Source organism: Sesamum indicum, linkage group LG13 (genome assembly GCF_026168435.1).
Source record: "Sesamum indicum cultivar Baizhima isolate 11 linkage group LG13, ASM2616843v1, whole genome shotgun sequence".
Lineage (NCBI taxonomy): Eukaryota > Viridiplantae > Streptophyta > Magnoliopsida > Lamiales > Pedaliaceae > Sesamum > Sesamum indicum.
In genome coordinates this window covers 13,336,104-13,441,679 of record NC_142669.1, presented here as the reverse complement: position 1 = coordinate 13,441,679, position 105,576 = coordinate 13,336,104, and the positions used below count along the sequence as shown (strand labels likewise).

The window sequence follows — 105,576 nt, the reverse complement described above, 5'->3', positions numbered from 1 at the left end:
ATATTTAAATTCTAAACCCAAAGCGAACTAGCCCCTTAATCCCGAACTTAGGCACTTAACAAGCATAAAAGAAGCTTAAATAAAACAAGTGTTTATGTTAACAAAGAGTAACATAAATGTAATTATGAAATTTTACCTTTTACATTTGAAGAATTTCTTCAAGTTCTTCTCCTCCAACGGTGTGCTCACACATAGACCAACGAGATCTCCTCAACATCAACCACACACTACACTACAAGGTGGTCTATATTAAACCTTGCTAGAGATAAGGTGTGTACGTATAAAAAACTTGATCATACTATTAACTCAGTATATCAAGCTTAGGAAGATCTTGCTCTGACTTGAAACTAGTCCAAAAAGAGCAAGAAAATAAAGTGAAAAGAAATGGAGAAGAGAGTGGTCGAGATAATAAATGTGAGGGAGGAGTACTGTCTTTCGTATCATATATACAAACTTATACTCTACACACACACAAGAAACATCTCGTGTAAATGCGCAAGCTTGAAAGGAAAGTGGTGATTTCATTGTGTAGAAGAAGAAGATTGTAATCTTGAAATTAGCTTAGTATCGTATGTACAATGTGGGAGCTTAAATAAGCTCACAAAAATTAACTAACTAATCACCTCACTAAACAAACTACTAACCAACTAATAACTGCAGCTTAGTTAAAACTAATTAACTAAAAAGGAAGAGAAAACATGTTTAAGGAAAGAGCAACTCTATTGCACATTACAGTTCAATCAATAGCTATATTGGAGATGGCCAATATCTTTACGGTTAAGTAACAATCACTAGAGATTATTGCACTTGAGTACTTAAACAATTGCCAAAATTTTGGCAAAATATCACTTTTGGTCCTACTAGATAGGACCCTTCTCACTTTTGGTCCCATACTTTACGTGTTCAACACCTTTAGTCCCAAACGGTACCTTGTCATGTGCTGTTTTCGTTAGTTGTTAACGAAACAGGACCATTACTGTTAAAAAAATAAGGTTTTGAAATTAAAGGTGTTGAACACGTAAAACGTGGGACCAAAAGTGAGAAGGACACTATCTAATGGGACCAAAAATGATATTTTATTCAAAATTTTTATATTTAGCTATAATTATAAAAAACCAACACAGAATCATATAAGGATTTGAATAAATATGTTTATATCCATGAAATGCTTCAACAAGAATTTGGATCTATATTTATGTAATAATCTTCAACCCTAAATTATCATGGCACAATGATGGTGGTCCAAACATTGTGCCAAACGTTGTCAAATCAAACAAAGAGCTGAGGACTCGGGGCAATTACGAAATTATTTTTTCAACCTTCCGTGCGGGTGCATTTCAGATTTTGAACGCCAAATTTCGCCTTCGTTTCGCAATTCCGTTTCCTTCTACCTTCTGGCCCTTCTCTCGTTCACCCCTCCGCGAAAATGACAGCGCCAGAATCCAATTCCAATGCCGAATCTTCAGACATCAAACGCCCTAACGAATTCAGCAACTCCAATGTGTCGCCCAACAAAAGGTTGAAAACTGTGGAAGAATTGAAGACACAAAGTACTGCCACCGAAGCTTCGAGAGCAAACAGCTCTTCGCATAAGGGTTTTATTGCAATAGAGGCCGATGCAGCGGAAGATAGAGGGTCGAGGCACACTATGGAGGATGCTTGGGTCGTGCTTTACGATGCCACTTTGGAGTTCCCCGGAAATTTGAGGTTCCTTATCACTCACTTCTATAATCCGTTTATTAGTGATTGATCTGTTTTTAATCGTAACTGGTCGATTTTGGAAAAACAAATATAACTAAGTTTGACGAGTTATAAAACCTTGAAGTTCAATTCATTATTAGTTTTATTTAATTGTTTGCTGAGCTTTAGGCGCAGCTTATCATTTTATGCATCGTTTATATGCATAATAGTCCTGCCTATTTCTCTTTTAATTATTCTTTTACCGATTGAATTTGATTATCTTGGCATTCTTTCCTTCTGTCTCCAAATATTTCAGTTCCTTCCTTCCTTTTTCCTAAAACTATCCAATTGCATTTACATGGAGGTCTGTCTTTTAATGTCTTATTCCTTGTAGATGTGCGCATTTCGCAATTTATGATGGGCATGGGGGCCGGTCAGCTGCAGAGTATGCACAAAAGCATTTGCATGTAAACGTGCTTTCAGCAGGCTTACCACGTGAGTTGGTCTGTTTGTCTAAGCATTTAATGGATTATTAGAGTTTGAATGTTCTGAAAATGCAGAAATTTCTTTTTTACTTTTTGTTTGCGATTTCTCCCATTAATAATATTTTTTATTTGTTCTTCTGTTGAAAATTTCAGATGGATGTTAAGATGGCTAAGAAGGCTATACTTAATGGTATGCTCGTATTCCGACGTCTATTTTTGTTAATATTTTCTATGAATTGTTTAAAGTCAGAGCTTAATTGGCTTTGTTCTTTTCAAAGTTTTCATATAGCTTTATGTGCATCAGGGTCTTGATGTAGACTTTTTTTTTTTCTCCCCGAGTAGGATTCCTGAAAACAGATGAGGCTCTCCTTCAGGAAAGTGCTGCAGGTTCTTTGAAAGTTTCCTTCTTGTGTTATCTTTTCCTCTTTTCTCTCCTGAAGTAAGTTGCATACTTAGGTTACACTTACAGAGAAAACTCAGAGAATATATTATTGATCCATATCGTTAGTATTTGCATCATTTTAATCTTCATATTGGATTTAGTGAAAAATCACAGTTTTTTCAGACCTAGGTGTTCTTTCTCTTTTGCCCTTATGTGGATTAGTTTGATCCTGTTGTATGTTAAGCTTTTAGGGTATGATGTTAACTCTAATGTGGCAACAATATATTTTCGGACCTTGAAAAGGACTCGCATGATACATTTGTTATGTGCATGTGGAATGTAACTTTATTTCTGACATACTATTGATTATTGACCTCAAGAGCAGTGAATTGCATGCTTAAGACTTTAAGCATTTAGTTTTGATTGAAAGTTGCTGATTCTGTATGTTACTATGTTGCATTGCAATATGAAAATGCTCTGATATTTTCACACCTTTTGTGCTTTTAACTACGGCTTTAAAAGGTAAAGGTGGGGATGAGGCATTTCGTATATCTGAGGTGAGGTGAGGGTAATCTGATTATAAAAATAGCTAAAAGATTTGAAACTAGTAGAAGAAGAATTTGGATGGAAGATGTAGATTCATCTGCCATAAAGTAGCAAATATAGAAAAATAGACATCATCAACTATTCGAAATTTTAAATTGGAACACGGGAATTGCTTTCTAATGTCAAAGTCATGAGAAATAATAGATATTTTTGAAAAAATGGCATTTTCTGAAAATTTAAATTTTGAAAAGAGTGATAGAAAGTTTTGGCATCTAGACATTCAAAGCTGAAGACAAAAGCTTTTCGCTCAGATATCTTTTAGCATAAACACAGTGACTTTGGATGCGGAAAACGCATATGTCCCAAATGCCAGAGTATATGATGTGTCCGCCCATCATGCACATGGCAAGCGAAAGTGGAAACTCCACTGCTCTTGAGCATTTTTGCAGTGCCCTTGCCTCTAGGTGAGCAGCCTCGAGGCAAGCCCCAAGTGCCCTTTAAGATCACGGATTAGAATTCATAGAATAAGCTTTTGACGACATGCTTCATTGCACCTTATCGGCGCCAACATATAATAAAAAGCTTTTCAGGCCTATCCTGATGCCATTCAACTGTTTTTCTATTTTCAAGATTTGACCAGCGACCATGGTGATTTCCCTCATCTCCGCAGATGCTCAAATAATTTGATATATAACTGCATTTCTCATGTATTGTTAAGATAAAAATTAATATTCTCCTTTTAACTTTGGTTTCATGTAGGGGGGTGGCAAGATGGTGCCACAGCTGTATGTGTATGGGTACTGGGACAAACAGTAAGTTTGCTATCATTCATATGCCCTGTTATGTATGAGGAAGCTGTTTGCAACAGTTCAAACTTCAAAAAGAAAATCATTTGTGCTACAACTATTGTTAATATAATGAAAAGAATCCTTGAGGATGCATTAGCTGCCTTGCTAGCATTGCTTGATGTGCTCACAATTTCTACATATAGTGTTGCTTTATAGATTACGAACTTATTATTAATTCAAGAAGGAAAGAGTATATTAATTGTAAACAGTGAATTTGAGGAAGTTTTTGTTATTTGAAAATTCACAGAAGTTACCTTAGAATACCTAGTCTAGAAACCATATGTGCGCTGAACAAAAATATTGTAAACGTGAAATTTTATGGATTTTGTGTATAACAAGTTACTAATTTATGCGACTCAGAAATGAATTTATTACCTCATGTTCGTGGACATTAAATCATGTCGAAAATTCCGAGTTACATCCTGTTAGATTTTGTATGCTGCCCAGGAGAAGGAAAGCAGATAAAGATGTACCTGTGGACAACCCAAAGTATTCTAGGAAAAAAATGCTATTGGTACTTTCAGTAAAGCACATAGTACTCGACGAAAGGAAAGTTCTTTCTTCCTTTCATGGGGATGTTTCAAGTTATAGCTCTCCTATTTCGCCCATCTTAAGGGGAAGGTATATTATTGGGAGCTTGGATGATACCTTATATCCAGATGATCCCCTGATATTGAGAAAGATAATACTCACATAGATATTGGGCAGTAGGAAAGGAGCATCTAATGTTGCTTCCTTACAGATAAGAATTTGGTGTCTCTTAAACTGAAGTTGTTTCACTTTTTGGCCACTCATAAGGTTTTGTATAGCACCTAAGAAAGCCAGATCCCTAGAACCACTGGTTTTAACAAATTCCAGTTATTTTTTGACTGCCCTTCTCTCTTGTGTCCCCTTATGCTGATGCGAGCACAGTGAGACCTTCTTGCTATGGTTGGGGGCAATGCTTCATCCTCCCTCATGGCCAATCTTCAAATATCTACTTTAATTCAATTTCTCCACCCTAATGGGATGTTCCATCTTGAATTGGTTGAGTTTATAGTAGAGTTATGCGAAAAGATAGAAGTTCTAAGTATCTTTGCATTCTTACCCTCCAAAGTAGTAGTTGTAGTTAGGGGTTTGCATTCGGGATTATCGAAGTGAAATTTCAGTTAACCGGAACAATTGCAAAACGGAACTCTTTAAGTAAATTACCAACAAAAATTCAGGGTTAGGTAAATTACCCAAAAAACCGAAAATTTTTCAAAAAGATAAAAAATTTATAAAGACAAATGAACCAATTATAATTCCAACACATGAAATCAAAGTATCATTCCAAGAATTGAAATACAAACCCAATTAACCAAACACAAATCATCTACTAAAAAATCTTTTATATCAATAGAATTTATATTCGAAATATCCGAATAAAATCTAACATATTACATGTGATAGTTTGATAAACGAACATCAAATACCCAAATCAAATCCAATACCACAATTTAGTGTTTTCTTTAAAAATAAATCTGCATATATATATTTATTATATATATATATTATATATTTAAAAGAATTGGTATTCAGTTCGATATGCTTAACTGGTACCCAAAACTGAAATCAAACCGAATACCGAAATTGCAAAAGAAAATTATACCTAATACAGAATCGAAGTAGAATAGGTGGGTTTAGACCATTGGTTGGTATACACTAAACCGAACTGTGCACGCCACCCCTAGTTGGAAGTGGTGATGCCACATTATTACTTTTGACAGGGTACCTTTGGATTAAGAGTTGTCATTTCAAGAATGGGGTCCCAAAATGGAGATATGAGTATTCAATTATGGAATAGAGGGAGCATTATTTTTTGTATGCACAAACCTTCATGAACTCTGGTGGTATCTTCATAAATCTAATACATGTGTAATTGAAGCAAGAATTGTGGCGGTGGATTGTGGTAGCAAAGGTGCATGTGAGTGCTTAGCCTTTATTTGCTTAAAATATCAGATAGTGTTTTTTATGTTATTCATGTGAAATTTTCAAAATATTTGCTATATATGTGTGTTGGTGCAATATTTGTGGCAGTTAATGGTTGATTTTGTGGTTTTTCTCAAAATAAATAAATACATGGTTGTTTTTGCGTAAGGGTGTATTTTGTGGTAGTGAGTCTAGTGGCATAGACTTGTTCTAGATGGTTGCAGCAATCATAGTGGTGGTGGAAGTCTGTAACTCGGTTGTCCAAATACCCCTCGCCCCACTGCAAATCCACTGGGGGGAAGTTCTTGAATTCGTTTGCAGGAAATTCAGTTTTTGAGTTAATCAATGTATGCCACAAATTGTGTACAGCCCCCACATGCTGAAGCAAATTGATATTACTCTGAGCTTCTCTCTTGGACAATATTTTGTGGATAGTTTCTTCATGCATGAATAGATGTATCCAGTTTATTTATCCATCATTGACATTCGTTTATCATTGGATTTTTACTGTGGGTTAGTTTTCATGTGAATTTATTTAAATTCAATAGGATGATTCTCAATCTATGACAATTACCGAGCTACTTTAGTTAGTCACTGATTCTGTGGTGATTGTCTACGGTCATGCGTTGCTCCTGGAAATTAAACATTCCAATCCATAAAGGATACCCTTTGATTACTTCTTCTTTTTTTAAGAAAACATTTTACTTTTTCTAACAAAGGAGAAGAGTCAACTTGAGTCACACAGTAAATATCAACTATTAATAGTACAAAGATGAAAATTTTTGAACAAAAGGTTGAAAGTCGGACATCCTTGCTGCAAAGAGGAGTCATTTCTTAGCATAGTGCCTCTAGATTATCTATGGTTCATCGTATTAAATTTCATTTCTTGTGCTACTTAGGTGTTTGTTGCTAATATTGGCGATGCAAAGGCCGTGGTAGCAAGATCATCTGCAACAGATGGTTCCCAGAGTGGTCCAGAAAGATCAAATCCATTGAAGGCCATTGTTTTGACAAGGGAACACAAAGCCATATATCCACAAGAACGAGCACGCATTCAGAAGGTCTGTTTTTCTGCGCTGTGAAGGAATTATCCAACCCTAGTTCTTATCCTTGATTCCTTTCCATTCCAATTAGGATAATTGGGTGCTGATGCCTGATTCTTCGTGGTTATGTTTGAACGCCTGTGTGATGTGGAGAAATTCTTCGTTTTCTTTCAGTACTTCGACTTGTGATTACTTAGAAAGAAAGCTGGCACGACTCATATTTTGCAATGTGGGTCTCACAGTTATCAAGTAATGGTATAAACTACTTTTTCAGATACATGAGATAAAAGACCTAGAAGATTAATTCTTAACTTAGTAGTTCACTGGTAGGGTTTTATTGTGAGATGAGAGGATAGATTTGCCTTAGGTACCTGGTACCTTGCGGAGATTACTTGGGTGATGTTCTTTACATAGATGATATCCGTAATTTGAGCAGTAGAGTGATGGTTCTGCTTCAAGAGAGTGATTTAGTTTAATAAACTTTGTTAACTTGTCAAAACAAGAAAATAAAATCTTTCCATTTTGATTCCCTTTATAATGAAGTGGTCAAAGGATTTCCTGGAAAATGAGTTAACAAGTAGAGTTTTGACTGCATGCATAGATCTATTGAACATATATTGTGGCCTTTTCTTATCTCTGACAAATATGAGCAGTAAGACTGGACAAGGTTATGCAATATGAATTATTCTGTTTCAGTACTCAATAGCATACTGCTGTTTCATTTGAACCTGACTATTCAATTAGTATTTGTTTGATACTCAAAATCCTGGGCCTTGTCACTTAGTGAGTAAATGATGAAAGAAGAGAAGGCCATTCACCATTTCCTACTCTTTCCTTAGGCCATGTTTACTAGCCTTATTGGGATAATGTTGAATTATATTAATTCATGATTATAATGGTGATTGGTTGGGATGTGAACAATGTACAACTTATTTACTAGTAGAATTTGAGATTTTGTTGATGATTAACACAGTATCATGTGTATTAGCTAAAGCATTGTTAGTGATAAAAATGATCTTTTACGATTTCGCCCTCTAATTAAGTCAAAACTAGTTGTGAGTCAGCTGTCAATTCATTTCTTCTTCTCTCCTCTTCTTCTAACCATATCATATGTCTTCATTTGGGCATATGAATACTCTGTTTGGGGAAGCCGCAACAGTGCACAATAGATCCTGACCTCGCTGGAGTTAAGCCTTGAAAAATGGTATAGTAACAAAATTATATAAATCAAATTACTAGCAATAATCATTTTAATAAAAATTAATATTGCAATAAAATATAAGTTTTATGAAACATGCAGTACATAGGTAATTACATTTTCTTGCGCTGATAAATTATAGTAAAATTGGAGAATAGTTCCAAACTTGTCATAGGCAAATTTCCAATTATGGGAAGTAAGCAAATGTTAAATTGGAGGACAACTTTGGGGAAAAAATACAATTCTGGAATTGATTTTTAAAAAAATACAAAATAAAGTCAAAAAAGCATTTGAGGTGCATTGATTGCACCTGATGCATAAGTCAGTAATTTGGTCCAAAATAAGGGCTGAAAGAGACTTTCGGAGGGGCATCCTTTTGGACAAAATTGGAAAGATGAAAAAGGCCAATATCCACAGGCCTTATTGTATTGTAATCAGCCCTCTAATGTGGTGATTAAAAGAACCCCAAATTTATGTCGGGCCAGCCCACATAGTCTTGGGCTGGTCCAAAAGCTAGTAAATGGGTTATTGCTTTGGACTATCCTGTATATCCTGGCTAATACCTTGTGGTAAAAAAGGCCTTATTGTTCACCTATGCTGTTGTCAAGATGAACACTCCATCAATATGATTGATATCAGCCTGTGTATTGAGCAAACAAAATAGGATCCGCTTGTCGAAAGCAATGCCATATAGCTTTTAGACATATCTACCTTTTCATATGAAATATTTTAAATGAGTGCAGTTGACCCTCATAGGTTAACTAATCTATAGGAATAGACCATCCTGTCTACTAGTTGAAAACTCTGAACTATAAATTACTCTATCTGAAGAATTGTGCCATAAATTTTGTATTCCATGTCAGCCAATTTTTTTGTACTTTACTCCTTCAACATAGCTGTATTTGCTTTGCTAAGAAAACGTTTGTCTGAATATATTTCAACCACAGGCTGGTGGATCTGTTGGTTCAAATGGACGATTGCAGGGGCGGCTTGAGGTTTCAAGAGCCTTTGGTGATAGGCAATTCAAGAAGGTCATGCCTTTGGCCCTTGCTCTTTCTAACAACCCTTTATGTCCTTAAATCATGTAACATATTTGTATGTGTCTTACTCTCATATGCTGTTAGTTTCATTTTTCAGCTTTTACTTCTATTGATTTTAAGTGGGGTAGGGTGGGCTGTTCTTTTTTTTTTTTTTTTTTTTGTGGGGGGGGGGGGGGGGTGGAGGAGTCAAGGTACTTCATATATCTCATGGTGATGGTAGGGGGAGTAAATATCTTATGTCTAAATGTTATTGGTTTGGAGTTTCTTGGTGTGAAATATTATGCCTAACTCTAAGGTTTTAAACTTTTATTCAAGCTGAACTGCATTTGGATGTATGAAATAATAAGAACACGATGATGTAGTTTAAGGTTGATTTTTATCTAGGTGAGGTTTTAAAGTCTACCTGGTTGGGGGTGTGGTTCCTGAACATTCTTGGGAGCATTAGATATACTTCTATAGTATCTTATTATATGCTAGCTATTCTTTACTGAAAGTACTATATGAATTTCAGGTGGGCGTTGTTGCAACTCCTGATATTCATTCATTTGACCTTACTGAGAGAGATCAATTTATAATTCTTGGCTGTGATGGCTTGTGGGGGGTATATCTTCATCTCTGAGAACTCTCTTACAATCTTTAAGTTTTTGGAAAGATTCTCAATTGCCTTTTGGTGAAAACTTTTGACCAATATGAATGAACTATTTTCCAACTTTTAGGTGTTTGGACCAAGTGATGCTGTTGAATTTGTTCACAAGCTGTTGAAGGTTTGTATGCATCTGTGGACTCTTTAATTCCTATGTTTTTGCTCAGTATTTGGGTACTTGGAGCCTCAACCTCCAAAGGAAGGTTGCATACCCGATGCTTGGGCTTATTTTTCGAAATAAATGTTTTATATATGTAATAATATATTTATGTTTATTGAAAGGGCAAGAGTCATAATTTATTTGTTTTAAGTTATTGTAACAAATAAATTGAAAGTACTATGAAAAGTTAGGCGAGAAAGTAATTCAAATTTAAAGTGGAGATGTTGTTGGAGAAACTACTCAACACATCATTTTCTCGTAGTTGCCAAAAGAAACCAAGTTGGGTAGGAGTTCACATAGGGTAGGGGTCTCTACACTAACATAATAGCATTGTTATCTGATGCATATCGATTAAAGATATAAACGCAATATTATTGTAATAAAAGGAGTTGGTCATCTGAAAGGTCAGGTCAAGAAAGTGAATTTTCTGCAAAGCATAATTGGGAGCCAAAGTCTGATTATTTCTTGAGTTTTATGTTGTACTGTAATAACGTTTAGGAGCTGAGAAAGTTCAAAAATTTGCGTCTCATGCAATTCTTACAATCTATGGCAGGAGGGTTTACCAGTCACAGCAGTGAGCCGCCGCCTTGTCCGGGAAGCTGTCCGTGAGCGCCGATGCAAGGATAACTGCACTGCAATTGTGATTGTTTTCAGGCAGCAGTAACAGATATCACAAATTGGTCCATGCTTGATTTCACTGTATGGATTTGTTTTCATAATGTGTCTGTTCAATTTTTCTCCCATGTGCCTCCATTTGCCCCGGAAACTGAATGGTCTCGACTTTGTGATTGCAGCTTCGCTTACTGTTTGATGTATGTAAGTTTTGAAATGTTAAGTGTTCTGCATAATCATGTAATGTAACTTGGACTCGGCATTCACTGATGTAAACGTTGATGATATTAATCTGCTAATTGTGTCTAGTTTTCTTACAATCTCCAGTATCATATACCTGCATTTTCATGCAACTTGAAAGAAGTAAAAATTTCCATGGATTTCATTCTTTGAAGAGTTATGGTTTCTAGTTTTCGTATGGACGCGAGGTTTTGTGACCATAGTCATGGTTGTACCATGAGCATTGAGAAGAAAAGTAAGGACTCCTCTTTACCGATGGACTGGGTAGTTACTTTTGCTAGTTTTTGTTAAATTGCTAAAGAGGTGGGAAGAAGACAAATACAGAGACATGGGGAAGTTAGAAATAACTTTTTCATGAATTTAAACGTTACCAACAATACATTGAATTGCTGAAATTGCTTAATCTATATATTATATTTATATCTATAAAAGTATGAATATCTTTAAAATTTTATTTTATTTTTTGATTCGGCTAAATTGCCTCTATAATGTTATCATTTTTAAGGATAAAAATGTAAAAATGATATACTTATTAATTACTTTCACATACTTATTTACTTTTATTAATTACTTTTTACATTAGTTTTCATATTTATTCTTATTAGTTACATCTCACATTATACATATTTACTCTTATCCAATGCCTTTTGAAAATCATATAAACTAATTTTCTTAGAAACAAGAAAATTACTTAATAAGTATTAAACTAAAGCCTCTGCAAAATGACACATGAAATTTCACAAATAGATTTTGAAAAAAAACTAGTGTTGTTAAGAAAACTAAAGTATATTCATTACCATAAACACATGTCATAATTCCTTCATTGAACTTGGAACATTTTCATGATGAGTACACATAAGCTATGACTTAGTATAATTTTTATAATTGAAAGCAACTTCTATTTTTTTAATTCTCATTATTTATAGAAAAATATTTACTTAGTGTATGTTTATTTTAACTAAATATGATAAATTAACTTTGAAATTTCCTTTCAACAATATATTATTTGGTATAGTTGAAAAGGTTAATTAGAAAAAATAATTGTTTACTTAAAAGGATATCAAACTACATTAGAAAAAATACAAGTTTGAATTTTTATGTAATTATAAATGAGTGAAGCAAATACCATAAACTTCAAAAAGTTTTAATTTATTTTACATTTTTAAACAAATCATGCATGAAGAAATAAATGTTAAATTAATATTCAATAGCATCTCATAAATATAGATTCACTTAAACTTAAAAAAATGAAGGTAAATTTGAATTTGAATATTAATATGATGATTGTTCTACACTTTGATATTGGATACCAATTATTCATAATCTGTGGATGATTTTCAGGTGGTGATAGGAAGTGGAAAGTTAAGATGGATGGTCCTAAAGCTGACTAGTGGTAGGGTTGTTGCTGCAAAGGCTAGGGACTAGTTAGGCTTAGCATAGCAGTGATCAGATTACGGTAGAGTTTGATAGAAAATTATGTAACGTAGCATGATCCAAGTATATTTTTCATTTATTGTTGGACAATTTTGAATTACATATATTTGATCAATAAAGTTATTTTATTTGTCAAAGAATGATTAATGTTGTCCGCTAGGCTGGATAAATAATTGTCCTTAACACTATCCCGTAATTAGATTTATGAATACTTAAAATCAAATTATTATAAATATATAATCAAGAGAAACTTAAGAATTTGACATCCGTAAGCTAGGACGGTTTCCTCTTGATAAGAATGAGGAAGTTGGAAGATTTAAAGAATTTAGGGATAGACAATTTGAGTCAACTAGCTTACAAGTCTTTTTTTCTGAGAAGAAAAAATCATAAAACTCTTTGTTAGACAAGTGGGCTTGCGAAATGGTCTATTGGATTAGATACAATTAGACATCTCTAGGTTACTGAATACACAGAATTAGAAAGAGGTTCACAAGTCTAAGGACCTAAGGTAGGTTTGAGAAATCAGACTTGGAATGGTGAATCAAATTGATTGTAAAATTAAACCTTTTGATATGATCGAAGGAGTGTGTATTTAATGGGAGTTCTTGAAAAATCCAGTTGAGAATGGAATTCTCCCTTGGTGGGATTTTTTAGGATCAAGGTTGTTCGGTCTTTGGTAAGAGAGAAATTGAATTTTGTTGGATTTGGTTCGATCGGGGTTTCACCGAGTTACCTTAATCCATCTAGGCATAGACTTGAAAAAATTACCAAAAATGGCATTTTCTGATAGTCATGATCTAGTTGTTGTATACGATATGGTTTGGCAAACATGTGTCTTATAAAGTTCTTGAGCATGTGGGAAGGTCCTGCGTACGTCAAGAGACTAGTGGGAGAATTAGACTCGATGTCTGATTTTTACAGATTTAATACTGAATAATACAAACATCATTTATAATCGACTTATTTCTACTAACTATATTCCAATCCTTCGAGGGACGACCAGAACATCTCGGATACTTGATAGGTATAGGTTTTTTGGTCGATTTGATTAATTGGATTATGATCGAAAAGATACAAGGAGAAGCAATATTGAACATCGGGTTTAGACAAGTGGTTTAGAGGTATAGGATCCTTTCATGGAAATTCAAACTCAGTTTGTAATTTTGTATTACTAGAAATATTCTTTTTGACAAGCTCATATGTAGTGTGACTTGGTCAGTAACGAGCTTTAGGGTCAGTAGGAGTGCAGTTGTGTTCCAAATGTTTAGTGTGTAATGCTTATTCATTTGGAATGAATCTAAAATGTTGGGAAATATTGAAATACGAGCGTGCAATTCTCCAAATGATTTGGATTCATACATAGAGGGTTAAGTTGTTAGAGACTTAGTCACGGTAGACGGGTGAAAAAGCTTAGATTTTGACAACCCCTACGTTTATGTCCTAGGCATCATAGATGTACTGTTTGGTGCATTGGACCTGATATTATATATCCTTTGAGGATAACAAGAAAAATAGGGTGTGTACCGAGGAGGTAGTAGACATCAGTTGGAAACAATCTTTAATACCTAAATAAGGATTAAATAAGTGTTGTTGATGCACAATAAAATTAAAGTGATACTAGCTTCCAGATTCATGTGAATAATATTTTATCTCAATGTATATGTATGATCAGACTTAGCGGTGAATGTGGTGGCTTGGAATGGTTCCAAGAGTGATATCCATGACGCTTCATTATGAAAGTCAAGTACATACCGACTTTGAAAGTCGTTTATGAAAAGTGGTTTGGATTGAAAACCACATCAATTGGATGGATGTGGTGCTTAGTATGGTCGAGCCAGTAGTTCACTTGGAGGCGGACGACTAGGCTATGGAAAAAGCTTTTGGGCTTGAGATTTCGTCACATGTTCATGGAAAGTTTTTAGACAACCACCATCTACAAGTAGCGATTAAATATAAATAAAATTTAAAATATTAAATATAGTTTTTTAATATTATAAAAAATTTATATATAATTACATCAAATTTGAGCCGCGATGGATTTAATTATCCCTAAATTTTTTGGAGTAGTAATATAAATTCGTTTCTAATTCTTTCCTTGTTTCCCAACGTAGGACATAATTATCCATTCTATATTCCCTTCCCACGGACCCTGTGTGAACGTGCTCTTCACCGCCTCACTCTTTTCCGTTAAATAGGGAGACACCTGGCGTCAATCTACAGCACGTCACGATTAGCGCGTGGACTTTCTTGATCGACTCGCTTCGGTGAAATCTTTGCCCTAGTCGCCTGCCAGGGACCTCCTCTCTCTCTCTCTCTCTCAAATCGACCATGAACCACCGCCCGCTACTCCGATCACCTACTGCAAATCTCTGATTCGGTTAATAACGCTCAAATCACTATCGATTTCACAATTTTGTCTGATCTTACAGATATAGCGTGTTTGATTCTCAGGTAACTTGGATTTTATCCTGTTCCTCGTGTTTTACGGTTGTTCTGCCAGAGCTTATGATCCTTATTGATGTATTTGATTTTTATTCGTCTCGGCTTTGAAGATAGAAATGGAACCTATGGACATTGTTGGTAGAACTAAAGAGGACGCTTCGCTTCCTAAAGGTATTTTCCTTCCCTGTTCCTTGTTGACTGTCTTTTTTCGTTGTTCGGGTTTCAATGATCTTTTTCTCAGATACATTGAACATCAACGACGCGTATACCTATATTTGAAGTTTCTATATAAATTTTGCCATGAAAATTTTCTGTGGAGTAAGGCGTTGAGTGACGTATAGCATCTGCAGTAATTGATAATTACTGACTTGGCTAGGGTTAGCGTTCGAAGAGAGTTGTTCATCTGTTAGGTGAGTGTGTTATCTTGAGCTTTACACGTAGGTGTGGCTGTCAGAGACCTTGTTTACGGCATGTTTAAGTAGAGTTCTGTTAGGTTTTCATATAGGGCTCTCTAATTTTTGGGTTTTGTTTTATTTTTCTATAACTAATTAAAATTGCGTTATTGAGTAATTCATGAAGTTGATGTTTCCAGCAGTTTTGGAGACAAGATACCTTAGCACAATCCTTGCATTTCCTAACACACTGAACTTCGAAATTCTACAGATGAGAACCTTAACAGACTTCCTGCATAAAGAATTCAGATCTCAAGTTGTAAGAGAAGAGAAATATTACATGCCCAAAATACCAGTTTTAGAAAGTGTACTGGAAATTTTGTTTACACACATGTACAAGTGGGTTAAGAGGCGCGGACACAATGTTGTCTTTCCTTGTCTGAAATTTTACAAAGGGAAGAACCAACTATCAAACACACATCAGTCGTCGCTCAAATTAACAAGTTTGTGAACTACTTCATGTTGCCTCCACCAGCGTGGCAACTTTTGTGCAATATCTTGTACGATAAAGCTTGATGCGGTCTTGATATATCAGGACTGTTGATCACTGGAAAGGCATGGCTGTGTTGGACTGTTAGAATGTAGGTAATTTAATTTCAGTTCGAAACTCTATGCCTCTTTGTACAAAGTATCACAAGAAACAGAGATGAAATGATGGTTTCTGTTGTTTTGATACTTTAGATTATGGAGTAAGCACAAATTCAGGAGCACAAATAGTGCTGATTCTTGGAGCACTTTGCAACTTTTAGGCATAAAGATTAGAGATTGTTGCTATCTGTATAGGCTTCTTCTAAAGTCTTTAGAATTTCTGCATTGAGTGGATTGTATACCAGTCAACTTAGGAATATATAGTCAATTCAAGCTTGGGTTTTAAGGCTACTAACATCTGTTTCTTCGGTTATTGTAATGTGTTATATCAATTTTGTGCATTGATCGAAATTGAGCCCTGTATGGTGGTTATGAATCTTTCTTTACGTTTTCCTGAATCAAAATTTTCTCGAGATTTTTTTCATTCATGATCAGTCATATGCTTGCTTAATTATCAATATCTGGAACTAGATGCTTTCTCCTGTATGAGCTCATTTTCTTTCTCACATCAAGATATCTATCATCAACTATAATGTCGTACTTTCTTGCATCCTTAACTGAAAAGTAGACTCACTTAAGCTGTGAAAGGTGAGTTAGAGGATGAATCACCATCCTTTTTGGTGTATTGAGAAAAAATTTCGTGTTTGGTCCAAGCTTCTGGCAGCTATTAAAGGTGTTAAAAGGATGGTGTGGAACATGTAATTGAGCATGTTTCTTGTTGAAGCACATATGAGTGCTGATCGTTGCACTCTTGTAAACGAATTATTATACATGGATTTAATTGTTTGTGAGTGACAAAAGTTTTCTGTTTCAGCAACTATGACAAAAATCATCAAGGAGATGCTCCCTCCAGATGTTCGTGTTGCAAGAGATGCTCAAGATCTTTTAATCGAGTGTTGTGTAGGTGTGTACTTTTTTTTGTTTTTACTTTCCATCACCTCTACATTACACACTGAATCCATTAACTCTCTCCCTATCCAATTAGAATAAGAATGTCCGATATTAATAACTTAATACTTTACCAAATCTTTAGTTGATTCCCTGCTTCTTTTTTGTTAAGTTAGTCTGTGCCTTTAATAATGCATGTGATTATCTGTTGGAGTCTTCTGCCGAAAAGTATCATGATGATAGATGAAAGATATGGTTATGGGCCCTTTGGCTGTAAAAGGATTGAACTTCTGCACTAACTTTTGGTGATGAGTAAAAAGTTCTTGTCATTGGAAAATAAATAAAAGCTAAGCAAAAGAGAAATGTTAAGTTGCAACTGGCCTTTCTGGCAGTAGTAATGTCTCAAATTCTAGTTTTCTTCACCTCATATATCCAATATTCAAAACGATCATTGTCATTCTAAATGCTAATGACCAACCATAGAACTACCATTCCAATTCCCAACACTAAGAATTGCATTGACAAAATTAAAGCTACAGGCTTTGTTTTCTTCATGCGAGATGATATTTGCATCTGTTATGAAGATTAACCTGATTAGGATCTTTTTGAAAACATTACATGATCGTGATGGAAGTATCTCTTTTTTTGGGTATTTTGAGGGTGGGTTGGCTGGAATCTTATGGATGGTAAAATTAAGTCCACTGGCGGCTGGAAGATATTTTGGTCGATTATAATTGTTGAAGGGGCAGTTCCATGGTTGCTCTGGCACTTCTTGCTGTTCTGTGCTGGCATTAGATCACAGGAGAAGGCCAGTGGGTGAGAAGTGGAGCTTGAGGTGGTGACAGTAGCTAAAATGGAGGGTAATTGCTACGTATAAATCATAATGGCGAAATTGGAAGAAAGAAAATGCATATTACAATTTACATTTGACAGCTCATTTCTTATGCATGGTATGCATGTAGTATTGGATGCAAATGCATCACCATATGTTCTACAGAAAGCAAACTTATTGATTGACATTTGCACCAAGCACCTGAGCCAAGAAGGTGGGAGAAAACGGAAGAAGCTAGGCACCATAGTTGTTAAAGGCACATAGCGCAAAGGTGCCCTGGAGTCATGGCGCACGGCTCGACGCTCGCCTTTTTACAGCATGGTGGGGGTCATGGAGTCGGGGGGGGGGGGGGATGTTGCAAGACAATTAGTCAAATCTTACGTAATCATTATAAAACTCTACAAGCATAAAATATGTCACTGTGAGTCCATTAATTTTTCGTCATAATCATCATTCTTTTCATTTAGATTTGTAGCAATCAACATCTTTATTTCTAAGCCCAACTTTTACTAACATGAAAAGCCCAGTCTTCAAAATAAATTGCGCTTTCCCAACTTTCTTCAGCCACCTGGTGAGCTATAGTGCGCCAGAGCGGCGTGGCTCGCGCCTGGAGAAAGCCCAGCGCCATCTCTATTGATCCATAGCGCGCCTTTTATAACTATGCTAGGCACATAAAAAACATGCATTCAGTGAGAAGAAATATTTCACTTTAGCATCTCAGGATGGCCTTGACATCATCACATTCACTCATTAGATATAAACATTGGACATCAGTTTATGATCTTGGGAACCCTGCATTGCATGCTGGCTTCTTTTGTTTTTCTAAAAACTGAAAGAGCCAGAAGACAACAGCATGGCATAAATGTTTATGGAATATAGATTGAATAGGCTTTATCTTATCTTCTTGTATCTTGTGAACTCTGGATCAAGTATAGATAACTTTGAATACAAGAGAAATTGAGAGGTATCTGGAAAGTATTGCAAGAGCTTTAAAGACTTCAGTTGGTATATCAGGTGCGGAAATATTTTTCTCAAAGCAATATTATAACAAGGGACAAGGAGGTGTAAAGTTGTCTTTATGTTGAAATACCAGAAGTGCATCTTTTTTAATGCAAAAATTGTCCGTCTAGCAAGATTCATTAGATAGTGGTCAATGCAATCAAACAAATGAAAGTTTTTGATTGAAGAGGACCAGCTAACTACGTCTCTTCTATTAAGTCATTGTGGAATCTTTGCTTCACAATTTTATATGAAGTAATATATTAGAAAATTGGGGGTATCAAAATGATGATGAAAGGTAGAAGTAAGAACAACTTAACAGTGGGTAGTTTGATAGTGATTGTTCTTCCTTAATCAATATTTCCATTTGAGTGACTAAGATTTTGTCCTGTGCTACAGTATCTCGGGTAATGATGTTCTAGTGCAGAGGTTTTTTCACTAAGTTATCTCAACAGAAAAATGACCAGAGTTAAAGACGATCAAAAGAATAGACTCCATTTTGCACCTTTTATCCTGTCTTTGGTTTCTTTGGTTTTGTCTTGGTTAGAAGAGATCTCAATCTAATTATTTTGAAGTCTTTAGTCCGAATCCTCTCTTTTTGTTTTGCAGTCTAAGATCAATGGTGAATTAATTCTCCTCCAGGAACTGATGGATTTAAATCTAGTTGAATGCGCTTGAGGTATATAAATAGAGAAAACTTAGAGGACTACTATATTGTATAGGGTATAATAAACACCATGTAGTATAGTTGATGTCTTAAAAATGGATTTTGAATGTTGAAGAAGCCCTTTCTAGATTGAGGGTTCTGCTGAATGGATTAAAAAATGCCATTTAAGGTCCTTATCATATGAATTCACACCTGCATTCCTGGGATTTGTTCTCTGTCTATTTTTCTCCAGCATGCAAGTCCCACACTCACCCGGTCCTTGTGCATCTGAAGCCACCACCTTCCATGCCCTTCATGGAAGTTTCGAACCATCATACTCTGCCCCTTCCACTTGAGTCTCCAGCTTTTCACTTTTGTTTCACTTCTATAATAAACGAACTAAACCCTTTGTCTTCAGTGTGCAGAAAAATGGTTCTGTTTCGTTTTTTGTTTTGTGATGCATCATGTGATTGTGCTTTGGTGCCATAAGAGTACAGGACATATTAGTTATATTTTTCCTTTTCTCTCTGTTTTTTGTGGATGTTTTTACTTCTGGTCATTGAAATTGGTGGCCTGAGTATTGTTGCTGTTCTAACTTTTGCAATTTACTATTAGATGAAAATTACATACTATCCACTGCTCCTTTAGTAGTTGTCTCATTGCAGCATCTTTGCCAGTTAATATGAAGTTCCATTTCAGTAGTTGATGGCTAGGCGAAATGATTTGCATGTTTGTTTCTATTGCAGAATTTATTAATCTCATTTCGTCAGAATCCAATGAAGTCTGTAACAGAGAAGAGAAAAGAACAATTGCACCAGAACATGTACTCAAAGCCCTAGAGGTTTCTGATCCCAACACAATAATTTCCTTTTTGTTTCCTCTTTCTTGTCCTGTTATCATGAAGAAGCTTCAATGGTTTTTAGGGGGCTTTTGTCGGATTATATTATCATTCTTATTTCGTGCAGTATTCTTTTGAAATGGAATGGTTAGAAATTTGTTTGCATATTTGTTCAACATGTACCAACTTGGTGAAAAAGTGTTGTCAACCCCCACCTTTATCTTTTTCCCTCTGATCCCCGTAAGTCACCTCTTGTAAATGAACAAATATCAAGCTATTTTGTTTCGGCCCTATATTCGGGGTATGCCATGGGGGGATATTGGACTGTACTGTTGGGTGCAGCAAATAACTTAGGCTTGAGAGGATAATATGACATTTCGTGGCGTTATATTTTGATTTGAGATGGGTAAAATATAAGTGGGGACTGATTTAGTTGAGAAAACGTTAATATGACAAGATGGTAGAAGTTGTTTAATCTAAAGAGATAAAATGAAAGTGAAATATAAAGTTGTCTTATTAGGATATGTTTGATGTTTCCTTCATAAAATTCTAAGTCACACTCGATGTATCTTGGGATCTGCCACCAGTAGGCATGTTGTTGAAATCATTAAATTTCAAGTATAGGAGTTTTCTGTATCACCAAAGCTTAATGTGATGTGGGATGCAATACAACCTTTGATGGATGCCTAAAGTGTTTTGGGATTGATTTTGGATTTTCTTTCTTATGTTCTTTTTCTATTTTATTTCCTACATAACTACTATTGCTGCAGCACTGGTTATAGGCTTTCAGATTTCACAACTTCAGGAATCTATATTTCATCCTCGTAACTTCTTTTCCATTTTGACGTTTAGCTAAATGTTTTGCTTTCAAGAACAAGCTATTATAGGTCTTGTATTCTTGGAGGGGAATGGAATTTTTGTGTTCTTTACACCCCAAGCACTTATTTCTACTAATCATATGAAGATACTAAATCCTGGCTTGATAACAATTCCGTCAACTGCAACTTTAGTAATTACTCAAGTCTATTTGTTTCTCGTGTTCGCTTGACTATTTTACAATTTCATCTGAATGTGAACTTTGTTAATCTTTACTATCAAATTGTTTCTGTTTGACCCGGTTTAATTTGTACTTAAAATGATCCCATATCAGAATTATGTTTTATCAATAGTATGGTAAAATAAAGAGACTTCTCAAACTGAGTTTATTGCTTTAATAGTGGAGCAGCATAGACATGCATTTGATTGATTATGCAGCTCGCAGGCTGTGATAAATTTCATGGTATTTGGCCGTTTTTTTTTATTTTAAACATTTCGTTTATCCATAGGTGAATGATTTATTCACTTGTGATTTGTGGTAAAGCATGATATCATGAGAGTGGTTCAAGTTCACTTGATCTTGCGCGGTGTTTGACTTTTTCAGTTTATTCCCAATACTTTCTTTCCACTGCCATACTAATGCTTTTTGGGGCATTAAGCTAATGACAAAGTATGTTTTTCTTATGTCCTGCGGTTTACTATGGTAATTATCAAATATCCAAGTTGTAATAAGCTGTGTTTGGCATCGTTTTGGCTGACATAATTTAAGTGCTATTTTTCCCCTGGAAATTAATTGATTTCATTCTCTTGTTGGTACTGAATGATTAGGATATAGAACTCCTACACGTGTCCACTTTTAGGGTGTAACATGCAAGTTTTAGCTTATAACTATTGCTAGTCTGTGCCTTGTTTCTTTTCATCTCCTCCTTGGTCGTCCTTGACAACTGTGGAACTTATCCATATTGATACATCAGGTTCTTGGATTTGGGGAGTATATTGAGGAAGTTTATGCTGCATACGAGCAGCACAGGCATGAGACTATGGTATGCATCTCTTTCTCTCTCTCTTGTGCATGCTCGATGCAGCACGCTAGTAATATTAGCACATGTATGACACATTTCTAGATCAAGTAACCTGCTGCCCTTTTTATATGGCGTGAATAATCATATCATATGTTTTTACATGCTATAGATCCACAAAAGTTTGAGATACACTGTATCACTATTTTATACATCATAAGATGCGCTATAAAAAATTTGAGTCTGTTCTGCTGTAGTTTTCTCCATTCCTGTCATTTTTATTTCACACGTCATCCAGTGGACATAACCAACTGCTATAAGAATCTCAAGAGCCTCTTAAGGTTCGTTCATAAGATGCATGCTGAGTATTTGAGGCTGAATGTTTTGACACAGGACACCATGAGAAGTGGCAAATGGAGCAATGGAGCTGAAATGACTGAAGAAGAAGCATTGGCAGAGCAGCAGAGGATGTTTGCAGAGGCACGTGCTAGGATGAATGGAGGCGGCTCAGCCCCCAAGCAGTCGGATGCCGAGACCCAGCCAACTTCGAACAGCTAACTCTTCTTATTTAGTTTCTAAAACTCTTTTTAGGCTAGCGCTCTTTACTCCAGTCTCGTTCTTTCTTCTTTGTATTATGTACAAAAATGCACTCGGGTAATGTTGTGGCTTCTATTGAACTTACAGCAAACTTTATTCTGTGTACTATATCTATATATAGAAATATGTGTAATTAAAGTTCTCTCAAGGTCGTCCATCTACGATGGGAAGGACATCTGATCTCAGAAGACAAATTATCATTATTGTTGAAACTCACGTTTCGCACTCTTTTTTAGGTGGTTAGCTATCTGAAAGCCTATCTTATTTGTGCGGAACTTATATGCGTTGCTCAAAACCTGTATGTTTATGTATTCACAGTGCATTGTTTCCTACACCATCTATCACTGCATATTGGTTGGTGCTGTGTTACCCTGTCATTTTTCTTCTCTGGGACTTGACTCGTGGTTACTTTGACATTTTCTTATTGTGCCAAGTTTTGTGATTTCTATTTGGATTACTTATAAGGAATTATCCTACAAGAGTAGGGGAGTTGGTAAAACTGAACCTATCGAAATTCAGTATGTCAAAATATTGGATTAAGTTAATTAATTGGTTTGGTTTAATAATTAGTGAATATATTTTGTATTTTAGTTTTGTCTTTTGGTAAATTGATTTTTTTTTATAAATAAATAAATGGACACTAAAAATTACGATCATATTATTGTTTTTCATTTGGTAAAATATAATGAAAATTGTATAAAAACAATTTATAGATATATAAAGATATATAACGTCAAATAGATGAATAAAAATTAATACATTCGTGTTTAGTATGGTTCACTATACTAAAGCCAAAACAAAATGAAGCAGTACACTGAATCTTTATGACCATGAAAATTGAATATTGAATCAAAATGCATTAGTGGTAGCTTTGCACATGTGGAATATATTGAGGGCAAGATGGCAAGCACAATATGGAGTTCCATCCTATTGTGGTAGCTCGAGTTCGACGTCAACTATGATTGGAAATATGGTTCTTGCCAACTTGGAGGCTGATTGAACAATTGCAGCAAGATTCTGGGGTGCGGGCCAGAATACCTAGGATTGTTCTTAGTAATATGGAGCCTCGATCTCAGTTTGGTGAGGGGGGTGGTGGCAATTCAGCACGTGATCGGTTGCTTTATGTGGGTTCAGTTCCTTTAAACCCCAATTCTAGGGTCTTATGTTGATAACATGGTGGAGGTTATTGCGAATTCAAGTAGGAAGACATTGAGGTTTATTGAACCATAGAGAAACAACATGATAAAATAATTATGAAACCGAAAAGAGCCGTGTTGGAGGAGGGTTTTGTAATGTTGGAAAGCGATGATTGTACGGTGTTTTCTTGACTGCCATACTTTCATCACCTGCAGTTATCTCCTCAGCCAATGAATTTTATATCTTTTATCTTTAACACTGAGGGGCAGCCATGGAGGAGGTCATTGAAGGTGATTGTTGGCTTTTTCAAGGACAACCTATGTTTTTGCAACGATAGGTACCAGGATTACAGCTAGAGAAGCATAAACATGATCTAATGTCGGTTTGGCTTAAATTCAAAAACTTACCACTAGAGTATTGGACTAATGAAGGATTCAGTGTGGTTACTAGTGGAGCAGATAAACCACTTTATCCTAATGTTGTAACTCGTACATGTACTAGAATCGACTATCCTGGGGTTTGTCTTTTGATTGGATTTTCTCCAAAGAGTTGCCAATAGTCCAACCAGATGAAGATGACGTAAAGGCTCTTTGTAAAACTGGAATTGAATAAGAATAGTTGCCTTCTGCGTGTAAGAATTGTTATGTTCTTAGGCACACTAAAGATAAGTGCCTTCTTTCGAAGCAGCCTAATCCATGACCCCCAGCACTTGTTTGAGCTTATTAAGGGCCAGGTGTTGAAAGTAGTCTCAACTAGTGGATCGGGGATATTGCAGCAGTGTCTTCCTAATGATTCAATGCACATTGGTTTGAATATGAACTCTAAAGTATTTGCAGTTGGTTGTGAATGAAGTGTGGGCTTGGCCTGAAGGTATGTCTGAAGAAGGTGAGGAAATCATACTACCACCTCTCTATTGCAATTGTTTCATCCATCCCCACCATCATTAATCTGGAATTCTCTTCTACTTGCTCCTCTTTAAATTCCAAGAAATATGTTTATTATTTGGTTAGCTATACAATGGACAAGCCCTGCTTACAACATTTGGGGGCACAATGTATATTGTATGAAGATCATGCAGCTGAGTCTCATTCTCATCTTTTCCTTGAGTGTAGATATGCTATTCATGTGATTGGACATATTCAAGGATTGGTTAAATGGAATTGGTCTTTTAGACAATGGCAATGGGGATCTTGCGGACAATGGAGCAGCAAGTCGAGTCCTCTTGGCTTTGTTGGTATACCGTGTTGGCAGGAATGGAACAATAAGAGATTTCGAATCACTTTAGGAGAAGCGTTGGTCGTTGCTAAACTTATAGTTGAGCAAGTTAGAAAAAAAACTTCTTATACATTATAATCCTTCATCAAAACAGGTAGTTTCTTCCTTAGGATTTGGATAATAGCTCGGTAGTATAAGCTGAATTGTATAATTGTATGTTCGTTATTAATAAAATTTACCATTCCCCCCAGAAAATACTCTAGTTTGGTTTTGCTATGTACCGAATTTTCAGTTATGATTTAATTCGATCAATATACTGAGTTTTGGAGATATATGTGATGAATTTCTTTAAAAGGGTAGGAGAACCTAAGGCTCGTGTAATATATCACCTCCCCTGAGGAGGTAAATTGCTTTATAATTTAAAAGCTAATGAACAGTAATTTGATATGTTTTTTTTTTCCACAGAAAGATATTTTGCATATATTCCATATCAAATGGAGGTTACTTGTATTTTTTTCTTTATTAAAAGATGAAAGATCAATCATGTCATGTTCACAACACAAATTTGTACACTCATATATCATTGTGATAAAAGGCGTTACATCAACTTCTCTAGAAGAATAGAAGAGCTTCCTTTGCTTGTAACATGTAGGGTATAGTGACTGAGTATTTAGACTTCAAGTCAAAGTTAGAGAATTAGACCTAAGCCAAATTTAATTGATCTGTTAATTAAATTTTCGGCTATTCATTTGATGAATTATCTCACGTATAAATAATCTAATTATTTATATATTCTTCGAAAATTAATTCAATTAAAATTAATTTACTTCTTCCGAACTTAATTTCAAATTTAGTTCATCACTCTTACAATATTTGTGTTAACTCTTTAGATTCACTCTCAACTAAACTTGGTCTTGTATCCAATACAATTGATTAATTTAATTTAATTTAATTAATTAACTTTTATTAACCATTAATCATAAAGATTTGTCACTATGGGTGGTCGTCTAGCAACGGTTAATGAGAATTGAAAAATTTTAAGTGTAACAACATCACCACTAACACCATTAAATTTAAAACTATCACATATCTCAAGAAAATAGCAAGATGTTTATTAGAGTCCTTGTCAGGCAAACTAGAGAACTGCACACTAGATTGAATAATCTGAATGATAGCCGGCTTGATCTCAAAGTTATTGGCTTGGACGGTTGGCTTAGCAATGCTAGAGATCGTCACATCAACTGTTGGGAATGAATACTCTATCATTGGTCTTTCTACGGCTCCCATGTTTTTCATAGTTGTCTCAAGATTGCAAGTTGTTCTTTTGTATCAGAGTTTATCCAATGAATGCAAAATTCACAAATTAATCTAGCAAGCAATGTTTTCATACACTGAGGAATTTTCCCAAGTTAATTCAATATACTCTCGAGCTATATCAAATCTATTATTATTATTAAGGAAATAGCGGATTCCTACAATTTAATACTCGTGACAATAAATACATTAAGATCTGTGAAAACCTGTGTGACCAGATGAATCACGTCTATGTATACATATCGTTCAATTCACACCATGAGTTACCTTTTCCATTATGTCGAATTCTCTTCCAGTTCATCATCATAATTAATTAAATCAAAGAGTTGATCAGACTCTCAAATTATAAAAACAAGCACAATAACACATGAATATATGAAAACAAAGTTGTAGATTAATTTAACAAAATACTTAAAATATTGCCTCTATTAAGTTTTCCAAAAGTCCTAGCAAAAAGTAAATTATTTCATATTAGCTAGATCTAACACAAAGAAAAAAGATTTAGAATAACTTATGGAATAGAAAATCAGGGCTGAACGGTTGTCACTTTGGTGTCGAATCTACTCCACCCATCTCCTTCTCTTCTCTTCGTGCTTTGATGTAAATTTAAGAATTTTTCTCTAGCTAAAAGAACATCTTCATCCTTTTTCTCTTCTTCCTATTTATATTAGTTCCCAAGATTCCTGAATTTAATCTAATTCTCTTTCTTTCTTTCGTGATTCTATTTCTACCAAACTTCTCAACATAATTACAAAGAAATAAGCTGCTCCATATAATATTTTGGCTCAACAATTATATTGGAGACTCTGCAATTTCCGCATAGCGCAAGTCTAATAACCCGTGGGTCACGGGTAAAACTAGATTCGACTCTCCATTTGACAGACTCCTCATAACCTGTGGGTCACAATTAAACTGACTTCGATCTTCTGTTTGCCGACTTTCTGATAACCGGTGAGTCATGGGTTATTCTTAATATGCTTTTTACTACATTTTTGGACTTTTCTCGCACTTGAGATTTTTTCTTGCAACTTACTCTTTTTCTGTGAAAACACCTAAAATGTTGCGAATAAATCCATGAACAAACATTATATCAGAAGAATATACGTATATCAATATATGGAGTTAATTGAAGAATTTTTTAGGGTGATGTAGCCCGTGGCATGTAAAATTTATGTGACTTGTCATCCCTTATCTGGTGTTCGGGCTTATTGATCGGACTTTATATTAGAGACTTTTTTTTAAAATTATAATATAAATATAAATAAGCCCCAAATTACACCGTGCTCGGATTTTTCCTATCACTTGTCTTTTGTCCGAAAAATAGACTAAAATCGGGCGTTTGTATTTCCGAGTAAAATGTCGAAACTTCTTCTTTATAGTCGCCGCTTCAGTTCTCTCTCACATGATCAACTGCTGCTCACTCCCAAGTTTCGGCCCTTCACTCTAAACATCCTCCATTTCCGAACATTTTCAGCCGATGTCAATGGGGAAACCAAAGCGGAGACAGCAAGGAGTATGGGTTATGAAGGCGAGGGGACCGGCTATAATGACAGCAAGTATCCGAGTGGCGAGTTTGTTTTCAAGCAGCGGAGCGCGCGGGAAGAGTTTCTGCTAAAGACTAGGCTGTTCTTTGCTTTGCCTTGGGAACGCTTCGAGAAGGGCAGTGTTTTGAAGATGATACTGCGGGGAGAGGTTGTTAATTATTCCATTTACAGTTTTTGGTTCTACAATTGTTTATGTTGTTCAATTGTTCGTTGTCCTTTCTCCTTTTGGCATGGACTGGACTTAATTATTTTTCAGTGTGGTTTTCCTACAATTTAATGGTAACTTTTAAAAGGCAACAAATGAGGTTTTGCATTCCGAATATTGGTGAGAGGTCTGTTCTGGAAATTTTGGAAGGGACGAAATTGTTTGTGATCATGGGATTTTTTTTCTTAAGATTATGAACTAAGCTTCAAGAAAGAAGAAAAGCAGTAGGAAGAGGGTTTGAACAAGTATTGAAGTTAATTTTTTATGGTATATTGGTTTGGCTGTTGGGAGTGAAGTTAATGCAAGTCATTTATGTCAGATATCCGATCAGCTGAAGAGCTTCTCCAGAGCGTTATCTTTACCTCAAATTTGTCAAAATTTTGAAAAAGCAGCTTATGATCCTCGTGTGGTGGGTATTTACCTCCACATCGATACATTGAATTGTGGGTGGGGAAAGCTAGAAGAGATTCGGAGGCACATTTTGAATTTTAAGAAATCAGGTACCTTCTCTGAAGTTCTCTGTTCGTCTGCTCAATCTTCTTGAATTGTGAATCTGGAAAGGCCCTGTTCGTTTCTTTTTCAAACTTAAAACACTTGCAATGTTTTTAATCTTGACCCCCATGTTTTAGATTCGAGATCCAGTTTTCCAAATAGTCTCCCACATTCTATAACCACAGTTTTTAAACAGGTGAATCAAACACATTTTCTGGCTGTCACATGTCAAATCAAAATTATCAACTTAGTAAATTGAGAATATCAATCCAGTAATTATTCTTTTAAAACTCAACTATGGAAATATATTTCCATTTCTGCACATAACCTCAAGTTTAGAGCATAAAGTATGAAAAATAATGAAACCAAACAGACCCTAAGATCTGTGCCTTTGATCTCCTCTTGGGTTACTGCTAAATCAAATTCATTTGATTGATTTTGATTCTCAAAAAATACTAAAGGTAATCTTTTGTTTTTACTATTGTCCGTTGTTGTATGCTTATTTCAGTTATGTGTACATGTATCTACATATCTGGTTGAGAGTGACAAAGTTTGCCATCTATCTTGGGATCAATGAACTGCCACTGTCAGTGGTGGTTAGGCAGTGGGTGATTTTGGACTATCACACTGTTTGTGGTCTTAAATTTTATGAGAAGTATTTGTTCCACATAGTTTCTGGAATATGTATAAATATATTTGTCTGAGCACTCGTATGGCCTCCATTTGGTTTGTTCTCTGTGCAAACTTTTGACAGACCGATATGTTTTATACTTCTATTGCAAAAATAATTATGTAAATCTGCAAGGCATAGTTTATTGTTTTGCTCTAATATTAGATTATTCCCATACTTCTAAAGTTACCATAAAAACCATGCTCCTATGATATGTTTCGTGTGGGTTTCTTTGTTTCAATATTGTGTTCTCTTTTACTTTGTCGTTAAGTATTTAGTCTGAAAATATACACTGGATAGTTCTTTGTCTTAATGTGCAGGTTGCTATTTGTTGTAGGTAAGTTCATCACAGGCTATGTGCCTGCATGTGGAGTGAAAGAGTATTATATTGGCTGTGCTTGTGACGAGCTTTATGCTCCACCAAGTGCCTATGTTGGATTGTATGGGTTACTTGTTCAGGCATCATTTCTTGGAGGTGAGTTGGTGACAAATGGCTGTGGAAAAATATTTTATTATACTTAAAATTAGCCACAAAAAAAGATCTGATGAACATCAAGTCAAAATCTGGTTAGCCTCGAGTTGGTGACCTTACGAAGGAATACAAATTTGTTTACAATGTTAACTCATACCAGACTTTGCATACTTGTTTTTTGTCAATGATTCTTTCACATGGTGAAACAAGAATGTGTGTAGTTGTTTCAACTGTAACTAGTGAAATATTGTGCCATGAGGTCACCATGGGTTTTGCAGGACTTTGACTGAATTGGTTGCTGACTGAAGCTCTTGTTGCTTTGTAATTTGATTATAATATGTGATTGTAGCTTCAATATGCCCTACTTTTTACCTCCCCGGGTAAATGATAAATTGCCTAAAACCACCAATTACTCACCTAATTCAAGAACAAGCCCTTTTCACTTTCCTCATGGGAAGAGTTCTAGGTTGTGGATGAGTTCTTAGAATGAGACTAAAGCTTCGGTTTTCTATGCAACTAACTGGAATCTGGGATTGTTCATGTTTGAAATTGAAGTTTTGTCCCTCTTAAATGCTGTTTTCAAGTAATGAATTGTTTCCGTTAATTAGAGGGCTAACATTTTCAATGATTTCTATCATCGGAAAATGGAAAATGCTTTCAGGGTATGAAAAATGTCAGGCATACTTTCTAATCATGAGAAACTGAATTCGTCTTAGTGAACTTTCTCAACTAAACCTCTTTATTATTTTGCAGGTGTGCTTGAGAAAGTTGGTATTGAAGCACAAGTCGAGAGGATTGGTAAATACAAGACTCTTGGAGATCAACTTACACGTAAGAGTATGTCTGATGAGAACCGTGAGATGCTGACTGCTCTGCTCGATAACATGTACAGCAATTGGCTTGACAAAATTTCACTTGCAAAAGGTGCTACTGTCCTTGGAATTTAGGTCTTGTCCTTGTTCACACTTTGTTACTCATTTCTTGTCTTGTGCAGGAAAGAAAAAGGAAGACATTGAAAATTTTATCAATGAAGGAGTGTATCAAGTTGAGAGAATGAAAGAGGAAGGCTTAATAACAGATATTAAATATGATGATGAGGTACTTGTTCCATCTTCCTGAGAAGTTGGGTGCATTAGGAATTTTCCACAGTTCTTATGTTTTGCTCAATCTCAAACCATAGCAGATGTGTTAAGTTAGCAGCTTCAATTTAATGCTTCTAGCATTCGTGTTCACCAGGCCTTTTGCTTAGTACAACATATATCATCATTCATGAATATGTTCTACTGAATATGGACCTCATTATGTTTTATGTCCCTATGCTCCACAGTTAAGGACTGCATTCGTACTTTAGATGAGAATTGAAAAAGCATAGGTTGTGTCCTTTTATGCTATTACCTTTACAAATAGTGGTTGAGAGTTAGTGGTATCACATTGTTACTATATATGTGATTTTATCTACTTTCTTGTGTTCAAGTTAGCACTTGAGGAGGGATAGAGCAACTTTCTTTTGTTTTCGTTATTTACTAGCATGTTGAATATACTTAACTGATGTTCTTGTTCAAGTTTTTGTATCCATTGCTCTTCCTCTCAAACTATTGCTTCATGTTCACTGTTCTCTTACGTGCTTTGAGTTTTTTATTATGTTTCTACCTCTCTATGGTATTCAAGTTAGTCAATTGCCATTTCATGATATCCAATCTTCATTGTCTTGATATGTTTGCCTGCATCGCATAAATAATATTAAGTGTACATAAATTTAAATGTTTAAATAAAACTAATTACCAATGCTACATTAACTTTATTTGACTTAGAATTCATCGGAGGTCCGAGGAGCTTGTTGATGCATCACCATCTTAAAATTATTTGTTGAAAATTAGACACGATGAAATTTTTGTAAGTTATAGAAAATTAAATAATTTCAATTGTTCAGAAAAATTGATAGCCAAGTAAAACAAATTGATAAAGAAAAGTTGACAAGCTAAGCATATTTCTGCCTCTGTATAACTGGTAGAAATGGTGATATATGTTAGTGATTCAATGTACTTCATTATTTTAACGTAAAGTTTTGGATGCCTATTATGTTCTTCACTATGCACATGTTTACTTTATCGGTTTCTAAACTCTCATCGAAAGGTCTGTTTAGAATTTTTCACATTGTACCTGTCAATTGACAATTAAGGACTAAATAAGAGACTCACCAAAATAGTTAAAAAAATGTGATTTCTTTTTTATCAGTTTGTCAATGCTGCTGTTATCTAATTCTCTTGTAATTTTCTATTATTATTTGTTTTAATTTTCATTAGAATCCCAACAACACTTAACCTAGTAAGTATTTACAATTCATTTTATTATTAATATTTTATTTGTTCTAGCTCCCTAGAATCGTAACACTCTCATGAAAAAGTTTCTTTGACAATTTTCCGCACTGTACCTACGTGCTGATTGCCAATCAAGGAACGGAAATAGACTTTCTAGAAAATTCAAAATAATATGATTTTTCATTAATCAATTTGTTGATGTTGTTGTGTATCTAATTCCTCTTGAAATTCTTTATATTATTTGTTTCAGTTGACTTCAGAATCCCAGCGCCCAAAACTTATAATTCCTCTTATTATTCTCTTGTTGCTGCTATTTAATTTATTTAAATTTCCATTAGAACCCTACCACCATTTAACTTTACAAGTGATTACCATCTAATAAAAACTTTAGTTTTAAAATTACTTAGAAGTATATGTAAATTCATAATTTATATTCATTAGGAAGATATATTAGGCATTAGAGAAAAGTTGAGAAACACATAATGCTCCAACCTATTCGTACTTTTGTGATATAGATAGTTATTATTGAATTTCAGGTTATGTGCTTGTTGAGAAAACGCCTGGGAATCCCAAACACAAAAAGACTTCCTACCGTTGGCTACAGGTAGCTTTTAGCTTGATTTTTGTACATCAGTTTTGATTAGCAACAGTATATTAGTATACTTGTGTGGAGCTGCTGTTCCTCATGGGTGTTCTGCACTTGAAACAGTTAAAATGATCATCATTGAGGTCTAGACCATCGTTCATTACATAAGCTGCAGACTCCCAGTTCCCTAATAAAGTTGGTTTTGAGAGTTATGGGTTTAGGGTCTTGAATCTGATGAGGTTAGTGCATGAAGATGGTCACTTTGAGATGTTGCTAACTCTGTTCATTTTTGGACCAACATGTGTTTGACTCATCAATTTTTAGGCTGATAAAAATGGTCTCTAAGTTCTGCCTGCCTTCCAAAAGAATCTTTTTGTTTCGACACAACTTCTCATTTTGCTTGCTTCTTTTTTTTTCTTTTTCTCTCTTTATATCTTGCTATAGGTTTGGTTTAACAATTTTGGGGTGTTTCTGAATTCTGGTTGTTAAGTTGCAAGTATTTTGACTCACTTGTTGTTTCCTGGGTGTTAATATACTCATATTCGTCAAAAATTGATGGTGTGATGCATGCAGGAAATACAGTAGTGTCAGGAGATGGACTCTGGGCTTGACTGGCTATGAAGACCAGATAGCTATAATTAGAGCATCAGGGAGCATTAGCAGGACACAAGGCCGATTTAGGACACCCAGCTCAAGGATTATTGCTGAGCAATTCATTGAAAAGATTCGCAGTATAAGAGGTACTGGGGCCTTTGCTAGTGAATAGTTAATATTCTTGTTTTTCCTTACACATAAGGCTCGTAAATGGTGCAGATATGTGATTAAACAAGAGAACTATGCTGAATGTACAAGAGGTAAAGTGCGTAATGGAGGGAGTAATCGAACTGCTTCACATTCCTACCTGACACCTACATATCTAATCTATATTTCTCCACGAACAAGTTGTTCTTCTAGAAAATTGATCCACGTCTAAGTTGAAAAGGGTCTTGGTAGAACTTCTACTGAGTTAGGAGGGATAAAGATTCAATTAATGTATGTCATTGAGCCCCTCTGTGGACTTGCAGAAAGCCAGAGGAAGCCCTAGAGGATGGAATTCACTTTTGCTGGAGTTAGCCCGTGCCAAGTACCAATCTAATGTTTGATGTGAACAATAACCAATTAACTTGTTCTTATATATATCAGCAAAGGATTAGCTGCTTATGTTACAAGAGAGGATAGAAATGCACCAGAGAGATTTTGAAGGGGAAAAAATATAGATCAGCAGATATGATGGTTACCAAAGTTCTCTGAACAATTCTGAAGTGTAGGTTTGATGCCATTTGGGAAGGCATGTAAGCCGGGATTTATCTAGTCTGTCCCTATTAAATTTGGAATAATCATACTTACCTGCCTTAGTGATGAAGGAGGCGTAGGGTTTGTTTCTGTACTTTGGAAGAACCATGTGGGAGAGTTAAGTAATCTATCAATGGTCTTTCTTTTTCAGACTTGCAGCTAATATCGAAGTTTTGCTTCCACTTAATGTCAGCATTTTGGATACATGGGGAAATAATGAAGAATTGCATTGTATTCATAAGCAACAATTTTTCTTTTTCTTTTTTTTTTCCAGAAATAGCATTACGGTGTTTTCATTGGGGGTGGTGGTGGTGGTGGTGGGTGGTGGGGGTTGTTCGGCAGACCATAGAAACTTGAAACTAGTATACAGAAACAAGGGACATATTTTTGAATTTCTATTATAATAAAAATGAAAGAGTTTGTTTCATTTGGAAGGTATGCACTCATTTGCGGCAAAATGGAATAATACAATTTCTGATGGTTTACCTAGTTTTTTTTAGGCTAAATGTATGCGTTATGTATGATTTTGGACAAATTAATTTAATACTTTGGCCAACTTTTATTTTTATTTTGTGCGCTAAACAACTAAGCTTAATCTTCTTGGAAACTGAAACAAGAGCCTCACTATCCATTTCTGGTGGTGTTAGCAATAGAAGTTTCTGTGCCCTTCTGAAAAAAGATAAAGTTACTACATCGTTACATATTGATTTATGAAATCTAGGAAAACATAGGTAGAGTTTTCAGGATTTTCTGTTGGCTGTCAGTGAATATAGTATTTGTTCATTCAAATAGGATTGTAAACATTTTGTATCCTATTCTCTAGATTTTACTCACCAAGGTAGAAAGGATACGAAGCTTTACTAGTCTTTTCCCTAGCATTTATCTCGATTCCTGTTTTATATTTTTATGGTCTTCTCTGATTATTACTGAAAAGTTTTTTGCAGTGTCAAAAAAGTATAAAGCTGTCGTCATTCGAATTGATAGCCCTGGGGGAGATGCCCTTGCTTCTGATTTGTGAGCGCTTTTCTGTAACTGTCTTCTCCTTTTTGTTTTTTGAATGTTGATGTGCCAGAAGTCTAATATATCTCCAATTAGAACATAGCATATAGTGAAAATAACAATCTTGGTTTGTTTTGTATGAGAATACTTATTTATCTTCTGCGTCTGTTCATGAAGAGTAATTCCTTGAAGTTAGTTGCATATAGGTATCGTAACAGGTCTAGATTCATTCAGAGAACATCTCTCTATTTTTGCTTTTATCTGTTCGCATCATGGTTAGAGATAAATAATATAGTTAATTTCTTGTCGCACCACATCTGTATAGCATTATCTGGTTTCATCCTTGGATAACCTGCGCCTAATCTTTCCTCTTTATCAATCACTGGATAATGTGGTAAAACCAGTGTTTTCTTTCTTTGCTATCAAAAGGCCCCTAAACACTTAAGGTTGTGTATCTGGTTGTGTTGTGCCTGATGATGCCATTTTCCTGCTCGTCACATCTTACGAGATTGTTTTCCTTGACATGCAAATGACTTACTTCTCTCATTATTTATCTCTTAGTCTTTTGTAGTACCATTATCAAATCGGAGTTGGCCCTGTGAGATGTCAGTTTAAGAAGGGAGCATTAAGATGAAAGCATACTTTAGAGCTTTACAAATGCACTGAATCATAGTCGTTTCTCTTTGCTACAAACTGTTACTTCTGTATAAGCTGTTGCCTTGTTTGGCCCTAATTTGGCAAGTAGACTCTTTCATGGAGCCCCATAGCCTTGATGTATTTATCCTAAATATTTATTCAATATTTATGAATGTTAAGCATTTAGTATACCTCTTGGGGAATTCAAAAAAGAGATGGTGAACTGGTGTTCTTGAATACTAATGAAGGAATTTCAGTGTTTTTGCCTTTGAAGAAACCTGCGTCTAATAACGTTTATTTCCTCTTTGAAAATTACCTTTTAGTTTAGTTGGGTATATGTGGCATGTATCCTATGAAACATGGAATTGAGACCAACTGAATCTCTTTGCCTGCATGTTCCCATTTAAATTGGTGATGCTGTGCTAATTGCTATGGTTGCTTTTTGGTTGATCTCGCTTGTGCGGGTGGTTATATGGGTAGAGATAAACTCATCAATCTTCTGATCAGTGTTCTGTATTATTCAGAATGTGGAGGGAAATCAAACTTTTGGCGGCTACGAAGCCTGTTATTGCATCACTTTCTGATGTAGCTGCTAGTGGAGGATATTATATGGCAATGGCTGCAGATGCTATAGTTGCAGAACACCTTACATTAACCGGTTCAATTGGAGTTGTGACAGGTGAGACCTCAGAACAATTATTCCTATTTCTTACAATAATATGGAAGTTGATTCGGGTATGAGTGCTATTTGGTTCTGTTTTACAATGCTCAAATAATTAGTTTAATTTGTGCAAATGCAATTAACAACTGTGGCTCTTTTGCTATTTTTGGGTGCACTCTCTTTTTTATTTGAGTTGCTGGGTCATAAAGAAGTTAGATTTAGCATGAAAATATCAGATGAAAACTGCGATTGAACCATGTGATGTGAAGCATCTCTACAGCTTACTGTAAAATTCCATGATTTGTGATATAGTATGAATCAAATTTCAAAGTACTGAGCAATATGGCAGGCAGCTCAGGCGAATCTTGTACTTATAATTATCTGACTGCATTTCTTCAATTTGATTATCTTTTGGTCAATATTGGTCTAAACTTTAGCTGACCTCTTGCCATTGACTTAGTATTTTGATAGCAAATTGTTTATCTTTTTCCATCGGAAAGAAATCATTCCTCTGTGTCGTAAAGATGGTTGGTTTATCTTTATATGGTTGATCAGGGCAACTTTGAGATTTACATTACATTATTTGGTTAACATTATTTCTAATAGTTATGTAGACATATAATATCATTTAGACAAATGTGTTCGTGGTAAAATGACGTGAAGTATGCTCTATGATAAAGTCAGTTTCTGCAGAAATTAAAAGTAACTGTTCATATAAAATAGTATGCTCTATGATAATCTTGAATGCGCATTTAATATAAGAAATTAAAATTTAATAAAATTAGTGCCTTTATTTTCATATATCAATTTTTACTCTTAGTACTCATACTTATTTAACTCTTCAGTTATTTTTATAAATTTATTCCTGGAAAAATATATTTATCTTTGGTTTACTTATTTATCATCTTTTATTTCTAGTTTCAACATCGTTAACTCATTTTCTATGTATTATTTTATTGTACTAAGTTGATTCTAAAAATTTATTAATTTAATTAACTATGAAAATATAATTATATAATGGAAAAATAGTCTATAATTATTGTGTCAGTATACAGTTATGTTAGAATTTTACTTTAATTGATATCATTATAATGTTTGTTCATCATTTGACTTTCCTTATTTTCGTAATATAAATTATATGTCATATATATATATTTTGTTTTTAAAAACTTTTTGTTTCTAAATGTTTTTAAAGTTTATTGATATAGTAATTCTTATTTATCCTTTAGAGAATATATTAAAACATAAAATCGATTAGTCAAATGCCCCTCCTTTTAAATTTTCAATTGAACTTCTAATTTATAAGATTCATAATTTTATTCAAAATTAAACTTTGTTCTATATTCTTCGTTATTATATATATACAGGGAGATAGATAGATTTAAGTATAGATTAGTATTTTTATATATTATTCATGTGTTATTTATTTGAATAAAGTGCCATTGTAAATAAAAATGTTCTTAAAATAATTAAGACTTCTTCTAGCAAAGGCATTGCGTTGAAATATTATTTGTATATTTGTTTTTTTAGTTTGATATATCGTTCATTCTCTAAGTAGGTTAGAGCAATTAGGATTACTAAATTGTTTTCTCTTTATAGAATTTTATTATGTTATACTACTTTTAATATATTATTAGAAGGAACTTAGGTAAGGGTGTAGTTGTCCTTTCACAATGGGGAACAAACATTTGTGGATACATACTTTTTTATACAGTATAGATATAGATATAGATTATGAATGAATTCTCAAAATTCTCTTTTTCTTTCCTTTTGTTTTTTGTTTTTTCTGTTTCTTTGGGGGTTGGGGGGTGGGTGGAGGGGGTTACCCTGCTGGTGTTCTTGGTTACGATATTTCATTCACCTTGCTTGTAGGAAAGATTAATCTGGGGAAATTATATGAGCATATTGGCTTCAATAAGGAGATCATTTCAAGAGGAAGATATGCAGAACTTGCTGCCGCTGAACATCGACCATTGAGGTATCTCCCTGACCCTGTTATGTTGAAGAAGATATATGGAGACATGTCTGCATTGTAACTTAAATAAGAAGTAAATAAGCATTAGCGGGTTTTTTTTTTTTTTTTTTGGGGGGGGGGGGGGGAGGAGGAATTAGCTGGTCATATTTTGCGAAAAATTCAGTTTTGATGATATAATAACATGGCTAATACTGATATCTCTAATGGATGGGTCCATTTTAGTTACTTATCGGCTTTGGAATACGTAGTTTTACTTTTCGGTGACCGGAGTACACTTCAAATGTTACTCCCTTGCACGGCTACCATTCAGCACAAATAAATGCTCTTCTACCGGTTCGACGTTCAAATTCTACTGCTTTCAGCAACAAAAGATCCCGTACTTGTTTTAATCACATCTTTTTGCAGATTTTGGAATCTGGAAAAATAATTTGACAAACCAGTGAACTTAGTATTATTTGCCTTCTCATTAGTTGTAAGCTCCTGTTTCATCTTAGCTCAATTTGAGAGTATGTCTTCCACGTATGCCTGACATCATAGTTTAAACCTATAAGCATGGAAGAACATTGCATGTAGCATTTAAAAAGTTGCTGTTTGCGGGTTTTACTTGTGCAAGTCCGTGATATTAAGTATGAGATCAACTTTGTTGCAGTTTGTTGGAAAGTGGATTAATTACATGTTACTGATTTTGGCTTGTTCACCAAAGAATTAGCAAATTAACAAAAAAGACTCACCATATCCCCGGTGCTTGTGCTGTGTTCGTGATTTATATTATTTAAGTTGTACCTTCGTTCGGCAACATTCATGGTGTTCTTAGTACCACTAAATAAATATACCAAATTGTAGAATGGGAAAAGATCTTGTTGTACATATTCTTGGAGGACCCAACCTCTATATATACGATGAATTTTTACAGATAATTACAAATAAATCAAACTATTTGTCTCTAAGAGATAGGAAAGTACATAAATCAACGGAACAAAAATCCTAACACTCCCCTTAAGTTAGAGCATGTATATCAATCATGCCTAGCTTGTTACACAAGGTCTTGAATTGCTTTGCCCTTAAGGTTTAGTGAAAATGTTTGCTTTCTGCCCTGGAATGTACGGGGTGCAAATTATTTTACACATAACCGACTCACGAACTGAGTGACAATCTACTTCAATGTGCTTTGTTCTCTCATGAAAAACCAGATTGCTAGCAATGTGAATGGCTGTTTGATTGTCACAATACATAGCACACGGTCATTATTTGTGAAACCCAACTCTCCTAACAAATTCTTCAAGCATAAAATCCACTAATTTCACTAGTAGTATGAGCTATGGCCCTATACTTAGCTTGTACTCAGCTTCTGCACTCGATCTAGGTGCACCAAGTCACAAGATTTCCGCTTACACAGGTGCAATACCCAAAAGCAGATCTCTATCATCTTTAGACCTAGCATTGTTGTAGCCTTCTATCTCGGCATGTCCATGTCGTTCTAACAATAAATCTTTATGTGGAGCTGCCTTTGTGTATTTCAAAATCCTAAGAGCAGCTTCCCTTGAATACGTCGTCACTTATCCATAAATTGACTAATAACTAGACTAACGGCAAGAAGTAGATGCCAATTCTAGTCACATGTAAATGGATGAACTTCGCTACAAGTTCTCTATTTGGTCTTATCTACCATATAGCTACTATAACCCTTCCATAAATCAAGATATCTATGGGTGTGTCTACAGGCTTAGTACCAAGCAAACCAACTTCCTGAAGGAGATCATAAAACTGAGATACTCCATGCTTGCTATGAGCACTTTCAATACCCAGGGAGTATTGTGGTCGTCCTAAAACCTTAGTGATAAAGAGTTTTTGTGTAAGTATGCCTTGGTATCGTCTATGCTCCAATATCACTACCAATAATCAGAATTTCGTGAACATACATGGCTAGAATAACCATCCCACAGGGCACAACATCAATATAAGTAGTAGTAAGAAGTTCCCAAGTTCCTTTTGAGATTAGAGGAGACATCTCTTCATCCATAGCCATTTTTCATGTGGGATGCTGAAGTGCCTCATGATAAGACTTGGGAATAGATATTGAGGAAAGAAAAACAGCAAATGCGAAACCTAGGGCTAAGATTGTTAAAAGAATTACCGTTTCGAAGGGCTATCCGAAGGTTAGTTTATCTCAAGAGAGGCAATGGCATCCGACATAGTTGATAGCGTGGTACGAAGGTGGGAATGGACTTGGAATGAGAGAACCCAGTTGTGGTAGGATGTTTGGACACAAACATGTAGTCAGATTGAACTTTAGAAAGGTTGGCCTTGGAATAGTATGGAGTGGACAAAAAAAAGTTGAATTTATGAAAGTGAAGGACGAGCAAGCAAAAAGCTGATAACATGGATAACCCTCTTGTGTACGAGATTACCTTAGAAAGGGACACTTAACCGACCAAGGGGAGAGCTTATTCTGACCTAGAGAGACCATATGAACGAAACAAACACAACCAAAAGTACAAGGTAGAGAGAACAATGGTTTATCACGATAAAGACAACTATAATGGATGTTTCTAATAAGAACAATAGAAGGCATACGATTGATGAGAAACAAGTAGTGAGCATCGAGTGCCCCAATACGATCTAGGAATATTCATTTGTACCATAATGGTACAAGCCACATAAATTAGATGACGATGTTTGCGTTCTGCCACACTATTTTGCGGGGAAGTACAAGGACATGAAGTTTGGTGTAAAATGCCATGAGACTCAGAAAAGTCGGTGAGTATCCATAAAATACAAATATTAACAGGAAACTGAATTTGAATTTTTCTTTATAAAAGAAAGTGAAAATACGAGGAACTTCACATCTATTTTTGAGCAGATAAGCTCATGTCATTCTTGAGGAATCACACAAAGATAATGAAATATGGAAAACCAGCAACAGAAGACGTACGACACGGTCGCCAAATATTTAAATCATAGTGGCAAATGCGCGGGCCATGGCCCAAGCCCAGCGCCATTTCTAGAAAATGGTGGGGCTTTGCCATGGTCATGGGAGTGCGTGTTTTCAAGGGGCACAGAGGTGCACCTTCTGCAAGCCTTGAAAGAAAACTGGGCAAGGACCAGTTTTTCAAGGACTGGGATGCACCTAGTTCAAATAAGGGGTGATGCGGGTAGTGGCGAGGAGTAGTGGCCCACTGAGGGCCACTACAGACATGGGGGTGGGGCGGGGAGAGCCCTCAGGCCCACGAAGGAGGGTGCATTTTTAGACTCTTAATGAAGAGGAAGTACGGTGGTATTATTTATTCATAGGATTCACATTCTAAACTAGAAATAGAAGAATCAATTGGAAGCATGTATTTCATTTTGGATAAAGAGGGATGGCCAAACCTACAATGCCACTGAAGGGGGAATAATGAGGCAGATAGGGCACGGTCGACAATTGTTGTAGGAGATAGGTCTAAATAGAGACTACCATGTTAATGCCTTCTACGATCATCCTCCTTGTTTGTAGATCCTGAAAGATGCAATACAAAGGAAAGAAGGCGACAGAGCAATTATGAATTATGAGATCTCTTAAGCTGGTGAATGGATAATAAACTAGCAGGAAAGTTAGGAGCATAAAGAACATTATCAAGGGTAACATGTGTAATAAGTTGTATGGTACCACATTCAGATACAAGACTTATATGTAATAAAGAGTTAGAGTATGTCAAGGGGAAAAACTGTTGCAATGTATGCCCCTCATGATCATGTTCCGTGTTTTTTCTTTGACCTTTATTTTTGGTATAATGCTTTGGATTTATTGAGGCCACACCTTGCCTAGTAAATCAAGTGATATATGGATAGTTTTGTATTAACCTCAATTCATATATTTGGATACTATCCTTTAAGGCGAGAAGCTTTTTCTTGTATTTGTGACTGATTCCTGTTTGCATATTTCCTCTCCAGAGCAGATGAAGCAGAACTTTTTGCCAAGAGAGCACAGGATATGTATAAACATTTTCGGGACAAGGCAGCCTTTTCCAGATCAATGAGTGTACGCTATGCAACACAATTTACATCCCATTCTGGATATTCATGATTCTGTGTTCTTTGACATCAAAGTAGGCACATGGCAGGTGGACAAGATGGAGCAGGCTGCACAGGGCAGAGTTTGGACTGGTCATGATGCTGCTTCACTTGGTCTAGTTGATGCTATTGGTGGGCTCGCTCGGGCTGTAGCAATAGCCAAACAAAAGGCTAATATACCACTAGAGAAACAGGTATATATAGCATTCAATTGATTTCTTGAATATGCATAACAAAATATTTTCACTATGATCTGCTGATTGCCATTACGTTAGACCAGGACATACCATACATATGGTTCTGCTAGATTATGACGGGGATGGTTTTGCATAAGGTCATTAATGCTACTGGTGACTTCATAGCATATCAGATGCTTCAAAAGTCATCCTTATTTTGTGCAACTTATATATACTTATCAAAATACTGCCTTCTCTGCATAAAGTTGTTTACATTGCATGGCTGCTAAACAGCTTCAGATTAAAGATTCATAGTCATTTTACCAAGCTTATTTGGAAAAAAGTCCACTTTGAAAGCATTGCATTAAAATTTACATGGCCACTAAAAAGATTAGGGTTACAAGAGTCTAATCAACTGCACTTCGAGGATGTAAATAAATGGTCACCTGTTGGTGCATCAATGTTGCCTTCTGTCTGGTTACATTTTGGTGGCTAGTATTTCAGTGAGCGGTGAGATGATTTGCTGAAAGTAGCTTCCTTACGGTTGTGATGGCCAGTTGTTCCGTTGTTTTGGAATTTCAGTGTATCCAATATTCTTTCATGCTGAGTTCTATACTGAATTTATTGTCCACCATGACTGTCTTTTGGCTTATTGTAACATATTCTATCAGGTAACTCTTGTTGAGCTGTCAAGGATGTCCTCCTCCCCACTTGAAATTTTGAGGGACATGGGGAACACCTTCGTCGAAGCAGATGAAGCTGTTAAAGATTTGATACATGAGACGACATCTTCTGATGCAATTCAAGCTAGAATGGATGGCATTTTGTTTGAGAAGTTGGAGGGTGCTACTTACACCAACTCTGCCTTGGCACTGGTAAAAGCCTATTTAAGGTCCCTCTGATTCTATTGTTTCTTATTCCAATTTTTGCAATAAAGAACATTTTCCTCATGGAGGAACTCAATGCATTTTAGTCCATGTATTTTCTGAGTTGTTAATTGGAGGAGTTTATTTACTGACAAGTAAGAATTCTGCGGATCATACGTAATAATATTGGAATGAGCTTATTTAGATCCATAAGATTATAGTTTGTTGATGAGTGTTTAGATTGAATTTTTGAGCTGAATTTATTAGGAGGTTTGGTGGTCGAGGTCAGAGATGTGATGGCAGTTTTTGAATTAACATCAAGACCTTGAACAAAACGTTCTCTTCATCAAATTGGAAATTCGTTTGCTGTAGTGTACTTGGCGAAACAGTAACTCCATGACCGTGAGTTTAATAATAGTGATTTGTGTATTTTAAAGTTACTATAGGTTAATTATAAATTATTATTTTCACAAAAAGAAAGAAACATAAAAAAACACAGCAGTTTCAATCTTTTCTACTCACTTTTTGTTCACGTAAGTAGGGAAATATCTCAGCGGTGAAACCCAACTTTTCGAAACTTAGCTTTTAGAATAGAAACATAAATTGTTGGCTACTTTGAGTAAAAGCATGTAGAAGCAATGAAAGGGTACTGTGTTGATCTGATAACTGCAAAGGCTATCAACTATATAACTTCAGTAACCATAACAATGAAAAAAGAAACAAGTAAATAGCTTTGTGCCTGAGACGCACCAACACCTGTTCTTCAATTGCAGTTTTTCTAGACGATGTTGGACCATACTACAGCGTGATATGCCTTGGCAGGTCTTGCTGTGGCGAGGGAATCATCTTCTCTTAATGCAGCATATAGGTCTACTCTTGCTTCCACCAGTTACCATATTTGGCAAGAAAGAAATTGAGGTGATCCCGGGGCGTGGCAATGGATGCAGATAGGTTGGCACGATTGATTACGGACCAATTTAGGATGAAAATCACTAGTGCAGAATTGAAGGATTCTTTGCAAGCCTCTGTGCTTTATAGGCTTAGGGAGATAGCCTGGGATCATGAGCAGGCATATATGTCCACAAAAGAATTGATAAAGCCTTCAAATACTTGAGAACTATAGAGACAGTGATATAACAAAAAATTTAGGATAAGTTTGCAAGAGATAGAAAACTTTTTTCTTCTGTTCGGTAAAGCTTATGTGTCTTTTTTTTCCCTTGCCTTTGCCATTGCTTGAATCTGCAACAAAAAGTTAATATTTGCAAGAAATTTTATGTGCAAAGTAGAAGAGAAACGCTCAATATAGCCATTAGAAAGCAACATTATTGAGCATGATTCCACACAAAAGTTTTAAAAAATAAATTTGAACAGAAAAAACCTCAAGTAAGGAGCTCAACCTACCTTCATTGCCTTCAGTTTCTCGCGAGTCAGGAAATTAAAATGGTGGAGGGAATTTGGAGAGGAAAGAGGGGGAAACACATAGGGCAAGCTGGTAATTTCTGAAAAAAGTCTAGACAAGACAATAAATTCATTGTCTTATCTAGATGGACCTATTAGATTTGTCAATGGATGTGGATTACACAGATTCAGACCCATTATAATAGCCAATATTCAGATTCGGACCCATTAATTTTATGGTAGATCTAGACTTGGGTCTACGCCCAAGTTACTACTTATCTTAACTGGTATGAGTCCAGATTTGGATTCTAAAATAACCACGAGTAGGGGTATTGAATGAGTAAAATTTAGTATTCTAGAAATTCATAAATATTTGTTAACTTAAAATTAATGAATTTGTAATTTTTTTATAAATATGGACTAGATTTACTTGTCATCTAAATTTTGTACATAGTTTATTAAACTTTTTTACGCATTGATATTTTGAGAAAAAATGTCAAGAGTTCTTTCATCTTTATTTTCATAGTAACAATTCTAAATTAAATTTCTAATAAAATTAATTTGAACGTAATTAATAAACCCACCTCCGTTGGTGGAATAATTGAGTCTAGCCATGATTGGGCCACAAGCCTAGGCTCCAACACTCAAAGTAAACAAGAAACAAGCTTTTATTAGATTAGGCTATTGATCCTAACCCCAAGTGAACGCCCCCAAGTTGAATGACAAAGTGAGAAATTCCAAAATGTTAGAAAGCAAAGTGCGATAATTTAATATAATTTGACCATCTAAAATAAAATATTTCGTCCGGAAGGAAACATGTGTTTTTGAATTAATTTGAAGAGTAGCACATTAAAAAAAAAAATTATTTAAGTAGTAAAGTGAAACATCCGTATAGTTCAAACAGTAAAATATGTTGTTCCTACTATAACAAGAACTTTATGTTCATAGGCTTTACATGATGATGAACAAGAACGAGATAACGAGAAAATTGAACTCCAAAAAGATCGATACAACAAATAAAGAATCCTCATTAAAATGCATTAAACATATACTCTAGATCTTTGAATATCAATTATTAGATCATTCTCATCCCCAAGCAGAAACAAGGCCTATTGTATGCTGCCTGATGCGTTATATTGTTATTCTAAGCCTAACTGGCCACCTACAAAATGCCACTCAACAATTGTGTTATGCATTCCTCCACTTCGAATTTATTTGCAGTCTTACTATTGCAGAGTCCGTATTTTCTTCCCATCAGTCCGAGTACGTGTCAGAAAGTATATCTCACTTCATCTTCATCTACTATATATACAATACAGTCCATAGAGTAAGCGCAAACGAGCAGCAATCCACATTTATTTTTGTGACGGCACAGTTCTGAGCAATAGAATTCCAACACCGGCGACAGCCAAAGAGAGAAGTAAAGGAATGCCAATAGAGCCTACATCCTGTGCTCCTCCTGTCTGATGTGTTCGTCCTTGAAGAGACCTTTCCCCATAATATTCATGGAGGAGACTGCTCAGATTGTCGATTTGATGCATGATTTGACGTTGTCCTCGAGCAATATGTAGTACCTGTTTACAAATGAAGAATTGATTGATGGAGATCATTAGCAAGGAACAGAATTTGACATGTCTAATACTTGATGGAAGAGGTTAAACTACTAGAACCAATAACTTATGTAGCCAATGCTCGTTGGTATCATTTATATGAATCTTTTGGATGCTACAAGATATCAAGAACTAATATAGGATGCCCAAGGTAAGTCTAGCACCCATAACCACAAATCTGATGAATTGGTAGTCAACTTTTCATTTCTTCATTTGAATATCACGAATTCAAATTTCAATAAGAATATAGAGCCCGCCAATTATATGGATGTATTGCAGGATGGTGTGGCCGGTCCCTAAAGTTTGATCTAGCGGAGACTGGGCTGGACTTAATCATGCTTTGGTTGGGGTAGGTGATCAAGTTAGGCAATGTCTCAATGAACTTTGATGAAAGGAACATTTCAAGCGGTTAGGTTTCCTCAGTAGTCGCAATGAATTTGTCCTAATCTTTAGATTATAAAAAAATCAAGAAAAGATGGGGCCAATTAGAAGCATCTCCACATTTAGTAATTCTAATCTTTACCAAAATGCAAGCTTTCTTGCTACAAAGACTGTCACAACAAGATGTGTTTAGGTCTAGCAACGGGCCACGGTTGGAACGGAAGAATATGAGGGATACAAAGTTGTTCAGAAGATCAACGAAGAAAGATCACAGATATCTTTGCTTCCCAGGGCAATATGTTAAATTTGCAGCTAATTTTAGAGGCTAAAAGGTGTTAAATCATCGAGGAAATGCCCAAGTAACTATCTTGACCTGAATTCTTAGAAGTTGGTATTTGCATCATAGTGTTTGACTATATTTTTTATTTGTTTCCTTAAGCCAGTTTGCTTATTGACATCTAAATCTACAAGATAAACGAATAATGAGAATCCGATAACACCCACATTCCTAATTAAATATACACATAAACAAATAAAAATTTACACTTTAGAACTGTAAAAACTTTGATATTTAAACACATGAATTGAGGGAGTAGCAATTACTAGTAATCATGATGGTGGTTCCGGGCTTTAGGTAACTAGGAAGTGGATGATAGTAGAATAGCAATTTGAACATCACATGAAATTGTTCTCAGTATAAAAATTGAGCATAAATTATTCTTCTTTACAATAAAACAGCACGCACAATGTTTTATTGGTCTCTGCTTCATAAACAGCCATCACGAAAGTTCAATGGCAAAGGTCCAAATCTTTGTTATTCGAATAACTTTACGAACTTCGGAAAGAAATAGGAGGTGTAACTGATTTTTAACACCCAAAACATGGTATGAAATAAGTTGATGAGAAAAACTAAGCTTCTAAACAAGAAACCAACAGGGAACGTGCATGTATGAACAATTGTACGAACTCCAGCTGCGCTACTTCTACCTCAATTCATTCAGGCCTAAATACCCATGTCCATCAGGTCCTTAATGAGTTTCTGTTGCATCTTTTATTGCATTAGGAAATACACACCATTTGTACAAAAGTTACATCATCTATTTTATTTAGGAAAGAGTTTAATACACGTGGCATGTGTATGTAAATACAGTAGAAAATGCAAAAGGATTTTGAATAGAAAATTCAATCTGCCTAATATAACCCAAATGACCATATCGCGTGAAATTGATGGATTAAAACATGGAGCCCTACCTATTCTTTTGTGTCAATGAACATTGCCCAAAAAGGAAAGAAAATTTTTAGTAATCCCTATGAATCCTTCAAGATTGATAGTGAATGAATAATATTTTTCTTTAAGCTTCACAAACTAAACATATGCCTCTTGATTCTTTCAGGCACCAGATTTCACAGATGATCTATATAAATTTTAAATGCCATGCATGACTTTAGGTAGCTATTTTCGAAGAAAAGAAGCATCTAATTTACCAAGATTAGTTCGAGATTGTCTTTAACTTAAATGATTAAGCACAGAAATTGTTCCAAAGATGCGACTCTACAAAGGTTAAATCCTGCTAAGAAAACAATGAAAATGAAATGCCAATATTCTTGCTTTTTTCTTTTGTGTTCCTACACAAAGCAATGAAACAAAGTCTTGCTCTTTGCAAAGAGGGGGTTTAACTTTGAGCAACAATGTTTGGAAAATAAAAGAGTGAATTTTGGAATTACCTCTTCCATCAAAGGAGACTCCCTTGCCAATTGCGACGATGAGGAGGAATTGGGTAGAAGTTGACCAGTTGCATTACAGGCTTCAGCCTGCAATGCCAAATTTTGCTGGCTAGCCGACACTTTCCTGATTGGAATTTTTGAGTTTAGTTCTTCAATCCGTGATGTAAATTCATCCATTCGCTCATTCAGTGTGGAAATTTGTTCAGATAACTGAGTAACGATGCCCTGAAACAAATATCCTGGTAAGTGAAAAATGGCATAGTATATGACTAATAAACAAGCACAATAATAATTTAAAATAAAATGGTTTTTAAGTTTTAAATCTTTAAAATCACATACAAAAGTTCTGAAATGTCCATCATTCAAGTCACTCTTCGTTTGGTTTTATTTTTAAGGAATTATTCTCTACTTTTGGGAGTTTTAGTACGCCTGATCTTATACTTTGCATTAGTACAAGATAAGTAAAAATGAGTTAAAACAAACTGTCTATTTTACAAAGACATAAACAAACATTCATATTTTTTTTGGTTATTTCTGGAATAGCCAGAAAATGAAAACAAAGCTTGGTTTCCGCAAACTGTGATCTAAGCCACTAGTCCAGCATGATTATAACAGGATGGTCAATTTTGACATGATAGGTCATTAGGAGAGGAACACTCTAGGTTACCAAGAAAAAGAATCACAAAATAGAACCAAAACAAAAGACAAAAAGAAATTGCAAGCTTCAACACTGAGTTTCCTAAGGAAAACAATTATATCCTGAAGTATTTGTAAGTTGATAATTTTACACAGCATGAAACTTTCAACGTCAACTAATTAACCACAGAACATTATAACAGCTCAATCACCAAAATCCATGATAATCACCTGATTAGCAAGTGCAGCTGGTGAATCTGGGGTTCTTGCATCATACCTCCGATTGTTAACAGCAAGTTTTGTTAGCTTGGTAAGATTTTTGTCGCGCTGCGTTGAGTAAGATTGAGAGATCCCACTGCAGATAGTGAAAGAATCAACTATAATTCAGAAGATTAGTGAAACTCCTCAAAGGAATCAGGAAATTGGTAATGAGACCAGAAAACCAAAACTAGTTGCAGCAGTTGAAAACTGTCTACTTATTCAGAGGCTTATGCCCATAAGTAATGCATACCGATTCAGGAACTTCATTCTCCTATCTGCAGAGGCTCGGGATAAAGCTTCTTTAGGACTTGAGACCAAATCATCATCTATGCTGAGCTTTGTCTTCAAATCATCGGGCAGTGCCTGCAGATTTTGCGATGAGTCTAAACATAATAAAGTATGAAAAGATAAACAAATCTTGATTATTTCAAAGGTGTCGAACCATAACATCGTTTATGAGCTTCTCCAGTTGAATTTGTTCTATGTATGTGCGTGGAACGTAGGAACCATCCAATCCCAGCTCCTCAGCAACATATTTGACATATAAACGATCTCTTCCTTGTACCTGTGTACAAGGTTAGCTAAATCAAATAGCAATCAGATAATAATTTGCTCCAGTTGCAAGAATCAAAATCCAGAGCTAAAATAAAATTATCACAGAGAGTATCACTTCAGATATATAATAAGCGAACGAGTAAGGAGTATGTCCCAACATTACATCTAGGGGTAACACCGTAATTCCAAAATGCTTTGCACACATCCTAGGTGGATGGCTTTTTATTGCAATACACACAAAAATACTACAGTAGAAATCAATCTTAGGCAACCATAAACATAGGACAATCCTCAAACTATGTAAATCGTAAGTCTTTCACTTACTTTCTTTACATATGTTTTTCACACATTTATAGTCTGTCAAAATGCTTGCCTAACATCACTTGCATCTCAAAAGATTAAAATACAAAACAAAACACACGTTTGATTCTAGTCCACAAGTATGTGATGACTTTTGTACTATTCTTAACTCCACCTTGACAAAAGGATCACTTGCTTCTGTAAATTATATCAATTCAAATTTCATAACCAGCAGGTCAAATACACTGCAAGGAAATTAAAAACAGAATACTTCGTGATCCCAGCTTCACAATAATAATCAATCTAAGCAATATATTAGATGCTACTCAGAGCAAACAGTAGGTTGATATCATACCTGGACGTACTTGCGATTAAGTTGCTCCAACCAATCCGTTTTCACACAAATTTTATCATTCGAGAAGACATGACTACTTCGTTTCAGGATGGATGCAATTGTATAGCCTAGTGCCATTAGTCCACCAAGAAGACGCACACTGACTTCAAAGGTAATTCTTGGTGATATTATGAAGGGGCTATCAGTGACCCATTCCTGAAAGTCATTAGTTCTCTGCTCAATACCAAATTAACAATAAAATCATAATAAAAGGCTTAAGGAGGCCCCAAAATATCATACACATTGTTGGAATTTTGGTAAGTAATGCGTTGGACGCAAAGGTACGATGCTTTTCTTTAATCAAATAGCAAAGTTACTTGGCTTTGATTAAGGAAAACATATAATAGTGAAGCTTAAGTGGCCAACCAACCTCAAACATGAGATTGTACTTCCCGTCCCTGTTCCTCATCCTCAAATATGATTGGCATGCTTCAGGATCTTCTCCAGGTGGGAGAAGATAAATGTCATAAGTTTCCTCTGTAGTTTCTCTATAATCTTCGGAAAGGACAGCCTTAATTTGATCCACAGTCACTGGCCTTGTTGACTAATGCAAAAGGGTCAAATGTGAGGTGCGCAATACTTTTTAGTGTTATTGTATGCAGAAGCAGAAGATGCACCTTTAATATATATGTGGGATTCTGAAATCCGGAGAATGGATTAAATTTGTTGATGATTTTTATATGTGCTGTTTGCAGATCTGGCTCTATAAAAGCCTTGTACATGGGATAAACCTGTATGCAAGGATGTACATTAGCTATTGTAATTCATCTCGGTAAGATCTGTATTGGCAATTTTAGATACATATGCAAGGGAGAAACTACGAGAACAGAGGTCCACCGTCTCCGAAATCTGATGAATTATCTCTTCAGGCTCTTGTCCAGCACGTTGAATATCTCTGAGAACACGTTTTACAAGGTCAAAGTGCACTCCACCAGTAACAGAAACACGGAGGTCCAGCAAAGGCCGTAGTTTCCCACTCAAGGCATATATTCCTTCAATAATAACAATGCGCGAGCTGGGAACTTCCAGAGTCCTTAACATGAGAAGTTAATAATAGTAACTGGTTGAGTTGCAACAAACTGAATGAATTTAAGAAACATACAATAATAGCTAGAGAGAGAACTATATAGCATCACAAGTGCACAAGAGCCTCTATATAGAAATGGAGGGGAAAAAATAGCAGGCCAGACATGCAAACAATGCCGGGTAGTAGAAGATAATCAGATTCAGAAGCTGTACATCTCGTTTTTCATCTACTATATAAGATTTTTGGTGGTTCGAAAACATTTTGAAGATGGGATTTGCAGTTAAATAAGAAGGGAGAGGACAAGGAAAAAAGATCCATCAAATGGTTGAGATTGAATCAATCGGAGGTAGATTGCAAGAGAGCAGATTATGATAATCTGGAAACATTGGAATGTCGCAGACGTGCTAGTTAAAGTATAGAATTGATTATAAACCTACAAGAACAGAGAAAAAGATGTGATCTTTTCTGGATTAACTTTAACGGATCATCTTAATTGAGCACAATGGAAAATGAGGATCCCTATTGCAAACCCTGTTAAGAATAGATAAACTTTTGTGGTTTAAACAATACATTCCTCTACTCCATCTTTAACACTGTCAAATCATAATTTATATCAAAGTAAAATACTCCAGCATTTAATGGATAACGATCTTGAAGATAAGACTTAGGTTGCTGTTGAGAACAAAGTTATTGCAGCAAAGGTTAAGCCTGTTGCTACATGCTGAAGTCATGGATATTGTTAACATTTCAAAATTTCACAACATTTTCAACAGGGTATTCCAAGACCATTGTATTCTACATCACCCTTCTGAATCTTTAAAAGATCCATACTTTTACTTGGATAATCTTTATTGGCTTCTAGAGCAACTCACATCACTGATATTACAGCCGCTACTGCATCAGAGGTTTTACCCCTAATAGATGACCGAGAACAAGAATAACATTTATGTTTCAAAAGGTAAAGATCTTTTGCAGGTTCCAAACGTTTTGAAGTTCAATAATCCATATATGCCATCAATAAGACGCTTGTTGCTAGTGCTAGTGTGCTACTCCCAGTGTAGACAAAATTAAATTTTATACCCAATTGAACAGTGACAAGTGTAAAATGTTATATTAATTATCAAATTGTTGGAATTTATCAAATTTAATTCCTAATATAAGTAGTTAATTAATTGGTACTCTCATATATATTTCATCGTCAAATCAATCAAGTGCCAACAACTATCAAATTGAGGTGTTCCGACCAATCAAATCATGGTTTAAAGCCAAGTAATGAAACCAAGTTGCACAACGTGGAGTCATGTGCCAATCAAATATGACAAATATTAAGAGTTTATCTCTTTAGAAACTTATAAAGGAATAATCAAAAGTTTTCGAATAGACTATAACTCATCCTCTTCAAATACGTGTACAAAGGGGTCCTTGGAATTTATTGGACACATAACACGCATGGAAGAGTAAAGCTAATTGAAGGTATTTAAGGGACTTTCTTTACGAAATCTATCAAATTCGAGAATATTACAGACATTCAAGTGGGAAACCAAATCGTGTTCGTCAAAGGCGAAAGACAAGTTATGGCATTTTTTGGAATTACGGTGTTAAGGCCTAGATTTACATTATAAATATTCAAATTAAATCTTGAAGGATATTCAACTGATGATTTTATATTCAAGTCCTCAAATCCATATTCAAGATTATAATGCTTAATTAGAAATTATGCGGTGAATCCCTTGAAATAATTTTATGAAAACTGAAATTCAAGTCCGAAGGAGATCCATGTGCAGATTTCACCACTAAAATTATCAAATTTAAGATAAAGTCTGAGGATATAATAGATATAATAGAGATTGTACTCATTTCGTTTATTTTGATAAAGCATTTTGGATTTTTCACAATTTTGTTTTGTTCTGATTTTCGAAAATGAAAAAATTTATGTTTACAGGAAGAGAAATTCTATGGCCGGTCCTATTAGTATACCTAGAAAAGAAAGGATGAATCATCCATAAAGAAATAACAGGACATATGCAAATTAGCCATCAGTGGTAAGTACTTAACCTGTAGCCTATGCGGGAGCTAGACTTAAAATCATATATAGGAATCTGGACAGGGCTTCCAGCTTTCAGACCACGGATATTCTCAAGCAGAGTGTCATAGTCCGTCAAGCGTGGATCTGTTCAGAAAGGTATGAAGCATTATAATCATATAGAGGACTTTGACATTGGATAATCTACCTGTAATTACAGCTTAATAGTTCTACAGGAGTAGTCAAAGAACAGCAAATTTGAGTAAGAACTGGAAAGTACATCACATATGATTAGTTTACCACATGATCACAACATAATCCACACAATTACTGGTTTCAGCAGAAGCAAAGTAATCGCACAATCTGCCCCTGGGGTTATCATGTCAAACCAAATCCCACATTTTTTATGCATAATGACATTTAAACCAAATTTTAACTGTCATGGCAAATGAAAGCAATGGCATTTGTTAAAGAACAAGAAAGAAAGGAAGGAAGGAAGGAGAAGATTACAACTCCGGTTTGTGTCTGGGTTATCTCCAAGCAACACAGCCACCAATCTTAACATAGGTTTCAAGTAAAAGCTACTTTTTATTTATGTATCAAAAAGTAATGACAAAGAGAAAGGTTAAGGATGCCCCTCAATATGGATAAACCCCTTTGTCGTAGTAAGTATGTGTTGTATTAAATAATAATCAGGGTATTAAATGTATCAAGGTGTTTTAAGGAGTCATTCCAGTCATTATCATCTGAGGTGAAAAAGAGTGATCGTTGTCCCAACCGTTCCATACCCAGCCTGTATGCACCATAACACTACTCAAGAGATAATCAGGACGAGTACAGGCTAATAACTTTATTTATCAAGATAACCCCAAAAGTAACAAATTATCAGCTTCATGGAGAGCGAACAGGTAATGTCTTTGGATATTCAATTGCTTAAGCATTCTCAGCACTGTTTAACCCTGTGCCGATGTTACTCCTGTTGCATAAGGTAAATCCATAAAACCACAATAACAACCAACCAACATACATACTTGGTCTCTTCCCAGCCAAAAAAGCTTTGAAAGTACAACTGAATGGTACAAAAAACATGCTTCGGAAAGGCTCTCTCTCTGGCCCTATGCAAGTTAATTGGGATAAAAACAAGCTTCAAGAAAGACAGTAGTTTAAATGATAAGATGCTGCTCATTTGATTTGTCAAAAGCTTCTTATGACTTTCAATAACAAAAGTACAAAAAGAAATAATATATTGATGATTTTTGTGTCAGTAAGAACCAGAATTTCGAATTTGAAAAAGAGTCAGAAGAAATGGTTCAATCCTCTTATCTTGATTTCTCGAACCGAGAGATCCATGAATCGGGATATTCAAGCTATAATTCGTCCCATGGACTCATAACTTTGTTCAAAACTTAATGGGACAGATTGAGATGCAAGTCAATTAAATAAAGTACATATATCTAAAATACGGATAAATGTTTGAGTTCCAAATGAAGTAAGAAAATATCTGGATGTAACACTATTAATTTTATGGCTCCTAGACACAACTTAATCTTTTATATTATTGCAGGGAACAGCCTGGAAATGACCAAATCGTTCAGAAAATTACTTTTCGCATAAATCCTAACTAAACTCCTTACAATCCAGCGACCTATATAATACTATAGTTTAACAAGCACATGTGGAAGTCACTTCTAAGAAGATGTCAGTCAATGCGTTATTGTTAACCTTTCCACGCATACATATCTAATACTTTTGCCAGGGAAAATTCTATGGTTCACTTGTTATCAGATACTCTGTACTTGATTTCAAATGTTACGAAGAGATAATAATAGATGGCTTTAAGGATCCCTGTCTTTGTAGTTAACATCAAATCTTTCAGAGTATTTGATTGCTCAGATCCCACCATTTGTGTTGCTAGGTTAGGAGAGAAATGGTTAATTATTGTATTGCGAAGATCATGAATTAATTATTTTCTACGAGTTGTCTTTTATTTCAGAGCATCCTACAAGTGGATATCATTACTAACTATAGCACGGCGCATCCTGTTCAGAGCCATCCATTTTTCATTGATTGTATAAGTGCTTGCATATATGAGTAACCAACTTGATACGCTTTTTGAGATTTTTTGTTTTTCAGGATGCCATATCCTTAAGTTTGTAATTTATCACACTGTTCTATCTACGCACTCAATACATATCTAAACCACAATACAGGGGAATGATTACATGATGCATAACATTGCGGTGACAAATCAAAAATTCTCTTAGCTCTAAAATTAAGCCATCTTAAGTATAAAATAAGTATTACAATGCATATTTAGTTAATATCAGATGAAAACTGACATAGAGGTGAAGAAGCCTCTAGCACTTGAGAATGCAATCCGTTTATTGAGCAAACTTCATATGATATATTAAAGGTTATTACACTTAGACCTCCTTTAAAATAGGGTACTTACAATTTAGCCATGAAAATGGACCTAGATTTATCCTGAAAATGTTTCGTCATACTCCACCATTAGGTTTCCAGACAAAAACTACAGATAGTCAAAAATTAAAAGGAACTTTCAATTTTGTCTCATTCTATATTTTACAAAATAAAATACCTTTAGGTAATATTTTGAAACTTATAAGGGTATAAATGCAATGTATATATAGTTAACAGAAATACTGTATGCTATTTTTATCTTATAAGACACATTTTCAAATTAAAAATATTCCATATACATTTATTACCATTTTCAAATGTTACACATAACACGCTCCTATGTGTAAGAATACCATCAACGTACACACCCCTCTTAGAACAACATAATGTAGACAAAACACCCATTAGTTACATAGGCAAATTCACATTATAATTATTTAAATATACAGTACAAGCATCACAAACTTTAATTGTATACAAATTACAAAAGTAAACATAATGAAAGCAATAAAACGTGGATAATGTACGTTCTATCTAAGCCATCTTATAAGTCTACAGATTTTCCTAATTACATCCTCAAGGGAATTGTCTTAAAACATTAGAAAAAAGAAAACCATAAAGACACCCCTTCAACACTAGACACAACAAATTCATCCACCTAAAATATAACATCACAACTTATTATTTAATTAATCCTTTAAGTCAAGGGGGAATGAATTTCACCAATTCTGCTCATAGATATTTTTTAAAGTTTAGGTCTAATTTTCAAAATTCTAGGGGATGAAGTGTAATTATACTATTTTGGAGGTAGTCTAAGAATAAATAATCCAATACATTTGATATTGATTTTGATGTAAAAGTGACTGGGATTTCGGGAAGGACACAAGTGCCTAAACAATACAATAGAGATATGTTGTAGATGAACAAAGAAGAACAAGAGTACCTCAAATTAGAATTTTGGTAAAGGAATTTAGTTCAAGACGAACCAATAGATTAACAAAGATGCTATAAAAGTCTAAACATCAGCTTGCAATCACAAGATGTAAACACATTACCATCAAAGTTGCCATCAATAATACGGGTAGCGTCATTGTAGTTATCCATATTTATAATAGCAACACTAGGCATAAAGTTGAGTATCTTCTCTGTAAACACCGTCTTTCCAGCCCCAGAGGGGCCTGCTACCCCCACTAACACCATTCCTTCATTCTTCTGAGCCAACAACTGGCATGCACGAACAACCACAAAAAAACCCTTCTCAAATGACAAAGGATCTTGGATTGGAGCAATCTCATAACGATCAGAATCCTTTCTCTTAACTAATTGAACTTGATCTCTCAATAGACCAGACCGTCTCCTTGGTGATTCAATTTCAGCATTAGGAACAGTATCCTGAGCCATCCTGAAGCAGACAAACTTCTGAATGCAGTGAAGTGGACTGCAGCGGGTACTTTTTATAAATTAGAGAAAGAGAAATAAAACATCATACTTTTGGAGGCAATATCTAGTTGGATAAAAAAGATTAAGCAGCTTTTCCTATAATTTCATTATCACTTCACTTTTTATTTTGTGTGGATGAATTACATTTAGTAAGGTTTCTGTATGAAAGCAAGACAAGCTGTAAGCCTGTACATCAAGTAAATTGATGATCCAATATCTAACTCAAATGCAAAGTCAAGTTAAAAACATTGGATTTCTAGGAATTAACTATACCCTACTATGAAGCACTAATGTGGAGTTGTTCACAAACAAAAATGACATCCCATTCTTGACATTTCAAAGTGTGCCATTTGTAGGTCAACCGTCAATCAACTTTGAAAAATCTCAACAATAGGCACCTTTTAAAGAAGCACATATCTCAATATAAAAGGAAAAGATCTTGTTTTCAGTTCAAGTTTGTCAAAGTTATCATGTCCAAGGTCAATGGAAAATCATAGAAGTGAGCAGGAAGGAAGATATACTAACATCCGAACAGAAGAAGAACAAACACTACATAGAATTGAGTGTTTAGAGAACAAACTTGTTGGAAAGGAAATTATATCATAGTGGGCATGAAAATCTTCTGAACAGATAGTGTATTGAAAGCTAGTCAACCAGAATATTTAATGGAGAAGCAAGAAGTAAGCATAAGAAATTATATACAAGACCAAAAGCAAAGTTTAGCATCACCAGATCCACAATAGTTAGAAATGGCTTCATTTCGTAGAAGATACATAGGAGAATTATGGTAGACGATTCATGATCTGAGATAGGCCAAGAATGGAGCAGAAGAAAATTAAAAAATTAAATAAGTGCGTATAATTATGGTAAACAAGTTCCAAGGCACTTATTTCTCCATGCTTTGAACTTATCTCTTAACATAAGATACTATTGTTTATAACTTAAATCCTACACTAAAGGCCGACTGGATATTTTAATCTTTTGCAGTCTATATGGCTTTGTTTTGTTTTATTTTTGGGACAAACCATTGCTTTATTGAGTTTTCACTTTAACGTATTTTATATGTTTTTTTTATAACAAAAAGAGAAAATTGAATGAGCTTAAGGACAACTTTCACAATTTTCATTTTAAAATAATTATGACAAATATAATGTTTTGGAGAAAAAAAAAGCATAGTTCAGAAGACCATGTTTTTAAAAATTTAAAAAAAAAAAATTATATGCAAGACTACGGTTCTCATATATATTTCATTAAGAGTATGTGTGGTTGGAGCGAAAAGCGGGAGTATAAGAGAAGTGGAAGTAAAAAGAACATGTAAGAGATAGTTTGATGTTTGGTTAGGAGGAAGAGATGGAGGGAAAGTAAAACTCCTTGTATATGAAACCCCTTTGGACTGTTTCACTAAAAAGTGAAAGTATAAGGCCAAAAAGACCAAAAAGTATATACTTCATTTTTATTTACTCTATTGCCCATATATTTATATATATAATTTTCCTACAACTCTTTTCTCCTTCCCACTGATACTACCATACATAGTCATCAGAAGAAAAATAAAATGCTAAATTATTATTGCATCGAAGTCAACGATGAATATTTTTATTAATAAAAAATATTTTTGTTCTTGTTTGATAAAAGTTTTATTAATATGTTTTTAAAATTTTTTATATACTAAAATTATAATAATATTAATTTATTTATTTTCTAATACAAAATGAAGATAAGGGTTATTCAGTAAATTACAAAAAATAGTCTTTTCTTCTCAATCTATTTTCCTTATACCAAATAAGTGGAAGCATTTGAAATTTATTCCCTTTCCAATCATACCAAACAATTTGAAGAAAAACTATTAATCTTTCCCTCCCTCTCCCCCTTTCACTTCCCTTTTGCTCTCACTTAAACCAAACGAAACCTAAATGAATAGAAGTCCCGATAAAACCAGGCTACTTATATATATGTATGTTTCTTTAAATAATAAAAAGAACGAAAAGATTATTGTCAAATCCGATGATATTATGGAAAGAATAAAAAATCATAAACTTAGAAGCACGGTTCTAAAGCACGCTTCAAATTTCATTAAAAATAAACAATTATTTAAAAAGTATTTAAAAAACGATAATTTACCGAAGCATGGATCAAATCCACGCTTCTAACTAATTAAATTCTTTTGAGAAAAAAAAAACTTATAATGAGAATTACATAGTAATGCTTCTCATTAAAGACAAGGCAAGATTTTTTTTATCTTCGTCTGTCTTCATCATAGGTTTAGGCATGTCTTGTATTTTTTTGAAAAGACCCACTCAAACACTTAAACTTTGTTTGTTTTTCTCTTTTTTTTTCTAGGTCATCCTACGCAAGTGCTTGGACATGTCCTGCCAAGACACAAGACACACTAAATGTTCATATGGAAAAGGCGATAATATTTGACACAGTTAACATGGCTTGACATTACGCTTATTTTTTTACATACATGAGTATTAAATATACGCATTTATTAAACATTCTCATTATAGAAGCAGATTAAGCTAAATAACTCAGTATATGTATTTATGTATCTACAAAAATATTCATTTATACATTACAACCATACACATCCTAAATCCTATGTCCCCTGCATAGAAACGAGCATCAAAAGAGCTTATACACTGACATAAAGATATAAATGTTAAAGCCAAATGTGTAAATATATAAACAGATCGAAATAGTTGTAAGCCACATAAAAAATAAATATAAAGAAAGGGAACAACTCTTTGCAAAAATTTCCACAACGGGTACCTAAAAAACAAAAAAGAAAAAATGACTAGAAACAATAATGGAATTCAATAACCCTCAAAATAATGAAATAATTCAATATCAACGAGCAAAAAGACATACCAGACACAAAAGAAAATAACACCCACCCACCCCAAAGAAAAAGGGAAAAATCAACTTTTTCTATTAATTCTACGGAAGAGCAAGAGGAAAAACAAGGATAACAAGTGCTTTTGCAAGACTGAAGCAAAAATCAGGGAATTAATCCACTGACCTTAAGAGCTGACCGCCAGTCCAGTTCTGATCACACTACTGCTGAGAACACGTGGGAGGTAAAGAATGCGATTCAGCACAACCCGCAGCCTAAAGAATCGGCAGGAGTCTTCAGAAATGCTTGCTGGTGGAATTCCTTTTGTCCGAGTGCGGAAGCGCTTCATTTCTATGTTTTTCTTTTTTTATATATAGCAACAACTCTTTTCTTTGTTTTGAGTTGGGAAAGCTTCAACTTTTTTGTCCCAAATGTTGGGATTTTATATGTTTGGTATTACCTATCTATACTTTATTAAGTAAACTACGGCTAACTTTTCTAATATTTGATATAATTATTAATATTATCTTATTATTTGAGAATTATAAAAATTTATATAATTTTAACTATCATTCATAAATAATTAATTTATTAGTGTTTGTTAGTTTTTTTCTAATATTTTTTGATAAATCGATTAAAATATCTTTGAGATATATAATTTTATTATTTTTAAAAACTTTATCAAAACTTTTTTATAAAGAAAGCGGACAATATTTTTACAATTTTTCAAATATTTTTCATCCACCTCATTCGATTTTTTTTTTTTGTAATTTCTTCTAAGAAAGATAAAAATAAAATAAGGGCAAAAATAATAGTTTCAGACATTCATACAAAGATTACGTAATGTTATCAAACATCGAGAGGTGTTGATAATTTTTCAAACAATGAACGAGTATTCGTAATTATGTTCAATTTTATATTAACTTGTTGTAAATTTATCGTACTGTATTAGTAAGTGAGAGCATCCTTTAGTGTCTCACCTTTTTTGTTCGACTATTTTCTAATATTATTTCATCATTTTTTTTTTAAATTTTCTCCGTCTTTTCATAACCACAAAGTTTTGGCACTCTCAACTTTTGCTAACTTTAACTTTTTATAACTTCATTATTATTTTTATTTTTAATATTTTTAATTTCTTCTAATATATTAAAATACAATTTTAAAATCAAAATTAAAATTCTAAAATGTTTATTTAATTATTTACATTCAATTTAGTGTATTTTGGTGCCTCGCATTTTTTATCTCATATTTTATATTTCTTTAATATTTAATTTAAATTTTATTTATATATCTAACTTTCAACTTTCTACTATTTATTATAATTATTTATTTATATTCATGCATTTATCTTTCTTTTAATATTATATTACTATCTGTTTTTAGTCGTGGCTCCATTATAAATTGAATATTAACTTTTTATTTTATAGATACTTTATTAATTATAAAATATTTTTTACAAATATTTTATTTTAAAATTATATTAAAAAATTACGCATACACGTCAAAGATACAACTTACTAATATTATATTATACTTTTAAAAAGATTAAATACTATAGGCTTATAAAAATAAGTGTAAATTTTAGTTTGGTTTTTGAATTTTACCACCAATAAAAACGCTGGTATCTAATTTATACTTTTTTATTTATATTAAAAAGATCAATTGGGTAGAAAGGTGATATTAATTATGAAATTCAAGTAGCAATTGAGTCATTTATAATTACTCAAATACTAAAGTGTGTGATCAATGATAAAACTTGCATTGCAATATAAATTTTACTACTAAAAATAATTATATGTAAAAAACTCTCTTAATAAAAGAAAAAAAAAAGTAATATGACTACTATTTTATCTATAACGAAAAGTCAATCCACACTCACAAACAGCTATTAATGACACCGCCGCATCAATTTTTATAAAGTAAAAAGTACCCTTCATGATAAAATAACTAACTCATTCAACTTTTCAAAATTTGTATTAATCGATAAATTATTTATTTCATTCTTTCTTTTTATTAATGTTATATATTTCTCTTATTTATAATATAGTTTAAAGCGTGAAAGATTATTTATTATATACACATAGGAACGACGTGCCACTATGCCTAGTAAGAAAAAAAAAAGACAATGTGATTTCATTAAAGGTATTGAGCTTTTTCTTCAAAAGTTCTTGAAGTCTAACGTTTATTTTTTTAAAAAAAAAATTAGTTGTTGCCGTACACAATTCGCCCGAGCATATAAAAAAGAATTGTAGTGTGAAAAAAAAAGAAAAAAATATTGTGAAAAGAAATACTCGCGGTATGAAGAAATGAGAAAAAAAGTTCATGAAAAGAAAGAAATATGGAGTGAAAGGGAGGAAAAAAAAACCAAAGTTTATGAGAAAAATAATTATGTATGCATAAAGTGAAAAAGAAACGTAGAGCAGTGAGTTGAGAGAAAAAAAAATTAAAATTATGAAATAATTATTCAGAAAAAAAAAATTTAAAGTAAAAAAAATAAATTAAAGGGTAAAACTAATATAGTAGCCTTGGTTGCACATTTTTGTCTCTAAATCAATTTAAGAAACTAATATGCAGATTAAGAATAAAAGGTAAAAAGATCAAATTTCAGGGCACTTACTTTTTGTCTAATACGATTAATATGTCAAGTTTTATTTGGAATAAATCACCATCAGCAAACCTAATTAAATGATATAAACCCGTCATTTGCAATTAATGAGAAGGATGATTCCTGACATCAATTTTAATAACTTTGTGCGAAAATCAGCAATTGATTAGAAGAATTTTGTCGATTCGCTTGGACTTGAAGGAGGTTTGCAATGTTACGACCCAAAGACCGCAATTTGTTCCCGCCTCCGTACTATGGCAAGTGATTCTTCGATTGTTTTATATATAATATTTGGTGGGTTTTTTCGAATGTATTTTATAGTGCTTTTTTGGGCATGGTCTTTTGAATATTATAAGAGTAGTTTTCTCTTGAGAGTTGTTTTTATAATATTTGTTTGTGATGTTGCATAGTTGTGTACAAATGGGAAGTATAATGTTTTATGTGTTGGTTGCAAATGTGGGTTCTGCAATATTATTTGTTGCTTCTTTCTTATATATTATTTTATGAGTTGGCTTTTGTTCAAAGTTTTTATTTCTATAAATGTTTATTTTTCCATATGAACTTGATCCTGCTGTCACTGTTAGAATTCACTAGGGACGTGAATTTGTTTATCAGCCATTTGCAGCATATATAGGGAGGACCAGAAATTAGAATTGATGATATAGAAACTAACTTGGTGGATGTAAGGGTAAGGGGTGTGGAGGTTGATTTGGTTGAGGGAAGTGAGGATTCTAACAGTGACTATAATGTTGATGTGAATGATGAACATATTGATAGGGAGGATGATGGATTGTTCATGGAAAGCATTAATCCAGATGTGAGTGGAGGGGCCATAAAGTGATATGGTGAGGTAGACTTGGCAGAGAGTGAAGATGATTTAACACAAGTATATAGGTGAAGACCCTTGTCCAAGGATGTTAAAAACAAGATCTCAGACAAGAATGGTTTCAAAACTGCCACCAAGAAGACTTGCACCAGCTGCAATTTTTGTGCCAACCCCAGATCTACCACACTACCTCCATTTGCACTACCAAGGACAACACCACCTCAGTCACTGTCACCACCTCCATTGGTGCCACCAAGGACAACGCAACCTCAATTACTGCCACCTTTACCACCTTCTACACCAACATCTCAAGCACCAGCACCTCAGAAAGGTGTTAACATAAGGGCATCACCACACTTCTCCCGCAGAGTGTGTTTACAACCCAAGATCAACAAGGACCAAATTGAAAATTCATCTTCTTTCATCATGAAAGATGGCAAGAAATATGCCACTTTGTAAAATCACACCCATGTCTGCCATGCTTTGTTTTCTACAAAAGAATAAAACTATGAAAATGAAAATTTATGGATGTGACAATGTATAATCACAATATAACATACCTTGTAGTCTTCACATAAGTAGAATATCTGTCCTGGATTATCATCGGTCCATGAACACTTCAATTGAGCTTGCTTCCCACATTTGTAGTTGACTCGACTTGACCCACAACTTCTCTCACTCATCCTTTTGGTTTCTTTAGCTTGAATTAGAAGTCCGAGGTACCTGTTTTATTCAAGAAGACAACAATCGCGTCCAATTTTCCCTTGTTCTTTCAAAGAAGAAAGTGAAGGAGTTAGGGTTTGATTTGGGGAAGATTCCTTCCCGTTGTTAGTTTAAAAACCATAAAAATTATGGCTCGCGTGGCATTCCAGTTGTTGTATGTGTTACCTAACGTGGCACTCCAATCAAACGGATTGGCCGAAAAAATTTAACGGGGGACCAAAATTATAATTACAAGACTAAATCTACCAAAAAAGGACCAAATCTGTGAAGTGCAAAACTAAAATTGCGAAAGAAAAAAAAGGGATTAAATATGTAAACCAAGAAAGTTACAAGACGAAAAGCCTAATGGCCTAAAATTATAGGACTAAAAATGCAATTTTGCCTTTAAAAAATTATATTTAAATATAAAAATATATTATAATTAGAGTTTTGAAATTATTTGGGAAAGACAAGGGTAGTTTGGTCTTTGCAGTAGCGAAAATGCTTACCCATCTACATTTCTCGACCTTGAGGCACACTTCTAGAGGGGAGGAGGTTATTTGCTCCTTCATAAAAAAAATATATGGGGGGTAAAATGGTATTTTTTATTTTCACAGAGGCTTATTTGGATTTTGGATATTACAAGATGGTAATATGAAATTTTTCCTAAAAATATGTACAGACTGAGAAAGCAACAAGCCCGAGGCCGAGTCAACAACCAAGCGTAAGAGTAGAGAGTGAAATAAAGCATACCCCCAAAAAGGAGGATGTGCAGAAGGATAGAGACATATGTCTTTGATAAGATTTATACATTATACTTCGCTAAAGCTCCAAGAAACAAAATTTTGTCAGTAGCTGAGCAACAAGGATAGTTTAGTGGCCTTGAAGATTAAAGACAACCTGAGTGGCTGAGGTCCTATAAGGACTGATATCATCTAAAAAACGAGACAAAGAAGTTAATCCAAAGGAGTATGTCAATACTCAATCCCAACACCACGAGAAAGAGCATATGCCTTCAAGGCATGAGAGAACTCGAAATATGGAGAGAGTTCGGGGAGACAAAACAAGGAAAAAGAGAACCTTCAAATGGTAGGAATAATCAATATCATTTTCAGAGGACTCGCAAGAGACGATTCTACTCGAGCACAAAAAGCCCTCATTCCAGCTGCATCTTTCTCTTCAGGAGTCAATGTTTTTCATGAGATTGCTTCTCCCACACCTGGAGAGACTAACGAGGATACTGTCTTTAGTCTAAAAGATTTTGAGGGCAACATCACCCCCACACAATGATGCTTTGGTAATCTCAACCACAATAACGAACTTTTGGGCCAAGAAGGTATCGATAGACCACAATAGTGCAACCTACATCCTTTTCTTCAAGGCACTTGTATAATTGAGGATCGTAGCGTTAGAAATGTTCCACAGATCAAGTATATTATTTAAACAATTAAATAATATGATTGATCAGATATGACAATCATTTAATATAAGGATAAGGAGTATTAATGCTTTGCTAGAAGCTACTTAATATTGTTGGATTTAGTCTCTAGCTTAGTGTTAATTAAATCCTATTGGGTCATATTTTATCAAAAATGAGTAGTGTTATCCAACCTACTATATTGGTGAAGATCCTAGCAGATCCCCATAGCCAATTGCTCGTGGATACTAGCAGATCGAGGAGCTCCACTTGCTGCCCGTGTATCTGAAATATTACACGGGGAATCACGCTTCAAGGTTAATATTTCTACTTAACTTTTATCATGGTACATTGTATGTTTACTAACTGGATCTTCGGAAGATTATAATTTTCTGTCCTATAATAATTATAGGTCCAAAATCCTAATAGTGGCATCAGAGCACGTTTTAATAATATACTTTGATCATGATTAAAAAGTTGACGTAAATTTGTAATTGTATATATGAATTTGTTAATTTTAACATGAATTATTAATTTTGCATGAACAATAAATTGGATCTTTGAAATAAAATTAAGAACTTTATAGAGGACATTATTGGATTCAGATGTAAAAGTTACACATTTCATGTTTGTTTTAAAGTGTTCAACATACATGAAATTGATTTAAATTTATAAAGTTATGAATTGTTATTGTTTAGATAATTTAATAGGATCTATATGGAAAAAATATTATTTTAATCCGCTAAGTATGCCTAATTTTAATTTTAGTCCGATAACTATGTCCATTTTTATTTAGGTTCAGTAACTTATGAAATTGCTTACTTTTAGTCCTTTGTAGATTTTCGGATAATTTTACCCTTATGCAACTTTTGAAAGGCAGTTTTAGTCCATATGCACTCGTAGGGGTAAAATTGTTCGAAAATCTGCTAGATGACTAAAAGTAAGCAATTTCGTAAGTTACTAGACCTAAACAAAAATGGACATAGTTATGGGATTAAAATTAAAATTAGCCATACTTAGCGGACTAAAATAATACTTTTCCCGGATCTATATTAATTTTCTTAACAATAAGATTAGTTAAAATTGGATTCCGTAAATTTTATAATGGGCAAAATTTATAATTTTAATTTTGATTTTTCGGTTAGTATAATTGTTATTACTCATTGATTATTATTAATAAAATTACAATTGTGCATTAAAAGTTATTTCATTATTTTGTTTATTATGATTAACCAAATCTAATTAATTTAGAATACTTGTCAAATTGTTCTTAAGTTTCCAGCTTAATTAGATTAATTTTGGGTTATTATCAAGCCTAATTTAATTAATTAATCATATAAATAAATTAAGTCCAATCCAAATTAATCATATAAATTTATAGATGGATATGGGTAAAACCCTAAATTATCGGCAAAAGGATAATTTTGCCCCCAAAAGGGCATAAAATTACAAGTTTACCAGCAGGATCCGCGCCTTTTTTAACCGGGTAGGGTCGCGACCCGAACCGAGGACCCGAAACACGTGGTAGATGCGCATTAGATCAACTAGACCCCCAGTTCCACTCTATAAATACCCCTAGTCAGTGCATTAATGGTACATCGTCTTCACCATATTTTACTTTCAGATCGATTCAGCTCGCTAACTCGTTAAGCGATCTACTTTTACGACCTCAAAATCAAACACTGACTTAAGCATTGGAGCGTCTTAGTTGGGAGCCACCCCAGCAAGCCTAAAGATCCGCTTCTTTTCTCATGACACCAATCACTAGTTTGGGAGAGGTAGCGACCTCGAACCGCTTGGAAGACCAGCTCCTCAACCAAGGAGATCGCGTGGATTTCGACCTGAATCATAGATATTCTTGCAAGTAGCTGCACAATTATTGTAAAATGGAGAAAATTAACAATGTTGTTGGGCAAATCAATTGTCGGGATGCCCATATAACAAAATTTTCTTATGTAGGACCAAAATGCTTTTGTGTATGTCTCTTATCGGCGTTGGTTGTCGGGGTTTTGTTTGTTTGTCGAAAATAGGATAAATCTTGCACCTAAAATATTCAATAGTATAAATTGGTTTTTTCTCCAATTAAAGTGCATCAATATCAAAAAAACCTACAGGTTTGTTAGAAACAGAAATAAAACATGTTATTGGAGTGCTTCAGTGTATAATATATTTATAAATCTTAGAGATAAAATGTTAAATAATTGATAATTTAGGTTTATGTCAAAATTAATAATGATTTGTGGCACGGAATTAATAATGTATTTTGCTGGAGTTTTGAATTTGTTTGATGTACACCAAATGGGTACATTATATTTGTGCATCGCACCACTTGAATTCATTTAATTTATTAATTAATAAGACTTCTCATGACGCATGATGTTAATTCTATTTCTATTTTTTTCTTTTTTAAATTCTGATATAAAAATATTTATTGTCGTGCTCCTCACGAGCACCATTTGTGCGAACTCTATTTTTTTTTATTTAGATTTAATTTAATTGAGCACTTTTGAAGTACAAAACAAAAATGGTTTCTTTTCAGTGGCACGCGCACTATTCCTAATGTTGTGTGTAAATTTTCCATTGTTGGTTGAATTTTGCTATTGGGCTTGCTTCTCACTCGCGCAACTTCTAGTATATTTATAACTTGTTTGGGTTCAATGTACCAATGTTGGACTTTTTAAGTGCGGTTAAAGAGGCCCAAGTGATTCAAAATGAATAAAGAGATCGAGAGAGTTCAAAGGGAAGCGAGACCCGAAAAACCTTAAAGGGGTGAGGATCTCAATTCGAGTAAAAATTTAAACAAGGAGTGGCCGCAGAAGTCAAGTTGAAAATATCCCCAAGAAGTTAGGCACAAAACCCTGAGGGAGTCAAGCACAGGATGCCATTAGAGAATTCAGGTGGCGAATCCAAGTCACCCAGAAATCCGCTGGCACGGATAAGTTCCAAACACCAAAAATCATTACACATAACAGTAGAAAGAGGTGAGTTAGAAATGTCCTTATCCCTTCCGCGATAGAGGAATGCCCCCAACCGAATCCCGAATGGTGAAGATCCTGTCACCTCACCTAAAGGCTGATAATAAATTTTAACACCAAAATTAGGACCCCTGGCAATGAAAGAGGACAAATTGAAAGGTTAGCGTATCCCAAAATCAACCACCTCCCTGAAGGTCAAGGAGCCCTCTGGCAAGGCGGCTTCCCCATCCCAAAAAACAAGAGATTTTGGCATATTTGCATTGGTTTTCGTCCTATTTATAAATAACAATCTCTAAACTTAATCAAAATAGACGTTTTGAATTTCTCTCTCAACTTCGTTCATTTGTACCCTATTAATTACTATCATTTTACTTCATTATTTTGTACCCAAACAATATTTTTTTCCTTACATCAGTGTTAATACATTAAACATTAAAGACTCAAGGGATACAAAGCTCAAACTAGCCATTAATGTAGTTAGTTCTTCTGCTTACTGAATTCTTTATAAATAATTAATCACGTAGAAGAAGTCTTATATTTATGCACTCTTCTACTTCTTTATCCGTCTATGACCTCAAAGTACGTAATCTTGATGGTTCTTTTCCTCTTTAAACTATGCTTGAATAGTTTTCCTCAAACATAGGGTTATTACATATCAGGGGAAAGTATTATTTTAGTCCATTAAATATGCCTAATTTTAATTTTAATCCGATAACTATGTCCATTTTTGTTTAGGTCCAGTAATTTATGAAATTGCTTACTTTTAATCCTCTGGCAGATTTTTGGACAATTTTACCCCTATGCAACTTTTGAAAAGCAGTTTTAGTCCATATGCACTCATAGGGGTAAAATTATCCGAAAATCTACCAGAGCACTAAAAGTCAGCAATTTTGTAAGTTACTGGACCTAAACAAAAATAGACATAGTTATCGGACTAAAATTAAAATTAGGCATATTTAGCGGACTAAAATAATACTTTTCCCTACATATCACTGTGAAAATATTAATAATCACAACCCCTAATCCCACCCCAAGAAATTAAAAAAAAAAAAAAATACAAACAATCCCTTTGTGATATTACAAATGAGCAGATTATCCCCTATAAAAGAAATAGTAATTTATTTGCCTATGCTTTTTCAAATAAAGCAATTTAAAAATGGAAAAAATACAAGCAACCCTCTTGTGATATTGCAAATGAACAAATTATCTCCCTATAGAAAAATTAGCAATTTGCCAGCCTGTGTTTTTTAAAACACAATAATGTAGGGAAGTAAATTGCTTCATTTTAAAAAGTATAGGCAGGTAAATTGCTATTTTTCTCATAGGGGGATAATTTACTCATTTTGTAATATCATATGGAGTAAATTACATTACACCCTAAAGAAAATAATAAAACAATGTAATTCTCTAAATTTTCAAAAAAGAAGCTCGTTACCTCTCGCATTAAGAATCATATTACAATTTTTTTAAAAATTTAGCGGCCTTTGTTGTGCTTTTTTTTTTTTTTTTTCCCAGGAGATTTTTGCTTATTATGAATATATATTTTCATAGGGGATCTATTAATGTATTTAATTCCTTGAATATAAAAACAATATACAACATGATATGTGCATATTTGTGAGAGAAGATAGAGCAAATTAACACGCAAAATCAAACTTAGATAGGTTGTAGAAAAGTAGTGAGTGCAAGTACATGAAAGGGTAGAGGTTAGGATTGAAAAAATGGAGGGCTATGAAGAACAACATAACAAGACTTTAGAAGAGGGACAGTCTTAGGGTTTGGTGAACATTTTTAACAACTCCCAAGTTACTACTCTCTTCTTATTTAAAGGGATCATTCATGTACACTATACCCTCCACCTATATATCTATATATATATATATATCACAATTTTTAATAATTAATTATATCATTTTGATCCTCTAGCTAATTTATGTATGACCGAAAATTATTTAATTTCTTGAATTAACCACGACACGTAGATAATTAATCCACGTCATACGTTGCTATAAGAAAAAAGATAAATTAATGATAATATATCATGTGATAATAACAAAATTTTGATTAACATATATAGGGGTTAAATGCATTTTTAGTCTTATAATATTTGGTGGTTTCGTTCTTTAACTTTCTAGGGTGGTTTTCGGTCTTTCATCTTTTTAATATTTTACGATTTCGGTCATTTTTTTTGCTGAAGTTTGTCCGAGCGGTGAGAAGGGTGAGCTCCAATAGAAAAAGAAAAAAAAAACACTGGGAATGCAAAAATTAAAAAGATGTTGGACTAAATTAAATGATATTCTAGAAAGTGAAAGGACAAAAATATCGGCAAAAATGAGCCAATGGGGACAATTGCTTGAATTTTAAAAAGGTCGTGTGAGATGCAATGCATTTTTTCAGCAAGAAGGGCGAACTCCAGTGGAAAAAAAATCAAGATTGTGAAAATTAAAAAGATGTTGGATCAAAATGCTAACATAAAAAATTATTAGACAAAAATACCCAACAACATAAATTATTGGACTAAAAATACATTTAAGCCTAATCTATAGTATGCATAATTTAAGTAAATTCAAGGATCCTTAATTAATTTTCTCATGATAATATTATTTTACAAGATTTGTAATAATTGTGATTTTAAACAATTAGTGATATTACAAGTAAAATGGTCACACTATAGATATGGGGAGGTCCAAGTTCAATTACTAATTAGAGATAATTATACTTTCATTCCCTGAAATTTGGTATAATTACACATAAATTTTATGTAGTTTGAAAAATTCTATTTAGTACCCCTGAGGTTTGCTTTTATCTAATAAAAAAGTCTCTCAATTAGTCAAAATTAATCGAATTTGTTGATATTAACAAAAATTACAAAAAAAATCTATATTTACCCCGATTAACTTATTATTTACTTATTGCATGTCAAATAAATCCTTTTAAGATCAAATCACCCTCATAGGTCTTCACGCATGAATCTATATGAGCAAGTACATCTCCACCGTTATAAGGGTAGTTTAGTCCCAAAAAAATTGTTTGACCTGTAATAAGTCAGTAATAAATTAATCGAAGGTAACTATCAATTTTCATTCAATTTTTCATTAATATCAGCAAATCCAGTGAATTTTGACAAACAGATGGACTTATTTGTTAGACGAAAGCAAACTTCAAGGGTGCCAAATATAATTTTTCAAACCACAAAAAATCTACGTGTAATTACACCAAACCTCAGGGAAGGAGAGTGTAATTATCCCTACTAATTTTGTATAGAAGTAGAGCTTTTAGACTAACAAATGTAGAACATATATATATAGAGACACGTTTATGGATCAAAACCTGTGTTTGTTCCCCTATTTAATTTTTGCTGCTGAGTATCTGAAGTGCAATGCGATGCAACATTAGTTTCTAAGTAAGTAGAGTATCCGAATTAATGAAATTTGAAGCTTAGTTACCCCTTGAGAACACAAAATTAATAATTTGTCAACACAAAAAAATATAATATTTAACTATAATAATTGCTATGATTAATAATAAATAACCGTAATAAATAATTATTTACTACAGTCATGCAATGGTTGTTGATCGTAACTTTTGTGAGGGTGGCTAAGATATTTGTCAAGAATAAAACCAAAACCTATGATAAATATACTTATTATGGCTCTTAACTATAGAAAATAATTTTTTTATAATGAAAAAACTAGATTTTTTACATTGATGTTATTTAACCGTGGTTAATAATAATTATCTATTATGATTTTTAGCCAGAGCTATTAATATTGTATCCAATAGTAATTTTTTAAATGTGTATATACACGTATAATATTTTTAAATATATAGAATTTTTATGCTCAAAAGAAACGACGTGTGCAAACTCATGTCGATGTATGTATAACAGCTCACGCAAAATTAATAAATTACAAAATAATAGAAGGTTATATGACAAAAAAAATCAAGTGATAATCTTAAAATTGTCACTAATTATGTATATATATAGTGACAAGAATATTTATTTTGTCAGAATATTAATAGTGAACATGATTTTAATAATTACGATTATTTTGTAAAAATTATTATTAGTAAGAATTAGTTATAAAAAAAATGCGAACAAAATTATCACTAAATATATTTAATGACACATGTAAATGACGACCTAGTGACAACAATGATAGTTGTTAATATAGATTCATTACTAATTGTATTTATTGACAATTTTATACACAATTTTTAGATTAATAATTATATAGTGACAAAATAAATATTATTCTCACTTAATATATACCTTTAATGATAATTTTAGAATTAGTATTTTTGATATCTTATCACTAATATCATATTTTCTTATAGTATTTATTACTCTTGAAAAACATCATTACTTCCTTATAATGAAAAAGAAGGTTTAATTGCATTTTAAATTCTGTAATTAAATTTTTTGGGTATTTTAGTCATGTAATTTGTCACTTTCCAGCCAATTTTAAAAATTTCGATCTATTTTATTTTGAAATTATTCTGAAATTGCAAAATTAAGAAAAGGTAAAAGACCATTTTAACCTAACAAATTATAAGACTCAAGCGCCCAACAGCTATAATTACAGGATTGAAAGTACGTTAACTTAAAAAAGAGTATAGAAAAAATGTAAAAAAGAATATCACACACACAAATATATAGGGAAAAATGCAAGCAATCCCCTTGTGATATTGCAAATGAGCAAATTACTCTTTTATGAAAAAACAAATAGCAATTTACCTCCCTGTATTTTTTAAAGTACAATAACGTACCCCTTATAATTTTTAAAATGAAGCAATTTACTTCCCTATATAAGGAGGTAAATTGCTTCATTTTAAAAAGTACAAGGGGGTACATTGCTATATTTTTTTTATAGCGGGTAATGTGTTCATTTTCAATATCAGAGGGGATAAATTGCTATTCATCCCGTATATATATATATATATATATATATATATATATATATTGCATAAAATTGAAAAAAGACAAAGAGAGATATTAGAAAAATGAGACTTTGCTGATTTGATGGCTTCAATTCAGCCCACAACCCCCCACCCAAAAGTAAATTAAAAAACCAAAAAGAACAATGAAATAACACGTGTGTATGCAGATATAAAAAAGGAGGAATTAAAGTAGAATAGATGAAAAGGGACAGATATATATATATATGTATGTATAGGTGATTAGAGTAATGTAGATAATGATATGAGTCATGTTGCAATTGGAGGAAAGGTTATTTAGGCTGCGTTTTGGTGGGCAGAAATGGGTGAAGGTGGTTGGACAAAGGCTCTCATGTTTCACAATCTCTTCTCACTTGTTAGTTCACATTCTACCACTCTTTTTCTTTTTTAATTATTAATTGAAATAACTCGATTCCGATCATTTTTATCAGATACCGATACTTAATAAAGATAATTATAATAATTATATTCTGATCAGCAATATCAAATAAATAAAATTTAAACAACACATACTATTACAGTAGATAACATCTTACGCATATAGTGGGGTTCGAACTTATGATCTCCTTTTACTCCAATATTGCTCCTCGTGGCCCACCAATTTTTAGCTATTTGCTTCTTAATTTGTGAGTGTATGACCAATAAGACGTTACTTGACTGGTACGGTTGATACGTTATAATTAAAAGATTGTGAGTTTGAGTCCCATGAATGTTGATGTATGTTTACTTCTATAGTAGCTTTGTTATTCTTTTGTCTCTTTTGAACGTACTCATTCATTTGAATCATTAATGTGTTTATTTAATTTTTGAATTTTTAATTGTATTGATTGATGTAATAAATCGTATATTATATATATAAAAAGAAGAAGAAATCATGGGTGTATATATGCACGACAAGAACTAAATGGGGTTAATTAATATCATTTAACCCTATATGAAAATATTAATAGGTATAAATTTTTTTTGAACAAAAAAAAAATGACTATGACTTCTGAACTTTTGCAATAGAAAAGCTCACTGCCTCCCACATCAGAAGGTCATGTTGTCCTTTTTTATTAGAGGGAATTGCATTGCTCTAACTTTTTTTTTTTCAAACGGTATTTTTTTTGCATGTTATTTTATCTCGAAGGGTGAATGCTGTGTTTAATCCAATTAGATTTGATACTTTTATTAAAGTATAATGTAAAATTTTAATTTTTATAGTATAAATCCATCTGTTGGAAAGAGGTTAGAGGGATGATGTGAGTGAAAAGATCGACTTTTATTAGCAATTACAACTTTCTTTTTTAGCATAATGTTAAATATACGGGTTAATTGCACATTACATCCCTGTAAAAATACTAATAAATAAGAGGTTCGTGATGTCTTTTTTAGAAAGTTCAGAGAACTGTGTTGCCCATCTTAGTGTAATTTTTTTTTATGTGATGGCTCGATATATTTTACCCTAGTTAAATGCATAATCCTACATTTATATAATATTTATTGATTCGTTGAAAATACAAATAATTTAATCCTCATTACATATACTAATGATTTTAATTTAAATGTTATCGTTTGTGCTACTTGCAGAAGAAAAAAAAAATAAAAAATAAAACATTAACATCAAGACATATATATATATATATATATATCATCTAAAAATTAAATTAAATTAAATTTCAATATATATACAATAATGCATAACGAGTCAAAAAAGCCTCCTACACACGCTTAATATGTCCATTTTGCGTGGTGAAATTTGTTGATGACTAAGACAATACATACACGGCCAAGGGGCAAATAAGGAAAAGTGACGCCCAAATATAATGTCATTGTCATCTTATGGATTAATTACAATATTATTTTAGATGAGTTATATTAACACTTCTTAAGATTAAAATTGAAATAAAATATTTTTTACTTTTTTGTAAAATTACAAATGCACCCTTAATCTAGTTTAACTCGGAGGGCGTAGCTACAAAATTTGTTTCGAAGATTTACTTGCGATTACAACTATTATTTCAGAGAGTATACTTGTACTTTTATAAAATTACGAGTACATCCCTTTAGGGGTATTGATGTGATTTAATTTAGTGTGTTATTGTAAAATTTTATCCTTAAATAAGATATTTTACTTGTGATTATAATTAAAACTTTAGAAAATATACTTGTAATTTTATGAAATTACAAATATACCCCTTCTGAGGAGTGTTAATGTAATTCAACTCAGGGGTTGTAGTAATTTTTTTTCCCCAAGTAGGGGGTTTTAGTTACTTGTGGTTACAACTGCAACTTCAAAGAGTATACTTGTAATTTGACAAAAAATTATTTAATAGGGTACGTTACTTTGACACCCCTTAAGGTTTGTACAAAATTCATAAACACCCCGTATTTTTTGTAAAATTACAGTTATACGCCTTATTCAAATGTAAAACTTACACAAATACCCCTTGAAAAATATTAGATAAAAAGAAAATTTTCGTCCTATAACTTTGGTCTGAATTCATTTTGGTCCTTTATCTTTCGTAATATTAGATTTAGTCCTTTATCAATCAATTTTGCGTAAATTTGGTCTTTTAGCTTAATTTATTACTCTCCTTTTTTATAATAAAGGCTAGTAGTTCATCCTAATGTTGTAAGTGTAACATAAGCAAATATTTTTTCAATAAATCTAGACTCTTATACCATTCTAGGCAAATATTAGCTACGAGATGCAAAATGAATGAATATATATGGATTAAATTTGCTTTTGAAAAGCTGTGTAAGGGTAAAATTTTTCGAAATTGGATAAAAAAACTAAAATTAAGTAATTTTGAAAGTTATTGGACTAAAACTAAAATAGGTAAATTTAAAAGATTAAAATTAATAGCAGACAAACTTAAATGATTAAACAAATAATATTTCCAAAATATTACACCAACATCCCTCAAGGTGTAGCTGTTATTTTATAAAACAAAAAATATTATACTAACACCTCACAGGGGGTGTAGTTGTAATTTTATAAAATACGAAGATTGTTTATATAATTTGATTAACCACAAAGAGTATGAACATAATTTATCCTGTACAATATTTGGACTTAACCTCAAAGGGTGCCGACGTAAATTTTTGGTGGTGTTTTCTAATCCATAAGCAATAAGAAAATCTAAAACCTTGATACTGCACTATCTTTGTCAAAGTGTTAGCTGTAATTATGGGAATAAACAAAGACTTGAGGGCAGCTTCTTGTTGAAGGATCATCACGTTTTGATAACTCCGGGGGCGCCATTAATACCCGATGGCCCCTCCCTGCATGCCGTACTTTGTTCGTTTTCCGTAAGGCCTGATCAGTACTCACCCTCGATTTAATCTCACTCATCTTAATCAATGGAGGAAAATCTTCCTCCAGGGTTTAGGTTCCACCCCACGGATGAAGAGCTCATCACTTATTATCTGAGTAACAAAGTCTCCGACTTCGACTTCACCACAAGGGCTGTTGCTGATGTTGATCTTAATAAGTGTGAGCCGTGGGATCTCCCTGGTATGTTGAATCATCATGATTGCGATTGATTATTTTCTTGCTTCTTTCTTCTTATTATCTTTTTAAGGGAAAATTGATAGTTTGGGAGTCGGAGGATTAACGTGCATCATATTGGCAAAACTGCATTTTTTTTTCCCGACAACATAGGGGTGATTCGGGACATTCATATATTGGCAAAACTGCATTTTTTTTTTCCGACAACATAGGGGTGATATTTTCAGGACATTCAAATATGGACCGGGGAATATCACTTTAATTTTATGACAAGTTCAATACATTGCTCGTTGGAGCCTTTTTATTTTTAGAGGAATTCAATCAAGAATTGCTTATGTGATTACAAATTGGGAATTCTTTAATTTTGGATGGAAAAGTCGCATATTTTTTTGGACGTGATGATTGAAATTGCTACTTATCATATTTGTAGGATTAATGTTGACACCGCCCCTTGAAAGTTTGCAAAACACGATTCTTGAATTTATAGAAAATACAAAAGATATAAGTCGAGTACTAGTTAATATGGGCGTGCGGGAAATTGTGCGTACTTTCGTTAATATTTTGATGGAAAAGGTACATGTCAGTATTGAAGAAAGTATTAAAAGTGAAAATTTTTATAACTTATTTTAATTATTAATGAAAATCACGCAACTAAATGAGACGAATATGTTTGGATGATTGAAGAAATGCAAATATAAAGGAATGTCCTTCATGCCCAAATTCATAGATATATTTCAAAATGAATATTACTTGCAGCAAAAGCGTCAATGGGAGAAAAAGAGTGGTACTTTTTCAGCCTGAGGGACCGAAAGTACCCGACGGGGCTGAGGACGAATCGAGCGACCGAGGCAGGGTACTGGAAGACGACAGGCAAAGACAAGGAGATTTTCCGTGGGAACGTATTGGTCGGGATGAAGAAAACCCTGGTTTTCTACAGGGGTAGAGCTCCCAAGGGTGAGAAGACCAACTGGGTTATGCATGAATATCGACTCCAAAACAACCTTGCTTTCAAACCCACTAAGGTATATTAATTAACCTTCTTCGCCTATCATTTTTTTTTCTTCGTATGAATACTATATATGCATCCATCACCCCCTATTTTTGGATCTTCTATTATATTATTTTATTTAAATTATAATGCTAAGACATCAAAAATATCAAGAATTACATAATTTCATCAAATATTAGAGGGCGTATTTATAATTTTTCAAACAACAAAGAGTATTCGTAATTATATCAAACATCAAAAGAGGACGTTGTAATTTACCATTAATATTTTATCACATTATATCTTTTGATGCTGTACTAATTGTTGGGAAAATTCTTGCCCAAATTAGATTTGGCTGCACCAAACTAATAATAGAGTAAGTGTGATACACTTGCTATGTAATTGGTCACTTTCTCTAAATTGTGCACCAATTACAAGATAAATGTATTATACTTGTTATATGATTAATTCAAATTTAATCGAGTCATATCCAAATTATGATTTTCAACTCTCATCTTTGCCTTCAGCAATTGATTCTCTTCAATAACTTAGCACTTATGTACTACTCTACCAGGAGGAGTGGGTTGTTTGCAGAGTCTTCCAGAAGAGTTCGACGGTGAAGAAACCTCAACAGACACCTTCATCACCACCATCACAAGACTCTCCTTGCGACACCACCGCAATGGTTAACGAACTTGGAGACATTGAGCTACCAAATTTCGGCAGCATGGGCATGGCCCTCCCGTCATCACCCAACATCGCCCTACAAAACTACAACAGTGGCACTAACATGATGAATTGGAATGCTGCAACAGAAGCAGCAGCAGCTGTTTCCAACTCTCTTCCATCGCTGACATGGCCGTTGCTGAGCACTAATCTTTCCATGAACTCTTTGCTTCTCACAGCATTGCAGCTTAGAGGGCATCAGCCCAGAGCAGCGGCTGATAACTACTCTTTTATGCCGCAAGGGAGTGTTTCTCAGTTGGGGAACGAGTTCGTCTCGAATTTCAATATGGGGTCTAGCTCTAGGGTTCTTGATTCAGTTCCCCAGCAGCCACCATCGGAGCAACCATATGATGTGGACTCTAATATTTGGTGAAGTCTCGGAACACGTATCAAATTTAATTTCATGCAGTAGTACAGAAATGGGAAATAGGTAGGTGATGGGCAAAGTCCATTTCCTGAATAAGTACTCAAGGTGCATACATAATAATGATCACAATTGTAGGATAGTTGGAAAAAGCATGTGTAGATTCTATGTTTTTCGTATCTTAATTCGATTTAGGGGTAAGTAAGCTTCAAAAGCTACCATATGTAATCCAAATATATATGAACTCTATGATGCAAAATCTTGTATACGTGTCATATCTTTTCTAGCATGAAATGAGACAAACATCTACATATCTGGTGGAACTCAAACCCATGACCTCATTTGTTCATAGAACCTAAACTTTAGCCTCAACCACTAGGCTAAAACATTATAGATTAGAAGAGAGGCATTTTGAAAACTAGTGCAATTGTGCTTAGGTTATTATCTTTACCCATTTAATAAACTCATATCGACATCATGTTTTGGCCTATGATGCATGAACACGGACACGATATGATACAGATACGGTGACACGAAAAATATAAAAGAATTAGGACACAATACGGCACTTACACGGCTATATAATATATATTTTTATTATATATGTTCATAATTTTTTTATAAAATTAAAATATGCATATCAGGATAAAATATAAAATAGGCATGTCCTACATCTAATATATTTAACCAAATATATGACTTTAAAAACATAATTAACTAATTTTAAATATTTAATATTCAAATTAATTAAACCATCTTGACCATCTCTCAAATTTTTAGTAATTTCTTAAAATTTTTAGTTGATATAAGTGAGTTAATTCTTTTTATTTTTTTATTAGTCAAAATTAATTTTTTTCAAAAGAACAAATAGCCCAAAACTTTTAAAATTCATTATAGGTTTTGGCATTTTTTATCGGACCTAAGCATTGAGGATGAACACTAGGTCCCAAATGAGGAAAGAAGTAGAAACTAACATTGTGCAACACTGTCGAGGACGCCAGAGGGGATGTGCCTCCGCCAATTCAGGAGGGAGTTCATCCCCCTTTGGTGAAACTTGTTGTCAAGCTATAGCAAGAGGAGGTCGAGGGCCACTAAGCACCCCCCTCAATTCACTATTAATCTAGCTCAGCTGTAAAGCCTCACGCCAGTTGGTTGAGGAGGTTTCCACGGAAACAATAGCTAGAGATGTTGCTCAATATGTTGTGGAATTCATGACCACACTAAGGACCCCCCTACTTCCCTCACCAAGAGCGATATGTTCCGTACATGGTTCAAATTTGCGGTATTAGCGATAATATCAGTTGGCGTTATTCTACATCGATCACGGCATATCGAGATATTATTGGGTGATACGAAGTAAATGTGCTATACAAATTAAAAAATTCTCAAAAGATTAGTAAAATTGTATTAAAAAAAAAAGCATCACAAATTACTATACAATATTACAAATAAAAAAATTAATTTATAATATCAAACATCGATAAAATTAATTACAAAAATACTTAAAGTATACATGCAGAATCAAAAGAAAGTGGAATGCCGGTTGGGCTTCAAAATGATCGTCACCACCACCATCATCATCATCATTCCTCCTATAGTAATCATGTGAAGCAGGTGAGTAATTCTGAGTAAAAGGTGTGGTGTAAGAACCAACATTGATAACACTGGTCAGGTGTGAAGGTATTCGATAAGGAAAGTACATTACTGATTGAGATGGTAATCCATAAGGGACTTGTGGGAATACACTTTGATATGTTATATTGTAAGGAAGTTGAGGAAGTGGATGAGGTGGCATTACATGCTCTATGTTCTAGTTGTGATAGCCGCAACATTGATAGTATGTACGAGAGGATTATATACCTGAATGTCAATTACTCTCATCGATGCTATCTATAATGCTTCCATGATTTCTTATTCTAGCATTAGATCTGCCACTTTTTATACTTGTTGATGACCCTTGATAACCATGCATTTGGTGTGGTCTGTGTTCATTAATTTCGAAATTCTACATAAAGTATTGAATGTCAAGCTGCTTTCTACCATATCTTTATAATTGAGAATTCATCATATTGACTTGGATAATCCGTCAAATTGGATAGAAACCGACGTTGATTCTCAATTTGGGGGGGGGGGGTACCCGTGGTCTATGTCTTGAGTTGCATAAATTTTTATCTCCTTCAGCACATATCATGCCATGACTGTTAGGTGTACTTGTGCCCATTTTCATCTCCATCATTATCGTCGTCATCATCATCATCATCTTAAGCAATTTTGTCATCACTATCATCCTGATTGCTTGAGGAGGGTAAAATATGTTTATCCTTTCTTGAGGATGAAATTTGTATAACTTTTGTCCTTGAACATGATTAATTTGTTAGCATTTTCTTTTGACGAAACATGTTTACCTTTCCCTTTTGATGATCGTTGAATAGACTAAAAAGACAAAGAAAGCGAAGCATCATCATCTTGATTGTTTGGTACATATTGTCCTTACGCCCTTTTCATCTAACCAATCTAAATCATCTTCAGGTAGCAACGACTCTTCTACCTCCCATATATCATTATCATGAAAAATATGATTAAGATCGATTAGACTATAATAAATTCTTATGCAACTTTTCGGTTGCCAAATGTTTACGTAGTTTAGTATGAATCAATGACCAAGTACTCCAATAATTTTTCACACTCAGATGACACACATGTTGACTCAAAACCTTAACTACTATCCTCCAAAGGTTGGGTGCTTCATGACCGTAATTATACCACCATTAAGCTAAAATTATTTATATTTAGATATCACGTGAATTTTCAAGCATGGTAGATACAGAAGAATTTAGAATCATTAATACCTAGAAGTGACACAGATACTACTTGTCTCGCAAGTGGAGTTTCACATTTTCTCAATTTATCAATAAATATCCTTATCTATAATTAATAGAAGTATGGATATTCGATAAGAAGAAAATATTTTCAATATATGCTAAAATATGTAACACTTGTTACCTCATTCATTTCATTAGCTTGAACTATTAAGTCCTACTCGAGTCATTTAATCACTTCTTTGACTCCTCATCTAAACTTTCAAACACACAAGTGTTTCAATATTGAAGAATTGGATTGAAAAAATTAAATAACCTAAAAGGCAAACTAAAAATAAATTTAATAAGATTTTACTTATAAAATTAATAAACAAAGCTTAAAATTTACCTGTTGCATCCAAGTGCCTATGCAATTGTCGGTATCATCTGTCATCAATAATCTTTCAGTATTTCTCCCACTCTCTAACACTTGCTTTTATAGCCATTTTTGTTGTATCAATTGCTTCATAGATGATAGATGCACAATGTGGGCTTTTTTTATCCTAGTCGACAGCGTTTAAGGCTATCACCAAAGGCTCCATAACTGCACAATATTCTCTTGCTTTATTCCAAAATCTTTTTGTTAGTACTATCTTAGACACCCGGATGGTCTCATTTCTCCATCTTACTGTGTTTTTTAAAACCCTCCATTCATCACATGTACACAATTGTCTTAATTCCATCTAATGACGAATGAGACTTTCAAGGGCTATATATTCAGTAGCAAATGTAGTGATTCCAGATCTTAACAATTCTCTATCCATGGTATAAATTCCAGATCTTGTCATTATTACGTATGAAGCTAGTAATTCTCTTAACTTCATCCATAGTCGCCTTTATTAATCTTATCTTCTCAATATTCTCTAGCATCAAATAATGTGCCGCATAACGGGCCCATAATAAATGCTTTCTTTTCTGCATCGATATTTCTCCAGTAGCTCTAAAAGAACTTTCATTATCTGTGACAACTTGCACAACATTTTGTTTTCCAATCTCTTCAACTACTCGATCCGTCAGACCAAAAATAAAATTTATATTTATCTCTTTATTTGTACAATCGATGGATGAATGATATATCATAACTCATTCAGAATATATCATGAAATTTATGATTGGGTGTCTTGTTCTACTACTCCAACCATCACACATTATTGTGCATCAAAAAATTGGCCATTTAACTTTCAAAGTGTTAATATATTCTTCGAGTTCCTCAACCTCTTCATTCAAATATATACCATCAATTTGATAACTAGATAGCCCTTTAACTCCAAGTCCCAGAGCGATGGTGTGACACCCCTCCTAAATTACATTCAATTCCGTAATAAACTCACAAAGACATCTAACAAAATTAAGATTTTATATATACCTCAAGAGAATAAATACTTCATAAAAAACTTGGTATAACATTCTTCATTATAACATATGAAAAAGGAGAAGTGTTGTTTCTAGCTATTACATTACTTGAAATACTAATTCGGTCACAGTTTAATATTCTTGTAAATATGTAGCTAGAACTCTTGACTCAAAATGACACTGCTGGCCCACCTACAAGTCTGACAACTGACTTATGCTCTAGCTACATGAGTCACCAAGAGTTATCTCCTAAAAAATACGTGGCAAAGAATGAATTGTCAACTCAGTAAGCACAACTAATTAGCTTATATATATACACACACATATGACACGTACAACAGAAGACCAATTTCATGCAATATCACCAATCAACCAATATTCGTTATGTAATCAAAAGTGCTCAATGGCCATTGTCATGCAGAACCAATACGAGAATCGAACCCCAAGCATAACATAATATTTGACGTTATCGTTTATTTTCTTAGGGCCCTACTTAGCCAAATTGAAGTGAATCACTCAATGGCTTTTTTCGGCTATCATCATCATCATTTCAATGACAATACTTCTTTTTTTTTTTCCCCCGATACCACACAACACAAAATCGTAAGGTAAAACTATTTATCTATATAATATGCTACTTAATTGCTTACATAAAGGTAATATAAAGACAAAATGAACATACACAAAAAAAAAATATTACTTATTCACTTACTTTGAGCTTACCATGATTTAATTAATAGATAGGTAATTATTTAGTCCTCTATTTTATATTCGTGTCCTGTAACAAGTTATAATGCATATAACCAATATATCAACTCAATATTCTCTCTCTCTCTTAATATTTATGTGTGTATAGGGAAAATAATCTTATAAACTTTTTGAAAATGTAGCAAAATACGAGTGGATTTCTTTATATTTATTATGAAAAATATAGCAAAATACCCTCTCTCTATTAGAAATTAACGGGGAGTGCATGACACACGCCTAAATACGAGTGGATTTCTTTATATTTTTTAAAGTCTATTTTGCCCCTTCATATATAAGAAAAAACTAATATTTTAGTTTAGATATATTTTAATAAATTAATTATTATTGATTAATTTCATTTTTTATTTAGTTTTAATTTATTTATTTATAAATAAATTAACTAAATATAAAAGTACCTAAAAATATATATAAAACTTTTAAGAATTAAAAATTCAAATTACCAAATCACAATACAAAGATTGATAAACTAAAATTCACTTTTCAGATTAAAAATTTATATGGATGTAAATAAAAGTCATTTAGAATAATTATATATTGTTAATTAAATTAATAATAATTCAAAATATATATTAATAAATTATATTTTTTTATAAAATATAAAAATACCAAAAAATTATGTCTAATTTTTTTGAGTTATATTATTTTCGAAGAATAATATTTAAACCAAAACTACCAATATATATATTAACTAAAAAAATTAATATTTTTTATAAGTTTGAATTTTTAAAAAGTTCAACTAAAAACAATTTCATTTTTAAAAAATTAAAAATAATTTTTTTTTTTGGCGTCGTATTCTCCATCGGCCTCCTCTCTGTTAGCTGCCTCGTCGGCGACCATTACATGCCGTCGCCTAGCCTGAATGATGGCCCTATTTTTCTAGGCGATGGGGGCGAGATTGCCCAAATCTCGAGCGACCGCGTCTAAATCAAGCCGCCGTCCCTTCAAGAAAAGGGGCAAAGGCGGTGTCGCGCCCTTTTGTGGAGGCGACGGCCGTTTATGTGCGGGAGATGATGACAACATCGCCCAGCCTTGACAATGATGGCTTTGCCGCCTGCCTTGGTAACGATTGTCGTAGCTATGTCAATATATGTATATATATTATATTATATATAATGTATATATATTATATATATAATTATATTAAAAATAAAAAATATATTTGAAATTACTTAAAAACTGAATCGTTCATATTTTAACAATTGAAAATCAATAGTTATAAAAAAAAAGGATAATGGGTAACTCAACACAATTATTAACGCTGTTACGTTTTTTATTAGAATGGGTGAGTGTTCCATATTTTGAAAAACATAATGGATGATTTTTAACTTTTGAATAATTTTGAAAAACACAAGCAAGTTATATGCAATCTATTCTTGTATTTTTACATAAGGTGAATTGATATTCTATATGAAATTAAAATTTAAAAGATGTTTGATTTACAAAATTTGACCAAATCTATCATAATAAAGATTTTGAGGTTAAAAATGTGAAATGTGAAATGAGAGTGGAGGGCCCAGCCCACATCTCACCACAAATTTTGAAAAGCAAAGGCCGAACCAGCGACATCTAACGCAATTTTTCAGTAATGTCAACGTTTTCTAAACAAAAAACACTGAAACGGAAGATAGCATGAGATAAGTGACAAACTTAGAATGGAGCTGTACAATTATCCATAGTGAAAAATAGTTACCATACTCTAATGTCAGTCTGATTATTCCTTTCAAAAAACTGCTCTTTATTTTATATCTCAAAACAAAGAAATGAAACTTATTTGCTCAAAAGGAAATGCCATATCAACTTATGAACTCCGGATGCATTTCTTATGGAGTCTTTTAAGAAAAAATTCTGAAAATTATAAAGAATCCAAGATTCACAAAGAGTTTGGTTTTCCCAGTGTGTACAAGATTCACAAGCATTGATCCATGCTTCAAATGTATGAAAGCTCATACTACAGTTCAACAAGGACCAGCAGTAATTTATACTGCGTTACATCCGAAAACAAAAGTCAGCTGCGAAAGAGGGAAAGGCAACATTTTCCATGAAAAAAATTCTCTGTTTGCCTTGCTACAAAGATCTTGGCAATCAACCCATTTGTAACCTGTCTCTCATAGATGCATCTAAAGCCCTGCGATTTTTCACACTTATTCCAGGCGTTCCATCTGCAGAATATGAAGAAAACCTCATGAATAGATCCTAGTATGTCCAAAACTAGAAGAATTTTTTCAGTATATGCTTCAGAAAATGCAAGTCTACATCAAATTTTACATTCCGTAAAAGCTAAAGAAAGGAATAAAGTTTCATGACTAAGTTAAAAATCAGTAACACCAGACTTAAGCAGGACAGAGTTCGTCTGACTCCTGTGAACTACAGTTGCGAAGTCGACTTTCAAAAAACGGAAGACACAAGTTTAATTTTACCTTTTAACTTATGCAGCATGCATAGTGAACATACACCAGGAAATAGGCTCCTTGAATTGCAGAAAGAGAAGAAAAGGAGAAGTGCAGAAGAGAGTACCTTCCAGAGGCCATCATTAAGATAGTGCATGTTATCCACACCAATTCCTTTGTTGATTGTTCGTCTGCATTTTAAATCATGGTCAGATATATAGCAGTTACGTTCTTCGGCTTTTTCCTTTAGGATATAAACATTGGTATTTTTTAGTGTTATCTATATTTTCCAGCATTTTGGTTGCTAACTGAATCATCTATTTTAAGCAAAAGCAATTTGGTATATCTTCATCCTCCATCATTGAGTTTAAAGCAACAAAGCGTGCAGCAAAAGGATAGGATTAGGAATTTGTAGAAGTTTAAAAGCTACATGCATTGCAACTAAAAATCAACAGCTACTGGGAGACCAGATCTATAATGCTTAGGATAACCCCATAAATATAATGAACTACTGACTGGAGAACAATGCAATGTCCTTTCTGCTTACCTATGAGTAAAACTTTACCATATGTCCCCACAAAGGATATTAAACAGTGTCATAAATTAGACTCAATACCTCGAAGTCTCCTATCTTGTCAAAGACAAACAAAAAAATGGAAGATAAGGATCAAGTTCCATATAAATAACCCAACATTCTCCTGTCCTCTTATTTTGATCATTAGTAGCCCCTGATAGAAATGGAATGAGCTGAAATATAACATTGATCAATTGTATCAATCAGACAGATTAGCATTCAGTTCAGTCGTATTGGTCTACACTTTGAAATACTGGGGTTGAGATCCATCTATAATGATTGGATATTGGATTATTCATTACAAGATAGTTCCTTCTACCAGACCACGAAATATCTTCATTAGAAACAGGAAAAAGGTAAGTACCAGAGGGACATGATTACAAGACCGCTCAGTAGGTGTCAGCCTTATTCAAGACACAGTTAAATAGAACTTTAGAGGCTAATTTGCTATCAAGGCAAACCGGCAAATACAAAGATACCCGGAAAAGCATATCTTTTTCGCAATATGATGTGTGCACAACTTCCAGAAAGTTTGCTTAGGAGTTTGATTAGACAACTACTTCATTTCCAAAAAGATAAAAAGGCACAAACACAGTCCAAAACATATAAGTTAACTTACATATCTTTTGCTGACATTTTTGTGAATCCAATAGCTAGAGCGTGTTGCTTCCCTTCAGCCATTATAGCCTGACAATTGGAAACCCACAAGAGAGTAATTTATTGTTAACCAACGATTCACATTGTTAAATTTAATTGAGAAGATTTACACCTCTCCATTATCTAATCAATAGGTAGTTCATGCCATACAGTAGTTGACCCAAAAGGAATTTTTTATTAAATAGAAAATGTTCCAACATGAAGATTCATACTACGGGAGTTTCTGCCTCTACTTCATCATCCAATGCACCACCAGGAGAAGTGAGCCCTGGGCACATTATATTGGCACCAGCAAGTACAAATTTTATCGCCCCTCTGTCAACTTGAAGCTTTTTCATTATGTTTGGATCTGCCAAAGGACAAGTAGAGGTCATAAATGTAACTTAAGGTTACTCCATACATGAGACCAACTGATATCTGTGGATTTCTGCTACAGGTCAAATACATTGAACTGGTGAGTGGTAAAAATGAACATCCAGTTTCATCAGGGCTTCATTTTGTTATCTACTCTAAATCCGAGTAATTAAGAAGCATAGAAATAGGTGAGGAAAGAAAAGTACAAAAAGATTTCATACACCTGCTATCATGACCTTTAGAGGCGGTTCTGGAGTGCAAAATCATCTCCCATATAAACTGGAGAAACGTGATAATCTTAATCGATAGCCAGCTTATTAACGACATATTGAGACTTGATCAGAGAGATTATCTCCAAATTTTAGTAAGATAGATATCTTCAAAACTTTTATTAACATATGAAGAGAAGTCTATTACTACTATTCTCAACATCGCTCCTCTAGGGTACTATAATTGCCTGAGGTCCAGGGTTGATGGTTTTGGTGATATAGGTAGCATCAAAATGGATTGGAACCCACTACCCAGTGGGCTCCTTTTATTGGTGAAGAGAGGTTGGACAATGATAAATCATAGAGAATTCACAATTATTTAACAAGTGAAGGAGTAATCCCAAGTGGACCTGTCATTCCCATCACAAGTCATGGTCCCATGATATATTTATATCCTGAAGTTCCCCAAGCAGAACGCATAGCATAGTGTGAATCATACAAGGGTTGTCAATTGGTTAATCTTGACGCCAATCCGGATTTAATCTTATTGAACTACTTTTATAATCCCAAATTACATTAAAGATATCCAAATATAAATGGCTTCAAATAAAATATTGCATGATCCAATTCAATGAGGAATCCAGTAAAATTAAGTGAATCTAATTTACCTTACTATAGATCAGAAAACTTTAGAAACTTATTATGATACTATTCACATATTTCATGTAAAGTTACAATAAAAAAAACTTATTTCTTTAGCAGTGAGCATCAAACTAAAAGGACCAAGAAAAAAGCATTACACTAGAAAATTTCAAAGGAAAACACAAATAACTTGGGACGAAATTCACTGGGAAACATCAACCCTTAACCACTTGTTGGTACTTAGCTTTAACGTTATTTTCTAGTATTTCCAGTCCCAGATACTATTGTACCTTTCAGTCATTCCATCGATGTAGAGTGTTACCGGTTTAGGATAAGGTCCAGAATTAATTTTTCGAAGAGCAATTAATTTTTTTTAATCAGGAACATACAGGAAATGCAGCACCCTATAAAATCATCGTAATGATTTAATCCAGTCAACGTACATTAATCCATACTTTTTAAAGCTGTACAAGCCTTTAAGTTCATTGTGGTATGTGAAATTCTCCATTTCTTCTTCTTTCTCCTTTCTTTCACTATGTATTCAGTACAGTTCCCCAACACCCAAGGGCCAATAACTCTTCTTAGGTTTCTTAGCATGATCCTTTTGACCACCACTGTAGAGTTGTCAAATCAATTCCCTCCAAGAGTTAACTATGTTAGACAAAATCATCAGTTTAAGGCCTCTGCTTCTAGCCGCAGATGCTAAGATTACACTAGATGCTATCTTACGTTATTTCAATGGTCAGAGAGACACTTTTTTGCAGTATCTACACCAGGAAATATACAATAGTCCAGAATTAACATGTTTGGTACAGTTCTGAATTGAAACACTTACACTGGTGAAGAAGCCTTAGTGTCGGCATATAAGGTCCATCACGTATGTTGAAAAAAAGAGGTACATTGTTTACCAGAACCAAATTCAGATGATTTGGACTACAAAACATAAAAGGAGAAACATTATCATGTCAGAAGTGGAACGAAGTATCTTGCAATTACATAGAAACCAGATGTTAGTTTTCTGTCAGACAAAAGGAATAACCATTTTGCAACAATAAGTGGTGACTTCTTTGGCAGCAAATCCTCCAACACAGGTTCAAGACCCGGATACTGCAAGAAGAACAACAATACATAATAGTAAGTGTACATCCAAGAAAACATGAAAAGCAAGAAAAAAAATGTTAACTGCCAACGGCAGCAAAAGTAAAGAGAAAAGGCAGCTTTACAACCTCCTCTGCAATACTTTGCCGGATTTTCCGTTGAACAGATGCCTTCACTTGATTTTGGGCAGAAACTTCTTCAGATGAGAACCTAAAGATGACAGATAATAAATAGGTTGAGAATACTTGCATGTAAATCAAGTGAAACGAGAATTCAACAACTTTTTAGACTACTAACCCAAAGGAAACATGTCGAAAGTTTACACTCAAAACCCACTCACGGAATATAGCACACGGTGTAACTCAATTTCAATCAGTGAGAGAATAAGGGAGCACGATAGCAAATGAGGAATAATATGCCTGCTTATGTATCACCTTCCAAGAAAGGACAGCCCCAAAGGGTTAAGGACTTTACAGCAGAATTATACAGCTCCCATGAGTATTGCTGAAGTACTAGAATTTCAGAGTTTACAGCCTTACAACAGAATCTACCATGTATTTATTGCCATTTTGTGCTCTCACTCTTAATTGCCATAACAAAGACAAAGAGCATCGTATATCATTCTTTGTCTTCAGCCCAAAAGAAAATAGTTCAGGAAACTGCTTACCAACTTGCACCATGAAGTCATCCTAGACCAACAGTATGCATGTCAAGGACCGAAACATGCAAAGCATCAAACAGAAGTTATTTACATTCAAGCATCTTAAATGCTAAAACCAATTAATCACGTGATAGAGAGGTGAAAAGATTTCCTAGTAATTTTGACCTCCCTTTCAAATCATCAATTAGGTTGATTAGATTAAGGGACAAGTTAAAGGCTTTGACAAGGTACCCCAAAAACCTCAAAAGATATTGCTCCAGTCCAGTGTCCAGAAAAAAACTTTATTTTTCACTTACTCTATCTGGGATAAGTATAGTAAAAAGATTTTGTTAATATTCAGCTTGTTGATTAGCTTCTATTCCAACTATGATCAGCTATGATCAGACACTAGTCACCTACATTTCAAGCTAAAAAATGCATGTATTCTCAACAAGGACATTATCCAGATAAAATGAAACCAGTCTCCAACAAAGTTTCTAATTTTTCTGGAGAAAGTGATAAAATTATAGTCGACAAATGCACATCCATCTCCAGGACTCTGCAAGTAAATCCCAGGCGCTTCACATACCTCCTCTATCTTTAAATACACCAAATGGAAGTAATTGTATAATGCTGAATTACTTTAACAAGGAGTAGAAAATCTCATCTCAAGAAATTCAACCACCATTCAAACACATCCTATGCCAGGAAACGAACTACAATTTTCTATCAAGAGGAGAACCTTGTCAAAAGCTTCAAAAAGTGAATTTAGAAGCTTCCAACTAGAACCTTGCCCATCTTGAGCTCGCATACACCCTCATATATAGAAATGCAGTATTACCATATAGCATTGTTAAATCTTTCTCACTATCTTCAAATCAACCTTCATGCATCTGTACTGGTTTGCAATATATTAACCTGACCCTTCCAGAACTTGCTTTATGATATTCCCGTTATGACCTAAATGTTCTGCTTCTCACAAACACTCATGTCGAATTAATGTCCACTTTGTCACAGATAAAAGTCAAGCTATCTAATATTTTACCAAGTTATCATGTGCATTCTTTTAAAAAAAAAAAAATTGAAGCAATCAGACTTTCTACCCTAGTATTTTTTTATGGTTTAATATGGTTAAAATACTCAATGTGATATTAAAATATCGGCAAGTTGATTGATCAGCACCAATAGACATTCAATTATGGTTGGATGTAGTAATAAATAACCAGCAAAGGCAAGCTGCAGAATTATCCTCTAAAGTAATAAATACAGAGAACATTCTGCTATAATGTCTTGGAAGATAGTAATTGTCCTAGAGCTGATTTCCAAGGTTCGGATCTGTACCTGATTTTTAATAGTATGATTCCCCCCTCCCCCCTACATAGACAGGTGGATAGACGCCGAACAACAAGACACCATTGTTTTGATAATCCATGACTGAGGAAGCTTTTGTCTGGTCTTTTAAGATTGGTTCATGATATTCTAACAAAGCATGGAGGACAATTCACATAGTAATAGTAGCTTATATATTGCAGCCAGAATACAGAAACTGGAATAATAGATACTTCATACACAAATAAGGAACCATATCAGGATAAATTAAACAAGAGGAACAAAGAGAAGTACCCATAAAGTTTGATAGACTACCAAGGGAAAGCAAATGATATTCATAGTTCAACCATAGAATTACGGCTGGACATAACATAAAAGATAATGTGAAAAACCACCTCTATATTGCATAAGTAAAAGAAACAGAGCAGCTGAAAATTTTGTCTTGTCAAACAAAATATGTCATCACTGTAGTTCATAACTTCACTTCGCAACATTATGATAGCAAGAGCAGCCTTTTCGCTGATAAAAGTGTCGAGGGTTGCAAATCAATACTCTTTTAAAAATCCTTCTCTGGACAGAAGTTGATCCAACTATCGAAGCAAATTCTCCAAACAAAATAGTTGGAGAAACACATCACCACCACAAAAATCTCAAAGTACGGACGAAAAAAGATCGTATTTTCTATCACAAGCAGAACCCACTAATTACCAACCGCAACACTCCCGAAAAATAAAATGTAAGAAATGAATAACTTCCATGTGCTTTCTATATTCTCACATATCAGATCATAGCAGAAAACGAACATATAACAGAAGCCCAACAAGGGTTCATAGTGTAACACAAAAGAAATTCAATAAATTGCTCAAGAAATAAAAAATCTTCTACTCCAAGAGGTAGCAGTTTCAACTTGTGATGAAAGAAAATGTGTAAAATTACCATATAAAAAATGAAAACAAAAGTCTATATTTTCATCTAGAAACATGTTAATACCAATTGAGTACGATAGTATTCAAGAAAATGGTTGACAAAGAATCAATAAGAAAAATGTCGAACTTACTTTTTAAACATTCTTACTGGGAGAGAGAGTAGGGTTTTGGTTTATAGCGAAACGCAAAATGGGATTGAATCAGTTCGTTTGAAATTGATGAATGCGTTGTAATGAAGCCAAGAAGTAGGCTGTCCTAGTAAATTTGTAAATGCTCCCAATATTTATTTTCTTGCTTAATTGCAAATCCTGTTGTTATAAGTAGAAGAGTAAAATACACTTTACTCCCTTGTATTTTGTTTATGACAACATTTTACTCTTTTGAATTTTAACCTGCTTTTTGAGATTTTATTTAATTACAAATATTCTCTCATTATTTAAAAAAATTATAAATATATTTTTGAAATTACAAATATCCTCTATAATTAGTTGTCATAAGAAAGTATTTGTTGGAGTATTTGTAATTTTAATGGGTATTTAAAATTATCACAAATGTCAGGAGGTCCCGTTGTAATTCTCGAAGTGAATGGTCAATGTAGTTGATTAATTAATCTCGTTAAGTTCGAAGGTGCAATTACCATGTTATCCTCTAAAATTATTATGTCATATCTGCAACACATGGCTGCTAATTGATATTTCGAAAATAATCAAATTATTTTGTTGTTTATAACTTTATTTGAGCTACTATTAGATAATTTTTTTCTAGACTAAATTGTAGATGTCATAATCGACTTCAGTGCGAAGCACATAGACTTCAAATTATAGCAAAAAAATTGTCGGATATTTCAATTTAAATGTATTTTGCTTTAAAGAATGTAGAAATATTCTACGAACTCTTCTTGGTTTTGTTTTTCATGTTTCTATTCAAGTTGTTACTCTAGTAATTTTTTCAAAATAAATTGCGAAGATTAGAAACTCGCATGAGTGTGGAATGCATGGACTACTATTGGAAAAATAATGACATATGACCAAATAAAATAGGCCCAAAAATATATCCACCTAGAGGGTTCAAGGCCCAGCTACTTTGGCCCACTCACTTAACCCAAGTCCCAACCCACAACCATGAATCCGACCCGCCTGACCCGATTGGTATTACTAATTAAATGAATTTTACTCTATTTGATATCTACCGCCCATTTCCCTTCTTCTTCATTAACAGTGTCATCCCATCTCCTCTCTCTCTTCTTCATTTCTTGCGGTTTTCCCATGGATGTTGGGACTTCATCCACCGTCATTTTACCTTGGCACTTACAACTGAAGCCACCTTAAATAAGTGGTCGATTCATGGTTGTAAATAGAGGTTAGTGCGAAAAAAGAAAACTAATATCTCTTCTTCTCCTTCTTGACTGAGATCTAAAAGTTCTTTGTGAACTTGGTTGTGAGCCTTTGTGAAATATCTCTGTGAAAAAAGGCTAAATGCCTAAAGCATTGTGAGCAACCGTGGGTGTATTTTAGGCTGTTGATCTTCGTGATCCTGAGAAAAGCCAAAATACGGATCTGGTTCTTGAGCCTCTTAGTGTTCGGTTTTTCCTACTGCTTTTACTTTGTGTATTGTAAATTTATAATCTATTTGTAATTTTAAGAGTTTTGTACCCACTGGTACTGTAATAGTATTAGGGTCTCCACCCAGCAGTGGTATCAGAGCCACGGTTGCTCTGATCTGAAAGACGCACGGTAACATCTAACCCTACTCCTCTATGTTACCACTGTTATTTTTGCCGTTAATATAATCGTTCCACTTAATTAAAACTTACCGCGGTTTTATTTTTCCCTGATCTCCCACCTGGCTGGACACCTAAGGTCGTCGTGTATCTGGTTAGGTATTAGGTTGGAAAGTTCTCGGTTTTAACTGGAAAACTTTGAGATACATCTTTCGTTATTGTCGAATATTGCCATTGTAATATCTAGCAATATTTCTTTGAATTTTTGGGTGTTTTCTTGCAAAATTTACTGCTAAAATTTTCTGTCGTTATTGTGACATTTTGCTAACATTAATTGTGGAAATTTTCTGTCATTATTGTGATATTTTTTGCTGAGATTAATTGTTGAAATTTTTCTGTCATTATTTTTCTGTTTCTACTTGATTTTTGTGTATATATCTGTGTTGAAAAATCTGTTTTTGAAGAAAAACTTTTTCAAAAAATCTAGTCAGGTTTTCTGAATTTTTTTTTAAAAAAATAGAAAAATATTTTTGGTAATTTCTGAAATTGTAAATCTTTAAAATGGCAGGATATAATCTTTCTTTTGATGGTAAAAGCGATTTTTCAATTTGGGAACAAAAAATAAAAGGAATATTAATTTAACAAAAGGTTTTTAAAGCAATTGAAGGCAAATATATCGAAGGGGTTTCTGAAGAAAAGAAACTAGAAAACGATGAATACGCCTACTCTTCCATAATTTTAAACCTATCTGATATAGTCCTTATAAAAGTTGAAAAACAAGTTTCGACAAAAGATTTGTGGAAAAAAATAGAGGAATTATATACAGAAACGTCCTTGCCAAGTAAATTGTTTTTACTCGAAAAGTTTTTTCGTTGTAAATTGAATTCGTCCAAAAATATAAATGAAAATTTAGATGATTTCACAAAATTGATTCAAGACATTCAATTAATAGGTGATAAGAATATTGATGATTATTCAGCCATTTTCTCGTTAAATGCAATCCCTGATGATTATAGCGATGTTAAAGCTGCCATTAAATACGTTAGAGATAATATTGGTCTTGATACCGTTATCAACGGTTTAAAGAGTAAAGAAATTGATCTAAAGACTAATAAACCGTATAAGGAACAAAATGAGGTAAATTTTATTAAAGAAAAAACCAAAGTATAGAAATTCCTTTCATAAAAAACATAACAAAGAAAGGAATAAAAATTATAGCAGTTCTGAGTCTAGTGATAACGATGAAGACGCTAAGGAAGAAAAACATAAAGATGGGAGATGCTATAATTATGGTAAAAAAGGTCACTTTATAAAAGATTGTAACAGATAAAAAAAGTCTGATAAAAATAATAAAAAGAAGAAACAAAATTAGTGCTTGAAGTAGAAGAATTAACAGTTTATTGATTTTTGTATCAATCCATAATTCTTCACCTTGTGATCGCTATGTGCAATTCTTATGCTAAGTGCATTAAAATATTTTTGTAGAAAATAATGATAAGTCTTTGTGACGTTACCTTAGTGGCAAATCAGTCTTTATGTTATGAGCCTCGGTGGCTAAGTTCTTTTTGTAATTGAACCTTTGTGGTTGTTTGATTAGCCTTAAGCCTGTGTAAGGCTATAGAAAAAATAGCTTTCAGTATCATATGAATAATGTTTAGTCTCAAAATGAATGTACATTCACCTTGGAAGATGACAACTAGGCTATGGCCTAAGCTAAAAGGGCTCAAGATCTCATCACAGACCCAAGGAAAATTCTTAGACATCACTACTTGGTTGGAGCGATGGTAGGAAGATGTGACATGCGATTGGACCGCATCACATCAGCAAAAATTAAGGTAGACCTGTGAGACTAAGCAGGTATCGCAAATTGCTCATGACTAGATTAGTTTGAGAAACATGGGTAGTTGGTTTTAAATCAAGTGGGAGATTGTTGGAATAGGTGACCAGAAAGAATTTGAATTCAAAACTATTCAGTGACACATATGTTCTCATGAATATGGTAAGTATTCATCCTTGGCATATGTGTCTGTTGTGTTTACTAATTACGTCAAACGTTACATTAGTATCACAACAAATGCTTACAGACTAATTAGATAATCCATGTGGTTGGGTTGCCAAATTTAGTGGAAATAATTATCATTTTATAGTGAGATGCATGCAACAAAATCGGATGTAATTTCATCCAAAAAGTCTAATGGTTTTCAAACCATAAAAAACCACCTTTGACCTTTCAAAAGTGGTTTTCATCCCTCACTTAACACTTTAAATGGGGCTGGTACAAAAAAGGTGCAACATTTTTTTTTTATGTGGGACCAAAGTGCTAAACTCATATAATGTGGGATCAAAATTACAATAGTACCTATCAGGTAGAACTAGAAGTGGATTTTTCCCTCTTCTGAACTTTCAGAAGATCTTGACTAGATTCAAGAGAGTGGAATTGAACTTCTATTACAGAGAAACCAATAGAGTGGCCAATTTCCTTGCTTAATATGTGGCCAAGAAAGAACTTTTTGAGATTATATGATGATTGTCCAAACTTTTTACTTCCTTTTGTTCTAAACGATACATGATATCAGAGATGAAAAATTAAAGACGGAATTAAATCCGTCTGTATCAAAAACAGATTTAGATACCGAAACTTTTCTTTATGATAAATTATTAATAATTTCTATATCAAAGATGGATTTAGAGACGGATACATTATTCCGCTATATTATATTTCGCTTCTATTTTCATCTCTGGTACTATTAAATGATTGCTTAAAAAATCGAGATAGCCGACACTTAATTTTTTTTTGTTATTTCCATATGCATTTACTTAGCTGTTTTAATTTTAATTTACCGACGGAAATTTTTGTCTTTGAAGTTGTAAATAGAAATTCTTTTATTTATGAACATATTAATTAAGTTGAAAAATTTTATATGACATGATAAAATATATATATTTGTATAATTATAATGTATTAAAATTTTACTTTAGTCAATTACAATAAAACTAAAAGTAAATTTTTTATTAATTTTTTTATTTTAATAAAAAGCACACATTCCTCTTAATATTTTCTATCACCAGCGACCACCCCTCTCTTCTTCTTCCTTGACCTAAGGTTTTATCTCTTCCCAACTCCTTCCTCTCACCTGCAACCACTAGGGATGTTCATAATTCAGTTAAACCGATCGAATCAAATAGAAACAAAAATTCGATTCGATCCAAAAGCCGAATTGAAAAATACAGTTCGGTTTTCATTTTTTATCAAAAAAAATCGATTTTTGATTCATTTTTTTTTCTGGTTCAATTAACCGAACGGAATTGAAAAATCGAATTCTTTTATATATGTTTAATTTTATTAATTATATATATTCTATATTACATAATATAAATAACTAATGTACTTAATATTTATTTAATTTATATAAAATAAATTATATAAATAAATATATATATTTGTATTTGACTTGAGAACCTTTCTCTCCTCTAACTCTCTCTCTCGACGGCGGGCAGAAGCAGAAAAGAAAAATTGTGGAGAATTCTCTCCTCTAACTCTCTCTCTTGCACGCGGACGGCTCCGACTCCATCGGCGCAGCTTCACTCCGACGCCATTAACAGGTAATTTTTCTTCTTTGTAATTTTTTTTACAGTTTGTAGAAGAAATTTAAATACTTCAAGATGTCTGTTGAAATGCCTGATTGAAGACCCTACGTTCTTCTCACTAGAAAATTCATTTTTTTGGCTGAAATTTGTCGAAAAACGAACCAAGGGCTACGTGGCTTCAGAATGATGGTTAGACTTTCAACTTGTCTAGATGCATTAAGCTCTCACCTTTCAGATTCAACCAATACTTTTTTCTGGTTTAGTTAAGAATATACATCCAATGTTGGATGAATGGGTTATAGAGTTTTTCCCCTAGTGTTATTCTACGGTTAAAGTATTAAATTCATAAAAGGATGTACATATCTATTGAAGTAGACATCTATGCTGAAATATTGACTTCGGCAAAGGTGGAATAGGACTAGGACCCTGATGTTTCCCATTTCTTAACAAGGCTGAGTTATTTCATTTCTTTCTTTGGTGACAAGAAAAGATTGGTGAAAAGACATCGAAAACATCTCCCTGTTTGAGTTGAGGAGTACTGAAACTGCAGTAGGATCCTTTTGGAGAGTCTGTTTTGTGTATTGATGTGGTAAAGAAGGGAAAAAGTTTCACCTCAAACTAGGCAGTGTTAACCAACTATTTCTGAGAGCTGAAGTCCAAAATATGGAAAAGGGAGTTGTTCTCAATGTGCCTTTGAAATTCTTATTGCAGCCACGTATCTGTCTAACAATGCTTTGCACTTCAATCTATTCTTGTATAAGTTTAAATTTGATTTCATATTCTTTCTCTCTAGTCTCTAATTAGTGATACTTTGTCATTTATCCAATACCATGATGTAGAATTGTTCATACAAACTTGTTGCTCTCAGATGAGAATGCATGTAGGTTTCATACACAGATAATGGACCTTGGATTTAGGCCATCTTTTACCACCAGTAAATAGTTCTAACGACATTTCTTGTTTATGTTTAAACCCAGTGGCTGTATTTGACACCTCTGGATTATTTAGAACCTAATAAGTAATATGTGCGCTTTACGTCTCCTCCTGAAAATATCATTGATCTTTAAAATAAGTTGGGGCCTCATATTTGAATATGGAACAGAGACTGGACTTAGACAATTTGTTCAGTCCCAATCAATTTGTTCAATGTATTGACATATTTGAGTTTTGTGCATATAACATGAATACATAACATATAATATATAAAATGAAACACTAAATTAAAGTAGAACTTTGATTATGATTAGAATCTTCCACTAAACTCTAACTGGTTTCTTCTCATCCTAAAATCGAACTATCATTTAGCTAAATACTTCTTTATTTGATTGAATGTTAGTTTCTCTTTTCTTATATCAGTAGATCAAAAACCTTGGTCCTCAAAATAATGGCTGATTAAGATATCAAACAACAAGTTACATAAATCTCATTCTCCTTTAATTATATTTTTTTTATCAAGCCTCCTTGTCTATCTCTCATTTATTTGTTCTTTTCTATTTTCTTTACTCAATCCTCTTTTCTATTAATTATGTGAATATGTAAGTAAAATCCTTTTCACATGTTGCAGATTTCTAGTTATTCTAAGATATAAGATTGTAGACATTCTCCTTTGATTTAGAGCCGATCAATAAGTTGTTTTCAGTAAAAGTTTGTAGCTTATATTTAGGACAAAATGCATAAAACCCCCCTGTATTTTAAAAAGTCTGCAAAAAACCCCCCTGTTTTCAGAATAGGCTAAAAGCTCCCATGTGTTTTGTAAAACTCAGCTCAATCGCCCCCTCTCCGTTAAATCCAACCAACGGTGTTAATTGTTTACAAAATGACCGTTATACCCTTACAAAATGACCGTTATACCCCACCTACCCCCACTGCTCCCCCACCACCACCACCACCCCCGGCTTCCCCGGCGACGAGATTTTGTTAAAATCATCATATCTCCATAAATTCTTTACCAAATTGAGTGAGGCCGGTCTCGTTAGAATCTTCTTGAAGAGACGAGTCTGATGGTGGTGGTCTGAGATCGAGATTCGATCGGGCGGAGATGAATTGACGGCAAACATGTTTGGCGATCGTTACTTGAGCCCACTCTCTATGATTGATGAAAACTCAAATTGAAGGTATGGAAATGTTCGTCTTGAAGAGAGGATTCTAATGATACCATAGGCTGTTGGAAATTCGTCCGGACGGCGCCGGAAACTTAGAAATAAGTGGCGAAAAAGGGGCGAAATAGCAGATTTTCTTTCCTTTTTTTTAATTTTTTAATTAATTTTAATTATATTAATTAAAATATATTTTAGTTAATTAAGAATATGTTAAATAATTATAATAATTAAATATTTTGGGCTAATTAATAATAATTATTGTAATTAAATATATATTTTAATTAATTAAAAATAGTTTTAGATTTAATAATTAATAATTATAAAATTATTTGAATTTAAATATAATATAATTTAATATTTAATATTAAATAAATTAAATAGAATTTAATATTTTGATTTAAATTTAATACTTATTTTTAGGGTTTGAAATGACAAAAAAAAGATACAAAACAAGTCAAAAATTTCTTTGTATAATATATAGACTCATAGAGGGGTATTTTAGTTCAAATTATCATTAAATATGAACCTAAACCGCAGAAAATGACTACCAAACGCAGCAGACGCACGTCTCATTGACTTCCCGTTAGTTGCTAACAGACTGGGGGTTTTTTGCTGATTAAAACAAAATAGGAGGGGGTTTTAGCCTATTCTCAAAATAGGGGGGTTTTTTTGCATACTTTTTAAAACACAGGGGGTTTCATGCATTTTATCCCTTATATTTAGAACAACTTCCAAATTTAGTTTCTTCCTAACTAGTTAAATTATTTCTGTCAAGTATATCTAAAATCGCTAAAAAATTGCAGAATCATGAATGTTGACATAGTTGGATGTGGATGCGCTTGGATGATAATGGGTTTCTTTTAGATATATTCGTAACAAAGGTTGATCAGGAGCTCTTGAACTTTGCCTTTGATAACCCACGATTTCTGAATAATGGACAAATCAAATGAGGAAGGTGTGGAATGAAAATGCGAGTGATCGATTTAAAGAGATGACGTACAAATCTAAAGAAAATGCACTGAATGATGCTCACAAAAAATTACGTAAAGAACTAGAGATGAGTGATATGATTGATAGAGGTCCTTATTGTTTTAATAATCAATTATGGAATCTACTAGTTTAGAAGTATTATGACTCAAAAGATTATGTAGGAAAATGTCGAGCTGCCCGAAAAAATCGTTTGACTGAAAAAGATGGTTCGATCACAAAACACACTGGTAGTTCTATTCCTATAGGGGCACATAGACAAAAAATGGTAAGTTTTAAGTATAAAATTTTTAGATATTTTTTATGCAATTTTATGTGAACTAATGTTGTTTTGTAAACTATAGGAAAAAGAATTTGATAGAGAAGTGACTGATCTTGAGATATTTCAAAGATGCCATAGAAAAAACAAAAGATATTGGGGAGTTCATCGACCACAAATCCAAAAGAATTAGTGTAAGTATAATTTGTCATTGGTATTTAAATATTGGTTGGTATATATATTGAGAAATTTTGTTAGACTTTTATCACATAAATGTTCTTTTGTATCTAATGTACTTGCACAGGAAGAATACCTTGCAAAAATGGATGGTACTGATGTTTCTTCCCAGTCTTCATTCGATCTCTCAACTTGGTATGATATAACTGGAGATCCTTCTAAAGAACGCTTATATAGATTTGAAAGTGGCTCGTCATCTACAAGTGTAAGTTCAGTCAATTCTACTCTTACACCATTTGAGGAGAAGCTTAATGAGTTAACAAAAATTGTGGAAGAATTATCAAGACGACAAGAAGAAAATAGAAAATTGCTTCAAACTATTCTTGAAGAAGCTCGAAAGAGGGAGGAAGAGGCTCAAAAGAGGGCGGCTAACCTACAAGAATTGGTTCGTAAATTACTTCAAGTTGTGAGATACACAAACCATCAATTTGTTGGTGGGTCTGGACAGCAAGAGCAACAACATTCCAAGAAAGATCATTAGTTTTTTTTTTTTTTTCCTGTTGATTGTTTATGACTTAGTTTATGTTGATTTGAGTTGTATTTTAACTTACTTTTGTTGGTTTGGGAGTGCAAACATTGATATTATTTGGTAGTATTTGGATGATACAATTATATGTCCTCATCAATATGGTAAGTATTCATTCTTGGCATATGTGTCTGTTGTGCTTATCAATTACGTCAAACGTTGCTTTTATATCACAATAGATGCCTACAAAGCAATTAGATAATCTTATGTGGTTGGGCTACAAAATTTAGTGGAAAAAATTATCATTTTATAGTTGTGTTAATTTTGATTCTGAAGACTTGGATGCAGCAACAGAAGACGAAGAAGATTTCAGAGTAATGGAACGAGGAAGATGATGAACAATAGCTATTTTATTTTTAGTCGTGCTCCGCTTATAAAAGCGTGTTTTAACAAGGACGCTTTTATCTGTCCATTGGACCTTTTTCATTTTCTTTATTTTCTTGATTTCTTGGCTTTGGTTGGTTAGTTTGTTATTTTCCCTCTTCCTCTGAATATGTATATATTTTCCTTTCAAGGCCGTGTAATCTGATATTGGAGGATATTCTTCTTTCTCTGATTTTACAAGAAACAACACTATGAATTCCCTTTCTTTCTTCTGCATTACATATTGCTTCTCTGCGCCTGAGTTCTAACATAGTGAGATGCATGAAAATTGTGACAAAATCGAATATAATTTCATCCAAAAAGCCTAGTGATTTTCAAACCATAAAGAACCACCTTTGACTTTTCAAAAGTGGTTTTCATTTCTCACTTAACGGTTTAAATGGGGTTGGGACAAAAAAAGTATAATACTTTTTCTTTCTTTGGGACCAAAAGTACTAAACCTGTAACATGTGAGACCAAAGTTATACTAGTACCTATCCAGTGAAACTAAAAGTGCAATTTTACGTGTTCTAAACTATCAGAAGATCTTGACTAAATTCAAGATAGTGGAACTGAACTTCTATTACAGAGAAACCAATAGTGGCCAATTTCCTTGCTTAATATGTGGCCAAGAAAGAAACGTTTGGGATTACACGATGATTGTCCAAAGTTTTCACTTCCTTTTGTTCTAAACGATATGGAACAATCATTTACAAGAATATACCAATCTCTGTAATAGACTTATATATTACTATAGTTTGATGCTATAAATATTATTATGTTAAAAAAAATTATATATATATATATATATCTTCATAAATAATCATATTTCTTGATTCATTAGTTTTACAAATAATTTCGTATTTTTTACACATTTAAAGTTAATTTATTTTATTACTTTTAATTAGTCACACGTTCCATCTTTCTTCTCTAATTCAATAAATAAATATCATTGATGGGGAATAAATTAGAGGTAAATAATTCAAGGATATGTGGCTAACATTAAGATAAAAATCTCACTTCTTCAACTCGGCCAAAAGGTCCCTCTTACAATCATTCGATAACCTATGTATACATCTCAAGACATTTAATTAGGGCATATAAAAAATCAATTTTACCCCTCAATTAATTGATTAGTATACACCATGCTTTTTCCATAATTGTTTTAGTATACTAGATATTGTGACGCGCTATTTTATATGCATATAATAAATAATTTTTTATCTATTATATTACATTAAAAAAAAAAAGAAAAGAAAACTAATTTATTTAGATAAATTAGTTACATATCTTATTAGTTGAAGGTCATTTTTTGCTTCACAAAAAGTTAGTGTAGTGATGTCATTAATCCTTGTTTATGTGTGTGGATTGTCTTTCCTTTATATGTTAACTAACCGTTGTGGCACGCCGTCCTGCATGCATACAGTGAATAAATTTTTTACGTACTTTAAAATTTTTTAGAAATAATATTATAAATAAATATAAAATATATAAATCAGTACATTATATTAAAAATAAAGAAAGAAAAAAAAATTAATTTATCAATTAATATAAAATTTAAAAAGTTAAATAAATATTATTTTATCAAGTGAAGTGAATTTTAATTTTACAAAAAATTGGTACAGCAGTAAATCTGCCAAATCCCCTCTCCCCCTTACCCTCCCCCTCTCTCGCGCCCATAAACCCTTCTCTTTCAGTTGTCACCTCCTTCCCCCTCCCCTCGACGCCCTAAATCTGCCAAATCCCCCCTCCCCCTTCGCCTCTAATTTCTCAGCTCCCAATCCAATTGTCTCCGTCCCCTTTCTCCCCTCTCATCGCTGGCTCGCCCCCTCTAGGCCCCACCCCCCTGTTGCTAGCCCGACAATTCCCATCATCCTCCCTAGATATACACACACATATAATTTTATTTAATACATATATTTTTAATTAAATATTATATAGATATATTACATAACTATATACTTTAAAATTTAGACAGTTGATTAAATTAAGTAAAATCTGGACAATTTATCTTATTAGTTAAAATTGAAATCCATAAGGATATAAATGTAATTTTATAATTAAAAAATTACAAAAAAACTCTAAAACATGCGCTCGAATTCATTGAGAAGCTTAATTTTTATTATAAAAAAAACACACGATTCAATTATTATTCTTTTTATAAAAAATAAATTACCCATTTACAATATCAGATATATATTCTTCCTAGAAAACATGGATTCACATTTGACTATGTATTTTAATATTTGACGCATTAAAAGAGTTTCTTGGCTTTGTATTCCACTCAGGTAAAAAGTCAAGAGACAAAACTGCCAATAGAGTCTGGCATAAAATGCATATAATACTTAGAGAAAGAAAATTATAGAAGCAGAGCTCTCCTAAGTTCGCGGGAAATTGACAGGTCTCCGACCCTCCATAGAATCCCAACAGCACATGGAAGACCAACCACCCAAAAATGACTATACGGGAAAGAGAGTAAAAGAACATACACACACAACTACACGCATACTTTTATACTGGAAGACAGAATTCAGATTGCTGAAACCTGTTAGAAAAACTATTCGCATCCCATGCATTGAATAATAGAACGTGCATAGGTTTAGGCCTCTTCATTTTCTTGAAGGTTCTTGGTTTGTGGTGTTGACACTCTCCAATAATTGCTAAAACTACTCCGGTTTCTTGATCAAGTCTTGGGCTTCCGTTCCTGTTCGTTCTCATCATAATGTGAACTTCTTATCTTGGTCGTTCTTGATTTGTAGACATTACAGTAAACGACATGTGTTTGTGAGTATGATATGCATGGGGATAAGTCGGGATGGCTTGTGTTTCCTTCATTTTTTCAGGTTTCTATTTCTGGGAGTCTCAAGAAATGTTGATTTCATACATTGCAGTTTGACCTTTAAAGATGTGTTCG

General features: G+C 33.6%; 6 protein-coding genes and 1 long non-coding RNA gene across 10 annotated transcripts; 5 read left to right on the top strand and 2 right to left on the bottom strand.

The window, feature by feature from the left end:
- Positions 1 to 1,209: 1,209 nt before the first annotated feature.
- Positions 1,210 to 10,907, top strand: LOC105176027 (Protein phosphatase 2C family protein). Of its 2 annotated transcripts, XM_011098699.3 has the most exons (10): positions 1,211 to 1,707; positions 2,075 to 2,183; positions 2,319 to 2,355; positions 2,508 to 2,552; positions 3,853 to 3,905; positions 6,791 to 6,952; positions 9,080 to 9,163; positions 9,684 to 9,773; positions 9,889 to 9,936; positions 10,529 to 10,907. In XM_011098699.3, exons 1-10 carry the CDS (start codon positions 1,427 to 1,429, stop codon positions 10,637 to 10,639), a joined length of 1,020 nt encoding a protein of 339 aa, XP_011097001.1. In that variant the 5' UTR covers positions 1,211 to 1,426; the 3' UTR covers positions 10,640 to 10,907. The 2 variants fall into 2 exon arrangements, with proteins under 2 accessions (XP_011097002.1, XP_011097001.1); XM_011098700.3 differs by lacking the exon at positions 2,508 to 2,552 and having other exon boundaries at positions 1,210 to 1,707.
- A 3,562-nt stretch (positions 10,908 to 14,469) lies between these two features.
- On the top strand, positions 14,470 to 22,590 carry LOC105176025 (protein Dr1 homolog). 2 transcript variants are annotated; one of them, XM_011098698.3, is made up of 6 exons: positions 14,470 to 14,712; positions 14,818 to 14,874; positions 16,558 to 16,647; positions 19,855 to 19,949; positions 21,737 to 21,805; positions 22,175 to 22,590. In XM_011098698.3, exons 2-6 carry the CDS (start codon positions 14,820 to 14,822, stop codon positions 22,337 to 22,339), a joined length of 474 nt encoding a protein of 157 aa, XP_011097000.1. In that variant the 5' UTR covers positions 14,470 to 14,712; positions 14,818 to 14,819; the 3' UTR covers positions 22,340 to 22,590. The 2 variants fall into 2 exon arrangements, with proteins under 2 accessions (XP_011097000.1, XP_011096999.1); XM_011098697.3 differs by having other exon boundaries at positions 14,473 to 14,712; positions 14,814 to 14,874.
- A 4,743-nt stretch (positions 22,591 to 27,333) lies between these two features.
- LOC105176024 (serine protease SPPA, chloroplastic) lies at positions 27,334 to 44,242 on the top strand. Of its 2 annotated transcripts, none has more exons than XM_011098695.3 (14): positions 27,334 to 27,736; positions 28,113 to 28,293; positions 29,293 to 29,430; positions 30,181 to 30,351; positions 30,422 to 30,525; positions 32,282 to 32,349; positions 32,905 to 33,071; positions 34,608 to 34,677; positions 35,823 to 35,977; positions 37,832 to 37,937; positions 41,865 to 41,952; positions 42,035 to 42,178; positions 42,832 to 43,035; positions 43,849 to 44,242. In XM_011098695.3, the coding sequence occupies exons 1-14, from the start codon at positions 27,401 to 27,403 to the stop codon at positions 43,975 to 43,977; spliced, it is 2,061 nt and encodes a 686-aa protein (XP_011096997.1). In that variant the 5' UTR covers positions 27,334 to 27,400; the 3' UTR covers positions 43,978 to 44,242. The 2 variants fall into 2 exon arrangements, with proteins under 2 accessions (XP_011096997.1, XP_011096998.1); XM_011098696.3 differs by having other exon boundaries at positions 27,335 to 27,736; positions 43,800 to 43,940.
- Positions 44,243 to 45,401: 1,159 nt separating this feature from the next.
- Positions 45,402 to 60,432, bottom strand: LOC105176023 (Phosphoribulokinase / Uridine kinase family). The gene is made up of 12 exons (XM_011098693.3): positions 60,220 to 60,432; positions 56,813 to 57,195; positions 53,369 to 53,483; positions 51,124 to 51,319; positions 50,904 to 51,017; positions 50,657 to 50,830; positions 50,248 to 50,442; positions 49,480 to 49,602; positions 49,288 to 49,400; positions 49,008 to 49,131; positions 48,141 to 48,365; positions 45,402 to 45,998 (listed from the first exon to the last, which is right to left on the bottom strand). The coding sequence occupies exons 2-12, from the start codon at positions 57,156 to 57,158 to the stop codon at positions 45,780 to 45,782; spliced, it is 1,944 nt and encodes a 647-aa protein (XP_011096995.1). The 5' UTR covers positions 57,159 to 57,195; positions 60,220 to 60,432; the 3' UTR covers positions 45,402 to 45,779.
- Positions 60,433 to 76,699: 16,267 nt separating this feature from the next.
- On the top strand, positions 76,700 to 79,397 carry NAC058 (NAC domain containing protein 58). The gene is made up of 3 exons (XM_011098692.3): positions 76,700 to 77,016; positions 77,767 to 78,032; positions 78,573 to 79,397. Exons 1-3 carry the CDS (start codon positions 76,863 to 76,865, stop codon positions 79,095 to 79,097), a joined length of 945 nt encoding a protein of 314 aa, XP_011096994.1. The 5' UTR covers positions 76,700 to 76,862; the 3' UTR covers positions 79,098 to 79,397.
- A 6,500-nt stretch (positions 79,398 to 85,897) lies between these two features.
- Positions 85,898 to 93,171, bottom strand: LOC105176021 (pseudouridine synthase and archaeosine transglycosylase (PUA) domain-containing protein). The gene is made up of 8 exons (XM_011098691.3): positions 93,015 to 93,171; positions 90,117 to 90,198; positions 89,930 to 89,997; positions 89,726 to 89,823; positions 87,898 to 88,034; positions 87,648 to 87,715; positions 86,582 to 86,645; positions 85,898 to 86,226 (listed from the first exon to the last, which is right to left on the bottom strand). Exons 1-8 carry the CDS (start codon positions 93,023 to 93,025, stop codon positions 86,209 to 86,211), a joined length of 546 nt encoding a protein of 181 aa, XP_011096993.1. The 5' UTR covers positions 93,026 to 93,171; the 3' UTR covers positions 85,898 to 86,208.
- Positions 93,172 to 94,072: 901 nt separating this feature from the next.
- On the top strand, positions 94,073 to 102,423 carry LOC105176020 (uncharacterized). The gene is made up of 4 exons (XR_002288193.2): positions 94,073 to 94,242; positions 98,102 to 98,206; positions 101,622 to 101,730; positions 101,841 to 102,423. It is a non-coding gene; the product is annotated as an uncharacterized LOC105176020 (long non-coding RNA).
- Positions 102,424 to 105,576: the final 3,153 nt, after the last annotated feature.

Coding starts and splice junctions, on each gene's coding strand:
- LOC105176024 (XM_011098695.3), top strand. CDS start 27,401: ATGTCGAAACTTCTTCTTTATAGTCGCCGCTTCAGTTCTCTCTCACAT. Junction 33,072..34,607: donor AAAGATTCGCAGTATAAGAG/GTACTGGGGCCT, acceptor AGTTTTTTGCAG/TGTCAAAAAAGTATAAAGCT. Junction 34,678..35,822: donor GATGCCCTTGCTTCTGATTT/GTGAGCGCTTTT, acceptor TGTATTATTCAG/AATGTGGAGGGAAATCAAAC.
- LOC105176027 (XM_011098699.3), top strand. CDS start 1,427: ATGACAGCGCCAGAATCCAATTCCAATGCCGAATCTTCAGACATCAAA. Junction 3,906..6,790: donor TATGGGTACTGGGACAAACA/GTAAGTTTGCTA, acceptor TGTGCTACTTAG/GTGTTTGTTGCTAATATTGG. Junction 6,953..9,079: donor AACGAGCACGCATTCAGAAG/GTCTGTTTTTCT, acceptor TTTCAACCACAG/GCTGGTGGATCTGTTGGTTC.
- NAC058 (XM_011098692.3), top strand. CDS start 76,863: ATGGAGGAAAATCTTCCTCCAGGGTTTAGGTTCCACCCCACGGATGAA. Junction 77,017..77,766: donor TGAGCCGTGGGATCTCCCTG/GTATGTTGAATC, acceptor TATTACTTGCAG/CAAAAGCGTCAATGGGAGAA. Junction 78,033..78,572: donor TTGCTTTCAAACCCACTAAG/GTATATTAATTA, acceptor CTACTCTACCAG/GAGGAGTGGGTTGTTTGCAG.
- LOC105176021 (XM_011098691.3), bottom strand. Junction 89,824..89,929: donor CCACTTATTGTTGCAAAATG/GTTATTCCTTTT, acceptor TATGTTTTGTAG/TCCAAATCATCTGAATTTGG. Junction 88,035..89,725: donor ACTAAGGCTTCTTCACCAGT/GTAAGTGTTTCA, acceptor GTCCTTTGGCAG/ATCCAAACATAATGAAAAAG.
- LOC105176023 (XM_011098693.3), bottom strand. CDS start 57,158: ATGGCTCAGGATACTGTTCCTAATGCTGAAATTGAATCACCAAGGAGA. Junction 49,603..50,247: donor TTAATCGCAAGTACGTCCAG/GTATGATATCAA, acceptor CCTTGTACACAG/GTACAAGGAAGAGATCGTTT. Junction 49,132..49,287: donor AGAATGAAGTTCCTGAATCG/GTATGCATTACT, acceptor CACTATCTGCAG/TGGGATCTCTCAATCTTACT.
- LOC105176025 (XM_011098698.3), top strand. CDS start 14,820: ATGGAACCTATGGACATTGTTGGTAGAACTAAAGAGGACGCTTCGCTT. Junction 19,950..21,736: donor ATGTACTCAAAGCCCTAGAG/GTTTCTGATCCC, acceptor TTGATACATCAG/GTTCTTGGATTTGGGGAGTA. Junction 21,806..22,174: donor AGCACAGGCATGAGACTATG/GTATGCATCTCT, acceptor GTTTTGACACAG/GACACCATGAGAAGTGGCAA.